We start from the raw sequence: 141,880 nt of genomic DNA, 5'->3' as shown, positions 1-141,880 counted from the left end.
GTCTTGAGGTAAATTGATTCCCAACTTTCTGTATTGATTCCAATAATGGATATTTAAATTTGTACTCCCACAAGCAATGGTGGATTGTTACCATTGATCCACATCTTCACCAGCATGAACTGTCATTTATGCTTTTTTTCTTAGCCATTCTGACAGGTGTAAGATAAAATCTCAGAATCATTTTGATTTGCATTTTCCTGATGACTAAGAATGTTGAACATTTCTTTGAGTGTTTCTTCATCATTTGAGATTCTTCTATTGAGAATTCTCTGCTTAGATCTGTATCCCATTTTTTAGTTGGGTTATTTGGTTTGTTGATGTCTAGGTCTTGAGTTCTTTATATATTTTGGATATTAGCCTCTGTCAGATGTGGAGTTGGTAAAAGTTCATTTTTCATTCCGTCATTTTGTTCTATTGACAGTGTCCTTTGCCTTACAGAAGTTTTTCAGTTTCTTGAGGTCTCATTTATTAATTGTTAATCTCAGTGCCTATGCTATTGGTGTCCTGTTCAGAAAATTTTATCATCTTCAAATAATGATACTTTCACTTCTTCCTTTCCTATTTGTGTCCCTTTGATCCTCCTCAGTTGTGTTTTTGCTCGAGCTAAAGCTTCAAGTGCTACCTTTCATAAATATGGACAACATTGATGACATTGTCTTGTTCCTGACAATTTTAATGGAATTGCTTTGAGTTTCCCTCCATTTAATGTGATATTGGCTATGGACATGATATAAATTGTCTTTATTATATTTAGGCATGTACCTTGTATCCCTAATCTCTCCAAGACTTTTATCATTAAGTGGTGTTGGATTTATCTGTCAAAGGATTTTCTACATCTAATTAGATTATTATGTGATTTTTTTTCTTTAAGTTTGTTTCTTTGATGGATTGCAGTGTGTGATTTTTGTTTGTTGAACCATGTCTATATCTCTAGGATGAAGACTACTTTACAATAGTGAATGATGTTTTTCATGAATTCTTCAATTCCATTTTTGAGTATTTTATTGAACATTTTTGCATCTATGTTCATCAGTGAATTGGTCTGTAATTCTCTTTCTTTTTTGAATCTTTGTGTGGTCTGAGTATCAGGGTGACTGTGACCTCATAAAATGAATTTAGAATGTTTCTTCTATTTCTGTTATGTGAAATAATTTGAGGACTATTGGTATTTGCTCTTCTTTGAAAGTCTGGTAGAATTCTCTCTAAAACCATCTAGTTCTGTGTTTTCTTTGTTTTGATTTTTTTGGGGGGGGGCTGGGAGACTTTTAAAGATTGCTTCTATTTCTTTAAGGGTTATAGATCTCTTTGAGTTGTTCATCTGATTTTGATTTAACTTTGGTAAGTGATATCAATCAGGAAAATTATCCATTTCTTTTAGATTTTCTAATTTGTGGAGTATAAGTTTTAAAAGTATGACCTAATGATTCCTTAGATTTCCTTGGTGTCTGTTGTTAGGTTCCCCTTTTTGTTTCTGGTTTTGATAATTTTTTATATTTTCTCTATATCTTAAAGCTGTAGGTATATCTGTTAATCCTTTCTGTCAACTGCTTCTTCCTCTTTGTCTTCCACTTTCTCTTCCTCCTCCTACTCCTCTTCTTCCTCCTCCTCCTTGTCATCCTCCTCTTCCTTCTTCTATGTGGTCTATACACACATTGTTATGCTTCCTGGTGAACTAGTTTCATCAGTTTCAATGTTTCCAATATAAATTGTTCATTGTGCACTTTGCTTCACTTTGTCTAATCCTAACATGCTTCTTCTGATTTTCCTTTGACAAGGATTTTTCTATATTCTTCTGGTCTTTTAGCTTTAACCTGCATATTATTGTCCAGAAGTGAGGTTGGTAGACAGCAAGGGGTTGATTGGGCTCGTTTTTTAAACGTCTATTCTGCCATTCTTTATTTTTAAATTGGTATGTCTGTTTAGGTTTATTTAAGATAATAATTTCTCTTTCAAAATATTATCTATTTCATTACTTGCATTTCTTATTATCTCCATTTGGTACTTCTGTATTTTCTTCTCCCTGCCTTCCTGTGGGATAGTGGAGTGTGTGTATGTGTGTGTGTGTGAGTGTGTGTGTGCGAGAGAGAGAGAGAAAGAGAGAGAGAGAGCTTTCCATCTTTGTTTGCAATGCATGTAGCCCTTGAGTGTGTGCTAGAATTGAGGACACATACTACCATGCATCATCTTTAAGTCTCTGGTCTAGGATTTTTTCTTTCTTTTTAAGTTAAAATTTATTTTATTATTTTAATATATGTGAGGCAGGGGCATGTTTGGGTGGGTGCAAGTTCTAAGAGGTATTGGGTTCCAGAGTTACAGCAGATGTGGGTGTTGGGAACTGAACTCAGTTCCTCTACAAGAACAGTTTGTCCTCCTAACCACGGAGCCTTTTTCCTAGTGTTCCTTCTAAGATAATTTTCTTTTGCTTTGCCTTTCAGGATTTCTTAACCTTCTTATAAATTTCAAAGACTGTACTTGAAAAATGACATAAGTATTCAGAAACAGGGTGGATTTTTACCAACTCTAATGGTGTAGCCCAAGCTGGCCTCAAACTCATAATCTTCACAAGAACTGGGGTTATCTGTATGTGCCATCACAACTAGGTTTATATTTTCAGAATTTTTACTCATTTATTTAGACATAAACTCTGGGACTTTATTCTATTTGTGGTTTCCTTAGCTTCTTTCATTTCTAAAAAATGTATGTGTCTATGGCGCGCGCGTGCGCATGTGTGTGTGTGTGTGTGTGTGTGTGTGTGTGTGTGTGTGTGTACCTAAAGAGACCAGAACAGATCATCAGATCCCCAGGAGCTGAAGTTAAGAGACGGTTATGAGCCACTGGATGTGGGTCCTAGGAACTGAACTCTGGGCACATGTCAAACATTCTTCATCACTTAGCCACCTTGCCAGCTGTTTTCTCAGTGCTTTTATTTATGTCTTGAGTCTGCAACCATTTTGTTGTCTGAGGGCTGTGCCCACACTGGGCTAGGCCAATTTGGGTGCTCTCAACTGGGGCCATGGTATTGTCTGGATCATGACCCTGCCACAGCCAGGGTCTGTGTTGATGTCTGTGGCTACTGAGACCATTAAAGATGGTACTGATGCCAGGGGTCTAGGCCACCAACTGGGGCCATGGGTGTTCAAGGGATGTGCTGCTACCAGGGATATCCTGATCTGAGCCTGAGCTGCTACCCAGGACCATGGTGTCATCTGGGCCAGGGTTACTGCAGAGGGCCATGTCTGGGTCCATGGCCCTACAGCAGCCAGAGTCTGAGTTGATGTTCCAGACTCCTGTTTTCACCAAAGGCCGTGTGGATGACTGGGATCTGGTTGGACACAGAACTGGGTGGTGCACAGGGTCATGCTGATCTGGGTCTTGCTGTCTCCAGGGTGTGTGGTGATGTCCATGGCTTGTATTAGCACAGAGATCATTGAAACCATGCTGTGCTGAGCCAACCACACCCTTCACTGGTCCTGGGATAACTGGCTGTGACCCTCACTGGATACTGTAGCAGATGAGCTGGCCCTACCCATCAGGGAAGAGCTCACCCCTTCATCGGGAACGATGGTCCCACCCCTCACCATAGTTGTGCACCTCACTGGGGCAGAATACTAGAGCGGATCCAGTTGTTACAGACATGGGAGAACAAAAGATGCCCTCTCTGATGTAGGTGGGTCTTCTATCTATCTGTTGCTTTCATTGGTTAATTAATAAATAAAACTGCTTGGCCTGATAGGTCAGAACATAGGTAGATGGGGAAGACAGAACAGAATGCTGGGAGGAAGAAGGCAGTGAGGCAGACACCATAGCTCTCCTCTCTGAGATGGATGCAGGTTAGAATCTTCCTGGTAAGCCACAACCTCATGGTGCTACACACTTTAAGAGAAATGGGTTAATCAAGATGTGAGAGTTAGCCGGTAAGAGGCTAGAGCTAATGGGCCAAGCAGTGTTTAAATGAATACAGATTCTGTGTAATTATTCCAGGGCTAAGCTAGCAGTGCGGGAGCTGGGCGGGACGAAAAGCAGGCCTGCTCACCTCATCACTGCACCCTCCCCATCTGCCTGTGGCGACACTGAAAAGAGTAAGATGTCCTCCGTCCTCTGCCCCTTGTTACCTGTTGCAGGTGAAAGACCCCCTCTGGGTCACACCAGCTATAGTACACAGGAAAGCAGATCCTTTAGCCCACCTGTGCAGTATAGTAGAGCTGACCCTGTTGTTGGGGAGGCAGAGTTGAGCCAGACCTGAGGGCATAAGAACAGGAGAGTTGAACCTACCACTCCCTCAATAGTCTCCCTACAGCCATCAGAAGAGAAGGGCCTGCACCTTGTCTGAACAAAACAGTAGAGATATGACTGAGGGGAACAGAGACCAGGAGAACTGGCGCTTCTCCTTGCTGTGGGCTACAATGGCTGATTGAGTCAAGGCAGTGCTGGAGAGCCTACCTGGGTAGTGGTGATGAGAGAAAGCTAGTGAACTGACCAATCCCTGCTACCACCCAGGCCAAGAACGAGGGCTATGATTTGGTCAATCCCAACATCTACCAAAACTGTTGGAGCATGTAAAGAGGAAAAACCTACAGATCCAAAGCACAGGTCAGTAGGATATCCAAGAGAAGCCCCAGTGAGAGCCTGTTATTGGTGGTATAGCAGAAAAGAGAGGCCTTGGGCCAAACTAATGGCTCTTTCAAGTAAAAGTGAACACACTAAAGGGTAAACTGTGTGACTCAATGGGCCATGCTACAGCTTCTATGACAAGGTTCTTCTTTTTTGTTGTTGTTGTTTCTTTGGGGTGTTTTGAGGGGTTCCCTTAAGTTTGGTTTTGTTTTGGGGGGTTACAAGAGCAATAGGGAAGACTCAAGGAGATGGAGAGATAAGTGGGATCAGAGTACATGATGCGAAATCCACAAAGAATGAATAAAAGTAAAAAAAAATGTCTTTCATACAATTGTAAAAGGCAGGGCAGTGGTGCACACCTTTAATCCCAGCACTCGGGTGAAGGCGAAGGCGTAAGTCACAAACAATCCCATGCTAGTTTGGAATTATGATTAATATAATGGTTATTTATTTAAAGTGGAAAAAACTTACAGATCACCGTCCCAGACAACAGCCCTCTGCGCAATGAGAAAGGGAGTCTAGTCACCGGAAGCAGAGCAGGAAGTAAGAGAGAGCGAGGAGGGATGTGGCCGCTTTTTTAAAGGGAGAAAGACCACGCCTCAATGGGCTGGTATCTCAGCAGCTATTGGCTGGAGGAGGGAAGGACCTCCTGCAACACTCGGGAGACAGAGGCAGGTAGATCTCTGTAAATTTGAGGCCAGCCTGGTCTACAAGACCAAGTTCCAAGACAGGCTCTAAAACTACAAAAAAACCCTGTCTTGAAGAACACCGAATTGTTATGTTCACAAATATCTTTCAGGTTTGCAGTCATCTTCCTCCTCTTCTTGAACAATGATGACATAGAGTACTAAATTTCTTGCTAACTTGATTTGGTTTAAAGTATTTTATATTGGTTTCTTGGCTTCAACAATGACCCCTGACCTATCTTAAAGATGCCTGGTTTGTTCCTCCTCATTTATTCACAGTTCATCCAGTGAAGTTTCTTCAGGTGACAATACTTTCCAGTTTCAGAATTTCCCTCTTGTTCTCCTTTACATCTCCTTTACAAGTTTTTCCTGTTCTTGTTTTACTTTGGTTTTGTGTGTGTGTTGTTGTTGTTGTTGTTGTTGCTTGTTTGTTTTGAGACATTGTCTTGCACAGGCTGACAGGCATGTACTACAATGTCCTGCTTTTCTAATTTTCTGCTACTTTTAAGCATTGGTGGTTGCTTATTGAAGCATTTTGACAAAGTTCAGATAGTGTTGTCCTTGTGTTATCTTGTTAGTGTCTTGTTAATTGTTTTATTTGTTCATTCGCATTGAGACTGTTCTTGTTCTTAGTACAAGGTAGCTTTGAAATGTGTCCTAAGAATTGAATTCCTATTAATATTAGATCTTCTACCTCAACAGATGATTGGGGTTCCAAATATGTGTACTGACAGTCTCCTGTGTGCTGTGGTTCAAATGAAGGCCATGTAAACCTTCACCTTCATGGTGCACAAGTCACTATGTCTCTGCCTCCCACAGCCTGGGTGAATAGCAAGGTTCACATTTTCTTGTATGTCAAGCTTTGCAAAGACCAAGTTGTAACCTTAACTGACTGGGATTGGAGTATAACACTGTCCTATTATTGAAGTGCTGTTCTAAGTTGGAGGTCTGTAGCCAGTCTGAGTGGGCAGAGGCAAGTTTCTTTTGTTGCAGAAAAAGGGTGGAAGTTGAAGTTTTGCAGGAAGTCTCTGAGAAAGGGGAACTGACTCTTTGATGTGGGAGTCCCTTCTGTGTGCTGTGATTAGCATTAATGAATAAAGAAACTGCCTTGGCCTGTTGGTAGGGTGGAACTTAGGTAGGCAGAGAGGAATGGACCGAATGCTGGGAGAAAGAAGGGCAGAGTCAGGGAGACACTATGGAACTGCCACCTGAGTCAGACATGCTGGAACTTTGTTGGGAGGTCACGACCTCGTGGTGATGCACAGATGAATGGAGATGGGTTAAATTAAGATGTAAGAGTTAGCCAATAACAAGCTAGAGCTAATGGGCCAAGCAGTGATTTAATTAATACAGTTTCTGTATGATTATTTCGGGGCTAGCAGCATTGTGATGGTTTGGGTGAGAACTGCCCCTCTTGGTTCAAACATTCGAGCACTCTGTCCCCAATTGGTGGCAGTTATTACTGAATTTATGGAGAGATGAGGCCTTGCTGGAAGAAGTACTTCATCAGGGGCAGGCTTTAGCAGGTTAAAGGCACACCCTACTCCCAGTTTATTCTCTACTTTATGTTTTTTTTTTTTTTGAAGATGAATTTTCTGCTTTTACTACACTGCCTGTTGCTTGCTGTCATGCAACCATTATGGTGGTTTGAATGGGAATGTTCCCCTAGACTCATGTTTTTGAGTGCTTGGCCCATAGCAGGTGGCAGCAATAGAAGATGTGGTCTTGTTGGCGGAAGTTTTTCACTGTGAAGGTTGGTTTTGAGGTCTCATATGCTCAAGCTACACTGTTTAGCACCACAATCTCCTTCTGCTACCTGCAGATCAAGATGCAGATCTCTTAGCTCTTTCTCCAGCACCATGTCTGACTACATACTGCCATGTTTCTTGTTCTGACAATAACAGACTAAACTGAAATTGCAAAGCAGCCCCAATTAAATGTTCCCTGCATAAGAACTGCAATGGCCATGGCTCTCTTCACATAGAAACCCTAACTAAGGCATACACCAACATGAACTCTTATCTATCTGAAACCATGAGCCCAGATAATATATATTCCTTAAGTTGCTTTTGGTCATTGTTTTATCAGAGCAATAGAAAAATAACTAATACAATATCAATAGCTACCCCAGGGATAATGGTTTCCTTAGACAGGGGTTTTGAACATTCTACAAAATGGTGCCCACACATTCTGCAATGTACATCCACATAAAGCCTCAGAAAGCTTTAACAAAAGGGGGGGGGGGTTCCAGACACAAAAAAGCAAGGGTCAATTGGAGCTTTTTGGTAGCTGCATTTTTTTTTCAGATAAACTTTGCTGGTGGTGAGCAGATGGGTGGTTTCTTTAAAAACGGCTTCGTGGTTTATGGTAGCAGCACAAATAAATCTGGCTCTTTCTGGAGGTCCTGCCCTTAAATGGGGTTTGTGAACAGGGATACCAGTTGCTTAATGGTGACATAGATCTGCTGAGGTAGGAAGCACGGTTTGCAGAGGCCATGAACGTGCCTCTGCCATGTTGGACTGGGCAGAGCAAACTGTCAGTGCCACAGAGTTGGTCCTAGCTGTGCCCACTTAGCATTCAAAAGGTGTTCCTGGTCAGAAATTGATTACAGATATGGAATAAAATAGGTTCAGACAGAAATAAATATCTGAAAGGGTAATAGTGTGTTTTTAAAAAAATTAAAATTGTATGTAGGCTTGGGAGAGAGAAGAAAAAGAGTATAGGCAGTTACAAAAAAATGAATACCTTTAAAAAATAAAACAAAGTCTCTAAAAAGACAGTAAAAGTAATATAAAAGAATGCACACAGTCATAGATTAAAGGAGTAAAAATGATAAATATTAAAAAGTAATAGAAAAATAAGCCACATAAAAATGGAAAATACACAGAGAGTCTAGATTATGCACATTATTGTGCATATTTGAATTTTTTGACTGCAGAGAGACATTTGATTCTGGGGACTGCTAAGCTAAACTAACATATACATTTTAAAGGTATCTTTATTTCAGAAATTTGAGTCTATGGATATGTTGCTTTGGAAAAGAGATTCTGCTTTTGTTTCCACAGAAAATGAAAACCTGTGGATTCCATCCAGGCTAATGTGGTTTGAAAGAACAAGACCCCCTGGAAAGTCTCCATGAACCCAAAAAATACTTCACCCCCCAAAAAACAGGAAAGAGTTTGGAGAAAACTATCCCCAAATTCCCAAAATGATTGTTTGTAAATGTTTGTTTTCATTTAAAGGGGATATGATATAGAAATGAATACTTTGCATCGGTATGGATCTTGATCTGTTGATAGAAATTTTTTTATATTTATTTATTTATTATGTATACAATATTCTGTCTGTATGCCTGCTGGCCAGAAGAGGGCACCAGACCTCATTACAGATGGTTGTGAGCCACCATGTGGTTGCTGGGAATTGAACTCAGGATCTTTGGTAGAGTAGGCAATGCTCTTAACCTCTGAGCCATCTCTCCAGCCCCCTATTGATAGAAATTTAAGGTTGATTTTGTTACACTGTGTAAACAATATATATATTTCTACTCTTGTTTAAGGTATTATGCTTTATAGTTCATTTAAAATGTAATGTATAATTAAAGATTACAGATTAATAGTCATTTAAAATAGTCAAACTTGTCATTCTCTAGATATACAGAGATATATCTCAACTAGATAATCTTCAACACTTCAAAGACCTACAGAAAATGGCATTTGAAATGTTTTAAGAAATTAGATTTTCCTCAGCAGTGAGACATGTCAGCTTCTGGCAGCACTAATTACTTCAGAGAGGTTGATGGGCATTAAAGAAACTCGTTATGGAATTTGCCTTCAATGTGACAAGGTTAGCCATTTGGGCAAGAAACTGCTCTTACCTGGACTGCTTGTTGCTATGCTGTATGAACTGGACATGCAGGATCCACAGAAAAGTGACTGCTGAACTTTCCAAAAGATGGGATGGTCCTGCTTCAAAGAGAAAACTGCCAGACATTCTGCAGAACATAGAAGAAAACAATTGATAAATTTTACCATTACAAGGCAGAATAAATTTCCAAATTTCCTGCTTCTTGGAAAAGTCTGCCATATACTATGGGCCTCTAGGCTGAAGATAGATGCCCCAGTGTTACAAAAGAACTTTGGGTAACTGTCCAGGCAGTAAGATGTCTCTGTCAATTCTAAAACTTTGGAAGTTGCTTACGATGTGCTTCCTGTTTTCTTATGTAATATTATATCCTGGGATCCTTGAAGAGTTGAAGACAGGTAGTTTTCTTTAGCTATGATAAAGGATAAATTGGATATAAAACTTTAGATTCACAAAGATAGGATAGACGATAGGGTATTTTTCTTAATTTGTTAAATGTAAATGGAATAAATACTATAACTATAATTCTAGCTTCATAACTGTTTTGTTATATGTAATTTTACTATGTTAAAGTTAAAACCTCCCTTTTTATTTAAACAGAAAAGGAGACATCCTTCTTTATATGTGTGCTTTTATGGAATAGTGAATAAATCTGTTTTAACCAATGACTTAGTAGAGTAAAGCCAGGAGTGAAATCCAACACACACACACATACACACACACACACACACACACACACACAGAGAGAGAGAGAGAGAGAGAGAGAGAGAGAGAGAGAGAGAGAGAGAGAGAGAGAGAGAAGGCAGTTAAAGAGATGCTATGTATCTGCCAAAGGAGGCAGATGCCATGTAGCAGCTCAAGAAGCAAGAGGTAACAAACAAGCCTCGTGGTAAAATATAAATTAGTAGAAATGGGTTAATTTAAGATGTAAGAGCTAGCTAGGAAGATGTCTAAGTTATTGGCCAAAGAGTGTTGTAATTAATATAGTTTCTATGAGATTATTCATGCCTGAGCAGCTGGGAACAAAAGAGAAGTCTCCATCAACAAAAACCCTCCTATGGAGCAAGCTTCAAATAGAATCAAGGGAGCAACTGGTTACCTCCATAATCAGACTTGCTACTATGGCACCAGTGTAGAAATCTTGCCTGAAAGGTCTGTACTCTAGCAGACAGGGTGCATTGCTGGTAATACCACTGACGTCTTATCTATCCTAGAAGCCTACATAGCACTTTCCTGCACTAGAAAAGCTAGCCAGGTGAGAAAGAATTTCCTGATCCAGTTAAAGATTGTTTTCTCATTGTTTTGCAACCAAAGTGTGTGGTGTCTTCAGTAATGGATCTTTACCAGATAATTATTTGGGGAAACCAAGAATGCTGACAGTAGTCTGTGTTGTTTTAAGTGCCTCTGGAGCCTTTATGGCCATTAATTCATAGGGAAGCATCCCATGCGTAACACTGAGATTTTCATTTAATAACTCATGTCTTCTGCAAATACCATTTTCTATGTATCATTAACAGAGATTTACCTCCATTCTGTGGGCTACCTCTTCACTCCATTGACTAATTCCTCGGCCATACCAACATTCTGTAGTTTCATAAAATCCTGTGTATAGACTGCTATTCTTTTATTTCTTATGCTACTCAAGTCTTAGAAGGTCCTTTCCTGTACCTATAAGTTGAAACATACTCCCAACTTTTTAGTGTATTAGATCTTATGCTGAGTGCCGTGACATATTTGAAATTGAATTTTATGCAGGTTGAAGGTAAGGATCTTGTTTTCTTTTTCTGCATTTTGAAATCCAGACCCCAGAACAATTTGTTGAAAATTTGTCTATTATATAATGTTTTCTTTTCTTTTTTTCTTTTTTTACTTCTTTTTAAAGACCAGGTAATAATGTATTCTACAATACTCATTGGTGCCTCACCCAAGCCATCAGAGAGTCATCATCCAGCAACCGATAAAGAGAATTGGAGAACAGCCTAATACTAGGCAGAACAGAGGATCCCCACAGAAGAGAGGAAGGGAATGAACAATTATAGAAGCCAGAAGGGTTGAGAACACCAAGAGATCACAGCCCACAGAATCGCCACAGCAGTGCTCCTAGGGACTCACAGAGACTGAAACAACAAACACGGATCCTGTAAAGCTCTAAGGTAGGTCCTTTACATATATCGTATGGTTGTGTAGCTTTGCCTTCTTGTGGGCCTCCCAATAATAGGAACATGGGTATCTCTGTCTCTTTTACCTACTTTTGAGACTCTTTTTATCCTATAATATTTGTGATATGAGGGTTTGTGTCCAGTCTTATTGTATCTTGTTAGGCCATGCTCAGTGAATAGCAGAGGGAGAGCTGATCCTTTCTGAAGGAAAATGAGGAGGAGAGGATTTAGGGGTGAAGGGAAGTATTGGGGATGTGCCTGGGCTGGAAGAAATGGAGGGAGAACTGCAGTCTGGATATAATGTATAAGATAAGAATAAAAGTTAAATAAAATAAGATAATAAAGATCCGGTAATATGGTCCTGTAGACTTTTCAGAATCTTTTACTATTTCCCATCAATCTGTATGTCTGTATTTGGGCCAATGTCACACTGTTATTACTATTAAAGCTCTATTGTATAGCTTGAAAAAGGATATGGTATTATTGCCCACTTGCTTAGGATTTCTTTGTCTATCCTTAGTCTTTTATGCTTCTATTTAAAATTTGAAAGAGATTTTTCTGTCTTTAAATAAAGGCCCTAATTTTTAATTGATATTGCCTTGAATCTGTAGCTTTTTTATAGGGTCATCATTTTCACAAGACTGATTCTTCTAACACATGAACTTGGGAGGCCTTTCCATCTTTTGGTTCTTTCTCAATTTATTTCCTTTCCTTCCTTCCTTCTTCCTTCCTTTCATCTTCCCCATCCTGTGTGTTTGTGTATGCATGTGTGTTAAAGTTTTCATTGTAGAAAATTTTTAGCTTTGCTGGTTGGGTTTGTTTCCAAGTATTTTTTGTAGGGGGGTTCTGCTGTGAAAAAGACATTTCTCTGACTTCCTTTTCAGTATGTTTGTCATTAGACTTGGGAAAGCTATTGGTTTTGTATATTAATTATATACCACTACATTGCTGAAAGCATTGTTTTTTATTATAAGTGATTTTGTTTTGAGTGTTTAGGGTCTTTTGTGTGTAGAATCATCTACTTAAAGGAATATTTTCCCTTCTTTGTCTTCTTTTTGTTTTATTTCATTCTCTTATCATATTGTCTTAGCTAAGACTTCTGTGCTGTATTTAATATGGGAGAAGACAGCAGACACCGTTGACTTCCTGATCTTAGTGGGAATGCTTTGAATTTTCCTTCCATTTAGCACTAAGTTAACTCTAGGTTTGTTACACACTACCTTTAGTACAGTGGGGAATGTTCCCTTTCTCTCTAACCTACCCATGACCTTCAAAAAGAAAGGATGCTAGTTTTTGACAAAAGGCCTTTACTGAGTCTGATGGGATGATTGTGTGACTTTCATCTTAGAATATATTCATATGACAGATAATATTTGTTGATGTCTGTAGATGAACCACCTCTGCAGCTATGGAATCTGAACCAAATTTAGGATGATAGAATGATATTAGCTTGTGTTGAATAATCTTTTTGATAGGATCTTGAACTTGGTTTATTAGCATTTTATTGAGAAAATTTTAAAAGTTCTATTTGTTTATTATGTAATAGTGTTCTGTCTTTACGCATCTATTGCTGTGGGACAATGGTCTGTACCCTGTCAATTGTAATTTAATAAAACGCTGATTGGCCAGTAGCCAGACAGGAAGTATAGGAGGGATAACCAGGCAGGAAGTAGAGGCAGGGCAATGAGAACAGAAAAATTCTGGAAAGAGGAAAGCTCATTCTGCAGTTATGACCCAGCCTCAGAGGAAGCAAGATGTGACTGCCTTGCCAAAAAGTACCAAGCCACATGGCTAATACAGACAAAAATAACGGGTTAATGTAGTTATAAGAATTAGTTAATAAGAAGCCTGAGCTAATGGGCCAATCAGTTTATAACTAATGTAGACCTCTGTGTTATTTCTTTAGGACTTAATGACTGTGGGAACTGGGCAGGACAGAAACCTCAGACAACAGAATGGCACCCACGTGGACAACTTCATCCATATAAAGCTTGAGAGAGCTTGAGAAGAAATTCTAGACAGAAAAGAATAGAGTAAAGCATGGCTTATTGATAGCAGCACTTTCTCAGGTAGGTTGTGCTTGCTAGAGACAAGCGCTTTCATTTAAGAGAGGCTTTCTGACTCAGCTTTAGCCGTAAAACCTTGCAACTCTTTTAAGAGGTTCTGCCATGAAACACTTAAATGGTGTTGATGAAAAGCTGACTGCATGCTTTTTAGTGCTGGCCGGGACCTTGAAATGCCATAGAGTTGTGGCAATAAACATGGCTCTGGCGGACACTTCCACCATGAGGCTAAAATCTCAGAAAGCTAATGAATGGGCTGTATTCAGCCATCAAAGCCGTGGTTTTAATCCTAGCTTTATCGCTTAGCAAATTAAAGACTCGTGTGATCAGAAAAAGAGAGAGATATACAGTAAAGAGAGATTCAAAGATGAAGAAAACCTCTAGATGGTTTACAGTGTGTTAAAAATATATGCAGGCTTTGGAGAGAAAAAAAGGTTAAAGTCCTTGAAATAAAAAAGAAAGAGAGTATTTGGGTGTGGTGGCACACACCTTTGATCCCAACACTTAGGAGACAGAGGCAGGCAGACCTCTGTGAATTCAAGGTGTGGTTGCACACACTTTTAATCCCAACACTTGGGAGGCAGACAGATCTCTGTGAGCTCAAGGTGGGGGTAGCACACACCTTTAATTCCAGCACTTGGGAGACAGAAGCAGACAGATCTCTGTGAGTTCATGGACAGCCTGGTCTACTAAGGGAGTTCCAGGACAGCCAAAGATACACAGAGAAACCCTGTCTCAAAAAGCCAAAAATTAAAAATAAAAATAAAAGAAATAGAGGTTAAAATAAAGCCACATAAAGATGGAAAATACACAGAAAGTCTGGATACTGTATATTATTAAGTAGTCTTTGAATTTCTTGACAGCTGAGGAAGGAACAACAGCTGCTAAAAGACATTTAAATATAAATGCTGCTAGATTAATAAAACGTAAATATTTTCAAAATACCTTGACTTCAAAATTGAAGTCAAAAGGTATGTTACTTTGTAGAAGAGTTTTTGCTTTTGTTTCCACAGAAAATGAGAGGCTGTGAATTCATTCTGAGTTAAGAAAAATCAGGCTTGATCAAAGAAGACCACCTGAGAAATCTCCAGTAGGAACAGATGGCCCAGATGTCTGAGTTCTGCATCCACAACAGAGTCAAGACTGCTGCCTGAGATTATCAAGCTTTATAGGATACTTCAGTCATGACTTGATCATAATTCTAAACTTTCTTTAGGTCACCATAAGATTATCAGCACCCCCAACCAGCAGGAAGTAGCTGGAAAACTACACCCACATTCCCAAAAAATGGACTATAGACATTTTTCTTTGTTTAGAATGTTGGTTACAAGTTGTTATGGATAATAGTCAGGAGAAAAGCTAAACAAAGGATATTAGATTCAGAGTTCTTATATTTTTTTAAAAAGGCGGGGGGGGGAGTGCTATAGGATAATGGTTTGTACCCTGACAATTATGTTTTAATAAAATGCTGATTGGCCAGTAGCCAGGAAGAAGGTATAGGTGGGACAACTAGGCAGAAAGTAGAGATGGAGAGATGAGAACAGGAGAATTCTGGGAAGAGGAAAGCTCATTCTGCAGTTGTGACCCAGCCTCAGAGGAAGGAAGATGTGACTGCCTCGCCAAAAAAGGTACCAAGCAATGTGGCTAACATAGACAAGAATATGGGTTAATGTGAGTTAGAAGAATTAGTTAATAAGAAGCCTGAACTAATGGGCCAATCTGTTTATAACTAATATAGACCTCTGTGTGATTTCTTTGGGACTTAAGGACTGTGGGAATTGGACAGGACAGAAACCTCAGACAACATCTATGTTCATCAAGAAGATTGGTCTGTACTTTTGTTGTTATTGTTGTTTGTATCTTTATCTGGTTTTGGTTTCAGGGTATATTTGTTCCTTTTCTTTTGCTGTGAAAAAGATACCAAAAGCAGCTGGGTGGTGGTGTTGCACATCTTTAATCCCAGCACTCAGGAGGCAGAGGCCGGTGGATCTCTGTGAGCTTGAGGCCAGTCTGTTCTACAAGAGGTAGTTCCTGGACAGGCTCCAAGGCTACAGAGAAACCCTGTCTCAAAAAACAGAAAACAAAAGAAGAAGAAGAAGAAGAAGAAGAAGAAGAAGAAGAAGAAGAAGAAGAAGAAGAAGAAGAAGAAGAAGAAGAAGAAGAAGAAGAGAAAAGAAAAGAAAAAAAGATACCAAAAGCACCTTATAGACAAAAATGTTTATTCTGGCTTATATTCTAAAGGATAAAGTTTGCTGTGACAGGGTGGCATGACAGCAAGCAGCAGGAAGATGTGATAAAGATCACATCTCTACCACAACAGAAATCAGAGGGAGTAAAGTGGATGAGCAGCCAGGACATACACCCTCAAAGCCTGTCTCTAGTGATACGCCTCCTCTGGAAGGTTCTAGTTCTCAACACTTCTATTACCTTTCCCAGGAGGCACCACCAGGTATGGTCAGTTCAAATCGGAGGCCTTTGTCACTCAAACAGTACAAAAGGGAAATACTAACTTCATAAAGAGTTTGGAAGTCTTCATTTTGTAATTTCACTGAAATAATTTGAATAGATGTAGTCTTAATTTTCTTTGAAGTTCTAATAATGTTCTGCAGTGAAGCCATCTGCTCCTGGCCTTTTTTTTAGTTGAGAAACTTTTTAATTACTGTTTCAATCTCTGTTTATGGATTTTTCAAAATTATTTCATCATGGATTAAGTTTTGTATGCTGTATGTGTAACATCGGAAGTGGCCTTGGCAAGTTGGAGCCAAGGAACACCATAAAGTCACATGATGCAACTCCCTGGGACTGGAGTTACAAACAGTTGTGAGCAGAGAATCAAGCTAACTGTGGTCCTCTAAGGGACAGTAAGTGCTCTTAAGTGTGGCTTGGTTTGTTTTCTCAGCAAGGCATTGCCATCTTGCTTTCTTGATGTCTGACTGGTGACCGACTCTCTAACTTTCCTTTTCCTGGAATTTGCCCAGTCTGAATGCCCTGCCTATGCTTCTTGCCTGGCCAATCAGCATTTTATTAAACTAATATGAGTGATAAAGTTTTACAGTGTAAAAGAGCATTGTCCTACAGCAGTTTTTCATTTAATTTTCGCACAGATGATCTCTATATTGATGAGAGCAGGATCCTGAAGTAATCCACTATCACTTTGTTGATGGTGGTCAGTTGTTTTAGACCTAATAGTGCTTCTTTCATGAAACCATGTGCACATTTGTCTGATGCATGTATGTTTAGGATTATAATATTTTCTTAGTGCATTGTTCTTTTGGTAAGTGTGAAGAATCCCTTATCTCTTCGGACTTGTTTTGTTTTGAAGTGTTTGGCCAACTGACAATTTCCAAGTATCATTTTTCTGAATCCTTTTTTTCCATCCTTTTATCCTAAGGGTATTTCTGTCATTGATGGTATGGCATCTTTCTTGGAGGCAACAAACAGGAAGGTCCTGTTTCCTCATAAAATCTGTTGGTCTGTACCTTTGTGTTGAAGAGTTGAAGCTCTTAGCGTCCAAATCTATTACTGAGATATATTTTTAAATTTCTGTCATTTGTTGACTTTGTGCTGTTCTCTCACATCTCTTTTGACCAATTGTCATGGTTTTGTTTATTTATACCGTATGACTCTTAAGTGTGCTTATCCTTCTCAGACTAAAATATTCCTTATGCTCTGTAGATCTGACTTAGCAATCAAAAATTCTTCTCATTCTTTTTTTTTTTAGCATGGAATTAGTTTTCCCACTAATTTTAATAGATAATTTCACTGGGTATAATAATCTGGGTTGACAGTTAGGCTCTTTCCGAAAATGAAATACATTTTTCCAAGTGCTTCTGGCTTTAAAGGTCTCTGTCAAATAATCAGGTGTTATTCTGATGGACTTGCATTTATAAACAAATGATTTGATTTCTCTCTCTCTTGTAGCTCTCAATATCCTTTTTTATTTTTAATATTTTGACTATATTATGTTTCAGAAAAGTTTATTTTCTGTTTCTGTCCATTTGGTGCTCAGTAGACCACTTATGCCTAGTTGTATATCTCTTTCTCTAGATAAAGACATTTTTCTTCTGTGCCTTTCATATGGTACTCTTCTTCCTCCATTCTTGTACTCTGAAGGTTAGGACACTTTTCATAGTGTCTCAAAGGTCTCCCATGTTCTATTGTTCATGTATTTGTTTTAAAATGTATCACCGAGCCTTACTGATTAATCCAACTCCTCTACCTTGTCTTTCGCCCCTCACACTCTGTTTTCTATATGATACATTCTGTTGGTAAAGCTTCACATTAAACTTTATTTGGTTTATTGAACTTTTCATTTGAAGCATCATTTCAATTTTCCCCTTTTTTCAGTAATTCTGTTTCGTTGTTCAATTCCATTTTCATAATTACTATTATCATCTTCATTTCACTCATCTATTTTAATTCTCTTGGAGTATATTCACATCTTATTTGTGCTGTTTTAACATAGTTCTAATCATTACTTTGAATTCTTTAAATATTCATTCAAGTCATTCTCATCAGAGGCCATTATTCTGAGATTAGTAATTTGGGGAAGAGATATATTTTTTTTAGATTTTCTTATTTTTGTGTCTGTACTGAGATTTGCATATCTGGAGTTTGTTGACTGGGTAGCAATATTATTCAGGGGCTCAGAGTCCAGGATCAAGGATCAATTACCTCTTGGTACCAGGCTAATGATGGTAGGTGGTAGGGGGATGGCTAATTGTGGTCTTGGATCTCAGCATCAAGGGATTCCTTATCTGTTGTCACCAAAAGATAGGAGGACCCAGAGATTTCATTACATATAATCACTTGCATTCTACGAAGGGGACAGAGGTAAAGTTCAGAAAATATCATCCAGGAACTCACTCTCTCCTTCTACCATATGGATTCTGGGAATTATATTGGATTTTCAAGTCTGGCAGCAAGTGTTTAAACTTAATGAGCCATCTCACAGGTCCAGAAAGCAAAGTTTGATGGAGGCTCTTTTCTGTTTGTGACTGTTGCTATTTCTAGATCATTGTCTTTAACAAACAGACCAAGGGGGGCTGGAGAGATGGCTCAGCGGTTAAGAGCATTGCTTGCTCTTCCAAAGGTCCTGAGTTCAATTCCCAGCAACCACATGGTGGCTCAAAACCATCTGTAATGAGGTCTAGTGTTCTCTTCTGGCCTTCAGGCATACACGCAGAAAAAATATTGTATACATAATAAATAAATAAATATTTAAAAAAAAAAACAAAAAAAACAAACAGACCAAGGTCCTCATGGTGCAGGAAAAAAACTCACTGACAGGTGGTCCCCAAGCTTTGAGGTCCTACTATTCTACATTTTCCATTCTCTGTTTAGTATTTATTGTTATTGTTACCGTTTATGTAGAATTCGTAGGGGTCTCTCTCTGTGTGTGTGTGTGTGTGTGTGTGTGTGTGTGCTTAGTTGGTTGGTTGGTTGGTTGGTTTGTTGGTTTATTGAGACTGAGTCTTATTTTCAGCCCAGATAGACTTGAATTCAAAGTTGCCATCTCAGCCTCCCTCTCAGCATCACTGCCTTCCTTGTTTCTATGTTTGTTTTCTCAGCTGCTTTCCTGCTATCCTCACTTTTGTCTTTCTAGGACTCTTCTCAGAGTCACTAGGTATGCTTTCATCTGTGACAGCAGATTTTTCAGTTACACACATTTTGTTTGCTGTTTCTAGTATTGCATTGTTTTATACATGGACTTAGTTTCAACAAAAAATGAGAAGCCAAAAATTCTTTCTGTGCACTTATTTATATGTAGAAGTTGTTAAATATATGAAAATCAAATTATTTAAAGACTCATTTAAGAATTATGCTTGTCAAAACACCCAAAACAATATGCAAAGAAATTTTAACAAAAATATGTTTATCAATTAGTATAGCATTTGAATAATTTTACCAGGATTATTTTTGCTTTATTTATATAAAGAAAGATTAAAAAATCAAATTAATGTAATGTTAGATTTATAGAACAGACAAAAACCCTACCTAAATCCTCTTCTGGTCAAGAGAACAGAATCTTTCCCAAAATACTTGCCCCTAGTCACCAGGTAACTCAGAAAAATACAGCATCTTCTTTTCTTCTCTCTCTCTTCTAATCATGTTTTCTTTAAAACCTTGAGTTTCCCCAGTATTTTTGGGCTTCCTTGCTCTTTTTCTGAAGCCCCCTCCCCTGCCATGTGGCTGCTTATCTTCCATATGTCTGGCTCATGCCATCTTAAATGTCTGTTTGCCACCTGTCCTCCAGTCTCCTCCGCTGGGGGAAGCTGCCTTGTTTTCATTATTGTTGTTGTTTGTTCCTTTGGTTTTTCTAGTAAAGTTGTCTTTTTACTTCAGTTGGAGTCTATTAGTAAATAAGTAATACTGATTTGTCCTGTATCAGTATTAGATTAAATGACTTGTGAGAAATCAACACTAACTTAATTTTTAGGAATAATTATGACTGACTTCATAGACTACACAGCTTTAATTACACAAAAATCAATTAACAAGGAAAAGAAAATGGGTAAGAACCTAAAAAGAATGCCGGGAAAAGAGAACTAGCTTTTAAAATAACTTGTCAGCTCAGTCCAGTGCTCTGGTGTGGGTCTCTGCCTTTGTTTCCACCTGTTGTTGGACAAAGATCCTATGGTGATATTTAAGATAATCATCAGTCTGAATAGAGGGCAAGGCCAGTTCAGGCACCCTCTCTATTGCTTAGGGTCTTAGCTAAGGTCATCCTTGTGGATTCCTGGGACTTTTTCTAAAACCAGGAGTGAGAGTATGAACAAGGAAATCAAGACCATGAGGGGTTCGCCCACTGAGACAATGTGCTTGAGCTAATGGGAGCTCATCAACTACAACTGGACTGGGAATGAACAAGCATGGGATCAAACTAGTCCTTCAGAACATGGTTGGCAGTTGGGGCAGACAGAGGGGCCAATGACAATGGCACTGGGATTTGTCTCTACTGCATGTACTGGCTTTTTGGGAGCCTATTCTCTTTGGATGTATACCTTGCTCAACCTGGATGTAATGGGAAGGGCCTTGGACTTCCCACAGGGCAGGGTGCCTTGCCTTCTCTTAAGATTGGAGGGGTTTGGGGGGAGGGTATGTGGAGGGAGTGGGAGGGAAGTGGGAGGATGGGAGGAAGTGGGAATTTAGATTAGTATTTTTTAAAGTAATAAAATAAAATTTTAAAAAGTTATTAGTACAAAATAAATTAAATGACTTATCAGAAAGCTAAAGACAGTGGCATCTCTGTCTTTATGTAGGTAGTTGAAAATCAGATCATTCTAAAAGGCGTTACAGGCTGATTTAAGTCGTCAACCTAATCATTTATTTGAATAATTACTATTACTTATTATTTATCATTGGAAGTAACGTGGGCATACTTTTAACAAAAGAATAAATTAATTATGAAATGTAAAGATTTAAATTAAAGTGGGAAATAAGCTGCTCCTTTATTAGATGGAATGAATTACTTATCTAGTAAATATTACTGGACGACAAAGTTTGTAGTTAGGAGACAAGCCACTACGATTGCTAAATGGACATGTGGTCACATTGCGTTCTAAATACACATGCTTATATCCATAGATTAGTGCTGTTCTCAGCTTCTGTGAGATAAGTTTCTTATTGTAGTGGTGATGATTAATGTGGAGACTCATAACAGACTGAAGTGCCAAGAATCTGGGATGATAGGATGCACAGGCCTAGGGAGTCATCTGCATCACTTCTTCCAAGGCACAGGAAACATCCCAGAATGGAAAAGCCAGAGGATGGGAAAGTATGTTGCAAAAAGATACAGTATTGACATTTCTCTTTGGAAGTATTAGTGAATGCCTTTAGTCCTAAGACTAGGAAAGTCAAGGCAGTCAGTTCTCTGTAAGCTAGAGGCTAGCCTGGTCTCCATAGCAAGTTCCAAGCTATCCAGACCTATATAGTGAGACCTTGTCTCAAATATGAATTTATGTATTTGTATGTGTATATATACATATATATTTGCACATACATATATAATCGCTCAGTTATATACTTAAGTTATCCTCCTATCATCTGGTTCTCTGATTATTAACTTGATTTAAGAAATTGAAGCTGTAGTATAAAGGCATCTTCTACCACTGTTCCTAATAAATTTTTCTCTTATTTTAGCGCTACACATTTGGAATAAAAATTTTAGTTGTCAAACCTTAAAAAGAGTAATTCTGGGGGCTGGAGAGATGGCTCAGTGATTAAGAGCACTGATTGCTCTTCCACTGGACCCAGGTTCAATTCTAGCACCCACATGGCATCTCACAACTGTCTGTAACTCAACTTCCAGGGGACCTGACCCCCATGGCAAAACACCAATGCATATAAAATAAAACAACATAAAAAATTTTAAAAAAACAAGTAATTCTGACAGGTTTCCAACATATCCATGGGCTTCAATTATTCCTTTCTTCATAGAAGTTTGTTCCTGAGTTCACTGAATGCAAACAACATGGCCTGGGCTAACAGGTACAATCTAATTACCTTAAAAATTCTGATTTCTATTATTTGAACATAAATGTGTGTGTTCTCACACTAGTAATGACTGATAAACACAACTAGATAGCCTGTGGGGTTGGGATTAATAAATAAAGGCGTCAACTAAGAGCTAGTGAGTAAAGGATGCTCCTACTCTCTGGAGAACGCTGCCTCAAACACCTCACATATTCTGTAATTATTCATCAGCAAAGTGCTCCTTCCCAGACCAGATCAGGGCAGCTTCAGTGCATTCAATGAAATGATCTAAAATTGAAATTTATCTTGAACACATTGCATTCTTTCCTGAAACTAAAGGTTGCTCTCTCTTAAATGTCAACACTTCTCTTCGAAAACCTCCCTCAAGTCCATTTTGTTAATAGTTGACCTTTGTTTTTTTGTGAGATGCATCAACAGTAAATTGAGAGAATCTGGGTTCTCTTCATTTTGTTTTCCTTCTTTGAGAGCTAATTTCAATGACTTGTGTAAGAGGTCTCCATTGCAGCTCTGAAGATATTTTATGTTACCAATCTTGCTTTATAATGATTTCAATTTATATAAACTAGGGGAAGGTAAGCATTTTATGTTTATTGTCAGTGATAAGTTATTTTTCTCAATACTGAATCTAAATTAAATTCCACAAGAATTATATAAACCAGTTCTCAACTCAATTTACAACTAGGTAAATTTTAAATTATCTGTTATAGCAGAAAAATTAAAGGATAGAGTTTAGGGAAATATTAATGCTGGTGGAAAAGTATTTTAAAATATAACAGCACTTGATTTTTTGAATTACTTTATAAAAGTAACATTAAACCTCATTTTTCAAGCAATTTAATCACTGTTATAATAAGAGTCATATTTTATTTTGAAAATACGTGGAGCTCAGCAAGCACAATAAAGTGAAAGGGAATCTTCTTCACTGAAACAATATGAACAGTTCAGTTCTCCTGGAGTTGCAGGCTCCTATGCTTTCTCCTAGGGGAAAGACTGAGGTGTCATAGTTTAGTAGGATGCTCACAGTCTGGTTTAAGAAACATGAAGGGTGTTTTCCATGAAACACACGCACATGTGTGCATGCGTGCACCAATAAAACGCTAGAAATCTTCCTATGATAGTGCAATGGATGAGCTCACAAGTGTTAGGTTGTCTTCCAAGTCCTATGGCCTCATTCCTTTTATAAAACCAGTAACTGAGAGACATCTTCACAACGGAACAGCACAGTTTAGCCGTTACATTAAGTGCCATTTATCCAACTCCTGACGTGCACCATGCTTAGGCAGATGAAATAAACCAAATTTAGTCCTGACTTTAGTTCTTTCCAATGGTATTTTTTGTGGCAACAACATAGATTATTCTGATTCTCCCAATAGTAGGTGTAAGTTGAAGGAAGTTAACATCTCAGCCCTTATACAGTTTCTTTCTAGAACACAACACACACTTACTGAACTATTGACTTCAGGGAGTGAGATGTGGATGTACTGGTCACAAATTCTTGGACACGTTACAAAGTCATATATATACCTGGATATGCATGGTTTTATCACCAGAATGTCATACTTAGACCCACAACCAGTAATGCCCAAATATCGTGATTTTTAATGCCCAGTATGTCAAATCAAACTTGGCCTCAGGTTCTCATTCTGCCTTAGATGACAGAAAATCTAAAGTCAGTTATTACTGATACTCTCCCAGCCCAACCACCAGACAACACAAAGGTCCCTGAGCTTTTGGGGGTGGTGGTTTGGGATTCCTATAATTGGATATGCAGTTTGTCTTCCTCTTAACCTCAGGAGTTCCATTTGCATCTCAAGAGACTTGACCACATTCTCAGAACAGGAGGGAAGAGAAAAATAGAGCAGGGCCTCGACTCACCAATTAACATCTCAATAAATTATCCAGCCACGTGCATTTTGTTTTTGTTTTTAAGGGAGGAAGTGAGTCCATACCTTTTATTAGACCCTCAAAGCCGAGAGCAGCTGATTTGGTCCAGCAATGGATGGATGTCAAACCTCTGTGCTCCACAAAGCAAGAAGACATCCCATTTGCATTGCTTATAGCTCCTTTTCAGAGTGCTGATGCATCTATGAGCTTTGAGTGGCCTCATTATTTTTTTATTAAATTGGGTCAGGGTGGGGCTACCATTCAACACAAATGCAGATGGGGTCACCGTGAATGAACTGCAATATACACAATAGGTAATAAATTCTGGAAAATGAAATCTGTCATCAGACCACTTCTTCACTCAACAAAAACGCCAAGATGGGACCTAACATTAGAAATGCAGGCACACACACACACACACACACACACACACAAGTAAAGAAAGGAAAAGAAAAAAAAACCCTCCAAGATAAAGAGGCAGAATTACATTCACTGGGGATAGAAAGCAGGAGGATGGTGGAGGGAGCAGTAGCAGTGGGGAGTGCAGAGGGGGAGAAAGAAGGGGGGCATCCTTTATATATTAGACAGGAAAGGGTCTGATGCTCTTCACTCAGAAGTACATAAAAGTACTGAACTGAAGAACATTGCCGTAATGGAGGGAGCGTGTGTCCAGCATGGTGCTTTCATAAATAAATGTGGATACCTGAATGGGAACATCATTATCAGCCCCATCTTCAAGTACAGAGAGAGCCAGAAAGCTTTCAGGGGAGCAGGAAAAACACTCAGGTTAATGAAGAGAACCTGCACTAAGTCATAGCTGTCTTTTTAAGTGCTCAGGACAATGATTATTTTTAACTGGCATTTAATTTTGTACAGAATCCAATTGATCAGACCTAGAGCCACAATTAATCACTCGAATAAGAGCAGGCACAAATGGATTCTGATGAAAAGTAAGCAGAAGCCGAGGTCCCATTTTTACTACTGTCATTGCAGTGAGCAACTTCTGCTTGCTGACTCCCGGTGCCTTTAGATGATGCTGGAAGTCACTATTTAGGACGGTTCAATTTAGTCTTTTATTACTCCCATTCCAGGGTTCTCTAATAGTTTGAAAGAATCAAGGCTCTTGGCATTTCAGTGTGTCGTGCCATTTTGCTTCCTGTTTCCTTTGTGTGTGGGGAAGAGGGTTTCGCAAGTTTGTAGGTACACATGCACGTATATACGTGTGTGGAGGCCAGAGGCCAGTCTCTGATGTCACTCGGGCTCTTCAGGCACAGTCCTCACCGTTTTGGAGATAGGGACTGTAATGGTTAAGATAAAATGCTGAGGTGCAGTCCCCGAGGAGTGGTAGTGGGCATCAGACCACGAGGGGCAGCCGGTCCCACCACCTGAGGCCTCTGTGGGTCCCAGGTGGGTGGTAGTGGTGGGTAAGAGACCTCAGCGGAATGGCAGGGTGGCAGGTCCCATGAGGAGCCACGGCGGGTGAGAGACAGACACCATGCAGACAAAGTGGGTATAGTTTATTTAGTGGCTTATGAAGGAAAAGGGAAGGGGAGAGGGAGGAGGAGGAAGCGGGGGAGAAAAGGCCACAACCACCTTTTCCAAAGAGGAGATGGGGGAGAAAGAGAGAGAGAGAGAGAGAGAGAGAGAGAGAGAGAGAGAGAGAGAGAACAGGTTGGAAGCAGAAGGAAGATCAGCTTGTCTTGGTGGAAAGGGGGAGTGGGCGGGGCTTGTCCCTTAAAGGGACAGGATAGACCATTACATTGCCCTCTCTTTTTTTTTTATAATAAAAAAGCAGGAGGTTAGGCCCAACAGGTTAAACGAATTGGGATGGCAGATTCTCAAGACTGTTTCTTGCATATTTGTGGGCATCATCTTGGGAGGGGGGACCTGAGAAAGCTGGGTGCTAGTCGTATCCCTGTCTGGCATTTGTGGTATGGAAATGTCAGTGTCTCTTAGACCTGTTTAAGGTACTGGCAGAACAGAGGACAAAGTTAAGTTTAGGGAAAAAAAAAATAGGGCCGTGGAATTGAGAGGGGTGTATCTGACCTGTTTCAGGTGGATCCTTTAATTTGGCTCCCTGGAACTCACAAGAACTTTTTGGGTTTTGAAAACATAAGTTTCAAACAGCAACATATTTGTATCAGAATGACCATGACAGATATTTTTGCATAATGAAAAGTATCTTTAAGACTATGAAAGGCAGTGTGAGAGAGAATTTTGTTAACTTGTAGCTTACTGAAATTTGCTTGGTGAGGCTGTCCTTTTAAGTGATAAAATCTCTCAGCTGTCAAACTGTATCAGAGATCTTTGAGAAGGATAAAATTTTACTTCAGTTATTGATTAAAAATGACTGAGAACTTACTTGGTTGGCACCTAGAGCTACTCCTCAGGGTCCTCCATGGTTGCTGAGGATCATATTTGTCTTTTGCTGTTTAACGCAGGGCCTGCCAGGCTCCAGAAGATCCTGTGGGCTAAGAAATCTATAGGAAGACAAGCCTACCTTGACCTAAGCAGCTAGGCTGTTGATTCTAGTGATTCTGTCTACTGTCTGGAAATCTTCAGTTTAGATAAAAGGCAGTTTTTCCCAGTGGTCAGCGTTTGGCAGTTGAAGTGAATCGCGGATGTAGGTTGCTTTGTGCCCACCTGTCTTCTGTCTTCTTTGGAGGAAGTAGAGTATTGCTACTAGGAGCCAACCTGTCTCTTTTTGTTATGAAAAATTTTTAATAACTAAATATTTAAATGCCATAATCCCCAGATCTCTGAGCAGTTGAGTTCTGTTTAGATAAGTTATAACTGCAGCCTAGGGTCCACTTGCAGAGGTAGGCCCAAGCTTGACCGTGTGGACTCTCAACCTAACAGGTAAGATTTATACTTATAAAGGACAGAAGGAAGAAAAATTGCTTGCAATAGAAGGATAATGGCAGAACTGACAATAGTAGAGAACAGCTTAATATATTTTAAAGCAGGGTTGGATTAAATATACTGTATTTTTGTAAGAAACTTGAAAGTACATACCAATTGAAAACGTGAGACTTACAGGTTTTTTAGTCTGGAATGAGATATAATGGATAGTTATAACATTTAACAGTAAATCACATATGTGCACACACATACACACACACATACATTGAACAGGAGTTGGGCAAAGTGGACTTTCCCCTTCTCCTCACATGGCTCAGGGTCTTGTCTACTCTGGACTCACCCAGATTTCTCTAAACTTTTTCCTCCACCACACTTGGGAATAGTCATGTCCTTCCTTTTTGTAAAGTTTTTTTTTTTCTTTTTCCTCTGATAAGCCTTTCTGCCAACGCAGTAATCCAAATCAGACCAGATTAAACCAAATTGGAAAAGGGCCCAGGTTTAATGGATGCCAGCACTCCTGGGCAGCCCTTCAGCCGACCCCCGGCCCCCGGGAGGAAGACCAAGAAACCATGGAGAGCCAAAAGGAGAACCAGAAAAACTAGGTGTTCAGTCTCTGGGGGGCAGTTTAAGTAGCCTGTGGGAGTGGTTGTGACCCTCCCTGGGGAGGGGCTCACCTTTGGCGGGCTTTCTTGGAGGTAGAGTTAGGACTGAGGCAACTCCCAGAGGAAGGATCTTGAAATGGAACTTTCTGCCCAGTATTCCAAAGATGGGTGCCAGGGGCTGGGGTGATGCCCTCAACCAAACACTATTTTTTTTTTTCATTCAGTCAATACTAAGTCATTTTCTTGAGATCAGGGTAGGAGTGACCAATGTATACACAATTTTATTTTGTGAATTTTACAATGGAGAACTTGTTGAGCAGGAAAAGTCACCAGATATGGAAAATGGAGGCTTGGAAAGGAAAAGGGTATGACCAAGATCTGCATGATTTCTTCATGTGGGAGCAGACCACGACAAGCTAAGTATGGGCAAGGTCACCCTAAGGAAGTTCTTTACTTCCAACCATTATCACCTGCTAGAGCAGGACTCAGCCTTCAATAAATTTAATGAGAAGCCTGAGTCTCAGTAGTTTACCCTGAAGCAATATCTGACTGCAGGAAGAACCACAAACTGAGATCACCTGAGCACCACCCAAGAACAGACCATCCAAAAGAAATGCCTAACATTCCAACCACTGTAGATAGGATCACCTGCCAGCACACACTCACCAGGACACCCCTAGACAAATGTCAGCCAATCAGGGGTCCTAAACCTCAGAAACCCTCACCCCCACCTTTACTACCATAAAGCCCTATTCTAACTGAGCTCAGGGCTCTCCGTTTATTCCAATACGTTAGACATGCGGAGAAACTGAGTTTGCAAACTTGCTTAAAATAAAAGCTCTTTTGCTTTTACACACGGGACTTGGTCTCCTTATTGGCTTTTGCGGGGATTTTGCAGATTTGGGCACAACGGTTCACTCAGTGGCCATTTGCTGAATGGAAGAATGGTAACATTTATTACCAACAGAAGCAAATTTCCTGGGCAAACATGACCTAGTCCCTGTAAGCATGGCCTGTGACCACGGGACATGGAGAAGGAGAGAAACAGTGAGAAGAATGAGAAAATGTGTGAGTTCGTCATCTGAAATAGAGCGTTGCTGCTGCTGTTGCTGTTGCTTTAAATATGATTGCACTTTACACTTTAGTGTAGCTGGCATTTCCTGTGTCTGTTTGTTTTGAGACAGGACCTCTGGTCGCCTAGACTGGCCTCCAGACTTGAACTCCTGACTCTTCTGAGATTACTGTGCCTGCCTAGCTTGCTTACTTGGTTAAAAAGTGGTATTGATTTAACATGCCAAACCCATTGCTTACTTGACTCCTATGCTTACTATATTTTCCTTACTATATTTTCCTAAAGAAAAGGACGCAGTCACATGTGGCTAATTATGAGAAATAGTCAGGGCTTTCATTTGGTTCATTGCTCCTCCAAAGCCCTCCGGAGTCTGTGGAAATAAATCCACCGCTATGTAACATGGCTCGCTTGACACACCTCTGATGCTCAGGATGTAGTAAGTTTGGCTTCCCGTTATGTCAGCCTCATCAGATTTATAGATGAAAAACACCTAAATGGTGGATTTCCATATAAAAGAAGAGGGCATTATGATGTATGAATTTTAAAATAGTGGTTTCTGAGAAATTGCACTGTGGTAGTCCTGCCTTCCTGGGGTTTTTCAACAACAGCACTTCAGCTTATATAATTACCACACATGCCTCCAGTACAGAGCCCACAAGGCTCCCAGGTTGGTCACCATGGCAACAGATTCTGAATGAAGTAGCCCATCCAAACACTCTGAACACTCTGCATGGAGCTTCTTCCCGGAAAAAGTTTTATTTATTTATTTATTTATCTATTTATTTATTTATTTATTAGCTCTAACACGTTCTCCCAAATTACAGCTATACAATTTCCGACTATTCTAGTTTTCTTGTAGGCATAACGTAACTACTAAATGCCTGGGCACACACAATTTCTTGAATAACAAAGGAAACAGAATATAAAAATTTAAATAGAGATTGCTTTTTCATCCTGGAACCATTTTGGAAAGAAGAAACCAACCTTTCAGAATCGAAAGCATGCACGGGCAGTCACGGGAGGAAATCGGCTTCTTCGGCCTTTGTGTTGCCAGGAGAACTTTTATGCTTATTGTGAACACTTCTAAAATCCACAGATACAAGCAAAAAGATGTAGTTTTTTAAACATCTTTTTTTAAAAAAAAAAAAATGAGCAAACACTTGTTGCGAGCCCCACATTCATGAACAATTGCGAGACAACCAGTGTTTTCTTTAACCAATAAAGCGGAGACCTCACAGGCCTGCTCCCAGTCTCCCGGCCACCCCCACCCCTCCAGGAGGCCCTTAACCGCTGGCTAAGGCTGAGGCTGCTGCGACAGCCGGTCCTGTTTGCTGTTTGGACAGGCCTGCAGCTGTGAGACTGGATGGAAGGAGAAAGGCTGGCAATGCTGGACCTCACCTAGGAAATAGGACCGCCAAGGCCCTGCTCTGTCTATTAATTCACAGGAAACTGGGGGGGGGGGGGAGGGGAACCTTTCTTCTTTCCTATATTAGGAAAGATCTTTGCAAGTTGTATTGAAAAGTCCCTTTTAACTGCCTGAGTGGCAGTTCCTTTTCAAAATAAGCTAAACTCATAGGGTTATTTATTTTAGAGTCTTCGATTTAACAGATTTTATTCAGTATTTCCATTTTCAGCATTGGTATGATTTTGATTAAGCCCCAGATCATACCTTAGAAACATTCCCTGATATCTCACGACCTAGTGTTTTCTGTGCCCATCCCTTGGACCTCTAGCATCCTGTGACCAAGGAAGGCACATGGTCCCTTCAACTGCTCTGTTTGCTCCACAGAAGTCAGGCCTGGCATTGAGTCAGCTCTAATTTGCCAGAACCCAGGGCCAGAGTGATTGTCCAGCGGTTTTTAATGTTGACTCTCATTTGCAAAAGAATGTGGATGCCTGTTTGTTCTTCTAAATAATGGGAACGAGGAGGAAGATGAACAGGCTTGTTCACATGTCTAATCGCCAATGTATTTAAAAATGAAGTGCACAAACAAGGTCATACTGTACTTCAAACACACTAAACATGAAGCAGTGGTACTTCACTTGGAATATGGAGGCTTCTGATATATTGAATGTACTTAGCTGACTCTACACCCCTCCCTCCCTCCCTCCCTCCCTCCCTCCCTCCCTCCCTCCCTCCCCTCTTTCCTTTCTCCCCTCTTTCCTTCCTTCCTTCCTTCCTTCCTTCCTTCCTTCCTTCCTTCCTTCCTTCCTTCCTTCCTCCCTTCCTTCTTTCTTTTCTTCCTCTTCTTCCACCTCCTCTCTCTCCTCCTCCTTTTTCTTCTTAGACAGGGTCTCTATAAAACTCTAGATGTCTTAGAACTTGCGCTGTAGACCAGGCAGGTCTGAAACCTACAGAAATCTACCAACCTCTGCCTCCCAATGCAGGGATTCCAGGTGTCCACTGCATTCACTAGTTTATACACATAGTTTATACACTAGTTTATATACATCTTAAACTTGTTTGAGAATTAAAAACAAATGTTCACATGTTTGGCTCTTGATTAGTTTGGGATTCTAGCTCACCGTCCTCTTGCCTCAGTTAAGACATATCCTAAACAGAACATTAAGGAGTTCAGGGGACTGTGTGTTAGAAAAAAATAGTGTAGTTGATTGCACTGAGGGCAAGGCTAGTAATAGCTGCTGCTTCTGGAGTACTGGGTTAGGGTTAAAGTTAGGGTTAGTATTCATGTATACCAGGCACAATTGTGGGTATCCTAAGTATGACAACATGGTCTGCTTTATGAGACACATGCTGTTATTATTCACATTTTTAAAGATAAGAAACTGAAGCCATGAAGGCTACACAGCAAGCAGAACTCAAGCCTGCATTCTTGAATACTATAGCATTCTGTCTGTTATCCCAGCAGACTGCATAAGGACTGGAGGATGACTGAAATTAGGAGATGTTTAGCAATCTGTGGATTATCCGCAGGGCTGATGAGGTTTTTATCTGTGCTCATATTATTACTCCACAGAATGCATCAAAGTCAAAATGAAAAGTCCCTTTGTCCTGTGACATATAGAGTCAGGCAGGTACACAGAGCCCTAATTATGTGGTGTCAACATCTTGAAAGTCTTAATTTTTGAATCAGGGACACCCCATTTTCATTTTTCCCCATGTCTCACAATGGTACAACCATGCTGTGTGAGATGATGGACAACTCACAGACGCTCCAAGGGAACGAATTCCGCTTTCCCGCGATTCCTTGGAGCTGCACTGCTAAGAATGTGCAGTTGGCTGGGAGTAGATTTGCATTTTGCTGCAGTGTACTACTTTTCCTCACAGGAGAAAGCAGTCAGCTCTCACTAATAGGGGTCTTAATGGTGCTCTGCCAGAGTCCATGTGCACAGCCTCGAGCCAAAAAGCTCAGGGAGAACTTTGAATTCAACAACAGTGTTAACCACAGAGGGAGCCCCTTGCAGAATGATAAAACATGCTTAATCACAGTTAGGTGTGCAGCTGGCCCCATGCAGCATCTGCAGAAAACTCAGGTCCATGTACAAAACTTTGGTTTTCTCCTCCTGAAAGTTCACGTGTCTAATCCGGCCGTGTTTGCATAGTTTAGGCATGCTACAGCAAAGTCAAGATTTACCAAAACTCATAGAGAAAACAAAACAGACACAGCACAAGAAGCCAGTTTGCTAAGCACCCAGTTTCCTCCTATGATGCTCGAGAAATTTGGTTCCAGGATAAATGCAGGCTCACCAGCGGTGAGTTTCCATGGAGTCGCTTGCTGTGGCAGCTCAGTTTTCTCTGAAGTGAAGGGTAGTGAGCGGAATGATGTCCCCATCAGCACAGCTTTGGGATCAGTGAGCAGCAACTCTGTCGTGGGGGGGAGGAGGTCAGGTTCTCAGAGAAGACAGGGAGTTTTGCACCTCTTTCTCTCAGTCAGAAGGGTCAGAGCTGGCAGACTCAAGGAGAGCTGCCGCGTTACTCTGAATTAATAATGAGGACCAACATCTTCTAGCATTTACTGCACCCCAGACACTCTTGTAAGGGCTTTACACATGTCAACATGTTAATCCTCACAACAGCTCAATGAGGTACATATTATTATGATCCACATTTGAAAGGTGAAGGGGCGGGAAGCTCAGAGAGAGGGTAAGCATTTAAGTCAGGAGAGCAGCTGCCTGGCTGCCGGAGCTACAGGTTTGTCCAGGACAATAACAAGCCCTGATGAGATCCTAGCGGGGCCTGGCTGGGTATGCAGCTGCAGAGCCGGCCTCCTGTTTGTCCTCACAATAAGCCCCATTAATGAGGGGAGCACGATTGGGCTTCCTTGCTCCGGCAACCTGAAAGAGCCTATAGAATACAGATGCTATTGTGAACGCTTTTGTAATCTGGAGCCCCCTCCCTCTTCTTAAAAAAAATAAATAGAATAATCAACTTCTTAATGTATCCATAGGGAATTCAGGGAAGGGATGAAGAAGCCGCTTCTGTTTTTGAGGCATTTGCAGTCATTGTTGGTGAGGCAGAGCCAACAGATGGGGAACAATGGGGAGAGACTCAAGGCCTGGTGTAGGCAAACAGCACTGCAGTCTGCCTGTGAATGGTGTGCGAAACAGAGCAAGGCAGGCACTGGGGCTGGAAGGGGGATGGAAAAGAGAAAGAGGACGGTGCTGATGCCTCTCCTAAGCCTCAGACCTTACTTTCCTGAGCTGAAAATGAAGACATAAATTATCTTCAAGACATTTTCCAGCTTTCACATACAAACGAGTCTGGATCTTTTATGCAAGTAAGATTTTTGCGTGTGGTATTTATTACAAGTCAGTACCCTGCTAACCGATACGCCCAGACCCGCAGCTCATATGTCACCACTACAGTTTCTCTGTGAGCTCCCAAGTGCACACAAACGCCAGTCTTCCTGTTTAGTTTGCTTGGCAGCTAATCTAATAATGATGCTGGTAACATTATGCGTTCACTGTCTCTTACTTATTTGCATTTCCTTTTCTGTGTCTAAATATGAAATTATAGTATCCATGAGCTACAGAACTTAATAACTTGACTGATTTGATTTTTCAAAGAAATAAGTTTACCAAATGGAATACTTAGACATCTTGCTTGTTATCAGTTAATATTTTTCTCATCTTTATCCTTGTATGTGTTTTAAACATTTATTTATTATTTGTTTGCTTGTTTAGTTTTTTTTTCTTTCTTTTTTCTGTTTGGATTTTCAAGACAGGTTTTCTCTGTAGCTTTGGAGTCTGTCCTGGAACTAGCTCTTGTAGACCAGGTAGGCCTCGAACTCACAGAAATCCACCTGCCCCTGTCTTCTGAGTGCATTAAAGGCGTGCATTACCACTATCCGGCTTCTTATTTAGTTTTTAAGACAAGGTCTCACTATGTAGCCAGGTTTATCTTGAGGTAGTCTAGCCTGACTTTGCACTCTATTGGTCCCTTCTGTCTGAGCCTCCCCAATGCTGGAATATTCAAATACACAGGACTCCATCCACTATCACACATGGCTGTTGCTTAGACACTTCAACTTATTCTAAATACTGCTTATGCCTGCTGAGCTGAGTGTAAAACTGATGGGAATGAAACAAATTCTTAAAAATTGGTTTTTGTGTCATTAGGGGCACCGTGTTTTCAATAGTAAAATGTTTTGTATGCCAAAGGCATAAGCCTAGTATTAAAAAACAAACAAACAAACAAACTGCAGGAAGTTTGCGGTCACTCGCTGAATTACAGAATAATAAAGGAAGTGGGGTTCAGAAGGTACTTCTGGGGATGATTCTGAGATCGGCTTTCTGCAACATGGACTGCTCCCCAATAGAGGAAGTGGGGTTCGGAAGGTACTTCTGGGGATGATTCTGAGATCGGCTTTCTGCAACATGGACTGCTCCCCAGTAGAGGAAGTGGGGCTCGGAAGGTACTTCTGGGGATGATTCTGAGGTTGGCTCTCTGCAACATGGACTATTCCACAGTAGAGCTTTTATAATACTCTTCAGAGCTCCTGTGGTTTCCAGATCAGCATCACTGACACTTAGCAAGTTCTAGGTACCAAACTATCAACCTGGTGAGCTATTGTAACAGTGCCTTCAAATATTGGTTCTAAAGCACCTCAACACTTGAGAGTTAATGCTGTCATGTGGACTGTCAACAGGACAGTGTGTGGTTGTGCATCATAAGCAGTGACTCATTGCCCACACAGTCCCTGGCTGTGCCCACCGGAAACAGAAACGATGCATGAAGGCACAGCATGCACTCCGTGTGGCATTTCCCTGATGCGAGCTGTTCACAGCAGGACTAAAATTCTACTGGAGTATTTATAAATCCAAGTTGTGTTCCCAGTCCTATCTTCTATCGCTCCTGTAGAGAGCTAATTCTTTTCTGGCATAGGGGGCTACATGCTTCCCCCGGTCTTCTCTCCTTGTGTTTAACCATCATGGCATCTTCGTGAAGGCTAGAAAGAAAGTGTCTTGGAGGGGGCTTGTGTCTCTAGAAACAAAGACATCAGCTCCTCTAGCCTCTTAGCTTCTATTTATCAAATCCCTATCTCAAATACCATTTCTTCAGTAAAGTCTTTCTTGAGCCATCAAACAAGGTGATACAACTTCTCACTTTTATAATGCCTCATCTCTCCAACTCCGGTGTGGATTTCTGTAGATCAGACTTGTGTTGTATGAGTGAGTGCTGTGCCTTCTCTTATCTACCAATAAGTGTTGGGGTTTGGACTGCATCTTTCTTACTATCGTTAGGCTTCTGCCTTTTTGATCCCAGTAACACCCAGTACTAACTTAGCCAGTAGCTGTTGAATTATGGTGTGCGGAGGCAGGGCTTCCAACCGAGCCAGAAACCCATCAGATAGCTTTCAGCAAGGCCATTTACTGTACAGAAGCATACGCTTGGTGTTTGTTGCTAAGAACGCCTGTGCAGGTGGCTGTCATGCGTTCTTCTAACATTTATAGAATACTCGTAGTTGGGTATAAGGAAGAAACCCACCCGGAACGAATGGAGAAATGCAAAGATGTCCTGGAGAACAGGGCCAGCTCTTTTTTTTTTTTTTTTTTTTTTATCCTGGAGCTATCGAGGGTCAGCTTTAGACATTAAAAAGGGACAGGACAGGGAAAGGAGGACAAATTTTTGATTTCATAATCTTGCCTGGGGCCTTGACGGCCAGAAGCTGTTGTTTTAACTCCATCTGTGGCTTCATGTCGTTTCAGAAGGGACTCGGGAAATCTCACTCTAGTGTTATGGGGAATATTATCAACCTAAAAGGACAATTCTGGGCATAAGAAACAAGCTTGTCTTGCTTCCCGAGAGCCCTAACCAGACTTATAAGGCCGTGAGTCTGGAAACTACTGAAGACATTAGACATTAGAAGAAAACACACCCGATTCATTTGCAGCTCAGTTCTTCACACAAGCTCAGCAGGACAAAGAGCAAACTGACAGTTACTGTTCCCCTGGTATTTTACAGATTTGCTAGATGCACACCTTGAAATGATTATTTATTACATAAATCTATGACAGAGTTTCAGCAGAGAAATTCATTGAAGGAAAATTTGATCAGCAAAGAAATAGTTCATATGGATTTTTAAAATTTTTAAGTGCATTTGTGATTTAATCTAGACTTCTTTTTTTATTTTTTAAATTTTTTCTGCACTGGCTCTTTCTTTTTCTTTTTAACCTCCTTTTTGAGCTACAGCCGCTGGTCTTCCCAGGTTCGTTTTTCAAGGAATACTGCCATCATGAGGTCTCGTGCGACAAGACAGCTCAGATTCTGATTCCCTCCAGAATACTCTTTGTGGCTTTGAGAAGGGCTTTGCTGCTCGAGGTTGTATATGTGGATCCCTTTCCAAAAGATGAATCCTTCAAATACTTGCCAAAGGCTGAACTCTGGTCCAGATTTTGACTCAGTTATCTAGTTACTATATCAATCCTAACATGCAGAACAACCAGTCTTTGGCCACCTCACAAACTTGCTAAGCTCCCAGGTTCCCCACTTAAAGTCAGCAGAATGCGTTTGCCCGCCACTTTCATGGAGCTGCCGACTTTTTTTTCATGACGCAGAGGCAGGCAGAGAGAACAAAGCAAGAACTCTTAGAGGGAGTTATTATGGTGCTGAAAACTCCCAAACAAGTGAAATTGGACTCCACTTGGTAATTAACATGTTCGAATAAACAAGCAAATGATGTGGGTTCTGTATTTTCTTAACAGAGAAGAACTGACAGGCCGTTTTTCAGCTCCAATTCATCTGTTCCATAGCAAGAAAATCTGTATACAGACAGAAAAATATGAATCTCTTCTCCCCACTGGTCCCCCAGCCCTGCAGTTATATTTGCATGAGCCAACCCCCTGCCAACAAATCTCTCTTCAGGAATGCGGATTTTATTTTATATTCAGGGAAATATGTTAAGTATTATTCCAAAATGTAAAATCAAATCGATGGATCTTTGCAAACATCTTCTAAGCTTATGTGAAATCTGGGGTTAAAGGGCGTCCTGGAATCTTGGGAAAGACAGTTTAGAAACCTCCCCGTTTTCTTTACCGCATGAGAAGGGAGCGCAGTTTTCTCCCCTAACTATACTTTGGCCTCAAATTTTTGTCAAAAGTAAAGAAAGAATGAAAATTCTGCCTGGAATACAGCTGTGGGGTCAATGTTTGGATTGAGACGGAATTATGGCGAATTATTCCCATGGGTTGATTTTGTGAAGTGTGTGCTGGCGTGAGGGTGGAAAAACAAGCGAGCGCTGGTGTTTAAACAAGGCTGGAAGGGCAGTTGCTAGGAGACCCCCGCACACAGCTGATGCCCCCACTGCCGGCTCGGGCTTTGTCTCACGAACCCGGCCTTTTGTAGTCAGAGGACATTAAATGTATAGTCTGTCAAAATTTAGGTGGAGGAAAAATTCAGGTGGACCAGTGCTTGGTTATTGCTTGTGTCAATCTAGCTATTCTGACGTCCATCACCCATGAAAGATGGGCTTTGAAAGGGAAAATGTAGCATTGTGCCAGGAACCAAGGGCCTCCGGAAACGCTCAAGGGAATTAGTTACAAATGCAGTTTGAATACTCTTCTATGAAAGGCAGATGGTCTGCAAACCAGTTCCGAGAAGCAGCTAAGCAGCTAAGTGATCACTTCAGGATTCCGAAGAGGGAACCGCCAGTCCACAAACAGAGTTCTAAGAGGAGAGGCGCGAGCGGGACTTTAGATCCTGCCGTTTACAAAACAACCATCTCAGTCATTTGTGGGAACCGTTTAATAGACTTTTATGAGAAACACACAGCCTTCCAGTTTGTAATTTAGACCCTAGAGATGCACCGAACTTGAGAGCTAGAGGTGGCTTAGAAGTTCTTCTAGCGCCCCCAACTGGCAGAAGGCGGTACCTGACGCAGCTGGTGGACAAGCGCGGTCTGTAAAGGAGCTGCCTTGTGGAAGGTTTTCAGAAACGCAGGCAAGGCCTCTCGCCTTTGTAAAGTAATACCAACCTTTGCCAATGCTCAAAATAGTATATCCAGGGAGGAGAAAGCATTTTAAAGCATAGCAAAGAGTAAAATTTTGAATTTCGTGTTTTGAATATTTCAAGTACATGAGCCAGGGTCATTGTCTGGGCCCCCACTCTGACCAGCATCTCTTTCTCAGGAGAGTCAATGCTGTTGTGTGAGCTTGGGGACAGGGACAGTCTTTTGTAGTGCTTGTCCGTGTACAAAATCCCCGCTGTGCATGGAGTCATTTGTTTATTACAAGTGTAGGAATTATTCCTATGAGCTGCTGTGTTGGGTGGGAGAAACTGGTAAGTGCTGTTACAAAGTTTAGTTGCAACTCTACCAGTCGGCCTCCAGTTCCGGGAATGTCATCTTTGGCCAGTGACCTCCCAGAATAACCAATTGAAATCCCAAAATAGTTTGAAATTTAGGTATTGTTTGTTTATTTTTATATTTAATGTGGGTGATGGATGGGGAGAGGGCTCTTCTGTACTTTATTGCTTCTCTATGGAAAGAGAAAATCCATCACTATTTCCTAAACTGGAGAGGCTAGTGTGCATTAAGTCTGTGACACAGGAACTTTCGAGGTGTTGGTCCAGGCAGCCTGGTGAGAACTGAGCTTGGGTTCGAGAAATAGAAGAGAGGAAACAAAACACGTGCCTCTCAGCCGCACTCCTATCTTTTACTGCAGAAAGACATCTTTGGAGACATGGAGATTGTCCATCATCTTGTCCAGATCTTAGGGGCTCAGAATCTGTTGATTTGACCCAGAAAGTTCTGTCCCCTAAAGAGCCGACAAGACTCACTCTCTCACTCCATTTTCCTTCATTCTAGGAGAAGCTAACTGCCATGTTAGGAGGATTTCAGATAGGCTCCTGGGGAGACTGTGGACAGAAACCAACTCTAAGTTGTTAGTTAACTGACCGAGTCAGTTTGAGAAGCTACTAGCTAACCCCTAGCCTGCAATCTTTCACCTGCGGGCTCAGACAGCACAGAGCCACGACAAGCCTTGCCATGCAAGATTATAAATGATTACAAAGTTGTTTCAAACCAACACATTTTTGGACTGTTTGTTAGCTAGGAAAAAAATAACAACCGTGAGCCTGCAATTCCTTTGCCGCTTGCCCTTGCAAATTCCATATAACTGGTTGGTCCTTAGTTTTCCTGATTTCTGCACTGTATTGTATTAATGACAATAATTTCAATTACAGTACTAAACCACTTGTCTGTTGATATAGAAAACTTTGGATTTGATCTCTGCTGAAACCCATCCTACAACTGGAATTTTCCACTGCGTTTGTCAGTGTTAACTGTTAGTTCAAGTAAACCTTCAGCTAGAAGCACATCAGTACAAAGATTTAATCTGAAACATATATGAAACAATGACAGACAAAACAATGCAGTGTGTCCTGAGAGATTACACAGCAGCCCGTTAAGTATTACAGATAAGAATGGGATTATCAGGCAATCTCAGAAAGCATGTCGGTGAGCCCATAGCAAGGGTCCCCTGATTTATCGACTGGAAAGTCAGAGAGGCCCAGGGAATTCTCTTTTCACAGGAATTCTAGCTTTGGAAAATATGTTTTAGGAGTCTGGCGTCTTATTTCTTCCCTGTAGTTACACTTAACAATTGCAGCCTACTAGCGTTTTAAATCCATGTTTTAAGAGGTCACAATAAACCAAGGGGCCATTTGTGTTCCAAAGATGACACACAGTGGGTAGCTTGTGTTATATACAGTCATTGAAAAAACAAGCAACCAGGCTTTTGTGCCTGCTTCTTCAGCACCCCAGGGAGTGAGAGGGGCTCCTTGGGTCCACTTGCTTAAACATTATTGATAAGTTGGAGTTCTTTCCACCATCAAGACCACAGGACACTATCCGAGGCATGTTATAAAACATTAACAAAAAATACATTGTCTGTGAGTTTTCATTTTCAGAGCCAAAGAGAGGGGGGTTTCTGACAGGCCAGAGTAGATGCCGTAAAACCGGCCATTTTACAGGGTGGCCTCCTGTCACCGAAGGGATGGGTGGCTGTTTGGAGCTAAGTCTAGATGATAACAACAGGACTTATGTCTTTCTTTCTCTTTCTTTCTTTCTTTCTTTCTTTCTTTCTTTCTTTCTTTCTTTCTTTCTTTCTTTCATCAGTCACAATATTTCAGATATGTTACAATGACTTAGATGGGTAATTTAATTAAATTATTTGTTTTTTTAATTCAAATAATCTCTAAATTTTATTCTTTGGTTTTTGGAGAAACCGGCCAATAATTTGCTTTTAGCAGTACGGTAGAAATAATTTTCTTAATTTTGTGTATTTCTTTACATGAACTTTGCTTTCTCAAAATAATTCACAAAGACACACTCAGTTTGTACAGCTATGAAACTGAACTTTGAAAAAGACAAATGTTACAAATCGGGTATTAAGAGAACAAGGGTTTGGAGAGCAGGCCATTTGTTGTTCAGGTGGCCTCGCATGCATGAGGCTGTGCATTCTGTCCTCAGCACCAGACCAAACTGAGAAAAGACAGGGGCCACAGCAGCAGAAGCAATAAGAAAACAACTTTTTTTGGAGTTATTTTACCAAAGGAACTTGCATTTTTTTTTTTTTTTAAGTCAAACAAGAACTGGGGGCGGGGGAAGGATGTCAAATGGTAGACTTTCTTCTACAATGCGGTGCTAATCCTGCTATCTTTGGAGGGAGATCAATGGGCTAGTTAACCCCGAGAGAAAAAGCAGAAGTTACAGAGGAATTAACAGTCTCAGTTTGGAGTCTTGCTGGATTACGAGCAGAGATACCAGTTGATCCAGGGGATAATGACCCTGTTCTCATTCCTGCTCACATTCCTCAGTGTTCTAGCCTCGTTCTTCGTGATCCCCGGATATGGGCTGGGGATGAGAAGTTGCAGAAGCGACAGTGTTTCTGGATAAAAGCCACACAACTTCTGAATTGGTTGTAGCCATGTGGCTACCATGGATAAGGACCTCATAACTAGAGGCAAATACTGGAAACACATATTCTATGACCAGAGGAAGCTATAACGGGAATAAAACCAAATAAGACCCAGTTAACGGGAGACCCTGTATAGAGTTCAGGAATGAGGGCCCGGAAGACAATGAGCCCATTCAGGCCTCCTTTACTTCCCAGCCTCACAAGGGTCTGGTCCTACTGGTAATTTACGGCATAGCTTCTATGCTAATGTCTATGCTAGGTGTTAAATGTTGGTGTTTTAAATACTGTTTCTGCACTTATCACTTCTTCCTGGAAGTCCCTTTCCAGGGAAAGTCAGAACTCTTAAAGACATAGTTAATTCCTAGGGTAGTGACTACTCATCTAAAGAGGCTGCTACATATCTGGCTCAGATTGACCATATTTTGTCTGAAATAAAATTAAATCGCCCTTTATTTTACTGCCAAGTAAAATGGGGGATAATGGTGAGAGGGTATCAGATCTATTTAACTGTCACGAGCCAGGGATTCTGTATAAAATTTTAAAAGTTTGCAACTTTGTGGAAAAAAAAAATCCATTGGGCAGGCAGCGGAGAATCATAGGCCACAGCACCACCCAGGCCATTAGCACACGAGAGTCTACTGCAGTGGTGACTTTTGTCTGTTTCTCTCATGACTGTATTTCCAGTGCCCTGGATAAGTCACTGCTGTACAGTAGCACTCAGTAGGCGTTTGCTGAAGAAATGCTAGGTTCAGGCAGCTCCTCCATAAGAGTCTCAATGTAAGCTCATCAGAAGCAGAAAGTGATGTTCCCGGTCCCCTGGGGACTAAACCCAAGGCTGAGCAAGTCCTTCCAGTCTCTCGCTCCTGCCCCCTCCAGTTTCCGGGTCTCCTGCTCTCAAACACAGGTTTGCTGCTGTCATCACTTGAAAACACACAGCAAAAGCTTAAATTAACAAACTTTTAAAAATTTAAATAAAAGTAAAAACTATGTAAAACTAATGGACAGTGTTAGAAGTCATGGCAATGGGTATAGCTGGTGTGAGTGTTCTGACTTCAGGAGGGGGTGATGGGGATTTCTGGTGAACTTGGCTTGTTCTGTGGTGGCTCTGGGTATTGAATGCACAAGTCATTATGATTTGATAAGCTGTGTGCTCAGGACTGGGCAGTTTTGCGTATTTATGTTACATATGGGCACGTTGAGTGAAAAGGTATGCTGATTGACAACCATGTTCATAGACTTCTGCACCATTAGAAAATGTAAAAAGTTCACATTGCTATTTTTTTTCTGCAAAGATTTTCTGAATCCATTCACAATATATAAATTACAGCTAATTTTTAGTATAGTTAGAACTTGCTATTAGTTCTCTAATTTTGATGATGATCAGTCAATCAAATTAAATATCTTTCCCTTCAACTTTTTCTGTTGAAAAACTAACACAGAGGAGCTGAAAAAACAAAACAATTAAATCTACCAGATAACTACACAGTGTTCATTTCCCATCTTCTTACTTTGTGCTCATTTGGCTCCTGTGTTCTTCCTGTCTCTTGATCTAGCTCCTTTTTCTGTGTCTGAACTGTTTTAAAACAAAAGTTTTAGAGGTATTGAATGTTGTTAGCTTAGTAGAAAAAAAGACTGTGTGAGACACCCTGGGTTTGATCCCCAGCAGCACACACACATACACACACACACACACAAAGGAGGATGTGTTGGACAGTGTCAATTGATTATGCATTGTGTTATTTGAGCACCAACACTATTTTTTTTCACACAATCTGCATACCTGATTCACACATTTTCAAATCCACCATCTCGCATTAAAAAGTAGCATCAAGTCTGTATTTGTATTTGTAATTTGTCTAAATAAACACAGCTTTTCCTCACTGGCTTGAGAAATAAAAAATCAGCATTCAGTGAAGCTCGCTCACTTGTTGCGTTTGTTTGTCCTGTTTCTTCAGCTTCTTTTCCCCTAAAATGTTGACCCTCCCCCACTCCCTTCAGCAGCCTGCCCTGCTTTTTCATAATATTGAAATTTTTCAACTCTAGGTTACTGGCAACCCTTCTGTTTGTTTTTAGATGTGCATAATTCGGCTCAATTTTACAGGCTCATTTCACAAAATCATTAAAGGTTTTCAGGAGCACGTGTATCAACAACTGAACCAAATCCTCATTTGGGTCTATTAGTTAGTCAGAATAAGACACCAGCGCTCCAGCCAGGCACCAGATGTTGTTGTTGAGGGGGAAACATAAAGAGCTTTAAGAGCTTTTTAAATCTTACACTTTCACTTTGGTCTTATAAGAACTAATCGTGACAACTCATGCCGGCAAATGTGTCACAGGAGCCTTCCCTCACATCGACACCACGCACTGCGGAAGGGACTTGCTTACGCATCTGCAGTTCAAACGACCTGAAAACTCACTGACAGCCTGGGAGGATATTTTGAAGTTTGAAATGATCCCTATATAAATAGAACGGATCAGCATAACTTTGGGATAAAATTAGCCGGCAGTTTGTGGACTCTGCAGGCTTGCCTGTGTGCTGGGTGCTGCTCTCCTGGTAAATCTCGGCTCAGCTTCCACATGGCGCAGAGGACGGACGGCATCATCACCCCTACCAGCAAAGCTGGAGCTGCCAAGTTAGTTAAGAAAAATTTCTTGGAGGCAATAAAGTCAAATGACTTCAGAAAACTGGAGACTATTTTAATCCAGAGGCAATTAGATGTGGACACAGTGTTTGAAGTTGAAGATGAGAATATGATTTTGGCATCTTACAAACAAGGTAAAAATTGTAGAGGTGTAATTGTGAAATTGTTATAAAATGGATTTTTAGGTCAGTAGGTCAGTTTTTGTCTTCAAAGCATTTGTTCTTAATATTAGTGCCTGTTTAGACATTATTTCTAATTTTTATCTTTCCTTCCTTTTAAAACTAGAATGCATTTGGGCTGTTTTATATATTATATACACATTTCTGTCTGTGCACATTTCTGTTGACTGCTCTTTTCCATTCTCGTGCCTGGAATTTGGGACCCTGGGTGGCTGCATTTGTCATGCACGGCGTGTTAGGTCTTCTCTTGTGACTGTAGTGGTATAGAATAAAGAAAACACCTCTGGCTCTCGTTAAAGACTGCTGAGGTCTACGCTGACAATGTGGCTGCAGGGGGTCAGGCTGCTGAGTCTTTGCTAACAGTCAGTTACAGATACACCATCTCTATGTCCGTGTGAACGAGAACGGGGAATTCTTTTCCACCTAGAGAGTTAATGAATGGAGAAAGCCGGGCCATAGGCACCTTCATGGTCTGTGTCATTTTTATGGGTTTCAGTGCAGAAACAAACGCTGAAGTCAAAATATCACAAAGTTAACTTTTATTTTTCCTTTCTGCTGTACTACAATAATAGTTCAAAAATTTTCAAGGGCTTAGTTCAGAATCTCTGCTTTGTACATAAAGAAAAAATAGGAAAATGACAATTAGAACAGAAAAATTTTTATTAAGGTTTCTTTTTACTTTCTGGAATTCCTGCTTAATAAATAAGAAATAGATTAACAAACTCATTCTGATTTCTCAAATCAACTAGCTAATTGGAAAACTTACGTAGTTAGGCCATCTGGTGAGCAAAGAAATAATCTGCTCACCCTCATTTTTGCCTAAGAAAATAGGTGGGAAAATCTTTGGAATGAGGGTGGGGATATATGTTTATGCCCAATATAGATCTGTTTTCTATTCATATACAATCATTAGAGGCACCAATTTCCAGATACAAATGCTAGTAGCATTTATTTCTATCTAATTCTCTGCAATTCTGGAGGAAGCATAAAATAGTTGAGACCAGTTGCTGCATTTTTGATTTGTGCTTCATGATTAATTGTCATTGATGTTTTGTCTGAAAAATGAAGGCGTCTAATTTTCTTTTGTGCAAAGTTGAAGGGATTCTGTTGAAGGAAAAAATTATATGCTACATAATTAGATGGCTTGTGTCTTGTGACTTTATTTAATGATACTATCTAAATGATAAGTACATTTGAAGAGATTTTAAAAAGTCTATGTGTGCCACACAGAGTAAGACCCAGATTCGAGCCAGGGGATAATCTCCTTGACACTGAGCTGCATAGACCACCTTCTCTTATTTCCAGAGTAGGTAAACCTGCAGACAGTCCAAGGACTCACAAGTTCTGAGAAGGGAACTTGGAGGTGTGTGCTCTTGGCCAGCAGACATGGATTCTGTCATTTCTCACGGTGTCATAGCCCCCAGATGGGAAGAAACTGTGTTTCCATTGTCAAAATGAGCGAATTCCTGTGGTTCTTATGGAGTTAACTTTTTATTGATGGTAATGACTGCTTTTCTAGCATTTGGGCTATGGGATGTGGCTTTCAATCAGGGGCAGAAATTTAAACTGTCCCCCAAAGAAAAGAGGGAGTCCCAGTCTTACAGAGAGAGGTGTCTGTCAGAAATTATACCTTTGGGACCGTCCATGAAAGCAGCGTGCATGTGGGCACACAGTGTGTATAGAAATAACTTTACTCTCTGTTTATCATGAAGATGCAAGGCTCTACCTCCAGTCATATGCCTTAGGGTAAAATCCCCACTTTCTCCAAAGTTATTGGGAACTTATTTTAGTTGCTGCCAGGCTTCAAGCCAGCCCTTTCACTCCTAAGGGCAGGCATGGAAGCAGTAAATAGAACCCTAGCTGCTGGCCCAGTAAAGTGGGCCTAAGTGCTGATATCAATGTCTCACCTCACAAAGGAATTCTCAGAACAGGGAGGACTGGGCGGTCTACAACTGGGTAGTTAATTATTCAGTCAGCCCCTTCTGGGGTTTGTCTAAAGGACGTGAACCACCTCTGTGCAGCTTTGAAAGATGTGTGGCTGGGTTACTGTTTCTGATACTTTTTTTTTCATTAAGTAAAAGCAGACTTTTAGGACATTGAAAGGCTACATGTTATTCTTTGATTTTTTTTTAAGTACAAGCGAAGGCTGTACTCCTAAAAGTGAAAGAGAAAAGTTCACAAGACCCCCCTGTGAGTTTGATTCGTTTTTATAAAAGAGGGGAGAAGCCTGGTCACTCACACCCACTCTCAGAAAGGGGACATAGTGGTTTATTCTCCAAGAGTGGGTACCTCCTGCTCAGGTATCTTCGCAGAATAAACGAAGCAACATGAAATATGGCTGACAGATATGGTCACCTTTAAACTTTCCTACACAGCTGAGAAAATGATTACTCAACAGTTGATTATCGTCAGGGAGTTAGCTGGTCTGCAATTAACCTTTAGGTAATCTTAGTTTCCTTTAAATCATGTTATATTCTTTTCCATGGGATTTCAAAAAGTGGTTGAATTTGTTCCTAAATACAGCATGTGCCGTCTAACGTCGAGGTCACTGTGTGAGTGCTGGACGCAGAATTCAAAACGCCACTGTCAAAAAAATGGACGTAGAATGTAAATGTCCCCAAACTCTAGGCTAAAGTGGATTAAGTATGCCAGTCATTAAAAAATGACCCCCTAAGAGACTGTGGATTTTGCAAGGATCTGGAAACTGGAGGTATTGGGTCAGAGGGCTCTTTTCTTCTTGAAAAAGTTTCACCAGTGAAGGTCACACTTAATTCAGTGCTCACAGCAACTCTCCGTCTGTGCTGGGGTTTACCTTAGTACTCATTCTTCAAGTCAGAGCTCACTCTCTCCCCAGCACCCTGCCGTCCTCAGCTTTACCATGGAATCTTCAGAGAAAAATCCCAGTTTGCTCACTTAAAAAGTCCACTCTTCTCGCTTTGGAAAGCCAACAATGAAAATGGGCTGGCCTGCCTTTGGGAAAACTCCCAGGGAAGAACAGGGAGAGACGGGCAGTTTTGAGAACCCCCCCCCCAAAAAAAAAAGAAAAATAGAATACACTGGACCAGGACCATCATTTCACTGTGAAGCATTCATTTACTATGTGACTGTGTGAGTGTGAACCACAACGTGTTGTGGAGGTGAGAAGACACACGGACGTCACCACGTGAGGAGTTGTGAGGTTCACACTCAGGTGCTCAAGCCTGACAAGGAGCCCTAGCTTAGCCACCTCGATGGCCCCAGCCCCAGGTCATCCTTTTAAAATACAATGACACGAAGACATCATGAATACCCAGTGAATTTTTAACTACTGCATGCAACTAGCAGGCTGATCTTTAAGGGCTGTCCTGACATAGTTTATTCTGAGACAAGTCAAAAACTCTGAGAGGTCGGTAAGGTCTCACCTCATCACGCTGGTTCCCACTGTTAGCCTCTCCACCAGCGCCATGGACGGATGTCAAAACGGCTGTTTTTCAAGCTTTTCCCTGCTATACACTCTGGTTCTTCTGCATGCTGCAGTTGTGTGCTTCGGCTTCCTACTGAGACATACGGGATAACAAATCTCTGGTAGGGAATTCCCTAGTCAGCAAGGCTAATGAACACCCTTTATTAATCCGTGTAACAATGCACTTTAAGTGCTTTGTTTATGACCCATAGCTTCTTCCGGTGCCTGGCATGGTAATCATATTTTTAATTAAAATAACCAATGAATTTGTTTTCACTTGAAAAGTTCCTGGCAGGCATTCTATCTAGTTTCTTAAGTAGCAGCTGATGTCCAAAGTCATCGTGGGAACTTCTTATTGTTAACAAATGATCTCCTTCTCACCTCTTTTTCTCCTGTTTTTTAGAAAGTTAACTTTCCTATTTTTCTGTTACGGCCCAGGGGGCTTCCTCTTTCCTAGTTGCTAGAAAAGTTTCTCTCTTTAAAACTTTGTGTTCCGAGTTTGATTGCCTCTCCCATTCTCTAGGGAGTCTCTGAGAGTTATCCCGAGAACATTAGCTAGCAAAATAGCAGCCTGGAATTGCGCTTGGGTCTATATTCCTTCAGGGCTGAGTAAACACGAGGACACGGTCAGAGCAGATGTCTGTAATTCAGCCGCGGCAGTGTGTGCGAGCTTGGTGGCAGCCAGAGGCTTCTCCAGCATGGGGCTGGTTTTCCGTTGATAACATTAGCGCTGATAACTGTTGCAGAGCCTGGACCCAGCTTTAGTTTAACCAGAGATGCGTGTCCTCTCCAAGTGAGCCGAAACTATGCCCTTTTTCTAAAGTGGGTTCTAGACCTTCCTTCCTCACCAAGTTTCTTGAGTGAGGGGCTTTCTGCCTAGCTTTGTGCACCTATCACTTCAGCTTCAGGTTTAAATGAATCACTCAGAAGTGCACATGAGGGTTAGGTCTGCATATTTTTGTAAGTGTCAAACTTCTAAAATTTCTTTAGAATTTTATGTGTGTCGGGAGAACTGAAGATCAGAGGCAGTTTCCGACAGATTTTGATGGGGAGGGGAGATTGGAGTTTGAGAGTTAAAAGAGATTTTTTTTGTTACATTTTAAACTTGTTTCTTCCTTACAGGTGTGATATATATATATATATTATATACATATATGATATGCAACCAACTATATTTCCTTCTGTCCCCACCCCATTTTGTTTCCCTGGACAATGTCATTTCCACATCGTTAAGTCTGCACACATATGTCCATATACTACATGACATCCAGGGAACACGAGGAGAGAGTATGTCCTTTCTGAGACTGGCTTACTGTGAATATTTCCAGTCTTATCTATTTTCTGCAAACAGTATAACTTTATTCGCTTTTATGGCTTAAAGAAAGCTCCATGGCATCTACAAAAAAAGAACACATTTTCCTCACCAACTCTCCTGTGTTTGGCACAAGCCAGCGCATCTTTGCGACGCTTGCCCTATGGATCCCAGCACCATGTGCTACTCCTGAACTACGGAGCCAGTGCAGGTGCCGAGCAGCAGACTCAGAGAGCGTGGCCCCTGCCACCGGTGGCTGTACGAACACGGAGTGTTCCGCCATTCTGTCTCTACCCACACTAAGTATCCTGCGTGCAGGCTCTGCCAGGACTCTGGCATGTGAGGCACTGCAGACGGACTGTGTAAGCAGATGGCTTATCACGGAGTGAGGAAGGGGAGCAGCGGCACTGAATGCTACAGGTCGCTGTGTGAATGGCTTGTACTGAGGGTTCAGAGTGCAGTCTGTGTAGGGAAGGGCCTTGTTCCTGTCTCAGCCCCTTTGCAGGTGAACCCTTTGCTGAAGTCTAGCATTTCTGAACAGGTACCTATGCCTACGACTTGTACACAAGGGAATATGAGTGATTTTCCCCAGAGGGAGGCAGCAACTTCTCCACACACTTCCCCCAAGGGCTTAGTCTTCCTCTTCTTCTTCCCCTCCAGCTTGCCTCTCTGTGCAGTCTGAGAATACAACAGGCCCCTGCACATAGGGCACAGAGTGGGGCCTTCCAAAGATAAACACCACGAGAAATTCACATTCTAAGTTTGAATGGCCCAGGAATAGTGTTCTGTGAGAGAAAAGGCTAGTGTACACAGTGAATTCACTCCCCTTTCTTCTGGCATGCTGTGACTATTGGTGGTTACGTGCTTGTGTGTATGCATACACACACAGGCACGTGTGCAAGAGCAAATTCTCACATGAACATTAACAATAGCACATGGAGGGCTGGAGAGATGGCTCAGTGGTTAAGAGCATTGCCTGCTCTTCCAAAGGTCCTGAGTTCAATTCCCAGCAACCACATGGTGGCTCACAACCATCTGTAAAGAGGTCTGGTGCCCTCTTCTGGCCTGCAGACATACACACAGACAGAATATTGTATGCATAATAAATAAAATAAGATAAACAATAGCACATGGATTGGCACAGCTCATCTTCGGTTTCAGAAGTGCATGTGACTTCAGATCTGGCGCTCTGTGAGGATAAGTGTGCTTCTTTCCTATAGAGAACCTCCACGCCAGCCTGGATGTAAGGGTGGACTCCTTGCTAAGGGCTGTTCTGTTCTTGGCTCAGCACAGCTGGCTTTCCTGTTTTGCTGCACGCTGAGTTGTCCACACTCTCCCAACCCCATCTCAAACTCTACCACCAAAGTTCTGAAGTGCAGATTAAAGGCAGACATAAGCATAGCCTGAGCCTGCAGTCACCTGTCCCCACAGTCAGTCCCCAATGATGCCATGTAGAAAAAGTGGATTTTTAGAAACAGTTCCTCTTTAGGCTTGGTGAAATTCCAGTATCCCGCAGTCTGTGAGACTGACTCCCCAATTAACAGTTATGATTATAGGAGACAGATGAAACTGATTTTCAAAAGCCAAAATGACTGACTAGTCCATGTGATAAATGGGCAAGGAAAGTTCTGTTCGCGCTGCTGGGAATTTAGGAAGAAGAAACACCATAGGCAAACATATGCTCTTCCACGCCAGCAATGTGACATGCTACAGATGCACTCTAGAGCAGTTTCCTTTTCGCGAGTGTGTGTGTCCGTTTCACAGGCTTGGAGCTAAACCTACACCATTTCCACAGAGACAAATGCAGTGGAAACCCCACGGGGCAGATCACCCCAGTCTATGAGCTTGGGCTGAAGAGGTGATTTGAGGCTCCAGCAGGCTGAGAAAGGGTATGTCTTCTTCTCTGGAAAATAGAAGCTTGGGCTGGATGGTCTTCCCATCCCGTGTTTCTTTCATTTGACATCAAAATGGTGTTTTCTTAATCAGCTCTTTGTTGTTTCTTTCAGGATCATTTATTTTCTGTGCTATGCGGGAGCAGGCGTGGCTTGCCAATCAGTTGCAGCGTGATGGAACCTTGTCTTTGCCACTAGGAGTAGGCAAACTACACTCTGATTTTTAGTTTCAGAACCAGTTTCTTTCTAAGTTCTTAGAGAAACTGTCACTGCAAGTTGCTTGCTGAAGAATATTGAGTACAAGAATTGGGATGAACTGGGCATGGTGGAGCACACCTATGGTCCCAGTGCTAGAAAAGCTGAGGCAGGAGGATTGCTGTGAGTTCAAAGACCATCTGGGCTACACAGTGAAACCTTCTTTTAAAATGCTGGACCAGAAGAAAGGAGAAAGAAGAACATTTTAAGTAGTGAGAATAATTTGTCTAAGATCTTGGTTCTTGAGACCGTTCTCTTGGCTGATTTGTGCCTAATTTGGACACGGTTGTGTGTGTGACACATCTGGGTTCCTTGCTTGTTTTGGATGCTAAGAACTTTAAAGACAACACTACACCGCTGTTCTAGTGTGAGTGCCGAGCTTATATTCTGTGACCCTCTGTTATTTGTCTTTCCCCTTTAGTTTTGTAGAGCATTAAAAGAATCGTGAATAAAAATGTGTGATTTGCTTCAAGTTTTTCTTTAGAAAGAGATACTGAATAAACCAACAGGCAGGTAAAAGAAATTTTTAAAAATTCAATCAAATCACACCCTGAGTGACGACAGGAATTAAAAAATGGGCATAAATGGAATTTGTAAGGCTATAACTTTGGAACAATTCACACTTAAAACGGCTTGAAGTAAAAACATTCTTAAAATGCCTCATGTAACATAGCCTATAAAAAAACACAATCACAAATATTGCCATGTAAAGCCAAAGTTCTTTTTGAGACATGGGAAGACAAAGTAAAGGACAGGCGGCTAAGAGCCGTAGAAACAGCAAGAGTCAGGAAAAGCCTGACCCAAGGCAATCCTCAGAACAAGGCCCTGGGAATCCTGTCAGCTGCCAGGGACGAGTTCCTGATCCATTTTACCCTTCAGTTAGATGTGACCAAAATAAAAACAGCTTGTCAAATCTCCACAAGACAGGGAAAGACACCGGGCCAAAAGTTAACAACTTCCTTTCATTTCCTTTCCAGGCTATTGGTTGCCCAGTTATAAGCTGAAGTCTTCCTGGGCAACAGGCCTGCACCTCGCGGTCTTGTTCGGCCATGTGGAAAGCCTGACGGTACTGCTGGACCACAATGCTACCATCAACTGCCGGCCGAACGGGAAGACCCCTCTGCACGTGGCTTGTGAAATGGCCCACCTCGAGTGCGTGAAGGTGCTCTGTGACCGCGGCGCCAAGCTCAACTGCTACTCCCTGAGCGGACACACTGCTCTGCATTTCTGTACCACACCAGACTCCATCCTCTGTGCCAAGCAGTTGGTGCGGCGAGGTAAGACTTGCCCAGCGGCTGATGTGTGTTTATATAAACAGGGTTTGATGTGCTGTTCATATACACATGGTTTGGAGACTTTCCTTGTCTCAGGTAATGTGATAAGCATTCCAGTACCCTCAACCTGATTCAAGGTATGAAATCATCATATATATGAGTATTTATATTTCTTTTGGTTTTAGTGTATGTGTGTGTGTTGCGCACTGAGATCACTCACATTGAATTTTAAATTTTCAGGAAGTAATGAATCGTAATTAATCAAGAATTGTATTGATTTTCAGTTACTTAGCATGCTTATTTAGCCTTTATTATACATTAGGTTTTGTAGTGACAAAGAGAAAACAGTTTCTGCTCTCGACTTACATGTATGTATAGATGTAAATGCGAATATATGTGTATATATATTTTAGTAGTGGAGGATGTAATATTAACAAAATAAACTTTAATTATAGAATGGAGAAGTGCTGTCACAGAGAAAACATCATCAATGTTAGGAGTGAATGTTAACGACTTCTCTGGATCAAACAGTTCTTGTTCATCAGACAGTATCCCATGTAGACATGAAATGCGTTTTGCACATTCTTCAGGCAAGGGCGTATCAGCTTTGGAGAACCATGGATGTAAGCACTTGCATGTAGGCTCCTATAGTTGAACATATTTCTGCTTCCTTGTAATAAAGACCTAGGGTTGAGAAGATGGATGGATAGAGCTGATACCCGGTTTCCCAAAGTGCCTGGACCATTTTGTATTTCCACCAGCAATGTGTGAAGGCTCCAGGTGCTTGCCATTCTTGCCAAAATTGATAAAGTAAGACAAACAGTTTAGCTCTCTAATAAGTATGCAATAGTATCTCTTTGAGGTTTTAGTCTGAATTTCCTTAAGGATGCTGTGAATGTCATGTTTATATGACAGATATTCACTTTAGAGAAATATCTGTTTAATTCATTTACTCCTTTTTTAAATGAATGAACTGTTTGTTGCTTGGTTATTCTGGATAGAAATCCTTTACCAGATCTGCAGTGTGCACACAGAGTATCTTGTGTTTTCTTTTTTCTTTTCCTGATCTCTCTCTCTCTCCTTTTCCCTTCTTTTCCTGTTTCATTCCCTCCTCTTTCCCCCCTTCCTTTCTTCCTTCCTTCCTTCCTTACTTCCTTCCTTCTTTCCTTCCTCTTTCCTTCCCTCCCTTCCTCCTTCCCTCCCTCCCTTCTTCCATCCTCCCTTCCTTCCTTTCTTCCTTCTTCCTTTCTCCCTCCCCCTCCCCCTCTCATTTCTCTCTCTCTTTTTCATGACACGGGCTCACTAATTATCTAACTAATGCAGTCTTGAAGTGCACTTGAGAGATTGAGACAGGAGGATGACAGGTTCCAGGCCAGTTAAGGCTATAAAAATCAGTGAGAAATTATCTGAAAAACAAAAGAGGTAATAACATAAATTAAAAAGAATGAGTCTAGACAAAGTTATAATAGATGCTAGCATTTAAGTAGCCACAGCGTAAGGAGGAGTCAGTGAGGGAGAGTGGGATGAGCTGAAAGAGAAATTGAGGACCTGAGCTTGCTTTCAGTAAAACAGAAAGAGGTGAGTTTGAGAAGCTGGAACTAGCCACCTATAGGAAAAGCTACCAAGATTAAATGAGATATTCCCTAACTCTATTGTTAACAAGGCCATTATAAAAGGTGCTCTCCAATGCCAGGGCAGATTTGGTGACGGTAAGACAGGGCCATTCAAATCTGATGAGTTCCCCCCTCAATAATGTGTGCAAAATCATCAGCAAAGATGAGAAAGAGCAGAAAAGGTAGACATTTTCACGAGCCATATTCAAGAGGTGGGCTGAGAGTCCTGAGACCTAGAAGCTGCTTCTCAAACTGTGAGAATGACAGGGGGCTGTCAACCTGGCTGTTGCTTCCTGATGAGGCAGGGGAAGCAGGAGGGGGAGGGAGGGAAAGAACGAGAGAGGGAGAGGGAGAGTGGCGAGGGCAAGACTGAGAGTGAGGAGAAGAGAGACAGGGAGAGAGAGAGAGAAAGAGAGAGAGAGAGAGAGAGAGAGAGAGAGAGAGAGAGAGAGAGAGAGAGAGAGAGAGAGCGCACACAAGACAGAGACAGAGAGAGAGTGGGATAGAGATACAGAGACAGAGAGAGTGACAGAGAGACAGAGAGAAAGAGAGAGAGCAAAAGAAAATGAGAATGGGGGCGAGAAAGTGCAAGACAAAGAGACAGAAAGAGAGAGGGAGAGTGAGCGAGGGGGAGCACGAGAAAGTGGGAGGGGAGAAAGAGAGAAAGACAGGGAGGGGATGGGTGAGCCCCCGTTTCCACGCACTGGCACCTCCACATTTTATATTTACATCCCCACTCATGTCACACTGAGTTTTGATTTTTCCTCATATTTTAGTTAAGCTTTAGATTTTGTATCATAAGAAATTATAGAACTGCTATGCTGTTAGCAAGGGCAGGAGAAACACGCAAGCAAGTAGAGTGTTCTGATGGCTCTCAAACTCTCATTTTTTTTATTTTTAAACGTTTAGAATTCATACATGCACAAAATGAAATGATGATGTCCATCATCTATTTTCCTCTTCTAAATCCCCCCAATGATCCCTAATATATTTCCCCTTCCAACTTCTTGTCCCTTTTTCCTTCTTTTTAAAGCAATTCAGAGTCTAATTAGTGCTTCCGTATAAGCGTGGTTGTGGGGCCATCTAGTGGAGCCTGGGTTGCACAGCAGTGGCCGCATCGCCAGCGATGAGTCTCCCTTTCTCTGAAGCTGCCAACAGCGGGGAGCTCTGCACCTAGTGGTCAAGCAAGGCTCACAAACCTGGGCAACACAGAACCAGACTTTTGGGATTAGAAATTCATTTTGGACAGGCACGTTTTTGATCCAGGGTTCCTATTTTTTTCCCAGCCTCAAATTCAAGCTTTAGCTGTCTCCTCCAAAGAAGGCTAATCAGAGAGCTGGAGAGAACAGACAAGGCAAGCTGAACACCTTTAACATGAGTTTAGGACTGGGCCTGGTTGCATCCTGCAGGTCTTAGAATAGTGTAGATGTCACATATCCACTTAATACTTTTGTGTTATAAGTTTTGATTGGTTAAGGAAATAATTTAAAACACATACAATTTGCAAACTGTATACTGGAACTTCCAAGCTTTATATATATATATTATACATTGTATTTATTGTTATATAAATTTTATATACTATATAATATTTATATACAAATATAATGTATATAGACATCTTTACACACATATATTTAAAATCTTAAGAAATATCTGATTTACTTTCACCACAATAGAGTCATGTATATTACTAAAATTTTAAAAATACTCATCTACTTAATAGAACATTTTGTTATGCTCTCTGCATCCCATTAAACTACGGATAAGATTGTTTATATGTATGCACAGGTTTCTATCTGTCTATCTATCTATCTATCTATCTATCATCTATCTATCTATCTATCTATCTATCTATCTATCTATCTATCTATCTATCATCTATCCATCTATCTAGAGTCTTACATTGTAGCTCTGGCTGGCCAGGTACACAGTCTAAGGTAGCCTCCAATCTGTAGGAGTGCTTTTGTTTTAGCCTCTTGCATGCTGGGACTACAGGCTACTGGATTTGACTAATGTTTAAATATTTTTAAGTCTCCTTTTATAGGAGAGTATGACCTGTATAGATATATTTTTCTAAAAATTACATGTGACTATGTTTATCAGGAATTAATATCTAAATTATTCATCAAACATCAAAGCTAATATTTAATAGTATCTAACTTTTTGTAATCTTTGTCTGCTCTGTGTTTGGTGTGTGTGTGTCTGCATGCGTGTGCGTGTGTGTGTGTGCATGCTAACATGTTTCATATTGTTATTGTGTAGACCTCAGAGAGCAACTTTTGGGAGACAGTTGTCTTCTTCTGTCGTGCAGGTTCATCATGAACCATCTGAACCATTTCTCTGCCCCTAAGTAATTTTTTTTTAAAGGCACATCTATATTTAACCTAATGACCCTTGGTTTTATGACTTGGAGGTTGTTGTCTCAGCTAAGCCAAGCTGTCCTTAGTATAGAACCCAGGATGACCTTGAAGCTCTGTTTCCCCTGCCTCTACCGCTGAGTTCCGGGATTACAGGGCATGTGGTTATGAGTGTGGGGCCTCATGCACGCTCCATTTTCCCACCTGAGCTTTACCTCTCTACCTATTCTGAAATACGATACCTGGTAAATAGGAATCATTTGAAAATGGCATAATTAGGGAGGTTTTGTTTCTGTCTTTTGGTTTTTGTGTTTGTTTTGTTTTCCATTTCTTTGGATGAAGGAAAAGCGGGTGCTTGTGGGCCAATCCTCTTGTCTGGAGGTTCTGGAAGACTGAGGGACCTGTGTGCCTCTCTGGCCATCTTTATGTTCTCTGCCCAGGGGGCAGCACTTGCCAATCAGCCCTTGATCAGAGTCCAGCTCCAGGAGCCCCAGTACATGGCTGCCCTCGCTAGCCGAGAATTAGTGCAAACTGTCATGTTCACAGCTAATGAAAGGAAGCCCTGGTCAGTTTCACACCCCTGGCCTCCAGGGGATTCAGCTGAGGGCTGAATTCTGTCCTCCTGAGATTATGTTGTAGGCTTTTTGGGGAAGAAGTCAGACAGAGGGAGTTGAGACAGCACACAAGCAAGGAAAATCAGGCAGGCTAACATGGAGCTCAGGACCAGAGAAGTGCATTAGAGAAGAAGCAGTACCATGGCAACTGAAAACCGATGCAATTCCATTTGCTAGTTAATGGGCTCTTTGAGGAAAAGGCTAATTGAGTCCGAAAAATTGCATGCAATTTTCTCTTAAAGGATTTCGTCCTGTTTTTTTTTTTTTCACTGTTGTGGAGCAGGCTTTGTCCCACGCTGGATTTTGCCTGCTATTTTCTGTTTGCCTTCCTACTTAGTGCCGCCATCCGCTGGCCTTTGTTTCCTTTGGTATCAGTATAATGGCGTTCGTCAGTTGAGAGGGCTTATTTACCTCAGCGAAAATGTCTGTTCTTTGCTTCCCGCATTTCCCTATGAATAAAGAGATTCAGGTCAGGTTTGGCTGGCTCCTAAGCAGTACTTTATTTCTATCTATCCCCTTCCCTAAGAGAAAAGTGAGCACTGCTTGCTTTGTGCTATGTGAAGCAAATCCCGACAGGAGGAGGAAAATATACTTGAGGAAAGCTATAAAAATTCAAATGGCTTCTAACCGAACATAGCACAGGGGCAATGTAAAGAAGACCCTGCCGTTAGAAAGGTCTTCATTTTCATAAGGAGACAGGCACACACCTGCTGGACAGATGTCTTTCTCCCCGACTCACTGCTGCTCACCTTCCCTGCGCTTGTGCTATGCCTTGTGGTAGCACAAATCTGGCCACTTCATCTACTTGCAGGCCACTCCGAAGATGCTTGCCGCCTCTCTTGTATTGCAACTATACCTAGGCAATTTGAATTTAATTTTTTCTTTAGGTTGACATTATTTGTTAAAATTATTTTTAAAGGAAATTATGTCACCATCAAAAATTTAAAAACAACAACAACAACAACACACACCCAAAGGGAAAAAAAATCTCTCATTGTACAAAAAACAGAAACAGTAGATTATAGGTGATGGACATTCGTGACTGCCCCCTGCTCAGAGCCTTTCCCCCATCAGATGGCAGAGGATATCTCCGAATTGCTTGTCTTCCGAACGCTGCCTTCTCTCGCCTTGTCTCCTGGACTGAATGAGAGAACCCAAATAAGTTGGTGGTCCCTATCTCAGATCCAGCAGACACCAGTTTCTCCAGCCCCACTGTATCCTTAGTGGGGAATCATCCAACACTTTGTAAAATATAGGCTTCAGCAGGACGGTGGGAAATCTATGATCCCGCAGTGATGGACCTCCAAAGCATCCTCTTTCAAGAATTCAGGCTAGATCTCTTCAGCTCAGTCCTGGTGGGAGGGGGGTGTCTCAGCCTAAAGAGAAAAGAGGAACAAATAAATGACAAGCAAAGAGAAGGAGAAAAACTGGCATCATTTCACATCGTTCTGTTTGTCCACATAAGGAAGCCTGAGATGATCCACCACTGAATGGTTAGAACTAATAACTGAGCTAGCATTTGTTCTGCATTTCTAACCATTCTACTACAAATCAACCGAATTTCTATATACTAGAAATAAGAAATTGTAGTAGTAGAAGATGATTGCTAATATCACAAGCAATTAAAGAAATTCAGAAGATGTATGTAATGAAAGAGATGGAAGGAACAAGCTATCTGGAAAATATTAAGACGTTATACTCAAGATTCGTTATGAGGAATGCGGTACCCGATTACTGTTTTCCTTGGAGGTCACTGCTTTTACTTCTCTAGTTTGATTGGTCTGGTGCTTATATATTGCTGAATAACTACAATTTATTTATGTATAAAACCAGAAAAGACGTGGCAATGTAAGTTTTGAGGTAATGAAGACTATACTGGCATGATGAGGGTATGTCTTCCCTCTTTCGGGGATACTTGTCTACAATAGGCCCTTTCCTCTTCCTAGGCTACCAAAGTAGTTACATTATAACCATAATGAGCATTACTAGGATAAAAATATCTTAAAAATCATTATTTAATCTTCTTTTTGCTTAGATTTCTATATACTCACTGATATTTGAAGCCCATTTTTGCTATAAGTTTAAAAAATATTTAACCTCAGTGAATATTTTAATCAACTTCATTTCCTGGGGAATAAAAAAGTCCCTTCCAGATCTTTCAGTTGGCCTGGGAACCACCGCCATCCCAGGGACCTTTCCTCGCCATCTTGGCCTCTCTCTTCTCTTAGGGCAGAGCTCTCCTCCCCAAATGATCTCAGCTTGTGGCTTTTTGAGCTGTCATATCCATACCGAGAGTGCTGAGAAATCGTGCTGGTGATGGTAAACCCCACTCAGGGCAATTACGCTTCCTTGATTGGCAGAGAAGCCCATGTTCATAATTACTTCCTCTAGCACGATAAAAGCATTCCTCCACAGCCTCTGCTTTTCAGGATGTAGCTGCAAAACTGGAAGCCATTTTATTTTTCAACCTTTACTTGGACCTATGATATTTTTTTCTTGGAGAGTCCAGGGTTTTCTTTCTTCCCTTTATCTGAAATTCCCCAAAGGTCTACTTTGGTACACGTCTTCTCTACTTCCCTGGGTCCTTCTAACTCCCGCAATCCTTCTCTGTCCATTCTGGGAAATGCCCCTGAATGCTTTTCCGCATGAATTCTTTTTGGCTTTCTTTATGTCCTTTTTTTTGTAAATTGCTGTCATTTGAATATTAGTTTTCTGCCCTGCTCCTGTGACTGCTTTGAGCTATTTTCCTGTCCTACAGGTCTTTACCTCTGTGCTTGCTTTCTGCAAGGTTTGCTCCAGACTCTCTGGGTTGTCCTAGAAACTTTGGCTGTCTCCCTGCATCTAAGATGGAGTGACTGACATCCAAGGAAGTTTGTTAATCATTAGCTTCACTCACTCTAGGGAATTTGGCTAGATTAGTAATTTGAGGTTGTTTTTGTTTGTTTGTTTGTTTGTTTGTTTCCTTAAAGGAAAAATCTAACTGGCTTCTTCCTAGAGTTTCAAGGTCAAGTGGTGGGTTGCAGGTAGTACAAATGCTGTAAACACAGTAGCACGCTGGGATATCACCTCCTTTCTGCCAAAATCTGCTCCTGTGTGAGACCTGAAAACAGCCTTCCACTCTGAAGGCCATTCTCAAAGAGTGGGGTTAAAACACATGCTATGTCCTATATCCCCATAGGACACGGTTATATCCCCATAGGACATTGCTATAGTCTCATAGGACATGGTTATATCTCCATTGGACATGGCTGTAGTCTTATAGAATATGTTTTTTTTAAATGGTTCTTGCATTTGCTTAATTCTTTGAATAATGTCTACTTGTGTCATGAGGACGGATCTCAGCTCCATCCAGAGCAGTACCACTGTCAGCATACGCAGATGCTACGATGAAGGGCAGGGACTTTAAAGTTTTGGCAGTAAAGGAACTAAAATGGCAGGATTCAGAGCTATCTGTAGGGGACGGACTGAAAATAAGGAACTCCGAATGGACAAAGAGAACGTGGGGGAAGAGTGAACAACTCCCAGAGTGGTCATAGTGAATAGCAAGCAAGATGTAAGGATAACTGACGTCAGAGGTGCGGACGGTGACTTGGTGATCGCCAGAGGCCACCAGTCTCATTCATGACTCAGTCCAGGCTTGACTGTGAGTAGGAGTCAGAGGGAGGGAAAGTCACCGAAGGGAGGGAGATCCAAAGCCTGAGAGACCAGGGCATCTGGGCAGCTGCATTTGTTAGACACCCACAAGAACGCCAGGCATTTACGTACTGAAGAATAATGTGATTCAGGTGTCTTAATCTGCGGAAGCTGAGGGGGAAAGGAATGTATTCAGGCAGAGGTTAGATGGAGTAGTTGAAGAAGCCCAACCTAAAGAACCAGAGATATTCTTTTTATTTATTTTTTTCCAAGGGAATTAAGGAGTAATTGGAAGCAGCAACGGTGAGTCAGATATATGAAAAAGAACACCCAGCTACATGCTGAAGGCCAGAGCTAAGCATCCCTCATTCGTTGTTTGAGCTTGGAACAGAGGAAAGCTGGTTCAGTCGCCATGGTGACCAACGCCATGTCTCCGGGCTCATTAATCCTGTGTTCCAAACTAAGCACTTAGCAATAGCTTCTGAATAAATGCAACAAGGCTCTGCATACTGAAAAGGGCACATTCATGTTAAGCAGGGGAAAAAGGTTTTCAATTTCATTCATTAAACTTGAGTAAATAATTTAATATCTTTGTGTGCCAGTCCTCCAAGCTAATGAATAAGAATAAATGCTTAATGGAAAAGGCTTGCTTAATAAAGTTAACAGCATCAGCTCTACACATAAAAGAGATGGATGTTGCCAGTATATATGCACATGAAGGGGAAATGGAAAGGAAAATAATGTATATTAAGCATGTTCAGCGTGGGTATGTCAGATACTTAAGAATAAAATGTCTCATTTAATCCTTTGACAACCGTGTGAAGTGCACATTATTTTCCTCATCTTACAGATGAGAAGTCAGAAACACAGAGAAGTTAAAGGTTTACCCAGTCTGTCTCATCTGGGAAGACCAGTGCTATTTGCTGGTCTTACTGTGCTTGCTGCAAACTGTGTGCCGCTCCCCTTTGGAGACAGTGGGCTGAGGAAAGAGGTCCACAGTAACTTTGTGCTCTCTTGGCACGGTCTGGGAAGCCCGACTCTTAAATTGGAGTCCCAGTAGCTTGAAAAGAGTCAAAGACCGGGAGGTGTTTTGCAAGGCTTTTCCTGAGTTTGAGAAGGCACTGGGGCTAGTAAGTGTGCTTAATTAAAAGACAGGAAACATACTTGATATTTCTGTAGCCCCCCAAAGCAGTTTTTCCTCACTTTAGCATTGCCTAGCACACCAAAGACCCAGTTTTGTAAGTAGACTCCCCTAAGAGAGAACAATTTTTTTTAAATTTTTTTATTTTTCTATTTATTTATCCATTTTGTTTACAGTATTCTGCCTGCACACGTGCCCGCAGGCCAGAAGAGGGCACCAGATTTCACCACAGATAGTTGTAAGCCGCCATGTGGCTGCCGGTAACTGAACCCAGGGCCTCTGGAAGAACAATCAGTGCTCCCAACCTCTAAGCCATCTCTCCAGCCCAAGAGATAACAATTTCTTCCTTTTGAGTAGGACAATGCCTTCACCTGGGCTTCTGATTTCTGTAACAAACAAGCGGAGTTAGTGAGGAAAGTGACAGAAGAGCTGTGGTAGAGATCCATTCCTTCATTTCTTCTTAAAATTAAACTCTGCAATTAAAAGCACCACTTTGTTCCATTTCCAAATTTCTGCCTCCAGCAAGAAGGAATTGCAAGACATTAAATAACAGAAACAGCTGAACTCAAGGAGAACTCTGGCCTCCAGCGAGGAGATGCTGCAGTGCCTTGAGCGGTAGAAACAGCCCTTTGGGGCACACAGCTCCCTCCTCTAAACTCACCTGTTACTCAGTTGCTTTATTTTTCTCTTTAAGTTTTATCCTTTAAAACTCCAATCACTGATTATTTTGTCTTTCCCTACAAGGCTATTCCAGGCTGTGTTCTCAGACACAGGCTGGGAGATGCTGTCCACAGCAGTGCACAGCCTTCTCAGAGGTCCAGTGAGGGTCCTCCCACCAGTGTCCAGTTCCCTTCTCCGTCTGGCTCTCTCCACTTCAAGTTCCCCCCTCAATAGCCACATGCAGCTTCCTTTCCAAGCTTACAGCCTGGGTGCGTTATCAGAGCCAGAGCTTAAGGAACGCCATTTTCTTGGCCCTGCACCACTTTATTTTTCCCCATCAACACTTCTATAATTTTTCTCTTGCTTAAAAGAGCCTGGATCTCATTATTCTGTGAACATTTTATACACCATTTAGCAAAACGATATGAGATTTGGGAACAGCAAGACAGTGTTTTCTTTGTACCCTCTGCAAGCAACGGCTTACAGAAGATAATCTAAACAGTTCCGCCAGGGCTCAAGGGCTCAGATTGGGAGGTAATGGTTGAATCAACAAGATCGTGAGGTTCTCTTCTTGGCTTTCTATTAATCTAAGTGAGAAAACTCATAAGGAGGGAAAATGGTAAAAGCATCAGGCACACGGCAGCTCCAAATACGTTTCTACTCTTTGGAAAACCTGTGGGCACTGAAGGAGAACAGAAACTGCCTTTTCTGAGACAAATCATTTCCCCATCAATGAGAGGAGATCCTAGAAAACACCACTAAGAAACACCCTGAACACAGCCTCCCTGTGACTTTAGGAGTTTGGTAGCCCTCCAAACGCATCTCCAATTAAAGGGCCAGGCTCAGCTAAGAAGTGGCATGGTAGACATAGAAAGTAAATTTGTGCTCTATAAGAAGGTTGAATTAATATAGAGGAAATAAAAGAGCCTTGGGAAAAGGCGGTAGTGTGGGACAATGGTCTGTATTCTGTAAATTATATTTTAAGTAAATGCTGATTGGCTAGTAGTCAGGTAGGAAGTGTAGGCAGGACAACCAGACAGGAATTAGATGCAGGTCAATGAGAACAGAAAAATTTTGGGAAGAAGGAAGTCCTGATCGGCAGTCCTGACCCAGCCACAGAAGAAGCAAGATGTGATTGCCTCACCAAATAAGGTACCAGTCACATGGTTAATACAGACAAGAATAATAAGTTGTAAGAGTTAATAAGAAGCCTGAGCTAATGGGCTAATCAGTTTTATAACTATTGTAGTCCTCTGTGTGATTTCTTTGGGACTTGATGATTGCAGGAACCTGGCAGGACAGAAACTCAGACAACAAGGTGGGATGGACTTCATAGTAATTGTAATAAATCTAGGTTTGTTGGCGCATACCTGCAATGCCGCACATGGGGAGCTGAAACATGACGATGGTGAGTTCTACAGAGCTCAGCGATGCCTTAAAAAAAAGTTACCATATGTGGTGCCTTGTAACACACCTGGAATTTTATCCATGCTCTCTTTAACCTTCACATATCTCTTGAGGTTAGCTGTATTATCTTCATTTAAAGACTTAAAACCGCGCTGTGGACAAACACTAGTAAAACCAGGCGGTGCTAATAGCCTGACCTCAGTGCACTGTACCTTTGCTGCTCATTAGGTGGCGCTGTCTCACCTTTGCTAGTGAGGGCTGCCCATAAGGTAAACTAGTCTTGGATTGTCCTGACTTTGCGGGTGCCCTGTTCAGAAAGTTTGTCTCCACCATAGCCTGTAGCATCAGTGAACTCAGTTCTCCGGAGTTTCCATAAGGGGAAAACTCAGTTCTTTAGCACTTTCTCTTCCTCTTTTGCTAACATTTCCTCTTGGGTTGGGATGGGCAGTGGGCACATACCTACCTTGGTTGTAAAAAAATAAACCCAAAAGTAATTCCTAAGAATAAAGTTCTGCAGTAAGGTTTCCCGTGTTAAAATCTCAACTCTTATTCATTAGTTGCATAAAACAGGGCTTTGATTCTTATTTCTCACCTATAAGTGCAGACACGGTCACTAGGCCAAGCGACTGTGGGATACCGGAGGCAGTGGCTAAAGAAGCCTCCCAGGCCCCCACACCTGCGAGAGATCACGCATCATACCTGGGGTTTTCCTTCTATGTGGGACCTGTGTAGCATCTTTGCTTCCATCCAGGAATATCTTCTCCAAAGTCAACTATAATCAAAATCAATTTTAGTCCTGTTGGTAGGACACTGTTAGAAGGCTCACTGATTTAACAGACCTGGGGAAGTTCTGGAAGAACACAGCTTCCCTCTGCACAGGACTGCTCGGATCTTGTGAGTGTTAACCTTGGGTCACCTGTACAAAGTTGCACAGAAAAGTTGCCCACATTTATTTAATTGTAGAGTTCTTTCTAATATACTGCACAGCACTAATGTGTCGCGGAACAGAATTTGGAAAATGCTGGCTTAAAGTATTGTTGCCAGGCTTAGTGCAACAGAAACTTGAGGGTTTGTCTAAATCAGCCCCTCCTGCTTTCCACCTGAGGCAGGCTCGGGAAAGAGCAGCAGGTATCGGAGTGGGTCCATTCTTGAAGGCTGGAAAGACAGCCTGTCTTTACTCAGAGTCCACTGACTCAAACGGGAATCTCATTCCCAGATTACTTTCACACAGGGAAACAAGGGAGTAATGAGAGCTCAGAGAAAGGCAAATTGTTGACTTCAAGTGTGAAGAATATATGTGTGAGTATCATACGTGCCGGAAATGAAAGCAGAAAAGGACTATTTGGGAATAGGTGAACCAGCTGGGGAAGAAGGGAAGGACATGATCTTGGGGGATATGAACAAGGGATAATGATGTACATGTATGTGAGTGTATGTGTATATATGTAAATATATATATGTATATTACACATAGCGCTATGCAATTATACATACATACACTATATGTAAGCATACTCACCTATATGCACTACTTGCATATATACATATATACTTACATATTACATATATTTCCACATATATACATGTATACCTACATATATACATATATATTTGTGTGTATGTGTCATAATGAATCCCACTATTTTGTGTCATAACCAAACAAGTTAACAACTAAAACAAACACCTCCACAGAAACATCTAGAATGGTATCTGATAAAATATTTGGGCATCATGGCCCAGCCGAGTTGACACATAAAATTAACCACCACTTCTGCTGAGATATGTGTCTAATTTCTGGCCCATAGAATGATAAGATAACGCATTTGTGCCGTGACACGCCACTCATTTGTAGCAGTCTGCTGGGGCAGCGGCAGGAAACTAACAGCCACCTTCTATCCTTCCATTTTGCCTAAACATTGGCGCCATCCCTACAGAGGACTTGTTAGCAGTCTCAGTTTTCCCCAACACACATCGGGAGCCCTGGACCATACAGCTGCAAGCCTCCCAAATTGTATTAGTGGAAGGAATCTCTCCAAGGTCCTCTTCCTAGCTGAGGCTGGTGTCGCATGTCTGTAATCCCAGGTAATCAGCAGGCTGGGGCAGACGGATAGCAAATTCAAGATCACTTAGGTCTACCATGTGAATGAGTTTAAGGTCAGCTTGGGCAACACAGTGAAACTTCGTCTCAAAATAAAAAGTTAAAAAAAAAAAAGGCTAAATGTAACTCAGAGTGCTTGTTGTTGGCATGATGCCCTAAGTTTTGCTCCAGTAACACACACACAAACACATGTACACACACATACACAAACACATGCTCACACATGTACACACACACAGAGAGAGAGAGAGAGAGAGCAAGAGAGAGAGAGAGAGAGAGAGAGAGAGAGAGAGAGAGAGAGAGAGAGAGAGAGAGAGACTGATCACAAAAAAACAAACCAAAACAAACCAAAACACCAGAATTGTGTCCCTGGTAAAGGAAGAAGTCTATACTCTTGTTTTTTCAGATTCATGGCTGTTTCTAAACTTCCCTAGGATAGGCAGATTTCTCACAAGGCAGTGGTGTAGGAAGACACCAGGTGCTGCTTCTGGACTACTGGACCCCTTGCTCATTGTCAAGGACTGGCCCCACCAGAGACAGATTTTCTTTTTAATCCAAGATTTTATTTCTCTTGCTGCCTCTGAGAAGGGAACCTATGGTTACTCGCTGGCTCCTTCTCATGTGATGCTTTCTGCCACCTCGGTGTCCCTCCTTGTCGGCTTCACACCATAGTGCACCCTCTCCTATGTGGGGAAGTGCAGGCATGGCCACCAGTACTGTCTCTGGAACTGGGACTCGTCTCCTTTCACAGCGAGCTGTGCCCCTTGGTGAAGGAAGAAGTCTGTATATTTTGTGTTTTGAAGTTTATAACTATGAAAATGAATTCCTTTGGATTAGTCTCAGCCTCTTTTTCAGTTGAATGACAATGATAGTGTCATTTTCTCCGGAAAGACACCATTTCAACAGCTTCAAGCACAGATACGGTCTCACTTCATGTGCTCAACCAGACTAAGGCAAAATTGTATAATAATGGTCCCCTTCCCCCAAGTCTGAGCTATTTACTCTTATCCATGGTTACTTTGCTCAATTTTAATCAGTGGTTTTGGAATTAAAAAGATAAAAGAAAATGAGGTAAACCTAAGATGGCTGCGCTCAGCTGATGCCTGCATCATGTTTGCTAGCTACACATCTGGAAAGACATCTTTTCTTTCAGGTTCAGTGACTTTAAAATAAACAAAATGATAAATAAACATGGGTTGTTTAAAAAACATCTGCCTCCCAGGGGATGAGAGGCAATATTGTGAGGAGCTGGCCAGATAAGCCTTGATATGAAAAAGATTTGCTTCAGGAGATGCAGCGAGCTAGTTTGTTATCTCTGCCTCCTGTTTTCAGCATGGCTGAAGAAAACAAACCACAGTTATTCTTCAGTAGGAAGGCTTCTCTGAGAACAGGCAACTGTGATGGAGTCCACTAGGAGCACAGGCAGCGCTGGTTTGAGCCGGTTTGTGACTCCTTTGCGGACCTGTGTTCAGCACCATGGACTGCATCTCTTTCTGGCAGTGACCTGTCAGTGTGAACATACAAGTCTTTCTGTCTGCACTCAAGTGAGGCTGTGCCCATCCAGTCCCATGGTTTCAAAACTATCCAGTGGTGTTCACTTGAGATTTCCCAGCCTGGCTGTCTTTCTGGTCATCCAGAACCCTCTATCCCACTATGTATAATTCATCACCCCTGGATATTTAATAATAATGTCAAACAACACAACAAGAAGGAAACTGCTTCCTCCTCCATAGCTACCCTGTCTCAGTAAATGACAGTTTGTGCAGTTGCTCATAGGGAAGACCCTGCAGGCATCTTTGTTGCCTTGCCTTTCCTCTCAAATCTCTTCCACCAGGACCTCTTCAGATTATAACCTCCATGGTCAACCAACTCCAAACAAAAGTGCTTGCTCCTGAATACCACACTAGAGCCCAGTGATGTCTTACTTTGGTGCATCCCTCCACCCAGACAACCAAACTGATAAAGAGTAACAAAGGTGGGCATGACTGGTTCATCTCCAAGTGATCCCTGGTTCTTCACTATTTCCCACCTGGTGCTTCCTACTTTTGTGTCTTTGGTGCTGGCTTTCTTCATGTTTTGTGGGCCCAACAACTTACTGCCATGCAGGACCTTCGGCTTTCTGGCTTCCTTGGCTTGAAGTGCTTTCACCGTGAACTTGTATGTTTACTTCCTCCGCACACCACAACACATCCCTAGGCACCCATGGCAGACACCTCTGCATCCCTCACTGTTTTCCATCGTTCACTAAGTATTATTCTTCCTCACTGGGCTGAGCATGGGTAAACATTTTAGCCCATTTCTTCCCTCACATACAAAGTCAACAGGGCTTCCCTTATCTACTTTGGTAAACTGTATTCCTAGAAGCTAGAGCGGAACTTATACACAACAGGGGCTCAATAGATTAGTGTTATGCAGCCGCTACCACAATCAAGTTTGGAACACACCACCACCCAGCCAGAAACCTGTGGGGTATTGCTCAGCCATCACTTTATTGTCCTCCAGTTTCTGCTCAGACACAACCACTAACCTACTTTCTGTTTCTACATTCTTGTGTCCTCTGGACTTGATAAATGAATGGGCTCACACAATCTATAACCAACTTCTCTCACTCAGGGTAATGTTTCTTGAAACAGTGTGACATAGTGAGAATACATCAGCATTTCATTGCCTTTTATCAAAGAAAACAGTCCCATTGTACGAAAGAAACAAAGTTACTCTCCGCTTTGTGTAGTGAAAAGTTCACAAGTGGACTTCCAGTTTATTTGTACCCGAGAAATAGCCACGTGTCATTTGGTTAAGGAGGCGTCATATCATGATGGAGAAGTCCCGGCACTGGTTAGACTGGACGTCTTGAGAGAGCAAACAGAGGACATTTGATTCCCAGGGTTGCCAGCTGCATCCAGTGCCAGGGGAAGTGAGAAAAGAACGCCTGTCGCTCAATACCTCAGGCGTTTGAATGTCATAGAAGCACACTTAACTTATCCGGATGAAACTTATCCTGTGGATAAATTAGCATATGTTCATAATCAAGAAAAGTTGAATGACGTAGCGAAGGTCGTCTACAAAGCTTTAGCCAGGGACTCAAAATGAGCCAACAGTGTGGGTGGGCATGGGTGAGTATTTCTCAGAGGATCCATGGGAAGCGAGTCCGCTTGGGTGTTTGATAAAGGTGGTGCAATAGTCATTGGACCATGTTTATTTCGAAAGGACTATGCACAAAGACTTAAAGAATTGTGTCAGGATAGAGAGAAAAGAAAGAGCCAGAAAGCTCTATCTTCCACGAAAATGGTGGGATCAGGATCTGACTCTAATACATGGACTGACTTCGTGGATTCCATTCCCTATGGAGAGATGGCTTGCTCAGCCTAGGCACAGGGTGAGGGGCTTGGTCTTGCTTCATCGAGGTGATGGGATAGACTTCTTAGTTAACTTCCCAGGGGAGGCCTTACTGTCTCTGAGGAGTGGATGGGGGTGGGGTGAGGAGAAGGTTGGGAGAGCGGGAGGAGAGGAGGGGGAACTGGGATTTGTATGTTAAAAAAAATAAAATTCAAAAAGAAAAAACATTAAGCCACAGAGAGAGAGAGAGAGAGAGAGAGAGAGAAAAGAGAGAGAGAAAGAGAGAGAGAGAGAGAGAGAGAGAGAGAGAGAGAGAGAGAGAGAGAGAGGGAGGGAGGGAAGGAGGGAGGGAGGGAAACAGAAAAAGAAAATAGTGAAGTCACTGGGATTGGTGAGATTGTACAAAAGAAAAAGAAAAAAGAAAGCTTCAACATATGACATAAACTTAAAGAACAGCCTGCAGAGACTGAAGAAGTTCCTACCAACAGAAGAAATCAGTTCTCAACTTCCAACCCCAGAGAGCGTAAATTCCAGGGTAATGGGATGTTAAGGGCAATGGTCTTCCATTTAAGACAAGACTATGGAAGACACATGGAAATATTTTTGCTTTAGGTTGTAGACTGAAAGGGCAAAACTGAAACAAGAACAAAGCAACGGACTGAAAATGTGCCTTGGTGACAGTCAATAGCAAACTAGCTACTGTATTAAATTGTATCCTTGACAAAGAAGCAAATTTGAGCAACAATAATACAACTCATGGAAAATGAAAAGCTCTGAACAGGAGAAAAGTGAGGACTACCCTTTGAATACAGACGTCTTGAAGATACTACTAGTGTTAACAATTGAGACACAGTATCTAAAACTTTTGGGGGAATGCTCCAAATAGATTTTATTAATATTTTCAAAGAGGAAGGCTGAACAAACATTCTGAGTTTTACCTGCATATACCTCTACCCCACCTTCAAACCAAGGCAGGTGCAGTTCAAGTCAGTGAGACTAAATGGGAAGGAACCAATATTAGAAACTCCAGAAAGCAGAGATCTGGATGAGAACAAAGCTTCTTAGAGCAGCTAGCAAATGCAGCCAGTTCTTCCGGAGATCTTTACGAGCTGCCTGCTCGAATATTTCCTTTGCATTCTTCCGAGTCACTGTTACTGTAACCCAGAGACAGGAACGTTTCATCCTAGTTGCCGTCTCTAAGAACAGCATAGTTTTCCATGATGTTGTAAAAAAGGAGTCACGAGAAATTGCCCTGATTTCATTTGTATCCTTGAGGATTGTGATGAAAAAAGATGAGAAGGGATTTCTGATCAGTGATGGTATCTTGATAACGAATAGGTAGCCTTCTAGTTAGAGTTTATATTACTGTGGTGAAACACCATGACTCAAGACAAGCTGAGGAGCTTACAAAGCTCAGGTCACACTCCACTGTTCAGGAACGTCAGGGCAGGAGCTCGAGGCTGGGACCGGCAGGCAGAAACTGATGCAAAGACGTGGAGGAGTGTAGCTTCCCAGCTTGCTCCCATGGTTTACTCAGTCTGATTTCTGTCCAGGGCAAGTGGCATGGTGGCACTGTACATACAGTGGGCTGGGCTCACTCAAATCAATCAAGAAAATGTACCATAGGCTCTCCTACAGATCAGTCTTGCGGGGGTATTTTCTCAATTGAGAAATTGGTCTCTCTTCCAATATGACCCTAGTTTAAGTCAAGTTATGCAGCACAAAAATAAGAACTTTTTTAAAGGAAGGTTTCATTGTATACATGTATGAAATCCTCAAAGAATAAAACTTATTTTACTTTTACAAAAGGAGACTATGGCAGAAAAAGGCATACATCATTTGACAACACTGTGTCAGAATTCCAATGGTCTTTGACCCTGGGTCCCACCTTTCCTTTCCAGCGTCTGTTCTGGCTCACCCTTCTGCTGGGTCCTCAGTGCATATGAATCCCCATCTCCTTTGCCCACTGATAAATTGCAAAAATATCCTGTTCTTTGTTGTGCAGGATAAAGCTCAGTTTGTATCTGCCTCCTTGGCTATGGAGACATTGCAGTTTGCTTCTGAACATCACAGATTCCTGGAGGACCTCCCACCTGGTGAAAAGTCGCTTCATCCCCTGAATTATTTACCCCACAGATTACTTTATAAGGATGTAAAGCAATCCTTTTAAAGAGGCCATATTTATTTATTTACTTAGTTACTTATTTAATTATGTATCTATCTATCTATCTATCTATCTATCTATCTATCTATCTATCTATCTATCTATCTGAGACAGGGTTTCTCTGTGTAGCCATGGCTGTCCTGGAACTTACTTTGTTGTAAACCACACTGGCCCATTACTCAGAGATCTGCCTGTCTCTGCCTCCCAAGTACTGGGATTAAATATGACCCTACAAGAGGTCATATTTCTGAGTAGAAGAACTCCATGCAGATGTAAAGTCAGTCCTTCCTAAATTCAAATGTAGATAAAAATAAGATCCAAAGGAAGCAAGTGTTAAATACCCCCTCACAAAAAGGTAGGTCATAATTAATCTGGATAGTTACAGGACCTTGAAGTAGGAGTAGACCATTGTAATGCAAAGGCAAAGAAAAAAGAATACAACTCACAAGAAAATAGTTGACTAAAGTCATCATCGCTGTATTTAGGGGAAATCAGAATAAATGGCTAAAGAGATACCCATTAGGATAGTGTATACACTTATATCTTAATTGAAAATGCATAAAAATACAAGAGATTCAGAAAGTTCTGTGGGCAAACAATACTATTTGGGCAATTAATCCAGGAAGAGAGTCTAATGGTTAATAATTATAAAACATCAAGCTAAATAAATCTAAATTTTTAAGAAATGAGTTTTTCTTTTTACCTTATTAATTAGCATGAAATTTCAAAAATGTGTAGCACACTGATAGATGAAATAGCTACTCCACTGCACCAATGGGACAAACATAAATATAATTCATAAAGACACTGAACACATTAGATGTCTCTGATTTATAATTCTGTTTTCAGGAATTTATTCCAAGGAAGCAAAACTAAAATTTATACACACTTATTACTTGTAGTGGTATTTATAAGATCAAAATTTTGAAAAAAATATTTCATGTGTCCAGTAACCCAATAGTAAGGCATATTTGCTCCATGGAATATTATTTAGTTATTTTTAAATGATATTTAAAGCCACAGATTAATAGCACAGAAACGATTATGATAGGGGATATTTTCAAGAGAATACAAGTATTATACCACTTGCTCAATGTCGAGGGAAAACTGTTAAAATACAGTGCTGTCACTGTGCATGGACCAGAGCGAACGCAATGAACTGAACTCAATCAAAGCATCATTGATGATGAAAGTGTGGTTTGGTGAGAACCCTCACACATGAGTTGTGGGCATATAAGCTGGTCCAGCAGCATGACTTGACTCTTTTTAATGAAACTGAAGATAAGATTACTGAATAGTGCAGTTTTTCCATTCATAAGAATAGAAGCCACAGAAACTCCTGCACATGAGAACTGGCATGCAAGAATATGCAGGAATGCCCACAGCAGCGGTGTTTGGAAGAGCCTTAAATGGGGAATGTCTCTCTCTAGTAGCAAGGACAAACTGGGGATAACTTATGTGAGACACACAGCAAGTGAAAGGAACAGAACAGCAAACCTCACAACAGAATGTTGGGTGAAGGAAGCAAAACAGAACAATATGTTCTAGGGTTCTTGTGTTCAAGCTTAGAAAAAAAAGCAAACCATCTGGTTTAGAGTTCTACACACAAGTGGTAAGACTAAAAGGAAATGGAGAGACTTGCCTATCTGAGCAGGTTCATAAAGCAGCTATAGTCACCTCCGGCTGGATGAAGTTCTAATTGGGCAGAGAGTGGAGGGCAGGATCTCCATTACGTTAAGAACTGTCTATTTTCATACCGGACAGGGTGATGCACGCCTTTAATCGCAGCACTCAGTAGGCAGAGGTAGGTTGGTCTCTGTGAGTTAGAAGCCAGCCTGGGCTATATTAGTGAGCCCCTGTCCCAGAGAGAGAGAGAGAAGAAAAGAAAGAGAGAGAGAGACAGAAACAGAGAGACAGAAATGTGAAGATACAGAAAGAGGTCTTTGCTTTCCTGAAGTGAGATATGATTTCAATAATGTTGAAGCTGTGCAATAATTTTTGTATATCAAGATTGGTCTGTTATATTATAAGCTTGAATTGCATCCCTCATGTGGCCGCAATCTCTCTCACTCGGCCTGTGACGGTGCTTGGAGAGAGTCACTGAAGATACCATCGCCAGGACAGCAATGCCCTGCAGTGTGATGAGCCTATCACAGTGTGGTTAGCATTCTTCATGAAGTCACAGATAATGCCATGTGGTGACAAGGGTCAAGGCAGACACAATGCTTCTACAAACAAAGGGCCACCGAGGCTCACCAGCCATGGCCATTGCTGAGATGGGTTCTCTTTCAGAGCCTCCAGAGGCAATGGCCCTGCAGACACCTTGAGGTCAGTCTGCCCTCTCATGGCTCAGAAGAGTCACTTCTCTTTTTTAAGTTTTATTATGGAGGTTGCTGAAAACTAATACATTATACCTTTCTGTTAAAAAGTAGTTGTAAAAGTTCCCCAATGTTTCCCCTCTGAGCTCTAATTTTTTGGAAAAATCAAAAGAATCTAAAATGAAAAAGTATTATCTATTCTTTTGGAAAGTTCTTGCTGGGGACACAATTCAAGTTTAAAAATGAAAAGTTTCAGCTCAGAAAAGGTGACTCTGCCATGAATTCAGTTATCCCAAGAGGTCAAAGGTCAAGAGTAAATGTCCAGGTCCTTTAAAAACAAAGGCAGCGGTTCACTCTGAGTTGGCCTGTGAAAATGTCATCCTGAGTCTGTGATTCCTTTTCTTACTGGAGATTCTCCAGCAGCTGAAGTGACTCTGCACACGACTTCTAGGAAGACATTTGTAGTTACTCCACTTCACTCAAAAGCAGATATCTGACAAGAGAGAAGACCTCACCTAGACCCCTTCCAAGTCAGAGTACTGATGACCACAGGCCCAGTGACGATGGCTTTGATTCCAGCCCTGCTTCCTGCAAGCCAGAAGAGCCCAGGGTCTGCCCAGCCACACACTTGGAGAAATTTCACTGGAGAGTTGGTTCCTTAACCAGACACTGAGCATGCCTGTGAATATATTCTGAACAACCAGGGGATGCTGTAAATAAAGCCAAGAAGGAACTATCCATGTGGGAAAACTATTTTTAAATTTATAAAATGCAACGGTGTTTCTACTACATTGGGTTTTCATATAGCAAACAATATAAAGTTTCCTGCAGAAAAATAATAATGAGGTAGAATAGAATTATAATAAGGGATTTTTTCTAATCCGGTCTGTCTACTTGCAGATTTCTGCCCACAAGCTCACTAGCTTGGTGTGCTTTGTGCAGAATGTTAACGCAAGGATGACTTCCTCCAACTGTGAAGTCGGGGTGGAGAGCGCATCTCCCGCAGAGCTGCGGGAGAGACCGCGAGGCAGTGTATGAGATGCATTTAGCTGACAATGCTACGCATGGTTCAGTTCCAAGTTAACCCCAGTTATAGCAATAACAATAACACTACCACCACCACCAATAATAACAGTAACAGTCTCTTCAGACTTATATTTGAAGAACCTATGAAAATTTACAGTAGAAATATTTATGATGCTGGCCCTTAGGGTCATTTGGTCTACCTTTTCAAATTAGCCAAAGGAGGAGATTTCTAGTTTCTCAGGTTAGTCATTCTAATACTTTAACATTTCTTATCAGAAAAAATAAAATTCAAGCTGGTTTCCTGGGTTGCATGAAATCATTTCTAAGGTGCGGTCCAAGCACAAGCATTTATCTATCAAATGCTTTTGTGAACCATTGTCCATGTTTTGTCTCTTTTGGTGACTATTTCTATAATGCTAACTTCTACACTTCTCAATGCAAACTGTGACCTTTTGCTCTTTTGGTGCTAAAGATTGTGTGTGTGTGTTGTGTGTGTGTGTGTGTGCGTGTGTGTGCATGTGTGTGTTTACTATATTCCAAAGGCATAGCTGGACCCACCATGTAGGTCTCAGACATCCGATGCAAGTAGACAGACTTTGGTGGTGAGCTCCTTTACAGCTTGTCAACATTTAACTTAAAAATTTCAAAAAGAAATTATGTATTTAACAGTGTTTGGCACTATAATGATATAAAATATTTTATGATAGACAGACATCACTTACTTCCAAATCCACCTGGGAATGAAGAGTTGGAGTCCAACAGTGCTTGTCCAGACTTCGGGAAAGATCGTTAGTTCCTTTTCCGGGGTACATTTGTTGGTAGTCAGGGAGATGGCAGCGTTGGCATAAGGAGTGACTTGGCCCTTTGTGGCTGGGCTGGGGTTAAAGAGAATCCCCAAGAAACAGTCTTGCTTGTACATATGAAATAACAATAACCACAGACGCATGTTTAAATTGTCTGCTGTCATTTCACCTCACAGGTGCAAACGTGAACATGAAAACCAACAACCAGGATGAGGAGACACCCTTGCACACGGCTGCCCACTTCGGCCTGTCCGAGCTGGTGGCCTTCTATGTGGAAAATGGGGCCATCGTAGACAGCATGAACGCCCACATGGAGACCCCGCTGGCCATCGCCACATACTGGGCCCTGCGCTTCAAGGAGCAGGAGTACAGCAGGGAACACCACCTCATCTGCCGCATGCTACTGGACAACAACGCCGAGGTCAACGCCCGCGACGATGACTTCAAGTCCCCTCTGCACAAGGCTGCCTGGAATTGCGACCACGTGCTCATGCACATGATGCTGGAGGCGGGCGCCGAGGCCAACCTGATGGATATCAATGGCTGCGCGGCCATCCAGTACGTGCTGAAGGTCACCTCTGTGCGCCCTGCTGCACAGCCTGAGCTCTGCTACCAGCTGCTGCTCAACTACGGGGCTGCACGGATCTACCCTCCACAGTTCCACAAGGTGAGGTCAATCAGAGCTGTGCCCTCCAATCTCCCGGAGATTCCAGCTTGTTCAAGATGTGTCTTGAACAGCCGTGTCTGATCTCTGTAAAACCTCCCCATCCTCCTCGACACTTTTATTTTGAAATTTGGGCAGGAGCTAGAAAGTCAGCCCATGAGGGACAGACAATTGTTAGTACTCAACGACTGGTCTAAAGACTGCATAACCTGCTTTGGCATAAGTTAGCTTACCGCCAGGAAAGATTCGCAGTCTTCCAATTTGACAAAAGCTAACAATAATGTCAGCTAACACACAGGGACCACTAATGACTTGTAATGAGTTCAGTAGGTTGTTATAAACATTTTGTATTTGCTGATTTGATTCTTTCAATAATCCTATAAGGGGTGCATTGTCTCTGTTACGCAGCAAAGGAAACTGAGGTGCTCAGTCACGTCTGAGCTCCTGCAGTGGTGGGCTTAGGACCCGACCTTAGATAATTTGATTCAAGGATTTATTCACGTAATATCATACAGCATGACCTTTTTTCTGAACAATGCTAATTAATAACCTCTAATGGTCTGGCAGGGACTAGATGCTAATGATGTTGATATGACCAAGACAAGGTACCTACTCAAGCAGCTTAGAGTCTATTGGGAAAGAAAAACACACACACGCAGAGGTCATTTTAATATGCACAGTTCATGAGAAAGTAGAAGAATGCGGGAGATGCCAGCATCAGGTTAATGATGATCATTAGTTTGGTAGTTAAAATGAATTTAACTTTTAAAAATAAACCAGAAGACACCGCAACTCTAAAACTTTAATTTAAAGAGGCCAAAAATATTGAGGAATAATCCATTTAACTGCGGTGGCGCCACCATCTCCCATACATATACAATTTTAAGGCATCCTGCCTAAGTGTTCGCTGTCACTCTGGTAAAGGGTCAGGGACTCACCTATGGTCCAGCAATGTGAGGACACCTTAGGGGGAAGTTCTTAAGGTAGGAACGCAGTCAGAAGTGCTAGTGCGCACAGCAGGTTGGTCCAGCACTGGAGAGGTATAGGCGGGATATACCTGGGTCATATAGTAAGACCTTGTCTCACAAATTGAAAGAAAGAAAAAAAAAAAAACCCAAACAACTAAACAAGCAAAAAAGAAAAATAAAATAATAAAAATCTTTTAAGAGTAGTGAATTCAATGAAGAAAAACTGCAGGTAGTTCAAAGAGCGTTCAGTTATCGAGTTGAGTTACGGTGAAGTCAGTCCTGTTGAACACAGTAGGGACTTTATTCCTGGTTGTCAGTGTTTTAATTGAAGATTAATTTTCTTCCCTTAAACTTATGCCTAAAACAGCGACACCCCCAGACTTGATAACATTTCCATGGTTAATATGAAACGTGACAGTCATGTGTTCCATTCCCACTGAAGTCCGATCAGGATCCAAGTGCTTCGAGAGCACTGTTCACAGCATGGTCCGCTGTGTATCGCACAGTTAAACCCTTCTGTGGAATCAGCAGGTGCTTGCTCCAGCTCTCCAGGTTTCTGTCGGCTTCTATGATGGCCAAGCACACAGCAACCTTTCACCTAGGAATCTGCTTCTGAAGCACTTCCTCTACCACTCTTATAATTACCCTAGCAATCACCCACTTGTACGTATCACCCACAATAGACAATGTGCACACTGCAGACCTTTACGTCACTGTACCGGGCTATACCGAGGGCTGCTCCATCCTTCCAAACCAAGTATATATTTATCTCAGATTTTAACTAGTAATGATCCTTGTCTCAGGACACCTGTTGAATATGTCTAAAAGGCCAAGAATCTGTAGGCACTTAACTGTTACTTTTTTTTTGTAATTTAGCTGGGTGGTGGTGGCACACCTTTAATCCCAGCACGTGGGAGGCAGAGGCAGGTGGATCTCTGTGAGTATGAGGCCAGCCTGGTCTACAGAGTGAGTTCCAGGACAGGTTCCAAAGGCTACCGAGAAGTCTTTTCCACAAAAGCCAAAAGAACCCCCCACACACCAAAAAAAAAAAAAAAAAAATACCAAAAAAAAAAAATCCAAAACAAACACATTTTTTGTAATTTCTCCTTTCTTGCTTTTCTATTTTTACTTTGTCATCTATTGCTTATTTATTTTAGATTTAGACACTCTGCTCATAACAAGGACAAAATATCTATAAAAAAGAAATTTGAAATCAGATTTTGGTTTTGCTACTTCAATAAGGGAGCGATTGAATAAATTGCTAGCTTTCTAAGCCTCAGTTTCCACGTCTGTGAAGTGGGAATTCTTGGCTTAAATTTTTTGGCAACACATGGACTGTATGTGAACACAGTCCTTTCTCAGGAGGATGTCTACACCTGCTCATAGTGCACCACGTGCGTACTTAGAAGGTGCGACCAGACATTTCTTACTCTTTTTCTTGAGGGGCTTTTAGTCCTGGCAGACTGGCACCCATTTCTGACCCCCACTGTCTCTCTGTCTCTATAACCACCACCTGTTTCCCCTCCTTGAACCCACTCACACCTTACTGGGTTCTTATTACTTAGAGCCGAGTACCAGACCAAGCACACCATCTCTTACTGGGTTCTTATTACCTAGAGCAGAGTACCAGACCAAGCACACCATCTCTTACTGGGTTCTTATTACCTAGAGCCGAGTACCAGACCAAGCACACCATCTCTTACTAGGTTCTTATTACTTAGAGCCGAGTACCAGACCAAGCACACCATCTCTTACTAGGTTCTTATTACCTAGAGCAGAGTACCAGACCAAGCACACCATCTCTTACTAGGTTCTTATTACTTAGAGCAGAGTACCAGACCAAGCACACCATCTCTTACTGGGTTCTTATTACCTAGAGCAGAGTACCAGACCAAGCACACCATCTCTTACTGGGTTCTTATTACCTAGAGCCGAGTACCAGACCAAGCACACCATCTCTTACTAGGTTCTTATTACTTAGAGCCGAGTACCAGACCAAGCACACCATCTCTTACTAGGTTCTTATTACCTAGAGCCGAGTACCAGACCAAGCACACCATCTCTTACTGGGTTCTTATTACCTAGAGCAGAGTACCAGACCAAGTACACTGTCAAGAGACAGTTCTTATTACTTAGAGCGGAGTACCAGACCAAGTACATCGTCTCTTCAGCGCAGCTCACTTCAGAAAGTAGACTTTGGTGGGCTGAGGAACAATCAAGAACACTTGTTGCTCTTGTGGAGGACCCAGGTTCAGTTCCCATCACCCATGTTGGGTGACTCCCAATAGCCTGTAACTTAGCTCCTTGGTACACATACGTGCATGCTCATGAAAATGAATATAGTAAAATTTAAAAAGTTTATTCACTCTATGTATGCCTTCACACCATTTCCTTGCATGGACAAGGCTGGAGGGGATATAGGTGATAAAGGTATCGCGCTGTGTGCTATCTCGCTCTGTTGTCAGTAATAAGTCTCCTCACAGCTTTTCCTTAAAAAATTGCATGAGATATTTGAAATATGGTTGGCATGGCTCCTGGTGTATGGCAGCCTTTAGCAAAGGATGCTATGGGTCTCAACATAGCATCAAACATCTTTGAGCGCTAAATCATTGCTGTGGCTCTGTTAGATTGACAGGGCATCCCCAGCTCAGGGATGGGTGCTGCTGGGACAGTGCCCGGAGCCCGAAAGCTGAGCTCAGCCTGGAAGCTCTCTGCTCAATGAGCGAACGTCACAGGTCTCTCCTAATCTAAGACTGCGCCTGCTCACTCCCTTCTTAATGCTAAAGTAGTGAGAATAGACATTCGCAGTGCTTCTGTTTTGCAGTAAGCATTTTGGGAGTTTGTGGAGGTCCGAAGTCTTTCCCACATAGATGGTCGGTTCTCTGCTATTAGGAACAGAGATCTAGAGATGCCAAGTACAGTGTCTACTTGGCAATGTACTTGAGGTACTGTTTTTGAACAACCTTCCCCCAACTTTCCTGTTTGAATCATGCAGGTAGAAGCATGAATTATTCAGCAGCATTTAAGCAGAGTGGCTGTGGCATGCCCACCAGTCTGGTGAGAGTGTTCAGCCAGTTTTACTGTCCTCCTCTTCCTTGTCCTGTGTGTGTTTGGGGCAGGGTAAGAGCTGCTAGCACTGGCCTGGCTTGCTGGCTCCTCCAGCCTTTACAATAAATACACAGTCTTGTGCCTCAAGGAACGCTGGCCGCACCATCAATGTTTTCCTACTTGGTTTTGCTTGCTTCTCTAGCTTCCTTGGTCTGGCTGATTGCTAAGGAGATTTAACGTAGACCTGGCTGCCATTATCAACCATTTTGTTGCTACCCTTCAGATGTGTATATGAACAGCAAAGTGGAAGAAAAACTATTCAATTTACTATGCAGATTCCTGAAAGTGATTTAGAACACTACTCCACAACCCGACTCTCCTAAGAGAAAGTCATCCTTATGACAGGCTAATGACTGACTCATTTATCCAGAAGACAAAGTGATTTGTTCTCTCCTGGATGGGGAATTCAGTTTCCTTATTTACAAGGAGCAAGGTCACAGCTGCAGATGCTGTCTTCCTGATGCAAAGTGGATGGGGAGAGGGCGCATTCCACCGAGAGCCACTGTATAAATTATATAAGCGAGATGGTGGGGGTGGGAGAGATAGGGTCTGCGATCGCTTTCCAGGCTACCAAAGGACGTTTGATTTTTTGCTCTTCTAACATAATTCAGAAGGAAGCAACACCCCAGGGAGCAGAAATTGTCTTGTAGGACAAGAAAGACATTTTTTTTTCCTAGGGAAAGGAAAGATAATGTGAGGATTTGGGGGAGGTAAGGATGATTTCTGCCACTGAACAATATTGTGTGTGAAGGCCATTGCTCAAGATTCCCTTGATAGTAAGTGGATTTTTGTGTGTACAGTAATATAGCACCATACAAGATTCAAGGTAGCTTTAGGATAATTTCTTACTGAAGTGTCTTACAAGTGGCATTTGAAAAAGTTGGGGGACCATCTTTAATCTGTGTGTGTGCATGTGTGTGCGTGTGTGTTTCTGTGTGTGTTTGTAAAGACACTATATAATACTATTCAGGCATGAATCTATTGTCTCATTGATATCTAGGCTTAGGAAAACATTTTCCTGATCAGCCATGGCACATGCGGATGTCTACGGTCTAGAAGCTCCTGTTGTAGCTTATTTCAGGCTACATGTGACAATTGGAGGAGACAAATGTAATAGATATGGTGACCTCAGAGCCTGCCTCTCCTTTCTGTAATATCGCTTCCACATGGCTCTATTCATTCTCACAGTATCTGCTTGTTCCTGAACTCACTGGAGCTGGATTTCATCACAAGCCATTTAGCAGAAAAAAATTCAAGTTCCTTTGTCTCGTGTTTTCAAGAGGCAAGTTCTGGTAAAATACTGCCTCCGCCCCAGCCTGTGTTTTCCACTTTGCTATTCTGTTCAGTCAACTGAGAGATGAAGGAGACTGAGTTGTCTTACTGAACCTCAGACTTAGAGAACATAAGACATCTTTGTTCCTCAGGGTAGCAAGACCCCAGAAACAAGCTCGGCTCCCAGAGAAAGACATGCAGTCAGAGGGCAGAAAACTCATTTCAGAGTGCAGTTTCAGAAGCTCGATGTGGCTGATAGTTTAACAGTGTGTGTAATGAGCTTTCCACAGGGAAGATGGCTTTCTGATCTCCAATTGTTGGTCATCCTCATCTTACTTTTAATGGGTTCTTTATTCGTAAGGGAATGTTACTTATGGGACCACTAAAGCACTGAATGCTACAGCATGGAAGGTCTCAAAGGTCCACCATCCTCAGTTATCCCACAAGATCTGCTTCACACTCTTTTCAATTCACCTAAAAATGGTGGAAGAACTTTGGTGGGCACAGAAACTTCTGTGGAGGGTTGTGTGTGTGTGTGCAGTGGTGTGTCAGGGGTAAGGATTCAACATGGAGAGGAGTCTTGACAAAAGAAATGGGCATTACAAACTGTGGAATCTGTAGAACTTGCACAAATATTCCTACGTACAGCAGAGACCAGTTGAGAAGGCTCCATGAGAGGCTATACTGAAGCTAACCAAGAGCTTCCTTTCCTCTCACTCTGCCTCAGCCAACCTGCAGAGAGGTGATGCATTATTGCACACATACGTGCATACACACACATACTTACACACATGTAGGTAGAGCCTGTTCATTCATTCCCAGCCTCATAGACCTGAAATAACCACACAGAAACTATATTATTTGCAATACTCTTTGGCCAATAGCTTAAGTGTATTTTTAGTTAGCTCTTATATCCTGAACTAACCCATCTCCATTACTGTGCATCACCAGCCAGAACCTGGAAACAACCTAAGTGCCCCTCAACCAAAGAATGTATAAGGAAAATGTGGTACATTTACACAATGGAGTACTACACAGCAGAGGAAAATAATGACATCTTGAAATTTGCAGGCAAATGGATGGAGCTAGAAAGCATCATATTGAGTGAGGTAACCCAGACCCAGAAAGACGATCATCATACTTACTCACTCATAAGTGGTTTTTAAACATAAAACAAAAGAAAACCAGCCTACAAATCATAATCCCAGAGAACCTAGACAACAATGAGGACCCTAAGAGAGACATACATGGATCTGATCTACACGGGAAGTAGAAAAAGACAAGATTTCCTAAGTAAATTGGGAGCATGGGGACCATAGGAGGAGGTTGAAGGGGAAGAAAGCAGAGAAAAATGTAGAGCTCAACAAAATCAATTAAAAAATATCATCACTAACATAAAAAAAAATCTGTGCATCACCACAAGATCATGGCCTACCAGCATAGTTTTGGCTGACTCCGGCAAAGGCATCTGTCTCCTGTGGCAGCTACTTGGCTTCTCCATGACTTTGCCTACTCTCTCTCTTTATTTCTTTCAGTTAAGCCATTGGCCAAAAACAGCTTTTTTATTAACTAATGGCAATAAAACATATTCACAGCATACATCACCACATACATACACACACACACACACACACACACACACACGCACACACACAGAGGGGCGGGGGTGCCCAAAGCACCACAGACCTTTCTACTGTCCAAGACATCTTCTCCTCCCTGAGAACTGAACTGACTGGCTCCAGTCCATACAGCTCTCTGGCGTGGAATTAATGCATTTCTTATATTTAACTTTTTTCCAATTTTATCTTTAATTTTTCATCGTTGGTGTGTGTGTGTGAGGGCAGGGTACACTGAGTATCCCAGGTTGGCCTTGGACCCCAATCCCGCTTCAGCCTCCTAGGAATGGTGATGTTAGGCGTGTCCTGGTTTGTGGGAATTTGAATCATGTGTACACGCTAAGTGACCACCCCCTCTGTTGTCTCTCTGCAGGTGATCCAGGCTTGCCACTCTTGTCCCAAAGCCATTGAAGTTGTGGTCAATGCCTACGAGCACATCAGGTGGAACATGAAGTGGAGAAGAGCCATTCCTGACGATGTCCTGGAGGTAAATAACCCACTCCTGAGAACTGCCAGACCTCCGTTTCAGCACGCAGCCTTCCGATTTAAAACATTGCTTTGGAGAGTGCTTTCCAAGTTTTCTCAGATATAATGAAGCAAAGGATTCTAAAATACAAGAATGAGAATGTAAATCTCTTTCTGTGTATGCTTGCCAATTAGTTGATACTAAGGAATCTCGGGGAATTTCTCTGAAAGAATTTGAATAACTATATGAATGAAGCAGTTTTATTTTTCATCAGTTTGAATGAGTTAAGTGATAATATGTGGTACTGCTCACTCGGAATTTTTGTTGTGGAAAAGCATGGTGTTTTATGTAGATATTTCACACACATTTATCTAGAACTAAGCAGGAAACATTGTTTCAGAGTCTGCAGTGAGCCAGGCAAAGCCTTTGGAGCCATGCCCTTGCCTGTGGACTTAGAGACTTCGATCCATGTGATAACTAGTCCTTCCCACAGAACATCCTGTTCTTGACTTTAGAAGTCAAGACTGTGTCTAATACATGGGAGGTACCAGGCACAAAGTTCCCTGGGCTTAGAGGCCAATAGCTTCACTGTTTAATCTTACTCTGCTACTTATTAGCTCTTTAACCTTTTAAAGTTATGTGCCTGCTAGCCACCGCTAGCAGATATTCCCAGGTGCAGAAAGAACATGCCATGATATCAAGCTAAATTAAAATTGCTATTTTCGTTTGAAATGGTTTGGCCAGTTCAGGCATGTCTGAACAGGTTTGTGCTTGTGTTTGTCCGTTCTCTTTCCAGCACTGCCATGCCTCACTTCCTGACCTTCCCAGTCTAATGTCGGAGACTCTGGAGAGCTGTTGCTCTGTGTAGAGACGCATGTGCCACTGTGGATTTCACCTTTGTATGTTGTGGAGCCTTCCTTGAATTAACCTTCCTTGCCTTGCTTTCCAGAAACACTGGGATTTCTACCACTCTCTCTTCAAGGTGTGCTGCAACACTCCCAGGACCCTCATGCATTTATCGAGATGTGCCATCCGGAAGGCGTTGAATGAGAGATGCCACAACGCAATTCCTCTGCTGTCCCTCCCCTTGCCATTGAAGAAGTACTTGCTTTTGGAGCCAGAGGGAATCATTTATTAAGTCTTAGGAGACAACAGTTCCCAATCCTAGATGTTTAAGTGGGCTTGCTGGGTAGGCACAGTTTGCATACATAAAATGGTACTTGGGTTGATTATATCACTTTAGGGATTACAGAACACTTTCCACACAACATGTCATTAATCCTAGAGTAGCATGCTGCAGGAAAATAAGCAAGTAAAGTTAAGGAATTTTCAAAGACATGACTGCATTTAGAAGGCAGGCACCGACATAGCAGTAATAGCATGTATAGCGACAGCTTTTATTAGGAATCCTGATGCGTTTTGTGAATCTTCCACACATGATCTCATTTGAAAAGGGACCCATGTTTTCTTACAAACTAATCTCATTCTCTACATTGTCAGTAATAGGTTTACATGACTTTTAATTTGTAGTGTATGAGGTTTGTGAACGGCTTCTGAGCTTGATGTCTCCTGCCAATGAGCAGTACGCAGACATAACTAGTTTTAGAAATGCCTCCTCTCCAAATTAAGGTCATACACCTTTTTTATGGTGATAAAAGCACAGGAGTGCAAGGGGAACAAGATAGAAATGGGAGAGAGAGCGCAGTTCACTGAATAGTCAAGGAATAGACATTTCAATTTGAGCACACTCACTGAGCCAGATCCTGGAGCCCACAGATGAGCTGACAAGGACGTCTGTCCTCCAGGGTCATATCTTTAAAAGAGTATCCAGACTTCCAAGCAGGTGACTGCAGTATGAGGTGGCGGGGCGAGAGTACAGGTGCAGACCCGTATCTAGCGCTTACCTTCCTGATATGTGCTTTTGAACTTGAAGTGTGGGCTTTCTTTTCCTTTGAGCCATGAAGACAAAGCATGGAGAGTTATGTAGAGGGACCTGCTACTGTTCAAGAAAATGTCTTTGAGTTTCTCCATATAATCCAGACACATTTGATTTTGTATGGTTTCCTTCACAGACTCTGAGAAAGATATTCTACACCCTGGATCCCACGCAGATGAGAAAGAAGTTTAGAGAAGTGGGCAATGGCACATGTGAAAAAAAGAACTTAGATGATTTTCTTGTCTTCTCAAGGACTAGACTGATATTTCAGAGCATTTTAGCTGATAGATAAGAAACCTGCATTTTAACAATGGCTCCCATTGACTATAAGCAGAAAGACCTTGAAATGGCGAATCTTTAAGAAGCATAGAAAGAAACATGTTGTTTAAGACCTAGTGTTCCCTAATAGAATCCTACTGATAGGCTACTTGGAAAACTCTGCTTCACACATTTGCTTCTCACAGATGGAGTTAGATTAGTTTATTGTCTCTGGGCACTGATTCTGTAGCAGTTAAAGTAGTAGCAACCTGTAGACTTTGTGCCTACTGTCGTGGGCAGACTTTAATTTGTGTGTGGCCTTGCTCCTTGTGTGTTGTGGGACCTGTGGTGTTGACTAGAGATGATGTAGCTCCCCACTTAGCTTTGTGAATTGAAACCCCCACTTCCAGTGTTGTGTAGAAAAACCTGTAGGTGGACATGATCATATTTTTGAAGTTGCAGTTTAGCTAAGCTAATTTCAGAAAAATATATTCTGTATAAAACAAGATCTCTATCACGGGACACAATGTTTAATTTGTAGGTGACACATAAGAAGTGGACCGAGTGTTCTTTAGAACATAACCCAGAATATCCAAAGGATTGGACTTTTCTCTTCATCACCAGGAACACTCTGGTTGAAAAGTCTGTGGTAGACTGATTGATAACAGGTGTTCGGGACTGAGGACAATCAGGAACGGTGTTCCTCACATAGAGAGAATGGAAGGGTTTGTCACCGTGTTGGAATGTTTGCCTCAGTTGAGCATAGAATACGTGGCTACTTGTTTTGAATTGCTCGTGTGTGGATTTACTGTGATTATCTCTGTACTTTGACCTTGAATTTAGAGATCTTAAATAAAGCTTTGGTGTTCCATCTCTTTGTTGTGAGTTATTTATCAGTAAGCCTTATTTTCCTCACACAATACTGACTCTTCAACAGGGATGTTTCACTGCTTCCTTCAACATTAAGAAGGAGCGGCAGAATCAAGAACTGTCAACAAATAGTGTGTTTAAAAGAAAGGTAAGAGGGAAATGTAGCTGGAACAAAATAAAATGGAGACTACTGCCATTTTAGTAAGTGTACTTTAACAATAAGAAGTCAATTGAACTGAATGCATCTGGACCACTTCCCACCGTCCCTGGCATCCTGGGCTTTTCATTTCCCTCCATTCTCACTGTTTACTTTACCCTGAACAAAGCAACAGAGGAAATTGTACCTTCATGACTTCTTTGTACTTTCTGAAAGAGTGGTCTGTAAACAGACATCTATCATCCCAAAGAAAAATAGCTCTCTTCAGAGTGTTCCATGAGAGGTGGCAGTTTCGATATGAGGAAGAGCCTCCTCTCTGGTTGTCCGGCCTCCCTCCAGCTACACATGCCTGTGCTCCTCTTTGTAATCACCCAGGGTTACAGCTCTGCTTGGCCTCCCATTTGGAGTTCAGGAGGTTCTGATACTAATACAGCAGCCAGAAGAAGATGGGGCAGTAGTGGGGAGGGGTAACAAACCATTTGCAGTGAGTTATCATCTGGGGTAAGACAGTGACATGTTCCATCTTGGTTATTCATCTGATCGACCGTGGCAAAATCATGAAATTCTGGCTCCATACACTTTTTGAAACCTTTAAATAAGAGATTAACTATTGACTAATCTTCTTTGAATGCAAGTATCACAACAAGGACCCCAAAAAGATTACATGGTACTTGCTATACAATGTTAGGCAGACACACTAAAGTCCCGGCCCTGGCGATGGTCTTGTTCAGATCCTGTTCTTCCCCTCATCTCACCCACATCTACGGACAATGGTGCATCTCCTCCCTGCTTTAGTTCACAGCAGTAGCATGGAACCAAGGTGCTACTTACCCTACAACACTTTAGTAAGGTTATTTTTTCAGGGCTAAATCAACACAGAAAATGCCACACAGAAAGCATTTTGTTGTTCTATCCATCTTTGATACTATTATAGTCTCTGTGATTTAGAAATAGGTTCCTACCAATGGGGTAATGTAACCTTTGTCTAAAACTATCACTATCGCAGATATATGGGAAACAAGGTAGGTAGACTCTCACTGAGGGCCAGGCTCTTCAGGGATGAGGAGGTCAGTGAGGAGAGGATAGATAAGATCTGGAACCTCCCCAGGTCTTTCTGAGGTGAAGAATAGGGGAGGAACAAACATTGGTGTGGAGGATTAGCAACAAGCAAGCCGACGACTTTTCAAAACATTACTCTTTTATAAATAAGTTTACATGGGGGCAATGGCTCCTGTCTCTATCTGGTTGGTTGTCACCTAAAAATTTTCCATAGGGACAAAGGTGGTTGTCCTTCTGTTTCTGTCTTCAGTGATAAAGGAACAGGAGGACCCAATGAGTATAGCTCAGCAGCAGATTCCCAAACGCAGGCTCATCATCAGAGTAGGAACTGGGAAGGCTGGAGAAATCCCTTCATTTATTCTTTTTTGTGGAATAATTCATTTATCACCACTACACATGCTGAGGGCTAAAAGTGGATGAAACAGAAAGTGGTTCACAAGTCAATAGTGCTCACTTTCAGAGTCAGACAGTGGTGGCATACACCTTTAATCCCAGCATTTGGGAGGCAGAGGCAGGCAGAACTCTTGAGTTTGAGACAAGTCTGTTCTACAGAGTATTCTAGGACAACCAGGTCTAAACAAAGAAACCCTGTCTTTAAAAAGAAAACAACCCCAAACAAACAAACAACCCCCCAAAGATTCACTTTCAGTACCACAGTGCTTTAGTCTCTTTGCTTTTACTAAGAAATCAAGAATGAAAGGATACAGCGTTTGTTATAATTAGATACTATCTACTTGAGGTGTGCTTGTTTTATTTTGTTTTTCTGTTTGTTTGTTTGTTTGTTTCTTTTGATCATAAACTGATTGATGGGGGTTGAGTTTTGGAAGCCATATTTGAAGCTGAAATCAGTGCTACCTTGCCTTAAGTGTATGGTCATAGCTGCCACACATGAGATGCAACACATAACACAGCCTGGCTTTCTCCTCCCCTCCTGTCTTCTGAAGCAACATGAAGTGGAATAGGTGTGTTTAAAGTTGTTCTTTACTAATTGGTTTTCTCAGATAGAGGTAGGCCTCAATGACGTTGGGTAACAATTATGCAAATACATGCTAATTCAGCCCAGGAAATAAAATAGAGGTGCTCTTTGTAATTTCAAAATTAAACGCGACCCTGGATTAGTTAGGTTTTTGTGCTTACCAACTAGGGAGGAAGTAACAAAACAAGAGTTCTCACCGTGGGATATATATGGGGAGGTCAAGGATGTCAAGTCAACCCAGGAGCCCAGATACTGTGTGCTCAGAGACATAAAGGAAGACCTAACCTCCCCCCCCTTTCCAGGTTTGGGGAAAGCTGAAAGTCAGTATACGGCTAATGGGAAGTTAAGTTCTAATGGAAATTTTAAGCCATTTGACGGAGGAAGGGAGCGGTGCAACCTGAACTCCCCTTCCAAACCATTCCCTCTTTATCCTACTCAGGGTCTTGGCAGGGTGACTTCCATTCATATCTCAACTGGGTCCTTGCTCCTTGGGTCCAGTCAATGGGAAGAACAGCAGGAAATGATCTAGTCCTGACTCCCTCTTGCTGAGCTGCATGAGAGGGAGGGGCGGGTTCCTTGACATGACCACACCATCTGTGAGAGGCTTCTCATGTTTCTCCTATCCCTGGATTATTGGAGCTGCTCCCTTTGTTCCTTCAGACCTTGAGGAAGACAAGGTTTCCACAGACCAGCATTTGCCCCCGATCAGAGCACCTCAGCATGTTTTGCTGATTCCTCTGTGAATAGACTTTGATTAAATTCTCTCCAGTCCTTCTTTTGGGTCCTCTAGGGATCCTGAGGTGCAAAAACATACAGCATTGCCCAGGCAATGAGAGCATGGGGGTAGCCTTGTTGTAACGGAACTGGGGTGGTCACTTGGCCAGGGAAGGAGGTCAGCAGACAGACAGGTGGGCTAGATCCATGACGTGAGAGAGGATGGGGTTGAGATAAGAGAAGTGCTGAACAGACATGAAGGTTAGAGACATCGTTGGCACTGGAGCAGATAGTGAGAGTCACCAACACCTGTCACATAGAAACAGTGGAGGGAGAGATGACCATTTTCTATAAGAGGGCAGAATCAGGACAGAAATTGCTAGCACCATATGGTAAAATGTCTTAGATCGTGAGAAAGAGTTCTGGAGAAGCATATTATCACTATCATCTCCTTAATTCATCAAACTAACAAACAAATGAAGAACAAACACACAGCGCAGAGAACGTATGGACGCATGCCTGTAAAACTCTCCAGTCTTCCAGACTGATTTACTCTTGAGGGCGAAAGGGATTACATTCTGAAATACCCTTCCATTTTAAAATATCCAAATGTAAGTACTTCTGAAAAATCAATTAAGGAAGATACTCTTTCCCAGGGCACCAGGGACGGACAGACAGGAAGCAGGCTTTGGAGATTCGGGGCCTCTGGCGTTCCCAGCAAGGCAGGCCTCAGTAATGAATTGTTTGTAGAGGAAGAGATATGATCACAGCCCTTCCGGGTCACCTCAGGACTGATATCAGATGGACCATGAGAGGCTCCGAGGACAGTCAGTCCATCCGGGAAAGTTAGGTGTCAGCAAATTGTATCTTAAGTAACCACTGTTAATTCTGTAGTGACATCATAGAGAGGTCAAACGTTGACCTCCGTGCTAGCTCTGTCGTGAGGCATAGGGACAAGCACGGTGATGGTGCCATTTATTACACCATCTACCCCTCTCCTAAGGGCTCAGTGAAAAACTGAGGCAGGATCCCACCGAATTACACTCTGGGGAATCAATGAGTTCATTGAGCTTCCTTGCAGAACATAGGTGAGAGGTTACTTACAGGACTGGGGCTTCTCCCACACTGCAGCAAGCGAGATCTGGAAAGTGTTTGCCTAACAGGAATGGCGCTGTCCCTTTAACAGACAGCACTCCCCGCTAGTCTTCCCCTGGTCTATACACTCCCAGGCTGTATGCGATTAAGGCAGGGTTGCTCTACATTCAGGTGATGGTGTAGTGACCTTCTTAACACACCTCTAGCAGGCTGTGTGTACCCTCAACAGGCCCAGCTGGGATGATCCTTTTGGAAGGAGGCTCTGTTTAACTCCCAAAGATATTGGAGGACAGTTACAACAGGCATCTATATAAGATTAGTCAGCTTTTGACCTGGAGTGTCAATTCTTCTGTTAGTTTCTTTTTTTGCAGTGTTGGGGCTTGAACCCAAGTCTTTACAAGGGCTAGGGAAACACTGTCCCATGAAGTCACTAACCCAGCCTTCATTTTTAATTTCGATAACCATGATTAAATACTTTTCACACAAGACCCTCTGGGGAATGAAATAAAATGATACCCATCTTGTGTCTGAAACTCATGGGTGTCTTTGATCTCCTATCAGTGGTAGGAAGGTGCCCACTGTCTGGAGACACTTACACTGTAGTGATGCTGTGTTGGATGGCATGCCCAGGCTTGTACGGCTGAGACACAAATTCTATCTAGTTTATTGCCCTTTCCTTGTGTCAGCTTCCCGAACTATGGAGTCACCCAGCAAAGTGTAGCGGTTGGAGCCAATTTATTAATGGCTTTTGGCTTTTGGTAGAGTGGTCTGAAGGTAATACTACAGTAGACCTTTCTTCTGCCGCACTCCTGCTATGCAGAAGGAGGCAACAATGAAGCCTCAGTTGTGGCTAGTTTTTCTGTGTACAGCCCAGAAACATACAATTCCATTCATAGTTCTGTTGATTTACTTTTCTTTCTTCCCCGTTTCTGTCCTTCCTTCCTTCCGTCCTTCCTTCCTTCCTTCCTTCCTTCCTTCCTTCCTTCCTTCCTTCCTTCCTTCCTTCCTTCCTTCCTTCCCCCTTTCTGTTTTCAGTCTGCTATCCCGGTTGTTCAACCGGTTGAACAACCGGGATAGCAGTGTGGGCATCTAGAAGGCAAGCTGGGATTTTCTTAATGATTGACTGTGCATCTGTGAATTATGGGATCCATTTAGCTTACCCTTAAGCCAGGCACAAACTGGAAAATTCTAAGTTGGCCTCTTTAATTCCCCCCCCCTTGATTCCAGTTCAAAACATCAAATACAGAAGTTGTTTCTTTCTAGCAGTAGATTGTGGGTGTAGGTCTAAAGGCCAAGCTAGAAACAAAAGTTACCAGAGAGGTAATCAGAAAAGCTTTTTCTAAGTGAGACCTTCAGGTTTCTGCCTCATTTCCCTGTGATGTCAGAGAAGAGGGCCCAATGTCTGATCAGGGTTGGTTACAGTACCTCACATGCTGGAGCTCAAAGTCAGACAAGTTCATTCAGGGTCAGAAAGGTGCTTTGTTTGGGGGAAAGCCCAAAAGAATTTTTTCTAAGTGACAGGGAAACAGCTGGCCACTGACCAACTCAGAGGCAATTTCTACCTTTAGCCACTAGGGACAGTAAGAGTATTTGTGTTTCATTGTAGTTGATAGTGGTGGAAAAAACAAAAAACAAAAACTGGTCCCTTTCTCTTCATCCCTCTCTCCCACTCGTCATCCTCATCTTTTCTTTCTCCTCCTCCCGCTTGCTTCAGGGCCTCGAGCATGCCAGGAAAATAATCTACTACAAATACTGTTGCCCCACCAACCCAACTTTTGACTAATTAAAATTATTATTTATACTTGATTTTTTCTGTTAATTTTCTATAAGCAAATGATTTGTAGTGCACAAACAAGTCCTCAAAGACCACAATCATAGATGTGTGGAATGCATGAATGTATCTCTGAAGTTACTCCACATGCTGCAGTTGGCAAGAAGAAATCTGCCCAGTAGCAGATGGTAGACATAGCCAAGACAGCATGGTTTCATCAGCTAGGAAGGGGCCTGCTCTCAACATGCTGAGATCTGAGCCAGTTTGAAGCCAATCTTCCTAATTGTTTCTTGCACTGAGACAGAGATATCCAAAGCATTCAACATGTGTTTCCTCATTGCTCGCGGTCCTGATTTGAGTATGATGTGGTGCTGTCTTGGGACAGCAAAGGCATAGCACGCACTGTGCTCAGCTCATGCAGATAGTGTTAACCATGGGTACACTGACTCCTGTGAGTGAAGACCCACCTGCAGACGCCTCCTCACTGCTGTGTCTAGATCTCTGCTAATTACACGGGAAGGGTAGGTAAGATGAAATAGATTTGTCATTTCTCAGTTCTAGTCTCAGTGCTCTCTGAGGCTCATGGTCAGCATTCCAAACTTGGAAGGGCTCAGAAGGTGGTGAGAACTGCCAGTGTATGGTTTGAGATTTCTTTGAATCAGAAGAAGTACATAAGAATTTGTTAGAAATTTTGTCCTAAGGCCAAGTCAAAATTCATTTAAATTTTTAAATGAAACTCAGAAACTCTAATTTTTTTTAGCATCAAACATTCTAAAACATACAACCCAGGCAAACATCAAAGCTTCCCCAAATATTTGACTTAATATTATATCATAAAAAGAAAGCTTTGTTTAATAAAAGCACAGGAACTCCTAACACACAATACTCAGTGTTTGTGGGTGTTACACGGAAGGAGCATGTTCAGTGCAAGGTGTGCATCTGAAGTCATGGCATGCCAGGGGCAGGGCTACTTCAATCATCCTGCATTCATCATGTGCTTCCCTCTGAGTTAGTGTTCTGCTGTTTTCCCTTCAGGATCTCAGAAGCTATTCACTGTTATGTTGTGTCCCTCCACAGACAGAAACATGTTCCCATAGCTAGGACCACAGTTTAAGAAGTTTTGGCTTGTGGTGGTTTGAATGAGAAGTGTCCCGCATAGGCTCATGTGTTTGAATACTTGGTTCTTTGGTGGCGGTGATGGTTGGGGGATCTTGGAACCTTTGGGAGTGGAAGCCTTGCTGGAGGAAGTCCATCACTGGAGGTAGATTTTAAGGGTTTCTAGCCTTACCTTACTTTCTGCCACACCCACCATCTTCTTATGAGTAAATAAAGATGTAATCGAATCAGCCAGCTTCCTGCCCCGTTACCATGCTAAGCCTTTCTACCACAATGGACTGTATTCCTCTAAAACAAACACCATCTTCTTTAAATTGATTTTGATCATGGTATTTTTATCATAGCAGCAGAAAAATAACTAACACAAGGCTATGACGTGTAGGCTTATGTAAATCAATGCTATAATGTTCACACAATGATTATAGTCACTAGACTCTATCTCATCCATTAAGCAACACAACTGTATAAACTGCCTATTGATTATTTCTCTAGAGATCCTTGACTTAATACAGTGGGAAAATCTACTTTAAATATTCTTGCTTGAGTAATTTTGTGGATACCCTTTTATTTTTCTTGGGTACAGAGAGTTTAGTGAGCTGACTTCATAATGTTTGTATTTACATGATTTCAGGGATGGTCACTTGGTATTGGAGAATGAATTACGGAACTCATCTTTGAGGAAGACTACCCTCTCTCAGGAGTCATTAACTACTTCAGCTCTTTATCTCGACTTGGGGTTCCTCAACATTTCCCTTACGCAATCTGGCATGTCAACTGGTATTATCACTGACTAAATCTTGTTGTTGAAATTTCATGGGTGTGGCTTCCCTGTAATTTCCAGAAGACACAATCTCCCAAAAGCTTTCCTGGTCCTCTGGCTCTTCCAATTTTTGTTCCCTCTCTTTCATGATGTGTCCTAAATCTTGGGTGTAGAAGGGGTTGTGTTATAGATCTACCAGCTGAAGTTGGATATTCCACTTATCTGTTCTCTGCATTTTGTCTAATTGTGACTTTCTGTAATGATCTTTGTCTGCTACAAAAAAGAACTTCTTTGGTGAGTACTGAGACCTACAGTTATATATTGGTATAAGGATAAGTGCTTAAAATGAAGATAGAAATTAAACTGGCTTAGGAAAGTGGCAGTAGTAAGTTCTCATCCAAGATCCATGGCCTCACTAGCTTTGGATAGTTGGCTGAGTTTATCGTGTCAGGAATGTTTTCTACCTGGTAAGTTTGCTTTGTGTCCCGTTAGACAGCTATTGGTTACCTCCAATACATAAGTGGCATTATTCACCTTTAGGGATATCTTGATCTGTTGGCTTTTTATTTTGTGGTTGATAAGTGTTTTAACTGGGTAAGACGGCTGATTGTTTTCCTTCCTTGCTAGCTAGGATGACACTTTCTGCCATGAAAGCGAGTCCTTGGGTAGGATGTGTCTGAATCAGTTCCAGCTTGATGTCTCAGACTTCTGTGTCCAAAACGTCTGGTGTCTTCAACAAAGAGGACTTATTTTCAAATTTCACTAAGAAAATATTTAAACATTTCCAAAATGCCATCCATTTTCACTTTTGACAGTATAGGAGAGCTCTCCTTGCTGGGCATTCTTGTCCAGTGTAGACTACATTAATTTTCCCAATGTTAGTCAGACTGAGTGCGGAGTGGTTGTCTCTGGATTTTAACTTAGGTTTTGCTGATAGCTAATGATACTAAGTAGCTTTGACTTGCTATAATGGTTTATTGTGCTGGCAGCCTTCCTAGATTGAGAGGCACCTAGAAAATTGGAAAGACAAACTTCTCTGTGTGTTTGAAAGTCCTGTTCAGAGATGACTGTTGTGTAAGGCCCTGGAGAGAGAGACAGTTCCCCTTGCATGTGAGCGGAACTGACATGGAGCTTGGTCTCGGGGTCCTGCCCAACTTATTCGTCCTACTTGGAGGGAGGACTGAGGATTAAGAAAGAAACAGATTAAAGACAACACATAGTATTGGGAGAGCGTCCAGTGAATACTGTGACCTGCCCTGAGTTTATTATTCAAGGTACTCAGATCCAAAAGGGAGGAAGAAAAAGACTTCTTTTCCGTGATACAAAGCACAAATAAATATAATTACCTCCTCGTGTCTCAGAACATCAAGTAACCATACCCTAGGTTAAAATATCCTTTTGTCTAGGCAAAACATCCTGTAGCCACACCTTAGGTCAAACATTCTGTCATATAACCTTGAAGAAGCAAGAATAGGTCTGAACTCTCTGACCTTTAAACAAGGTGGAACAGATTCACTTCTATGGGACTCACAGGTTGGGAATCATTCCTCATTGGAATCAAAATCAGAAAAGAGTTCTTTTTCACACCATGGCTAGGCCCTTCTTAGCCAGTACGTTGTTTGTAGCTTCCATTGCCTAGGGATGGAAGACACTTTAACCAATTGTTGTGACTGAAGGAATGTCCTGTCACCTCTCCTCAGCTGAACGCTGTTAGCAGAGCTACCATACAACAATTGTCCCTGTTATTTCACCTTTGAGGAAGGGAGAACTGGAAAGTTCTATGACTTTATTGTGATTATTAAGTGATAATGCCAAAGGTGCTGTTGATTCACATTCCACCACACCTGGAATTCTCAAACCCTGTGTTTTATGCCTTGTGTTTTTATTTATTAGTAGTCTGATGAGTTAAATACTGGAATCGTCATTACATCTGTCAATTCATTCTTTTAGTTTTAAACACAACACACACAATAACGCTGAACATACAGTTCGGTTGGCTTATTCTCACCCCAGCCTTACAAAAATACTACAATTTTCATTGTCTAGACAGTTAAGTTGCAACACAGAAAAATCATGCAACTGCCCAACACCACACAGCTAATTAGAGGTCTGGACATAATACAAACTCAATTACAACCAAAGAATGTAAGTTTGTGTTTTGTGTTGATCCACATTCCACTGTCTCTCATGCCAGGAGGAACTGTGGTTCTGTTAAATTTGAGGGGTTGATGGATCAGGATGGAAAATAGATTCAGTAGCGCTATGACACTTGGGAGAAAATCCCATTTTGGGAGAGGCCGTACAGAAAGACTAGTTGGTCGCCACGGGGCAAAATCCCGAGAGAAATGTTCGTGAGGGGTCGTTGGACAATGCGGTATGTATACCAGGCGGTGGAGACACGGTCAGCTTTGAGGAATGCTCGATTGATGGTTCTACTTTTTATGGCCCACCTTGTTCACAAGAACCCGTGTGTGCTGAGGAAATCTGGTCTCTCCCTAAGATACTCCACCATACTTTGGCTGTTGTTTCTTGTTAGAATCCGAACAAGTGAGCCTAGGCTGTTTTCCCAGAGGGCCTAGGTAGACAGCAATTCCAATAACCCCTTGTCTATTTACTGGAAGGCCTCTGAGTCCCAGCAGGGACCCCTTGGGCTGTCTGATTAATCCCTCCTCCCTTCCAGATAAGGGAGTGTGAGAGGCTGAGTCAGTGCCTGCATGCTGGCATGGGCAGGCTGGTGTTAATCTGCATTATCTTAGCTCCCACTGGGTGAGTAATCATACCCGGCCAGAGGAGCTCACTGGGGAAACAGGTACAAGTTCCTAAAGCTGCCTCTCTGACGGTAAAGGAGATTAGCTGAGTCCACATCTATATTTACTCTTAACAAGGCAGTATTTCTGAACCACGATTTACAGAACATTTAGGCTCCCTAAAAACTATTTCTGCCCTAGTTCTACGAGTGTCACGGTCACACCAGCACTGTGCCTTGGACGGAGTGACAGGTGGGGCTCACAGAACAGGTCTGAAGCTAGAACCCTCCTCCTGACACCCCAGAGAGGCCGGTTGCCACAAGGAGCAACTTCGGTTGGTGGCTGCACAAGTAAACATGTTTTTAAGTCCCTTAGGTCTCAGCATGGAACATGTTGTTCTGTCTGGGAAGCAGCCAGAAACTTGTGAGAGAGTTTGATCAATGCCAAGAACAAACATCCAGGCCGCTTTCTGCTCAAACAGGGACATTGTGTGGTGCTGGGCTGCCATGTCCCTCTTTTCTCCTCTGGCCTTCCACACCAGCTGCGCACACTGTTCTTCTACAGGTCTCAATTGTTAGTTCACTTTAGAATTATTGCTGGAGGCTGCTGTCCCTCTGGACAATTACAGTCTTGCTATCCGGGGCAATATGTCAATAGGGTCTTGCTACTTTCATTTAATTTGTGTCTCAGGGACTCAAACTGTGGAGCTTTGGGGTGCAGCCAAGAGGGACCAGCCATTGATCTCCTGTTCCCCCACCCCACCCCTTCCACAGCTTGGAAAATCTGAGCAGCCACAGCCCCCATTACCTCTTTGTTGTAGCTGGGGCAAAGAAGGAGAAGGATACTTGGAATTCAGCTAGTACCATCCAAGTTGAGGAAAACTGGGCTCTTGTCTTCAGGCCCTGCACAAGTCTCCATCCTCTCCTGTGTCTTCTGGTTTCTCGTAGCATCACCTTGACTCAACCCGAAACCCGGATTTATCCATGCTGATGATCTTATAATAGTGCAGGCAAGAAGCAGCACGATTTTTCTTTTACTTTTAACAGAAATATTCACAAAGAGACACTCCTGAGGCGTATATAAGGCAGGGCTTTTTTCAAAGTTGTTGAGTTACGTTTCTATGTCCTAGTCACATGGTTAGTTTTGAAAATAGCATTAAAGAAGATGCATCCGCATAGTGTCAACCATCTGAAATTAAAAATTCATTTCATTCATATCTGTCTGTCTATACATTCAGCAATCCATTCAACAATTCATCATCCATCCATCCATCCATCCATCCATCCATCCATCCATCCATCCATCCATAGGATCAGGTATACTCTATGTGTTTAGTTCCTAAATAAGACAAACTGCTTTTGCAAAAAAAAAAATCTATGAAAATTATAGCATGAAAACTGTCATAAGTATACTTAATGCTTATCAAATAAGTGAAAATGGAAGAGTTTAAGAGAAAATGATCTTGGTGAATGTAATAGTTTCCTCCAAGGAAAAACACAAAATGTCAAGTCCAGGCAGGATTCACTCACACTAGGCTTGGGCCTGCTGATGGCTTTACCATGTGTGGGATGGAGCCACCACACGGCCGGATTCTAACATGGGGAATAAGTTAGCTGCTGTGCTGACAGGCATAACTGGATGGGAATGTAATCATCAACAGTAGCGTGAGGATTTCATCACCCATTCAAGAGCAATGGGTTTAAACCTCAGTTGACCATTACTTTTTTCTGCCTCCTCCCCGCCACCGCCTCCCATTTCCCTCCCCCTACCCCAATCAACTCCCCCTCCCTCAGCAGCCCGGAGAGCAGTCAGGGTTCCCTGCCTTGTGGAAAATCCAAAGTCCTCCCCTCTCCATCCAGGTCTAGTAAGGTGAGCATCCAAACAGCCTAGGCTCCCACAAAGCCAGTACGTGCAGTAGGATCAAAATCCAGTGCCATTGTTCTTGACTTCTCAGCATCCTTCATTGTCTGCTATGTTCAGGGAGTCCGGTTTTATCCCATGCTTTTTCAGACCCAGTCCGGCTGGCCTTGGTGAGTTCCCAATAGACCATTCCCATTGTCTCAGTGTGTGGGTGCCCCCCTCGCAGTCTGCTTGTGCTCTCTCCTTCTGCTCCTCATTTGGACCTTGGGATTTCATCCCGGTGCTCCAATGTGGGTCTCTGTCTCTGTCTCCTTTCATCACCTGATGAAGGTTAATATCCAGGAGGATGCCTATATGTTTTTCTTTGGGTTCACCTTCTTATTTAGCTTCTCTAGGATCACGAATTATAGGCTCAATGTCCTTTATTTATGGCTAGAAACCAAATATGAGTGAGGACATCCCATGTTCCTCTTTTTGGGTCTGGCTTACCTCACTCAGAATAGTGTTTTCTATTTCCATCCATTTGCAGGCAAAATTAGAGAAGTCATTGTTTTTTCCTGCTGAATAGTACTCTAATATGTATATATTCCATACTTTCTTCATCCATTCTTCCATTGAAGGGCATCTAGGTTGTTTCCAGGTTCTGGCTATTACAAACAATGCTGCTATGAACATAGTTGAACAAATGCTTTTGTCATATGATAGGGCATCTCTTGGGTATATTGCCAAGAGTGGTATTGCTGGGTCCAGGGGTAGGTTGATCCCGAATTTCCTGAGAAACCGCCACACTGCTTTCCAAAGTGGTTGCACAAGTTTGCTTCCCACCAGCAATGGATGAGTGTACCCCTTACTCCGCAAAGACTATCATTGGTGTTTTTGTTTTTAGCCATTATGACAGGTTTAAGATGGTATCTTAAAGTTGTCTTGATTTGCATTTCCCTGATCGCTAAAGAAGTTGAGCATGACCTTAAGTGTCTTTTGGCCATTTGAACTTCTTCTATTGAGAATTCTCTTTTCACCTCAGTGCCCCATTTTATAATTGGGTTGATTAGCGTTTTACAGTCTTGTTTCTTGAGTTCTTTATATATTTTGGAGATCAGACCTTTCTCAGTTGCGGGGTTGGTGAAGATCTTCTCCCAGTCAGTGGGTTGCCTTTTTGTCTTAATGACAGTGTCCTTTGCTTTACAGAAGCTTCTCAGTCTCAGGAGGTCCCATTTATTCAATGTTGCCCTTAGTGTTTGTGCTGCTGGGGTTATACGTAGGAAGTGTTCTCCTGTGCCCATGTGTTGTAGAGTACTTCCCACTTTCTCTTCTATCAGGTTCAGTGTGTTGGGACTGATATTGAGGTCTTTGATCCATTTGGACTTGAGTTTTGAGCATGGTGATAGATATGGATCTATTTTCATTCTTCTACAGATTGATATCCAGTTATGCCAGCACAATTTGTTGAAGATGCTCTCTTTCTACCATTGTATACTTTTAGCTCCTTTATCGAAAATCAGGTGTTCATAGGTTTGTGGGTTAAAGTCCGGGTTCTTCTATTCGATTCCATTGGTCGACTTCTCTGTTTTTATGCCAATACCAAGCTGTTTTCAATACTGTAGCTCTGTAATAGAGTTTGAAGTCAGGGATGGTAATGCCTCCAGACGATCCTTTATTGTATAAGATTGTTTTGGCTATCCTGGGTTTTTTGTTTTTCCATATAAAGTTGATTATTGTCTTCTCAAGGTCTGTGAAGAATTTTGATGGGATTTTGATGAGGAGCATTGAATCTATAGATTGGTTTTGGTAGAATTGCCTGGTCTGCACCGCATCCGCTGGGTCTCAGTTCACCATTCCTAAACATGACCTCGAGCTGTTCCTTTCTGTGTTGGTTTATCCGATAGATATTTATTGAGCTCAGCCACATACCAAATACCATGTAAGATTATGGAATTCCCCTGCCCTCATATGGCATCTGAACTCATTCCTGTAGTATAGGCTTCACTGTGGCCTTGGCAGTTTGTTGACCTTCTCTATGCTTTAGTTCAGGTCATCTATAAAGTGAGATGGTAATATGTAGTTATGTTGGATGAGTAAATGAGACAATATCTGCAAAACATTCGGCTCTTCTCTTTGGGTGTCATTGTTCTAGAGACCATATTTGAGTGTGAGGATAGACCACTGAGGAATGTGAGGACAGACCATACGTAAGTGTGAGGATAGACCACTGAGGAGTGTGAGGATAGACCGTACGTGAGTGTGAAGATAGAACATACGTGAGTGTGAGGATAGACCACTGAGGAGTGTGAGGATAGACCGTACGTGAGTGTGAAGATAGAACATACGTGAGTGTGAGGATAGACCACTGAGGAGTGTGAGGATAGACCATACGTAAGTGTGAGGATAGACCACACGTGAGTGTGAGGATAGACCATATGTGAGTGTGAGGATAGACCATACGTGAGTTTGAGGATAGCCCACACGTGACTGTGAGGATAGACCACACGTGAGTATGAGGATAGACCATACATGAGTGTGAGGATAGACCACACGTGAGTGTGAGGATAGACCACTGAGTAGTGTAAGGATAGACCATACGTGAGTGTGAGGATAGACCACTGAGGAGTGTGAGGATAGACCATACGTGTGAGGATAGACCACTGAGGAGTGTGAGGATAGACCACTGAGGAGTGTGAGGATAGACCACTGAGGAGTGTGAGGATAGACCACTGAGGAGTGTGAGGATAGACCACTGAGGAGTGTGAGGATAGGGGCAGATGTCATTCTGTGCCCGGCTTATTTCACTTAGTAAATGTTCTATGCATGTTATCACAAATACCAAAATTTTTAAGGTTTTTATTACATCGTTTGTATGTACATATGTATGTGTGTATATATATGTATGTGAGTGCCTATGTGATACAACATATGTGGGGGGCAGAGGAAAATGTTAATAGGTTCTCTTCATCTACTGTGTGGGTCCTAGGAATTGAACTCAAGCTGTCAAGGCTTGTCAACCTTTACCTGCTGGGCCAGCGTGCCAGTCCCCAGTTTCCCTTTTTAAGGCTGAATAGGTCATTGTGTGTGATCTTTCCTATTGCTTAAGATTTGACAACTTAGTTCCAAAATTAGTGACCAGCAATGGAGAGCACAGGACAAGAAAGCTTCACTATGAGGCCAGTCCCTTCTGCCCTCCACGTCTCACTCTCTGGACACTGAGCCTCAAGGGACTGCTGAGCTGCAAGTCACAGCTGTGGAGTTGTGTGTCTTTTCTTCTGCTCGTTCAAACAACAAGCCAATGACAAGTTCCAAGAGGAAGACGGGCAGAGATTGGTAGAGATAAGATTTGTGTGTAAGAAGTTGAGCCTGGAATCTAATTTTTCAGTTGGATGGCTACTTGTGCAATGGATCTGACAAACTTTGTTTTTTTGCCTACTTGAGCAAAGAAATTTAAGAAGAAAACTTGGGGTGTAGAAAATGAACAGCTGAAGAAGGCAGCTCTTTCCCTCTGTCTGGCAGAAAAATGGCACAAGGGTCATGAGTAGGGCCAGGAATGTCACAGAGGGTACTAAACTTGAAGTGTAATGGTGGAAGCACACCCTCACTGAGGTCACCAAGAGAAGAGACCCAGCAGTAAGCATCTTCAGGCTGGAATGTCGGAATGGGACCTAAGGGAGAGTGTGAGAGGCCCGCGGGGACCTGCTTCTTGGGTGATCACACAGTGAACGACCAGGTGTCTCCTAAGGAATGGAAGCCCATCTGGCCAAGGGCAGAAATCATGACGGCCACTGGTAAGCAAAACGCTGCATTCCCTTCTCTGAGTCTTCTATCCCTGACTTCCACAGAGAAGATGAAGGGATCGTGGGGAGCAGTGAGAGAGGCTTCCCGTCCTTGTCACTGAGCCCAGTGTACGTGGTAGACATTTATACTGGTTCAGAACCTATTATATTACAACCCCAAAGGCAAGGGAGCTGGGATCCGCTGGAGATGACAGAGACTCTTTGGAAGGAGAGATTTTTGGAGTTTGATAAAGCTGGGCTTGGAGGCAAATAAAAACCCACCAGGTTTGAAGCCCACGGAAGGCACAGAGTTCAATAAACTGCAGAAGGCTGGAAAGAGTTCTACCAGCACTCAAGGCTCTACAGTGGTGGATGCTATTCCTGTACACCTGAAGAGAATAAATGAATAGAAGCAAAGATACTCTTTTTGTAGTTTTGGGTTAGGGGAAAGCATGCTCACCGTCTCTAAATTTTCATCTCACCTCGCGAAGGCGCATGTTTTTCTTCAGTGTTTGCTCATGCCCACGCCCTCTGCTCTAGATATTTACTTCCTTTGATATTTTTGTGAGTTTCCCTGTTCTTGAGGGACAGAGGGGACTGCACAATTCATCTAATGCTGCTTCCTACCTGGTTAAGAAAAAGTGCCATTTTGTTATGAAAAAAGGAGAAACAAACAAGTTATTAAACATAGCATGTCTCATGTAAGAGTGCAGGCAGATCAATTACTGCAGACTTAGGACACCACAAGGAGACCAGACAGGCAGTGAAATAGAAGCAAGAAGACCCTGGGCTTGCGGCTGGAGACCCAGAGTGTCTCTCTTTGATTCGTTTGTGGGGGATGCCCCCTAGTCACACTTTCATGAGCATGAGTGAGTGGGGTGTGCTCTTGCCAGGGCAAGCATGTGTATGCCAGAGGACAACCTCAGCTGTGCTCCAATCTCTCGTCTTCTTTGAGATCAGGACCTCTCTTGTGTTGTCTGCCACTGTGGACACCAGGATAGCGACATGCTTGTTTTGGGGGAGTCACCTGCTTCTGCCCTTCTTGCTGTAGGTGTACTGGGATCACATATCTGTCACTGTGTCCAGACTTTAGGTAGGTTCTGGGGTTCAAATCCATGCCCTTATGCTTGTTCTGAGGGCACATCAGCCACAGAGGCATCTCCCCAGCTCCTGTGTGTAAAGTTTCATGAGCTACTGTTTGAACATTCACTTTCTCACATGTAGAATGGGGACTTGGACAAAGACAGTTCTGAATCTATGGCAATTAAATGAGGGCTGTTCCAGGAGCATGGCACAGTGCCAGGCACACTGCCAATGCTCAAGAAACAGCTGCCATGCCTTTCCACAGCTGTCAGGTCAGGCACACACCTGAATGGAGGACCCATGGTGCTGCTGGGAAGGAAAGTACTGGGGAGAGGCGAGGACCTGAGAGAGTCAGGAGATCGTTCATTCTACACTCAGTACACTCGGTGAGCCAGCTGTGTGGCATTTTTGTGAAGATCCGTGGCTAATCATGATTATATTGTTTTTGCAACAGGACAATATTGATATTTTCAGATATATTTTATAACATCTATATGTTAGTGTTAATACTCATAGTTTTGGTTAAAAGTGTGGTGTTTATAATGAAAACCTTTTAAAAATCACTATGATTAAATATTCAATATATTTCACATATACAATGTTTGAACATCCAGCATTGGATACAATTTTCAAAACTGTGTTAAGCTCATTCTGGTTTTTATTACCATGAGAGCAAGCAATGAGAATAAAGATGTAAAGTAAATCTTGTGTAAAGTGAAGAAAACCAACCCTTATATTGCAGAAATGGACTAAATGCTTAGGTGTTAGTATTAACCTGGGGATAAACTAAGTGCAGAAATGATACTCCCTTTCAGCCACCAGCTGAGAGTTTGGGGAATAAACCCTGCAAGTAGCAGAAAAACTTCATTTTTGCACACAAGAACAGGGAAAACCTAAATCCTAATATTGAAATCTGAACCTTCTATTTACAGTAAGTTTTTTTTTTTTCTTTTTTTTTTTCTTTTTTGGTAGCGTAGAACGGCCTTGGAGAATCTTGTATCTTTGTTACAGACTACAGTGATTTTATTGGCAGCTAGAGTTGTTAGTACTTAAGACTCGGAGGTCAGCTGGCTAGATGCTGGGCATGAAGCCTGGCCTATGAAACAACCCTTTGTTCAAATAAACAAAAAGAATCAACCAGGCCGATAAGGGGTGTCTATATCTAAATGAGGCTGACTGCACTGTCAACCTGACCGAACTGGGAAGGAGCCTGGTCCCGAGGCTGTGTCCTCCTTCTCGGTAACTCACTTTCAGGAAAGATCTACTTAACATATCCAGGGAGCACAGAAGCGGATGCGGGTGGGTGTGCACCGTGGGATATGGGCTGGTAGAAGGTATCCCAGGGTTTTGTTTTGTATGTTGGGTTTAACTCTCTGGGTCCTTCTCAAAGTGTTACCACTTCGCAATAATTCTGTCAGTAACTCAGATCACAAATTCTTAAAATACTGAAATAATGGGAAAAACAAACAAACAAACAAACAGCACTGTGGCTTTTAAGGAGATAAAAGTCAATGGCATGAATACTGAGTCCCAGGCTGCTGGAAATTGGGGTTGCAATCACTAAACTCATTTTGCACAGGAAGTTTTCCTTCGTTCAGTTGATTTTAAGGGTAAAGTCATCTTTACTTTAAGGCAAATATTTATTGGATATTTTGGAAGAATAGATACACCTCTATCATTAATAGTGTGGTGTAAGTCTTTTGTCAGCCAAATAGGTATGTGCACGACTCAAAACAAGCTCCCCACCCCCATGCCTGGTTTTTTCCGTTTGAAATAGGGATGATGGAAAGAAATCTTCATAGAAGGAGAAGGACCTTTGCAAGTGTGAGCCAGCACGGAGGTGAAGCCCCAGGAAGGCAGCATGGCCTTGGGAGAAACTCTGGTCCAGCCAAGCTCGGGTCAGAGGATGAACTTGGTCTTGACCTGTGACACCGCACACACACTGAGCAATCTTATTTTAGAGCCCCCGATGAAGATGAACTGTGAAAACATTTCTTAAACAAATAAAAACAAACAGCACAACAACAAAACGAGAGTCAGGGAGGTGACTCAGAGGATTGTGCAAGTTTGACAACCCAAATTTCTTTCCTGGAACTCACATAAAAAGCCCATTGTGGTGTCTTGCAGCGCCAGTGTAACAGTTTGTAGGGCAAAGGTGGAAGCAGAGACAAGAAAATCACCTAGAAGGCTGGAGGCCAGGTAGCTGCAGAACACAGTCAAACCACAAAGACAAGAACAACCTTGCTTCAACAGGGGGAAGGGTCAGAGCGGACTCCTGAACTTTGGTTGTCCTTCAACCTCCAACTGACACCTGTGCGTACACACAGAGTGGTGGTGGGGAGGGGATTAAATTAAAAGTATTAATAACAAATCTAGTTTTGCCACCTTGAGGAAAGGGAGCATTCGCTTGTGTGCAAAATAATTTAAGAAAACGGTGGATATAGGAAGGGTGGATACGGGAGCAGCGAAGTATTTATCCTAACTAAGGGAGCCATCTTAGGGTTGGCAAGAGACTTGACTCTAGAGGGGTTCGCAGGTGTCCAAGGAGATGTCCCCAGCTGGTACCTTGGGCAACTGAGGAGAGGGAACCTGAAATGACCCTATCCTATACTGATGAATATCTTGCATATCACCTTAGAACCTTCATCTGGCGATGGATCGAGGTAGAGACAGAGTCTCAATTTGGAGCAACGGTCTGAGCTCTTAAGGTCCAAATGAGGAGCAGAAGGAGGGAGAACATGAGCAAGGAAACCAGGACCACGAGGGATGCACCCACCCACTGTGACAGTGGAACTGATTTATTGTGAGCCCACCAAGGCCAACTGGTCTGGGACTGAATAAGCATGGGTTGAAACTGGACTCTCTGAGCATGGCGGACAATGAAGGCTGATGAGAAGCCAAGGACAATGGCACTAGGTTTCGTTCCTAATACATGAACTGGCTTTGTGGGAGCTTAGCCTGTTTAGACGCTCACCTTCCTGGACGTAGATAGAAGACCTTCGTCTTCCCGCAGGGCAGAGAATTTGGACTGCTCTTCAGTATCGAGAGGGAGGGGGAATGGTGTGGGGGGTGGAGAAGAGGAGTGGGGATAGGGGGAGGGGAGTGGGGGGAGGGGGTAATATTTGGGAGGAGGGGAGGGAAATGGGAAACGGGGAGCAGGTGGAAATATTAATAAAAAAAATAAAAAACAAAAAAAAAAGAAAACGGTAAAAGATTAGAGTTAAAAAAAATTATCCAAGAAACCAAGGCATGCCTGTGGTGAGCTGGTGAACGGTTAGTGAAACTGGGCTGCTACAGAGAGGGCCACTCTGGGAGAAGCTGGTTATGGATCAGACAGGAGGGAGCGTCTGGTGGGGAAGGAATGCCCTACAAGAAAGCGCTGTCTTAGTCTGTACTCCCGGAAAGGAACCTGAAGTCATCCTAGGGACACGTGCACTTCCGTGCACTTCCGTGGACCCCAAGAGCGAAGATTCAACAGTGATGTGGAGAGGAGGGCGAGAAAGAAGGGAGACGCCACATGACTGCGCTCCAGTCGCTGGAGGAGCAAACGGTTCTGATTATTGCCACGGTGAGCCGTCCCTCTGCTGGCCTCTGGCCCTCCCTGGCTTCTCCAACTTGTACTCTTCACCAGGTGTGGCTTTCCTTATTTTTCCCACAGCTTGCTGGTGGGATTTGACTTGGTCACTGGGGATGGGTATTGCTGCCCTGATGACAGTGATGAGGTCTGGCCTTTGCTTCTCAGGAGCTGGGTAGGGGAGGTGTCACCAGAGAGTTAGGTGATGCATTCCGAAAACACTAGTAAATACATAAAAGACACGTGGGAATTCATTTAAACATTTAAAGCGTCCTCCATCCTTAAGGGACGTTTATGTTTACAACGTAGATGGCATCCCTCCTCCCCCAACAGTAATGTTTGAATTAATGGCCTTATCAGAACAGCCAAAAGTTACACATAGAAACCCTGCCTTGAAAAATTGAGAAAAAAGAAAATAAAAAAAATCTTTTATCAAAAACAACAACACAAAAAATGCTGCCAGGGCATACACAAAAGTGAACTCTTGTATAAACACAGATGCTAAAAATATAAAGTAGAAAAATCATTATGGAAAATAATATGGAGGCTTCTCCAGAGACTGAACACAGAATTACCACATAATCCAGCAATTCCCGTTCTAGCTATGTGATCAAAGGAAATGAAGTCGGTGTGTTAAGGAGATACCTGCGCTCCCCCATACCTTACTCACAAAGCCAACCTGCAGAACTTACCGACAAACTTCCTGGAGAAAAATGTGATGTGGGTACACTACAGAGCACCATTCAGCAATTGAAAAGACAGCAGTTCTACGCTTTGCAACAATATGGGCAAACCACTCCATGAAAAGCGGTACAAGCCAAGCATAGATAGTACAGATGTCACGTGACTTCACAGCACATGTGGAATCGAAAATGGTGAACTTAGCAGCAACCAGTAGAACGCTGAGCTCTCAGGGCCAGGACAGGTCAGGGGATGGGTAGATGTTTGTGGAGTGATTTCCTTTGGACAGGAGAAGCTCTGGAGATCTCCCATCCAGCAACTGTCTGTAATGACGTATTGTATGACTGAAGACTGCAGAGAGGATAGTTTTTAAATGCTCTTCCCATGTATGTATGTATATATATATATGTGTGTGTGTGTGTGTGTTTGTGTATGATATTTTTAAATTATTTGTCAATTAAAGTAAAAACAATAAAACCTGAATTTATAACTCAACATTCCCTAAACCTCAACTTCTTTTGTGTATCACATGGTAGAGACTCAGTTAAACTAAAATTAGAGCACCACAGACTTAGTGAAAAATGCTTTAGAGAAGTCAATTCCATTTTTTAATAGGTGACCTCGCTATACCAGCTAAAGTAAAACAATTATTTTTGTGACACTCTTTGACATCACTGCTCGAAACTATGTGTTTGTTGCAGGTGGGAAGCTTGGGGACAGAACACTTTTATAGTGATGACATACTCATTCATATATCCCCTCTGTTAGGGATCAAAACTACATGGCGAGATAATCCTGAGAAACACCCATGTCTGCTGGGAAGCTTTCAAGTCATTCTACCGTCTTTACCAAATAACACGGCTTCCTCTAATCTTAAAAGTTTTGGTTTTCAACTCTCACTCCTTCGGCTTCTTGGGAATTGAACCCCCTTCAGTTTCTCCATGCTAAAACTTAAGTCACAAAAATGGCAATGATTTTTTTTAACCCATCAGCTAAAAATAAGTGGTACCTGATTTCCATATAGAAGTTGAGAAATACTGTGTTCCTTGGATTAAAACAGCAGAACAGTTCTTCAACACTCCTTTTCAAGAGAGAGTGGAAAGGCATGCTGCAACCATTTATTGATCACATTAGAGTTCATTTGAGAGGAAAGAAGGAGAATGATGTTATGAGAACCCCAATTTAGCTGGACATACATTTAAAAAAATGGCTTTCAACGTGCTTTCAGAGAGCTGGGAAACTGCCTCTCTAAGCTACCCTGCACATACATGTGTTCTAGTATTTCTAAAACACTCCTTAGATCATTTGGCTCCCTGGTGACAATCAATACTGACCCCTTACTATGTATCAGGGCATTCCTACTCGCTTCTAGACCCTTGATCATCCTCACCCCTCGTACCTTAAACCTTAGCTTACCCTTTCCTGCAATAAACTTTTTCATGGGCTGACCACCTTTCTCTATCCCTAGTAAGACCAACATGTGTGAGGTTCCACATAAATATATAGCCATGCTCGCATGGATACCCCAGAACTTCACTTAACATGCTCCATTCTTTTGGGTGGTCTCCTTCTCTCTTGGGAACCTATGTTTCTTTAAAAGCTGCTACAGATTCTGTTTCCGCCTAAGAATCTCTCCAAACTCTGTCCAGCACAGCCATTCCACTTTCTTATCCCCATTCCTTATTTGGGATGACACAGCCGAGTACTTGTCTAAATGTCATTCATGGGATGGATGGTCGTGTTTCGTTTTTTTCTTAGTGTAAAAGCTACATCACCATTTTCTTCCCTGCATCTCTGAGAGTCCTCAGGCATGTGGTGGGGCTTTGTGAACAGATTCCTTTCCACCGCTCTGCTCTTCTTCACCCTGAGGACTGCTGCAGCCCAGAGTCTATGCAAGCTCACACACAAGGAATCCTGAATCGCCAACAGTCCCCAGTTGTCTTTACTGGGGGAGTTGGAGGTCACCAGGCTAACCAGCAGCCACTGCAGTCATCCTATATGTGGGCCAACAAGAGGACAAAATGCAATGCTAACCTTCAAGTGGTCCCTATGGCTAGGCAGTATTTCACTGACAGTCTTTGGGTAGGTTTATCTTCTTTTCTTCCTTCGGATGTCAGGGAAAGTTGGGGCTTACACTAGATGTTTATTTAATTTTCAAAGAAACTGCCTAATGCTTTTTGTCTAAGTGTTTGTGCTTTCCCACTAATAGTATCTGAGTTTTTGCTGTTCTCTTTCCAAGCTAGAAAGTGATAGACTTTGAGATTTCAGTCCGGTGCTTCAATGTGGGTGTCTGCCTCTGTCTCCTTTCATCGCCTGATGAAGGTTAATATTCAGGAGGATGACTATATGTTTTTCTTTGGGTTCACCTTCTTATTTAGTTTCTCTAGGATCACGAATTATAGGCTCAATGTCCTTTATTTATGGCTAGAAACCAAATATGAGTGAGGACATCCCATGTTCCTCTTTTTGGGTCTGGCTTACCTCACTCAGGATAGTGTTTTCTATTTCCGTCCATTTGCATGCAAAATTCAAGAGGTCATTGTTTTTTTACTGCTGAGTAGTACTCTAATATGTATATATTCCATACTTTCTTCATCCATTCTTCCATTGAAGGGCATCTAGGTTGTTTCCAGGTTCTGGCTATTACAAACAATGCTGCTATGAACATAGTTGAGCATATACTTTTGTTGTATGTTAGGGCATCTCTTGGGTATATTCCCAAGAGTGGTATTGCTGGGTCCAGGGGTAGGTTGATCCCGAATTTCCTGAGAAACCACCACACTACTTTCCAGAGTTGTTGCACAAGTTTGCATTCCCACCAGCAATGGATGAGTGTACCCCTTACTCCACAACCTCTCCAACAAAGGCTATCATTGGTGTTTTTGATTTTAGCCATTCTGACAGGTGTAAGATGGTATCTTAAAGTTGTCTTGATTTGCATTTCCCTGATCGCTAAAGAAGTTGAGCATGACCTTAAGTGTCTTTTGGCCATTTGAACTTCTTCTGTTGAGAATTCTCTGTTCAGCTCAGTGCCCCATTTTATAATTGGGTTGATTAGCCTTTTACGGTCTAGTTTCTTGAGTTCTTTATATATTTTGGAGATCAGACCTTTGTCGGTTGCGGGGTTGGTAAAGATCTTCTCCCAGCCAGTGGATTGCCTTTTTGTCTTAGTGACAGTGTCCTTTGCTTTACAGAAAATTCTCAGTCTCAGGAGGTCCCATTTATTCAATGTTGCCCTTAATGTCTGTGCTGCTGGGGTTATACGTAGGAAGAGGTCTCCTGTGCCCATGTGCTGTACAGTACTTCCCACTTTCTCTTCTATAAGGTTCAGTGTGTTGGGACTGATATTGAGGTCTTTAATCCATTTGGACTTGAGTTTTGTGCATGGTGATAGATCAGGAGCAGAAGGAGAGAGAGCACGGGCAAGGAACTCAGGACCGCGAGGGGTGCATGCACACACTGAGACAATGGGGATATTCTATTGGGAACTCACTAAGGCCAGCTGGCCTGGGTCTGATAAAGCATGGGATAAAACCGGACTCACTGAACATAGCGGAGAATGAGGACTACTGAGATCTCAAGAACAATGACAATGGGTTTTTTATTCTACTGCACATACTGGCTTTGTGGGAGCCTAGGCAGTTTGGATGCTCACCTTACTAGACCTGGAGGGAGGTGGGTGGTCCTTGGACTTCCCACAGGGCAGGGAACCCTGATTGCTCTTCGGGCTGCTGAGGGAGGGGGAGTTGACTGGGGGAAGGAAATGGGAGGCGGTGGCAGGGAGGAGGCAGAAATCTTTAATAAATAAATAAAAAAAAAGAGTGATAGACTCACATTCAAAATGCTTCCTTATTCTAAAAGCAGTGGACTGCCATATACTCAGTTGGTAATCCCCTGTGACTGATGCTTTTGAACGAATTTCATGGGAGCACCTTCTATCCATATGTCTTCAGTGAAGAAGTGATGAACCAAAAATTTCCCCAAGTTCTTTATTGGGTGGTATGATTTCTCCTTCATGATAACTAGAGAGACTTTCATTTGTTTTGTGTATAAATCCTTTACCAGGTATATAATATACAAATAGTTCTGCCATCTTATGATTAACCTTCTTATATTTAAAATTTGTTTTTCATCCAGGCAGTGATGGCAAATGCCTTTAATCCCAGCAGAGGCAGAGGCAGAGGCAGAGGCAGAGGCAGAGGCAGAGGCAGAGGCAGAGGCAGAGGCAGAGGCAGAGGCAGAGGCAGAGGCAGAGGCAGAGGCAGAGGCAGAGGCAGGCAGATCTCTGTGAGTTCAAGGCCAGCCTGGTTTACAGGGAAAGTTCCGAGACAGGCTCCAAAGTTACAGAGAAACCTGTCACAAAAAAACAAACAAAAAAGTTGTTTTTAAAGGGAAGTTTGCAATTTTCATCTGGCCCCATGTTTATGAACAACAGACATGTTTAAGAAATATCCCCCAACTTAAGGACATAAAGCTATTCTTCCATGTTTTCGTCCAGAAGTTTTATTATCTGGGTTTAGTTTAGGTCCTTACCTAATTTCTGTATTGACGTGATTGAAGTTCACCCTTTTGTATGTGGATGTCCAATCATGCTAACTCATTTTCCAAACGCTGTCTTTCCTCCACTGGATTTCTTTGGCACCTTTGTGGAAAATCAATTGTCCATATACATGTGGGTTTATTTTGAACTCTTCATTCTCACCAATTGATTTTTCTCTCTGTCGTGACTCCACATTACTCTAACTTCATTATAAGTGTTGAAGACAGACACATCTTTTCCTTTTCATCTTCCTTTCTCAAGTTTATTTTGGTTCTTCTAGCTCAATCACATACAGGACTCTACAGAGTGAGCTGGCCAATTACTAGCGAGAAAGCCTACTGAGATTTTGATTAGGATTGCAATGAAGCTAAACAACATCTTGAAGTTCATAGAATTGACTTCTGAAAAATAATGAGGTTTAGATCTGTAAGCTTCTGTTTTGTAGACAGATTTGTCTCTCCCTGCAGTTACATCATTTTTATTTTCTCTCAGAGTTGATTTTAGTTTTCACTGTGTATGTTATGTTGACTTCTCAACAATTTAATATGGACATGTAATTTTTTCTCCTTTCTTAAACACGTGTGTGTACACTTGTGTGTATATGTGTGTATATGGAGGCCAGGGACACACCTCAAGGGCCTTCATGTGTCTCTTTTGTTTTAGTATTTCCATTTTTCTTTTATTGAAGATAGATTTTTTCATACAATATATTGTGATTATAATTACTCCTCCCTCAATAATGGTAGTTTATATTGTAAAGGCAGAAGTAAAAATATCTTTACTTCTAGATGACATGATACTATACGCAAGTGATCCAAAAAATTTCACCAGGGAACTCTTCCAACGATAAACATTTTCAGCAAAGTAGCTGGATATAAAATGAACTCACAAAAATTTAGTAGCCCTTCTGTATACAAATGACAAATCCACTGAAAAGGACATCAAGGGAATGACATGTTTCTCAATGGCCTTAAATAATAATATAACATATCTTGGAGTAATTATAACCAAGCAAGTGAAAGACTTGTATGACAAAATCTTTAAGACACTGAAGAAAGAAATTAAAGAAGGTATTAGAAGAGGGGAAGGCCTCCTGTGCTCATGGATCGGCAGTATTAGTATAATGAAAATGGTCATCTTACCATTTATAGACTCAGTGCATTCTCATCAAAATTCCAGCACGAATCTTTTTTCCTTTCTTTTGGTATATTCTATGCATCTCTTATAGCATGTATTTTGATCATGTTCATTACCCTATCCCTTCCCTTCTGTTCTTTGCCCATGGAAGCAGCATGAACAGGGCCTGCTTGGGTCTGTACAGGTCCTCTGAATAGATATTATGCTTCCAGTGTAGTGTTTTATGGGATTCATGGATGTGAATGAGTGGGTATCTGATTCTTGTGCATTTTGTTGGACTCTTTCTTGTTAGTTTGATTTGTCCAAATCTGCTGTGTTAGTTTTTAAAATCTTTTTTTTTCTTTTTCTTTTTTTTTTTTTTTTTGGTTTTTCGAGACAGGGTTTCTCTTTGGTTTTGGAGCCTGTCCTGGAACTAGCTCTTGTAGACCAGGCTGGTCTCGAACTCACAGAGATCCACCTGCCTCTGCCTCCCAAGTGCTGGGATTAAAGGAGTGCGCCACCACCACCCGGCTTAAAATCTTATTATATTATGTTGTTTTACATTATTTATTATTCCTTAGGTGCTGCTTCTTTTTCTAATGAAAGGCATAAAGGGAATGGATCTGGAAGGGAGGGAAGGTGGAGGGAACTGGTAAGAACACAGGGAGGGAAAGCTGTAATAAGAATATGTAAGAAAAAGTATTTTCAGTAACACAAAAACATGTTAAAAAAGGAAATACTGATGTATTCCCCTCTGTATGCTATGAATATGCTTTATTAACCATGGTTATTAAGGAAGCTGTTTTGGCCAATGACTTAGTACAGTAAAGCCAGGTGGGAAATTTGAACAGAGATATGGAGAGAAAGTAGGTGGAGTCAGAGACATCATGTAGTTGCCGAAGAAGAAAGATGGAGCCAACAGCCAGAACCTTACCTGGGTAGGCCCCAGGCTCATATCTATACACAGATTAATAGAAATGGGTTAATTTAAGATGTAAGAGTTAGTTAGAAATATGCCTAAGCCATTGGCCAAACAGTGTTTTAACTAACATAGTTCCTGTGTTATTATTCAGATCTGGGCTGCTGGGAAACGAATGAGCAATCTCCATTTACAGCATACAATTTGTTATGATCATGGGGTCCTCTTCCCAAACTTCTCTCAGATTCTCTCTGCTTCTCACCCCATCCCTTTCTTCCCCTCTCTTGTTAGAAACAAAGAGGTATCTTTAAAAAATAATAAAATAAGAAAAAAAAAAACAAGACCAAATAAACTAGAATAGGAAAAACCTACCAACCAACCAAACAGAAGAAAAAGAGCCAAAGAAAAAAAGAACAAGAAAAATATATAGACACAGAGACACACATGCATCCACACAGAAATTCCTTAAAGACACAAAATTAGAAACCCTGATATATATGCAAAACCCATCTATATATGTACACACACACACACATTTGCAAAGGACCTCCTTTGTAAGGGGAGAAAAAGAAAGAAAGCCATGACAAAGCTTTATGAGACAAAGATCCTCCAAAAATGTGATTGTTTTGTGCGGGCATCTGGGCATGGAGCATACCCTTGAGGTTTTAGCTGAACCTGGAGCCATTATATTCACCTAGGCTAACCAGTGATCCTCAAGGATCCTCCTGTTTCCATATCTCCAATGCTGGGCGTTATAGGCATGCGTTGCCATACCTGGCTTTTATGTGGTTGCTGGAGTCTAAACTCACCCTCCTTTCTTCTCTGCAAGCACAGCACTGACTGAGCCATCCCTCTAACCCCCCGCCTTTTCATGACTTTAATGAAGTCCTACTTATTAACTCTACCCTTTCATGGGTCACACTTCTGGAATAAAGACAGTTTGTATCCACTGCCTCGTCATGGCATGGCTACTTATTGTTTTATTCTTGATTTATGTCCTTGCTTACAACTGCTGAGTACCATGGAAGGATGGCACTTGCCTGCTTCTATCACTATCGTACCCAAGTCTAACTTTGCACTTAGCACTTTAGTAGATGCTTAAAATGTTAACTGTTCTACTTGTACATAGTGAGCTACTTGTGTTCGGTGGCTTCTGTGTCTCAGTTCATGTCTTCGCAAAAGTCTGAACTCCATGGTCTACTAATTTTATCTTGCTTGGTAAGCACCTCTACCATCACAGATGAGTGACCACCTCTGATTTTCTTGTTTGAACATGGGTATCAGCAAACTAGATACCCATGGGGGGTTAAGAACAGTCTTTACATTTTTTTTCAAAAATTGCTAAAATAGTAAATAAAAATAAATAAAACAGGTTATCCCCAGTCCTGTAGTGTTAAGAATGAATCTGGTTTGAACTGGACTAACTATTGCCAGTCTCACTCCTATAATCCCAGGATTTACCTCAGGCTATTAGAGTATTCCATCCTTGGGGATACATGAGAGATCAAATGAATGCCATTTCCATATGTGCCACTTTGATATAAAGATTATCTTGACCTCGAAGATATTTTATATGAAGAAACTCTCCTAGACCTTTCAATGACTATAAGTAGAAACTTTCTAAAAACATAGACCCTTATATGGTCTCTGTCCAGAAGTTCTATAACTACAATGAAGATGGATAGTTTGTGAAAATGAAGTGGATCAGCACATCCAGAGCTTTACGCTGTTAGTTCCTCCATAGGTTTCCCTTGCTATAGTTTGGTATCCTAGGAAGCCCAAACTCTTTTTTTTGTTGTTCTTATATCTTCCTTCCTTCCTTCCTTCCTTCCTTCCTTCCTTCCTTCCTTCCTTCCTTCCTTCCTTCCTTCCTTCCTTCCTTCCTTCCTTCTTCTTCCTTCCCTCTCTCCCACCTCCCTCCCTCCTTCCCTTCGTCCCTCCCTTCTTTCCTTCATTTCCTTTATTCTTTCATATTATTTCTCAACATTATTTTTATAGACACTATGGAAGCTCAAGTTCTAATCAACTACTGATTGGGTTGTCACTGTGGATGTGTGTGCGCTTGTTAAGAAATTCCACTCTGCCATGTTAATTTGCCTTTAGTTAGTCTAAGTAACTCCAGCCAGTGAGCCCATGACAACACAGGGAAAGGTGCCCCGCCACTGTTTTCATCTGCACTCCCATGCACATCCACACTGGCTGATTTTAAAGACAGCATGTGCACAAAATTGGGTTGATCCCTGTCCTGGAGCAGATGTACTGTCTTTCTCTTGATGGATCTCACTGAAGAGCAAAGGCTGGGAGGAAAGGCAAAAGATGGGCTGTTTCACGGTATTTTAAGTATTATTTTACTAGAATCTTGGCTAAAAGACAGATTGGTAACTTAAAAGACCATGAAATAGATAAAAACTGGACTCCCAAGAGGTGTGTGTTTATGTTTTAAGAGTCTCTGGGTGGGAAGACACTCCAGCAGTTGTAACCTCAGAGGTTTGTGCTTGCATCTAACCTGCAGACATTTATTTTTATGCCTGTTCTCTCTCAAATGGCAAGCTGTGTGCATTAGGGAGCATAAAGATTCTCTCTCCCTCTTGGCATGGAATTACTGTGACAACTCTCTCACTTCCCTCTGAACTCTTATACCCTCCTGGGGTTCTTTGTCTACATCATCAGTCTAGCATGTGTAAGGTGCTATCCATTGGCCGCATCACTGTAGAAGGGAGAAAAATCAGGGGGAAGGGAACCATTGCAGCCATTGGTGTAGCTAAGTACAAACACTTGGTCCCTGTCTTAGAAATCTTATATCCAATCTTGGGGTAATATAGATGAAGATAGAGCTTAAAGCATCAATATTTAAAATGTTGATATCTATGTTCAAAAGTAGAATATAAGGTCTCAAGGCATGAGAATCTTTGTAATTTATTGTGGTTTCCTCAGTGCCTGGCAGGATGTGGCCTAAAGAAATCTTTTGCTTGTTGACTTCAGGCCTGAAAAATGGCTGGGTGCCATTCAGTAGATGTGAGGGCTGGTCTAAGAATCAGGCTTTCAATGGCTCACATTGGTAGGAACTTCCTGTAATATCTGAAGAACTCCAGGGACTTGCAGCTGATGGAATCAGCTTAGTGATGCTGAAGAAGTGCTAATATTCTTCTCCTCCATAGGCCATTTATGCACTGACCTTGGGCATCACTCTAACTTGGTCCTATGTCAGGTACTTTCCTTAAGGGACTATTTTATAGAGAACAAAGGCTTTGCTCTTAGTACTAGCTGCACCTAATCTGATATCTGTAGCTTTCTTATCCGTAACACGAAGACGGTATTACTACAGTTACTGTAAGTCTAAAAAGAATCAATTTATATTAGGGAGTTAATATAATAAAGCATATAATAATAATAATAATAAATATACAAGTATAAAATAAAGTATAAATTGTAGTAGTACTTTCTTGTCAGGCTGCCAATTTGCAAGTAATGACATTGAGACTTATTATCAATTATGAAACTTGGCCTTTAGCTTAGGCTTGTTTCTGACTAGCTCCTGTAACACACATTAACTCATATTTATTGATCTATGTTCTGCCAAGAGACTTGTTACCCCATCTCCATACTGCACATCCTGTTTCCCCTGGGTCTTGCTGGCAAATCCCTCATGCACCTAGATTTATCCCTGTGATTTCCTCTTTCTGCCAGTAAGTTCTACCTATTCTCTCCTGCCTAGCTATTGGTCATTCAGCTTTTTATTAAAACAATCACAATGACACATCTTGACAGTGTACAAAAAGATTATCCCACAGCAAAGGTTTGTGATGATAAATGAATTAATATTAAATACTCAGAGATATAAGCTCAATAGATTGTTTGGTTACTTATTGTTGATTGTTCAGATACCTACTATTTAACTTAAAAAGGGTTTGGAAATAAATAAAATCTAGTGGCACTAATTTTAAGTCTAATGCGTGAGATCAACATTTATAGTCACTGAAAAATATAATTGCAACATCCAAATCAATGATGCCTCAAATTAAGAAATTATTTCTACAAATTCAATAGCTAATTTCATCCTTAAACTCACTTAAATTAATTCATGATGAAAAGAGATTCTAACTGGAAGTATCTGGACTATATATGAATGAGAATAAGGCCTGACCACACAAATTGCAAACTACATACAAAGAACCACAGTGAGAGATTCTACGAACACAAATTAAAACAATACTCTCTGCTGTCCAACAAAACTGCGTACTGTTTCCACAGGCTTTGAAAAACCATGTTTTTGTTATCATTTGGAGGCCCGCTTTCACAAGATGAAACTGATATTCAGAAGGAGAAAAGGCCGCCCAGGGAACAACTGAAGCCTATCTGATACTCTAATGGCTTAAGCCTGTTTTTAGCCTTTCAGCAAACAGTCACTGAATGTGTGCTGTGGGCAAGGTGCTGTGTTAGGCCTTTTCTGTTTATCTACAGTGTGCAGCAAGCTGGCCGTCTTCTCTGTAGTCATGGAAGTGTAGCTTCGTGTTCCTAAGAGTGTTGACAGGTCTGGTTGGATGACACATGGCACCAACAATCACTCAGCTTTTGGTTGGATGCATTTTGGAAAAGGTCAAAGTTTGGGTATGATTCCCATCTTTTCAGCCCCCTTAGGTCACAGACCATACATTCACATAGAGATGTAGTCCAAAGGTTACAACTGGGCACCAGGTCACCAGAGAGCAAATCTGTTGCTGTTATTGGCACATAAAAAACTAACATTTCATGATTTCAAATCTGAAAGACTATACTTATTACTGTATATTATTTAGAAACTTATTATTATTATTATTTAGAAATTTAATACAAGATTGATGAATTTAAATGATTTACCAAGTAATCAACATTTTTGCTAAAATGGATGATGTCTATATAAAATGTTGGATTACTAAATACTAATAACATGTTTTATATGTGTTACCACCATAATTTTCACAGAAATTCTGTAAAAAAGAGATTATAACAGAATCTAAATTTCACAGACCGGAAGACTGAGACAGAGAGTGTTGTCCTTTGGTGGGAGGCATCAGAGCTGGAATGAAATCAAGGCAGCTGGTCCTCAGAGGCTACATGTCTCACAGATATGACATGGGGGTGAGATCCATTGTTTTCATCCACCAATCAGCACATTCAAGATTACTTAAATATTAAGTAAAATTAAGTTAGATCTTAGTTTTAGTATACTGTTATGCTCACGACACTATATTTTGAAAATAAACTGTAAAATACATAATGTTGAGATTTTAGTCAATGTTTCTATTGTGTTTTTTATACTTTTACTGTCTCAGTGAGTACCTTATTGGTTGGTACCTTGGAAACCACACCCACATATTCAGAGTATCTCCACATGAGATCCCATACTCCTTTGCAACTTCTCCAGATACTTTCTTCAATGGTTCCTCTGTATTCCCACAGAAATTACCTCTATCTGCAAGACACACTAACCTAAAATCACTTTCCTTTGGGGAATTTTTGTATTAATTAATGTTAATATAATTTCCTGAACCTATTATGGATTATTTCATCTCCTGTATTATTTATTTAAATAGCTGTTGAAACTTTTGGTCTCTATTTAACACTACATAAGCTTATTTTTTCTTTAATTTTCAAGTTTTCAGTGAGATTCTAAGCTCCTTGAAACCAGAAGCCTAGTGTTGACCATGTAATAGAAGACTCAGATAAGTTTTGTGTGTGTACATTATAGCCACAAACCAAAGGAAAGTAAATACAGATTCTTTCTAAGATTCATGAAACATGCAGTCACTAAAAATATTAAAATAAGGGCATGTTGAGTAAGAGCACTGGCTGCAGGAGCCTCAAGATCTGGATACCTAGAACCCAAGGTAGAAGAAGAGACCAAGTTCCCAAATTATTCTGACCCTCCATATGCATGGTGTCTCATGCATGAGCCTCTCCTATATATAGCCTAGGAACATTGCTCAGTGGTTAAAGCTATTGCCCTACAAGCACAAGGAGTAGAGTTCGAATCCCCAGATCCCATGTTAATGCAGAAGAGGCTTGGAGGCCTTCCTGTAACTCTAGTGCTCATATCAAAGCAGTCTGGTTTGCCTGACTATCTATATTGGTGAGCTTGGTATTTAAATAAAGACTCTGCCTTAATTAATAGCATGGGCAGCAACCAAGGAGGACTCCAATTAGATATTTATTGAGTATCTACCCGAACCGTTTAACCAATAACCTTGGGAATGTTGTGATACTTACTAAAATAGACCTGATTATTTGAGAATTTAGAGGATGCTGGGATGCCCAGTTCATAGGGTTGGGGTTTAGGATGAGTCTAGGAGTTTGAGTAGCATTAAGATAAAAGAGAAGAGGTTATGGGGTTTGAGGCTGTAGGAAATGCATGTGTTCAATGTCCAGAAGACAGAATACTGAACAGATAGAAATTGTAAGACTGATCTGTTAGGCTGAATACTACACAATATACAACCACAAATAGGGTTGAATACTAGAAAACTGCTAAAGAGTTTTGTACTTGAGGTGACAGTATGAGAAGGCGTTTTTGTTGTTGTTGTTGTTGTTGTTGTTGTTGTTTGTTTGCTTGTTTGTTTGTTTGTTTGCTTTTGGATTTTTGAGACAGGGTTTCTCCGTAGTTTTTGGTTCCTGTCCCGGAACTAGCTCTTGTAGACCAGGCTGGCCTCGAACTCACAGAGATCCGCCTGCCTCTGCCTCCGAGTGCTGGGATTAAAGGTGTGCACCACCACTGCCCGGCTGAGAAGGCAGTTTAAGGAAATTAATGTGTAAGTTAGTAAGAGAGTGTAGAAGAATTTATCTGTAAGCAATTAATAAGAAATATAGATTCCATAAGTTTTGAATTTAAAGTCCCTTCCTTAAATTTTAATCCGAAACAAAGTTATTATGCTTGGGAATAAATTTGAAAGGAAAACACTCAATGAAGTGCAATTCTTCCAAATATCAAAGTATATTTGGGGGCCAGAAACTAGCCAGAAAGGCACAGATTTGTAAAATAGATGAAATCTCTGGAATTACTTTTAATAAACAAGCTTAGATATTCATTTACATTTATGGAAGACTATGCCAATAAATAATTCCTAGTTTGCCATGTCATTTGATATCACCCCAGTGTTACCACCACTGTATTAAATGGTAGCAGCAAAATGAAAATAATATCTTATATTTTGTTGATGAACTCTATTGTTACTGGGTTTGTCTTTATGTATGTTCATATCATTTTCACATCATTTAATAGATTTGATATACTATCAATACTATTGATATTACTGTTTTGAGTAGATTTTAATGTTAGTTTACATTTGGAAAATAACTAAAATTCCCTCTCACATTGAACAGGAAGCAGTGATAAGTAGGTAATAACAGGTTGTCATTAGCAAACAGGAAACAGTGATATGTAGGTAATAAAAGGTTGTCATTAGAGCTCAAGTGGGCAAGAAAGAATACACATCAAATCTAAAAAACTAGACTACATGCTCAATAAATTGCCTCAGAAATTATCTATCCCTTTCATTTAAGTTCTTGTGAAATATATGGTAATTTCCAAAGGCTAAAGGTGATCAGTAGAGGTAATATCAAGAAAAACCAGTTGTAAATTACCTAGATTGGAAGTAAATTCTGGAGTCTCTGAAACACTGCAGAGACTTCTTGACTATAACTCAAAGTATAAATCTTACAGAAGGCATGTGCAGTTATTTGATACAGATTGTTCTAACGGCAAGAATCTGTCCCAGGACCAGAAGTCAAAGAATGTGTTCATTTATGCATTTACTGAGTGAATATTCACTAAGTGTTTAAATTACTGGCTGTAAGTGTTAAAAAATAAGCAGTGTAAATTAAGGAGAGCAACAAGGGGGTGATGGAGATCAGAATGCATCACTTCAAATGTTGTGGAAATTCCTTGACTTCTTACATAGGTTCTAGTGGAAGAATAAAATTTCCTCCCCTCTTCCACCCACAGGCCAGATCAAAGTGTTCAGATGCGGCCACATACTTTTCAGTGTGGGTCCATATTCAAATGAAATGGAACCCTTCAAAGTGAAGAAGATCAAAGGAATTGTCACAGTTCATGACCTGCTTCTGGCTCCAGTGATCTCTCTTTGGGTAAGTTGCAGTGACTGAGATCAAATGAGCTTACTATTTATAACTAAGTCTGAAGTGTGGGTGAAGTGGTCTAGAGGTAATATACACAATGTGTGCCTCCTGTTTTGATTCGAGACAATAGAATCCTGTGGGGACACACATTGACTGGAGCAAAAATGATAGACATTGTGGCCTGGGAGATAGGACAATGATAAGTGTTTCTTGTACAAGCAGAGGATCTGAGTTCTATGTGACCAAGCCCATGTCAGAAGCCAGACATGGTGGCATGTACCTGTAACCATAGTTCTGTCTCAAAATACGTGAGGTGAGTAACTCCTGGGGTACAACACTGAAGGTTCACCTATGCTTTCCATACACACACACATGGATACATATTTGCACACATGCATGAACATGCATACATACCTGCACACGTACATGATGACAGATGGGTGAAAGTTTTGAGGATTTATACTGTGTTTTCTACTTGTCAAGCAGCTTGGACCAAGGAAACTGTACAGCTAAGCACCTTCCCCTTCTATATGTGTATGTGTGTGTATGATGTATGAGAGAGAAAGAGGGGGGAGAGACTAGAGAGAGAGAGAAAAGAAGAGAGAGAGATACATATTTTCTTTAGAAAGTACTGGGTTCTTCAACTAGACAGAAGGAAAATGAAATCAGGGGAAGAGGTACTAAAGAGCCACTGTGCAGGATTTTTAATTTGATGGTATTTTAAATATAATTAAATTTTATAAGGCTTCAAAATTTAGTTATGGTTAACCCATTTCACTAATCTCATCACTCAATTTTATCATTCTCCTTTTCCTTTCCTGTTTTCCATTTGCAGAAACTTGCCCTGTATTGTGGTTTCAATGAGAATGTCCCTGCCCCATAAGTTCATGTGTTTGAAGACTTGATCCCCAATTGGTCAAATCCTTTGGGAAGGATTAGGAGGCGTGACCTTGTTGGAGGAGGTGTGTCACAGTGGTGGGCTTTGAAGCACTGACAACCTCCTGCCATCCCTAGAGCACTTTCTGCTTTCTGTTTGTGGATTGGAATGTGAGTTCTCAACTGCTGCTTCACAGCCATGAATACCTTGCCTGCTGCCATGCTCCCTGATAGTAAAGACCATCTCTGGAAATTTAAGCCCCAATAAACCCTTCTATCTGTAACTTGCCTGCTTGTGCTTTATCACAGCAATAAAAAAAAAAAAGTACAAAAGTTAGTACCAGAGTGTGGGTTATTGCTGTGACAAACTTGACCTTGCTGGTTTCTGGAAGAGTGTAGAAGACTTGGGGAGTTCTACTAGACTAGAGAAGTAGTTGAACCTTATAAACGGAGTGTTATAAGAAATGAGCCGTTCTACAGGAGCTTGGAAAATGAGTGCTGAGAGCAGTGTGGACTGTTGAGGTCCAGCTCAGAAGTTTTCAGAGGGGAACAACTCTAGCAACTCGGCTAGAAACCCATGCTTGTGGTATTTTGATAAAGAATGTGGCTGATATCTGCTTTCATCTAAATAACTTTCCTGATGACAAGGTAAAATATAATGGACTAAATTTCTTTGGTGGAGGAGGTTTCAAGGCAACCTCCTGAGACTGACTTTGTTCTGAGGTTATTAGTGAACACAATTATTGTGGTGTAAAATAAAAAAGAGCAAGTAAGGCACCAATAAGTACAAAGTATATGTTTTGAAGAGAGAAAAGCACCAGGAAATTTATTATTGGTGCCAAGGCTTTTCCTGAAACAGGTAAGGAGATTTCGAAGACACCAGATTACCGCTGGAATTACAGGAGTGGTACCTTCAGGGCGACTAAGCTTCCACATTAGAAAAAGAAAAGACCTAAGGAATTTTATGCTTCAGCAGCAAAGGCTGCCAAAAATTTGGTGGTATAGCTCATGTGGTTCTGGCTTTAGAGAGATGGAAGATAAATCAGCAGATAGGTTGTAGACTCTTCCTTAACGGTTAAGGAGAGTCACTAAGGCCAGGTGTGCAGCAGGAGAGTCTCTGTATGGAGGCCTGGAGAGGCCGTTGTGTGGAGCTGTGAAAGTGAGGCCTCGATTGTGTTGAGACTTCAAGGTGTTAGAGGTGCTAAAGCCTTGAGACTTCTGTCAAAGGGAGCTGCAGATGCAGAGGTGAACCACCAAGGGAAAGAAGTGTGCCGGAATTGACAAAAGCAGAAGCGTGAAGTCCTTTATGCCCTTTGACTTCGGACACGCTCCAGGATTTGTGTAGTAAAAGCTGTGGGCTGTGTTCCTGCCCAGCTCTGCACGGCTTGCTTTACCCGAAATAATTACACGGAAACTGTATTCTTTTAAGCACTGCCTGGCCCATTAGTTCCAGTCTCTTATTGACTAACTCTCACATCTTGATTAACCCATTTCTAATAATCTGTGTAGCACCACGAGGTGGTAGCTTACCAGGAAATATCTTAACCTGCGTCTGTCTCAGAAAGGAGAATCATAGCGACTGCCTGGCTCGGCTTCTTTCTCCCAGCATTCTGTTCTGTTTACTCGGCCTACCTAATTTTCTGTCCTATTAAAGGGCCAAGGCAGTTTCTTTATTTAACCAATGAAATCAACACAAAACAGAAGACTCCCACATCAGATCTGAAATCTGAACTTTTGGGTTTCGATCTTGCTTTGGTCCAGTATTTTCTCACTAGGCCACCACTCATCCCTTTTGGATTGGTAATGTACATCCGGTGCCACTGTATGTTGGAAGTATGAGACTTGGTTTTAGATTTTACAAGGGGTTGCCGTTAAGATATTGCCTTGAGTCTCAGAAGAGATTTTGGAATTTCACACTGTGTTGAGACTGTGAAAGACTATGGGGACTTTGAAGTTGAACTGACTCTACTGTTCATTATGCTTTGGCCACAATCCAGAGAGTAGAGTGTGGCAGCTTCGATGAGAAGTGTCCCACATAGGTTTTTAAGTTTGAGTACTTGGTCTGCAGTTTGGAGGAACTGTTTGGTAATGATTAGGAGGTACGGCCTTGCAGGAGGAGATGTGTCATGGAATGGAGCTTCAAAAGTCTCCCAGCGGTTCTTTTGAATTCTCCGCTCCTTGTTTGTGGGTTGGAAGTGAGCTCTCAGCTACTGCTCCAGAGTCATGAGTGCCTGACTACCACCATGCTGCCTACCATGACAGTAATGGACTCCTACCCTGCTGGAATTGTAAGCTCCAAATAAACCCTTCCAACCTTCATAGGTACAGCTTGGGGAATTCTGTTCCCTCCTTCTACTGTGTGGGTTACAGAGGCTGATATCAAATCCAGGGCTTGGTGTAAGTTACCTCTACCCACCAAACTGAATTGCTGGCCCTATTTTAATAATTTCTATCTTATTTCTATGTTATTATCATGCAGATTCTTAACCCAAAGTTACTCAGGAATTTAAATATCCAGGTTATTATTTTGATATTTCACAGTGTGTATGCGAATACCACACTAAGCATAAATATGAGTTAAATTTGAATATAAAGTGACAAATTTTTTTGATTGAAATCATTCATGATACTTTGAGATTATTTAAGAAAAGAATTTTATAAGACCACATCACTATTATAATAAAAATATTTATTATAAAATTATCACATTTTTCTTCACATAACCTAAAGACAAAAATGTAATCCACACATGAATAAGTTATTAAGTGAGCCTGAGCATTCATAACCATCCACTGCAGCCCAAAGTCTCCCATGGGTTCAGAAATACCAGGGAAGACTGTTTACACAGTTGACGCTGTTGAGATTCGAAAGATTTTTTACTATTTTAAATATAGCTCACAGTGTTTGGGTTATTGAACCTAATGCCTTAGATCTTTGGTAAACACAGGTGTTTATATAAACAAACATACAGCTGAAATTTCAGTTAGAAAAACAGTAACAACAACACAACAGGCAAGCTAAATGCTAACAGTTTTGTACGGTCAGTCAACACAGGAATCAAAGTCCTGCCATCCAAGTCACTGACCAGGACTTTTAAAGATAAAATGTGAAATCAAAAACAAATAGTTGCGACTTCTGCTGCCAAAGACAACAGCACATCGGCACTAGGTCAGCAGGGAATTCAATGCAGATTTCAGATTCCCTTACACAGGACTGGTAGTTTACAATGTAGAAAAAGTTTCAATGTTAATTTGACACAAATGTATTTATTATCCCAAAAAGTCCCTCTTCCTGTAAGATAAGACCCACTTAAGAATCTAAACTGCTTTCAAAGACACCAATTTATCCTCCTCCCTACCTAGGATAAAACACAGGACCCTTTGGAAGAGCTGGTGGGGACAACAGGAAGATGTCTGTCTCTGTTTCCTTCCGTCCTTCTCTCCATCACTTCCCTTGTTCATTTTTCTTTCTTTCTTTTCTATGGGTGACCTGCATGGATAAATCAGATCTTCCCTGCCTGCCAGTTTTACCTTCATCCTCCCGAGCACCACACACATCACAGCTTTTAGTTGCTAGCTCTCAAAAGTCTCCATGATTCACAAATGACATTGCCCTGGCCTGGAAACTTCCAGCCTACTCCATTAAAAAACCAAACCAAACAAAACAAAACAAAAAAACAAACCTCCAAGAAGGCTTTTAATTTTAACACTCTCAATCAAATTAGGAAATTGTGAACAGATACTTAATGTTGGAGTGTAGAGAATATAATTAAAATATAAAATTCACATGTTTTTAAGCCCGGAAAGTAGATGCTTTCAGATTCTTCACCACTTCCAGTTAGAGAACATTCATTCTTTCCCAGTTAAGTTCTTAGGATGTGATTTCTTTCCTAACATTGGATTTCCCACATGCAATTTTTGCACGTTGGCAATTTATCTCCCTTTCTAACCCAGCTTCTTGAGTGCGGTGTGTATTTAACAATTCACTCAAGACTAGGCACCAACCGAGGACACTGACTAATGGACTGCAGCCCAAACAAGAACGGCTGCAGGATACAAGAGCTGTTCTGCCAAAGAGGCTTTCATCTGAGTTTGCACACAGGCCGCACAGCACAGGCTGCAAGTTAGATAAAGCGCTTTGGCATCTTCCATCCTGTCCTTTACAGAACACATCAACACCTATGAATGCACATTTCTAGTGATACTCTAATCTCTGTGGGGCAGGAGAACACCAGTGTCTCAATAAGTGATCTTCACTGAACACCAACATATTTGGAAGGCAACGAGAATTCTAGAGCATCCACCAGCTGAAATTGCAAACCTCAAATCCTGTACTTGTTGAGAAAGAGATATAACTCAGTAGTTGCAATAATCATGAGCCATTCTGCATTGCTAAATGAGGAGCAGGTCACTTGCTGTCTGCTGGAGTCAGGCCGGACTTCTCCCAGATCACACTACCGAGCTCCAGCCCCCGTTGGATCAATGTCTGTCCTAACGTTTGTTTTTGGCTTGGCTGGTTTTGTTTCGCGGAAACAAGAGTCCACACACACTCATGAAGCAGCACTGCCTTAGACCCACTTTGATCCCATAACGTGTCCACAGGTTCCTCTTCACACTGCCACCTTTTCCTTGGCCAGGTTTTTCGGTTCCTTGCTTGGGATGCACCAGTCGTCGGCTTCGGAGCTCATCTGGTAGTGTTTGAAGGCCGACTTGTTAAAGACAGGCAGTTTTTCTACAGACTCAGAAGATAAAGCCTGAGCAAGGAGGAGACACAATATCTAATTAGAGAAATTATGCATGGCTGCACCTCATTATTCAAAAGACATTCAGAGGTGTTGTTTAATATCCAAATACTCTCATTTAATTGACTTTGTAGTAAAAATGTAACAAAACCATGGTGTTCTAGGTATTCTCCAAAATAAGACTGAAAAAATATCATCTTTATTTCCACATGACTTTTGGGTTCCTCTGATGTAACGGAGTTGAAGAAGAAAGCAATTCCTTCCCATGAGAAACCCACATATCTCTGATAGAGACCTAAGAAGTTATTGTCCATCTATCTTTTGCCCATTTCATAAATGAATAAATACACTTCAGCATTTAATTCCCATGAACAAAACAGAAGCCTAGAAACTTGATGCTGTAGTTCCTACCATCTTTAAATAAATTTTTAGTTGAAAGCATTGGCAAGTGATAAACAGAATTGGGCTGGTGATCTGAACAAACAAATTTAGGCTTTATTTGGGATAGAAAAACATAAACCCAGTTTTCAGATTCAAACAGGAAATGCCTGGCACCTCACTGACAGCTCATCAGCAATTGTTTCCTGGGTTTTAAACAGGGTCATCTTAAGGTTACAGAGGTCTTGATTTCTATTGTTTCAGTCTGAAACATCATTAGCATGTATTATCTACAAGGCTGAGTAAAACCAAATTCTAGCTACCCTCACAGATGTCAAGAGAAGTTGTTTGAAAAAGGTTCACATCAGTGTGCTGTCCCTCTGAGGCTTCACTTCCGTCTGGGTCAACCCTTGAAGCAGGTTGCATGGCTGAGCCTATTCTTGGTTAAGCTGAATTTTAAATGTGCACACACAAAAACCAAAACAGAAACTTTAATAACTGCCATTATTTAGATTAATCCAGTTTAAGGAGTTCATGGAGGACTGTAGAAGTCAGAGAAGTAATCAAAGCCATGAATTAAAAAAGTTGGTTTTCTACTGAGTTCAAAGCATACCTTTAAGTAGATGATGGCATCTGTCCCATAGCCTGACATAGAGTAGAGATTCAGATCGCCTTGAAAATACTTGGCATAGAGACGAGAAATTGGCAAGCCATAGCCGAAACCAGCCTGGAGACAAAAGATCAATTGTTAATGAAGAAGTAGACATGACCACTGGAGTGCCAGATGTGGAAAGAAGCTAGTAGCCTCTCTCATCCTCATGTTTAAGAACCTAAGTAAATTCTTTCTCCCAACCAGAGGTTCTTAGATTGTCACTCTAAAGTAGCTTGCTTTTCTTATTTCTCATACTCCTGTAAGCCTCTTTAACTGAAGTTGATTAACTTGCCTAAATACTTTCTTACAATTCTCACCCCACATTTAGAACTAGGTGGCTGAGATGGCTTCGGCTGTATCACTGGTCTTACCAAAGGGGCATTCCGTGAATTGTCCATCACAGGTGTTGGAGCAGTGGAGTACATGTAACTAAAGAGTCGGTCAGTGATCCTCAGAGGAACGCCGCCTCCTCGGTCAGAAATCTGAAACAGGCAAGCAAATAGGTCAGAGCTCCACTTCAACAACTGTGGGCACCTGGCTACAGGAAAAGCTCTTCCGTCCCTTCAAAGGTCACCCGGTACACATGGCGTTGAGAGTTGTCCCAAATGGAAAGCCATGTTATGATAGGCCCCTTGTAGTTCTCTCTTGAAAGAAGCAAAAACAAAAGCAGGAGTGCTTACCTTGATTGTAAGGTCTTCTTTTCCCAAGACGACAGTTGCCTCGACTGGTGTCAGGGAAGGGCGATTTTCCTGATGCTCAACTGTGGCCCTCATGGCGTTCTAAAGACAACAGAACCACAAGGAATTCAATGGGGAACAATGAGAAACAGTAAATAACTGGTTTTATGTTTAAAACAAAAGCAGCAGAGGGTAATTCAAAGTTCCTACTTCTTAAGTGAGTGATAAAACATCTCTCTAAATATAGTCATTTATGAATGTGTCATGTAGAATATATAATGAAAAATCTTCATTTTCCATGTAATATAACTCCTGGGAGTAATGTCTAATGGAAAAACAATTCTGCTAGCTGTCAAGTTCTTATTTGTAAGCTTAATTTAAATGTAGAAATTGGTTTTTATAGTCCATTTCCTAGTGCTCTATTTTTCTGTCTTTCCATTACATTTTATATCCAAACACCAAAGACTATTACATAAGGAATGAACAGTGAATCATTGAACCAATTTATTGGCTTTTATAAAACTTGTTGGGAAAAAAAAAGGCTATTACTATTTAAAAGGACAGTCAATAATTCTAAATTAAATTTCTATTTGCATTTAAATATCATCTTAACTTTCACCAGTGATGGCAGAATAACTCTGAGTTAGAGTGCTCAATTAAAAATAAACTAAAACGATGAAAACGGATCACGTGTTCTCTAACAGAATAAACTAAAACAAGCATACAGGGGAAATGCCCTGTAGGCAAAGGCTCACTTTATTAGACTATTTTCCTTTCTGATTATCCTTTGGTATCTCTATATAATACCAACTATTCATTGGAATGAAGTAAAATAGATCAGTTGTTAGTAGTCTAATCATACCTCATTGCAAAACATTAGACTAAGTTTTGAAATAGTACATTCTTGTCTTATGTCAGTATTAGAGGCAGATTTTACTTTTTAAGAAAAGACTTCCTCCTCCTGTCAGTCTATAAAATCATCTTGAAGACCATCATAAACTTCAAGTGATTTTTATTTTTTTCTGATTTAAGGTCAGATTATTAGTATGATCTTAGAATGCATAAGAGGACTTGTTATCTGTGTTTAGTTACCCAGACTAGAAACATTTTCAGTGCACAAGTGTAAATTCTTGGACCTCTAGAATCTACACATTTCCATCCACCTGTCTTTCATCAAGTCCAGGAGATAGTTATGGTACACACTGCCTGAGAATCAGGGTCCTTCAGGCTGGATAGAAAGTATGGACTGTTGGAAACTCAGAATCCTGGACACTCTTCAGACCTGCATCGGATGTTGCATTTTAGCAAATCCACATGTGATGGGATTGGCAGGTTTAGATTCAGAATGTGGCCGCCCCACCTAGAGGTCCTAGAGGTGGAATCTGTAGCTGGAGAGTCTATGGTATGAAGGTTGCAAGACTTCATTCACTAATGCATCCACCCCATGGTCTCTTTTAAAGAATAAATACTAGTTCTTTGTTATACTTCTGGAGAAATGACAGGAGCACCCTCTCCACTCTTCAACACTGAGATAGCATGAGTCATATCGCTTATTTTCAAGCACATTGTTTACTGTGGTCTCTCTGCACTTTCTTAAACACTGGCTATATAGATATTTTATACCAAAAGATTCTTAGGCAAATATATAAAGGCTCTTATTTAAAGAGAAATGATAGCACTGTTAAGGAGAGAACTGCTCAAGGGCAAAGCCGAGATTGCTGTGAAATACCATACCTTGAAGAGTTCAAAGAGCATGTGGTGAAGATGAGAAGGAACATACACGATGTGAATTGGTTGGCCTGGAAACTTGCCTAGAAAAAAGTTTAACTAATCAGAATTGAAAGTCAAATCTTTTGCTGAAATGAACTTACATGTATGTGTTTGATTGTTTTAGCTTTAGACAAGATTTGAATAACCACTATTTTCCTCACCTAAACCCTGTGACTTAAAACATTCCCTTTTAAACAGTAAAGACAGCTGGTGGTGTGGGAGGGCCTTCTGTCTATGTGTTGCTTTTATTGGTTAATGAATAATGAAACTGGCTTGGCCTAGTAGGGTAGAACAGAGCTAGATGTGGAAAACTAAACAGAATGCTGGGAGAAAGGAGGTGGAGTTGGAACGATGCCATGTAGCTCCACTGGAGCCAGACAGAACTTTACTTGGTAAGTCACAGCCACACGGCAATCCACAGATTAATAGAAATGGGTTAAATTAATATGTAAGAGTTAGCCAATAAGAAGCTAGAGCTAATGGGCCAAGTTGTGATTTAAATAATATAGTTTCTGTGTGATTATTTCAGGGTTAAGCCACCGGGGACAATCAAGTGGCTCTCTCCTCCCAACAAGCTGACTTATTTTCAAAATGCTGCCCCAACTGCTGCCTAGTATTCTAAATTAATGCTTGCATGTTTCTGCAAAAGCAGTTGTAGTTGATTGGCATGTGAGGTGGTGGGGTAAGTTAAGTTACATAGATGGTTCTACTTTCAATATGTTTGAACTATACAATTTCAGTATTAAAACTTAATATATTTGAAGATAGAAAGAATAGCTATGCTTATAACATTAAAATTAATGACAGTTTTGTTTTTCATATTTTAATGCATATTAAATTACATGATTTTTTTAATCACCAAAACATTTAAACTTAGAGACTAAATGTGCTTAAGTTTCACCAACAGGCCAAAGAAAACAGAAACAAAAACCACATGATACTGTTTGAAAAGAAAAATAGAAGTTTTCTTTGATGCCCCAGGCCTGGGAAAGGTCTGAATGAGTAAACACAAGGAAGGTCTGGCACAATCCTGTCTTTGTTTCATCCAGCAGTACAAGCAGTTTATCGGCAAGTATAACCCAGTGCTGCTTACTCTGAGCTAGTTTGCCATTATTGCCCTCCTGCTTTTATCCTAGTGTTCAAGGCATTTCAATGTCCTCAGTCTGGGAGTTAGTCTTAACTATTAGCTGCGTCACTAATAAATGTTACTGTATAAACATTACTTGGAAAAACATATAGTGGAAAGAGAAGATCATTCCAATTTAAGTACACCTTGATCTGAGAAGCTTCTCTCTTCTGGAATAAAAGAGGATAGTATAAAAATCAATGTATTGTTCATGTAATCACTTCCATGTGTGAAGACCCTATCTCATCAGACAGCATAGAGTTCAAATTTTGAAGTATATTCTGTTTCCAAATAGTAGCAAATCTTTGCAGCACATTTTAAAAATTGTGGACCATTCAACACAAGTTCAAATACACTTGACAAATTCCTATGTGTATAGTACAATACTGTTAGCTAACTACATTGTGCATCAGATCTCAAGAATGTGTTCATCTTACACAACTGGAACTTTACAGCTATTCAGAAGCAACCCTTTATCTCTTGCCCCTGAAGCTTTGACAAGCACTGTTGCAATCTCCACTTGTGTGACTATTACTAAGACACCTCCCAAGACTGGGCTCATGCGGTATCTGTCCTTCTCTTAGGACAATTTGTGAAGTATTTTTGTTCTCTGGTCCTGTGAATGACTTCTTCAGAGGGATAGCTCCATTGATAACTATTTTCCATACTTTAGATATCCTTATTCTTCATACGACAATTTTTATTTTACTTTTTGAGGCAGAATCTCATATAGTTCAGCTGGCCTAGAGTTTGAAATATAGGAAGGACTTGAATTCCTTCGCTTCCCAAGTGCTACAGTAGCGGGCACCATGTGTGAAGATTATTTTACATATTTTATAGTAAGTAATCTTTCCTTGACCTAAGATATTAGAGCCTAGGTAAATCTTTGTTCAAACATTCTTCCTTATGAATTGCTGTTAGCAAGTAATATACACAATTGAAGCTTATTAGCTGAGGCAATTAGGGAGAGGTTTTGCTTAAAAAACAAAACAAAACTTTTTTTTTTGTAAAATTCTGAGCAAGCTTAGGAAACTGAAAAAACCATAAAAGCATCCTTATACTTACAAAAAAAGGTAACATTAAGTTTTACATAGATTGATTTGTATCTTGCTGCTAGCTTACCATTCACTTGTGTGAGTTTTAATTCTGGCGATGTCAGATAATACTGATCGCAGAGCATCTTTGCACACTCAAAGGCATCTGGAATAGAAATTTTTCATAACAATGAAATAAATTTATTCCAAGTACAGTTGTCAAGGGATATTCAATGTGTTTATTACCCTTAATCTAGAATTCTATTCACTGGAGAATTGGCTTATGTGTATGAAAAATGTCTTTTTAATATTTCATTAAAACAATATTTTATTGAAGTTGTACCAATAGCAATATGTGCACTTCAGAGATCAAATGCAATATATAAGAATATGGCACATGGACCACTTATGTTTAAATTTTTTATAATACTATAAATGAGTGTTTACACTTCTGACACTCTAAAGCAAGGGATCTTGTTGGCAGACTTCATAAAGCATGAACAGAACACGGTGAACACAAATTCATTTACAGAATCACCAACATTACAGATTTGCCAGCCATGCATTATACATTTTCAATAAGGGAAATACAGAGTCTAGAAATTACCTTGGACCACTGCCACCACATCACAGCTTGGGTCAATGCTTCCAATGTGACTTGGGTTTCCTGTCTTTGAGTCACTGAATATAAGGACTGTAAAAAAAAAAAGAAAAGAAAACAAAGGCATGTTATAGAAACCAGAGTGGTGATTAGAACTGTCATGAAGAAAGGATGTGGGTCCCCAGTCATGGACACAGCCTCAGCATGGCTTCTGTGCAGCACCCACACCTCCAGATCATGTGTTGAGAAAGCCACTTACTGTGCTGGTTCATCAGCATTCGAGTAGAAATTCGATTCATATAAAACCGGTCCAAAAAATACTGAAGGTTTTGATTGGTAACTGGGTCAAGTGTACAGGTGTCTTTATACTCAAGGATCCCTTGAGCCATCGTAGGGACCACATTATGATGTCTGTTTCGAACTTTGATGAGTGTGTCTACAAAACTAAGCCAGAACATTTATAGTTAGTAGACATTAATGAAGTTTCCCATTGTCTCTTTCTTAAGTTGTTTCAGAGAAAACTAACATTTTTTTTTCAGCATCAGTTCAAGAACAGCCAATTATAAAATGCTGGATGATGCTACTTTCCGACTGTCACCACACATTCTTGTACTGTAGTGGAAGATGCAGTTTCATGAGAGGGTCTGTGTATCTAGGTTCCCCGTGAAACCACTCACTATATGGTTTCACTGTCACACTCATTAAAAATGGTCATTAAGCCTACTTACTAGAAAATAATTCAAAGATGACTCTACCATGACACTGTGGAAAATAAAAACCTTAAAGGTTCTTTTCATGTTTTAAAAATATTATTTATCAAGTTAGAAATTGTCACACAAAAAGGAAATATGTAATCACCAATGACCTAGAAGTCCACTAAAAGTTATGTTACAGTGAACTCTCCAGCAAACAGAATCATTGGACTAAATTTAAAGTGCATGTGGAATTCCTTGGGAAGAAAGAACTGTAAGTTCGTTCACACATAGCAATCATTTCAGCTCGTTGTTTCTTCACTTCTAAAACCATCAAGCTAAAATTTGTAAACAGTAAGAATTTGCTGTGGAAGTGGGAGCTCTTTAATTTAAAGATCTAAAAACAATCTGAGGTATGTCCAGAGAACTCAGATTTATAAACATGCATTCTCACAAGGAAGGCTTACTCTGATAGAACTTTCTGGTCTTCTGGGCTTTTTTCATGGAACTCCACCAAGTCCAGCAGGCTCTGGATGTACCTGGCAGGGCAGAAGATTTAGAGTTAACGTCAGATGCAAAGAAATGGCCATCAATAAAACACCTTTTGAAATTACTGGAAAGGGGAAAGGACCACTATGTTCAACATTGCAACTTTCCTTCAGGACATTGGGAAAGAACATGCTAAGATGTTTTTAAAGCTGCAGTTCTCCACCTTTTACTTTCCTAGACACTTTGGGTGACCAATGTTGTCATTTCTTCTACTGAAAACACTTGTATTCAACTTTTGAGAAAAGGTTTCATATTTTTTTTCAGATTGTAGTCTTCAGGAAAGCCAGAGTCTTGACAATGAGCGCAAGGGTCTGCACATACAATGCAGACTGCACTGATCCTAAGGGCTAATCATAGTTTCTTCAGTGGATGAAACGCTACACAGGACTAGTCGGGTAGGGCACTTTATCTACTACTGTCTGTAGCATGAATCTGCCCTCCAAAAATCCTCTTGCTAGGTATCAGTGCTCTTAATTTCAAGACAAAATCATAGAAACTGATGTTAAATGTACTTTGTATGTATTAGTTTAAGTCTTTTTTTTTTTTTTAAATAAACAACCTAGGCTAGCTATAGACAACAACTCTTGTAACAGTAGGTGGGGCAGTTGACGCAGAGAGGGTTTAAGACACTTGCTAAGACACTAAGGGAGATGCAGAGGCAGAAGGCTCACTTTTGCTAGTTACTAATAACAAAGAAACAAAGATCAGACCCTCTCTAACTAGCAGACATTCTGATCTATTTCTAGGCAATGGATTGTTTCTGCAATTTCAGATTTCATCCTTTGTTATTTTGTAAAGCACAAAATAAAACTACATATATTGACTGTTTTTCAAATTTCTCCCACAAGTCAAAATTATTTTACAGTGAAAGTTGGGTATGGTAGCGCACATTTTTAGAACCCAGCAGTTGGGAGGTGAAGGCAAGTAGAGAGGGCCTCAAGGCCAGCCTAAGCTATATAAAGAGTTCCAGGAAGCCTCTGGCATGCAAAATCCTGTCTTGGAAGACAAACAAGGAAAGAAACAAAAAAATAAAAGCACAATCTCCTACCAAAATAAAGGAATACGATATTTTAGGGTATTAACAAAAGTCTATCCTTGATTTCTATCTATCCTAATGATAACCTGCCCTAAGTTAATACTAACTTACTTACAACTTTCAAAACTACTTTCTGCCAAGACCACGTGTGATCCGAGTGTGATGCCAGCAGGGCATAAGGAGAGTCACTCGGGTGAGACTAAGTGTGCCCCTTACCAGCTCTTCACCAGCTGCACAGAGGGGGTGTTCACCAGTCGCTGAGGGAGGATGTCAATCTCCTTGAGGATATTGGCTAGTCTCACGGGCAGTTCTTGCCTCAGAAAAGAAAAAGAGGTTCTCTCACAGGCATTTTCTGAACCTGCAGTGGATAAAACATGTTCACTTGGGAGGGATAGAAAATAAATATAGAATATAAAGCATATTGGAAAATGATATCTTAACCACAGTTAGGTTAGTGTTTATAAATACTTTAGGAATAGATGTCTTTCATATAATTTTCTTTCCATTTCCCCTTTTATTCTTTTAAGAACGACCAAGATAAGTGAATCACTGTTTATTTTCTTGCTGAGGAGAACTCACTCTGGAGAAATAAGACCACACTCCATTTGTTCTATCCATGACAGCAGGGCCAGCCTTTCCCACAAAGTCAACAACATTCTCTAGTGAGAACGAACTAAGAAAGACTGGGTGGAAGGAGGCAGAGGGATTTCCAGACTAACAATCAACTATATCACATTAGCATCTTGAAATGTTCTTTATGGCTTCGCTGCAGAGAGGGAGTAACTGGCTTTATTTTAGTAGTAATGTAAACACTTGTAAAACAATAAAAGCAATGGTAAAGATGTTGGTTTGGCATGCTAAGAGGCCGACCGTGTAGGTGTGTGTGGGGATATGGGTTAAACCTAGCAGTCTAAGATTAGTTTGTGTTATTAGGAAGTTGTACAACAGGAAGAACAAAGAAAGTTTCTAGTCCACTATTAAAATGGTAGCTGAAAGCAACCCATATATATGTACATATTTCAACTCAAAGATCTAGACAGCCAGAAGAGGAAAGTGGAGTCGAAGCTGAGCATCAGTAGGGTTACAGGTGATCTACACTTGCGGAACAAACTGTCAGAAAGTAGCCAAACTAGGACACCACAAAGTGCACAGCCTTTTGGGGCTCCTGAGTTTCTCAGCCAAGGGGACCTCAGTTGTCCTGGCTCTGAGTTCAACCCTTCCTATCCTGGGACCTCCCCAGCCTCAACGTCACCCTCCTGGACCCCGAGTCCCCTCTCACCAAAGTCCAGCAGCTGCTTCATGGACAGCGGGGACGGGCTGTAGCGCGAGAATAGCTCGACCTCCCTAGGGACCAGGCCAGCGCTGCTCAGCGAGCTGGCGCTGCGCATCACGAAGCGGGCTGCCTTCATCCTGACGCCCACCTAGGCTGGTGGTAGCTGGGACCCTTTGGGGAACGAGAACTGCGAGGCAGGAGCTCTGTCGGGCGGGAGCAGGTGTGCTGCGGGCTCAGGGTCCCCGGTGCTCCAGGCTGGGTGACTGGTGGACACTCAGATCTTCCCACCTCCCGCTGTCTTTTATCTACCTCCCAGCCCTCCCCACCTCTACTTTAACCGGGAGGAGTCACTGGGACTCTGAACTTGGAGCCACACCAATCCGCTCAGAGGAAGAACTTTACGCTCCGCCCCTTGGACGCCGTCACCAGAAAGGCCTGGCACTGTGGCCCTTGAGAGGCCTGGCTTAGATGCCCTGACCTGCGAGTGGCAAGGGGGAGAGGGAGGCGAAGGAGGACTCTGGGGCACAAGGGGCTATGGCGGGGCATCTGGAACGACTGGGAAGATGTGGGCTGGAGTTTGCCCCCTTGGGACTCCCGGGGCTTCAGACCCGCCCAGACTCGTCCTTGTTTACAACTCCCGAGCCGTCTCAATGTCACGCATTCCTCGCCAGAAACTGTTTCCAAGAATCTCGGCTCTGAGAGCACATTGGTCCTTGCTCAGAGCGGGACTTTTACAGTAGCCAGTCAGCTGCTTACCAGTGTGTGGACTTCCCTGCCATTGGACCACTGAAGGAATGGCCACCCTATACTTTCTTCCCATTTTCTTCTTAGCAAACAGCCCACCTCTTCAAGTTTAGAAACTGCCCTAAAAGTGCGCTGGGGTGGAGGGTGAGGAAGGAAGGCCAGTTCGTTTCTCTCCCGGAACACTTTCTACCAGTTAATTAAATGCAAAATAAAAAGAGATTGTGGCCTGACTTTGTTTTCTTGCCGTTAGAGATTTTTTTTTAACTTGCACTTTGACTAAGACATTCTAGTCTGCTCTCGAATGCCCCCCACAAAATCTACTCCAAAAGCCCTCTCTTCATTGTTTGACTGCCCTGCTTCCGAATGCAGCCCTAGTAGCATATTGCAATTCTGGGGGCTCTCTGGCATCTGTCCCTGACAGATTAGAGCTCTGTCAGATGCTCATTGTGTCCTCCCCGACTCTGTTACTACTCAATATTTGCTCAGCTAATGGCTGCTATTGAAACATATTAGCCTGTCACAAAGTGTCATCCTAACCTCCTCCGCCCTTCCATCTGCTCTAAAAGGGTTGTAGACTGAAGCCAGCCTTTGGGGAAGCTGGTAATGACTTGGTTACAAATGCAGTGGAATGGGAACTAATGAGGAGATAAAGGCCGTTTGTTTTCAAGGATCCTGGTTAGCCTTCCACCCTTGTATTTAAGCTGGATCGGGTGTTATGGAAGTTTGGGTGACCCCAGAGCATGCTCACTCTGCATTTTTTCTCTAGGAGATCTCACCCAGTCACGGGACTGATTTTTAATTTCTATCTCCAGTGCAAGCTCACCACTGGAGGCGACTCCAGCATTCTATTGCTTATCTGGCTTCTCCATTCACAAGACTAGCATCCGTTTTTCTCCTTTCAAAACCATCTCCATTACAGGGGATCTGATATAGTCCTGTCAAAGTCTGTGTCGACTTGTGTGACATGGTTAGAGACAGCACACTGGCTTTCCTTCCAGTTCAACCTCTGTCTAGCTGTCACTTATAAATGCTAGCGTTTACAATTGCCTTTTAACCCAGGCATTTTGCTCAGATCTATGGGGGAAAACCTGTGATGACATTCAATGTTCATAGTTTTTCTGGTAATTAGGGTATGGTGTGGTTTCTTCAAGACACTGGGAAATCATGTGGAGATGAATGAAAAGACAGCAACTGTGTGTTGGTGGGGGGGGAGAAGAAAAGTGGCCAAACTAAATGTAACTTAATGCATCGCGGCTTCAGCACTTATACGTGAAAGGACTCTAGGCAGCGCTGAGCTGGCACAGAGACACCACCAGAACTCCTGGGTTGTGCTCAGAATCCTTCTTAATCTAAAGCTCTGAGGAGCAGAGATGTGTCCAGAAGGAATGAAACAAGACTCTTTGACAAAGCAGGTGAACGTAAGGTAAAAGTTCCCTTTCTATCTTGGATTGTATCCCAAGCAATGGAAGTCCAGATTCACATTTCTTTCCACATATAAGATAAGGCATAGGGAAACTTGCATACTACAAAGCACAATATTTTAATCTGGTGAGGGAAGGAAACTGTGTAGGTCTCACGTAGAAAGGAAGTCCCGTTTTTCTCAGGTTCATTGTGTGCTCAGCCTTACTTGCCCTGTGGTGCTATGAGGTGATTACGGATCGGGTGGAGTCATATGATGCTCAGAGATGACCAAAGGCTAAGTGTGAACCGAGGTCGCCATGCTATCCCATCCAATAATATTTACCAGGTCACCCTCGGCACACTGCTTTCCTCTATGTCATTTCCATGCAGCGGTAGCTGTTGTTATAATTGGCAACACCAGCACCAGCCGAGCCGGAACAGTCAGGTCAGGTTTTTACCTAGTTGGCTAATGTGTCATGTGGTACCATGATTAGAGACCTTCCTGTGATCTCTATGCTCGGATTGACTACAAATTTTGGAGGGAATTCAATTGAGACAAGGGTGAAACACAGACATTATTTTGGAATCATGGGTGTGAACCAATTCATGTGTTCATCTGAGTAAACACAAAGCATGAGAAATCTACGGTCTGACTCAATGCTGGGAAGGGGCAAGCCAGCGGAACCTGCCCGACCTAACAGCCCAGCTCCAACATAGGGTTCTTTATATTTTCAGCTGTACTTTAAATTTCACCTGCATTAAATTGTTCTGCATTCTTTATCTGGCAGAAATCTAATAATATAACATTGTTATGGGAGCTTTGATCAAAGTTTGATCAAAGTTTTGGGTGGAGTCAAACTGGCAAAACCCGTAAAGAGAAGCCTATTCATCTATTCAGTTTCCCGCACTCTAGGGAAATAGTCCAAGAAAGCAACACACACACACACACACACACACACACACACACACACACCAATAACTCTAAAGCCATGATGAAAAATTAGCATATTGACCATAGCACACTTATAGTTAGAAGATGACCAGCAAATTTGAAGAAATTATTTACAAAACATGTAGCAGATAAATGGTGATTTCAAAACTGTTTCTGTAGGATAAAAGCTGTCCTAGTTTGTTCCCCTTTGGTGTTGCAGACTTGGATAGGGAAACAGTCATTACTAAAGCAAATGGACACTGAGTTTGACAATAAGTTAGGATAAGAGCTATAAAGAAAATGCACATGAAGAACATGCCAGTTGGGGCGACCTTGGACTTGGTAGTCATGGATAGCTTCTTGGAGAGAATGACAGGTGAGATGGAGTAGCTTTCTTTTGGGCATGTAGAGAATGTTCATGAACGCATATTGGTGTAGATAATTAGGCAGATTGGGGCCTCATATTTCTTGCAATTCTGATCACTTAGAAGACAGTAAGCTCGGGAGCTAACCTAGGTGTCTTGGTGGGCTGCAACGTCATTGATTGTTAAGTGCCTCAGACTCACAGTGAATGGCCGAAAACAGTGCTCACTTGGTTTTAAATTTATGAGACTTTAATTTAATCCACAGTGTAAAAATTATTATAACTGAAGGCATTAAAGCAACCATCTAAAAGAAAGACTCATTCAATGTGTCATAGTCTGTGGTGACACTGATCATGCCAGACAGCAAGCAGCGATGCTATTGAAGTCAAGGGCATTTGGAGGGAGAGCTAAGTTGGTGATCAGGGAGGATGATCTTGGAAGGATGAGTAAGACTACCAAATGATTGATAGGTAGTGAGGAAGGGTATCTGTGTCCTGATAAACTATAGGTATTAAAACTGTAGACATACAAGAGAATTAATGACTACTTTAGTCTGCCTATTGCCTAGAGCACCCTGAGAGAAGAGAGAATTGGAGGCTGTCATATTTGCTTAAATTTATTAACAATTGAATTCCATTAAACTTTATTGAGGAGTTATTGTGTAGCAGGTACTAAGACAGGTGCTAGGGCCACAAAGATAAAAATAAGACAGTTTCTGCCTACGAGTAAGGTAGAAAGATATGTGAGTAATCTTAAAAAAAAATGTCCTCAGCTTTGTGTAAAAGGGGAGCAGTTAGAAAAGACATCCCCAGAACAGGAAACACCATGTGTATTTTAATTCCTCATATACAGGCAAGAAAAAAGAGCATCGGACTAGAGAGGAAGAGAACTAAGAGGAAGCCACCGTGTTTGTAGGACCTTTGTGCTTCACAAAGACCAGAATGAGGTTTACTTATTTAATTTGTTAAAGTTTCCTTGTGTTCTTAGTCTGT

The 141,880-nt window shown here is 41.6% G+C and overlaps 2 protein-coding genes across 2 annotated transcripts; one reads left to right on the top strand and one right to left on the bottom strand.

Annotated features, from left to right (window-relative positions):
- The first annotated feature begins 43,025 nt into the window (after positions 1-43,025).
- Positions 43,026-85,970, top strand: Asb4 (ankyrin repeat and SOCS box containing 4). The gene is made up of 5 exons (XM_057774716.1): positions 43,026-43,450; positions 51,374-51,673; positions 75,020-75,510; positions 82,845-82,958; positions 83,887-85,970. Exons 1-5 carry the CDS (start codon positions 43,252-43,254, stop codon positions 84,073-84,075), a joined length of 1,293 nt encoding a protein of 430 aa, XP_057630699.1. The 5' UTR covers positions 43,026-43,251; the 3' UTR covers positions 84,076-85,970.
- A 39,616-nt stretch (positions 85,971-125,586) lies between these two features.
- Pdk4 (pyruvate dehydrogenase kinase 4) lies at positions 125,587-137,762 on the bottom strand. The gene is made up of 11 exons (XM_057783253.1): positions 137,454-137,762; positions 136,391-136,532; positions 135,057-135,128; positions 134,157-134,341; positions 133,904-133,990; positions 133,385-133,462; positions 131,101-131,177; positions 129,370-129,468; positions 129,061-129,171; positions 128,651-128,764; positions 125,587-127,671 (listed from the first exon to the last, which is right to left on the bottom strand). Exons 1-11 carry the CDS (start codon positions 137,581-137,583, stop codon positions 127,528-127,530), a joined length of 1,239 nt encoding a protein of 412 aa, XP_057639236.1. The 5' UTR covers positions 137,584-137,762; the 3' UTR covers positions 125,587-127,527.
- Positions 137,763-141,880: the final 4,118 nt, after the last annotated feature.

The sequence above is a fragment of the Chionomys nivalis genome, chromosome 1 (genome assembly GCF_950005125.1).
Source record: "Chionomys nivalis chromosome 1, mChiNiv1.1, whole genome shotgun sequence".
Classification (NCBI taxonomy): domain Eukaryota; kingdom Metazoa; phylum Chordata; class Mammalia; order Rodentia; family Cricetidae; genus Chionomys; species Chionomys nivalis.
The sequence above is the reverse complement of the archived record's forward strand: the minus strand, read 5'-3'. Positions and strand labels throughout refer to the sequence as shown.

Excerpts from the sequence above, each read along its gene's own strand:
- Pdk4 (XM_057783253.1), bottom strand. The coding sequence starts at position 137,583 with ATGAAGGCAGCCCGCTTCGTGATGCGCAGCGCCAGCTCGCTGAGCAGC. Across the intron at positions 129,469-131,100 it reads TGCTCTTTGAACTCTTCAAG|AACGCCATGAGGGCCACAGT; the intron begins GTATGGTATTTC and ends TGTTGTCTTTAG. Across the intron at positions 128,765-129,060 it reads ATTCACGGAATGCCCCTTTG|GCTGGTTTCGGCTATGGCTT; the intron begins GTAAGACCAGTG and ends TTTTGTCTCCAG.
- Asb4 (XM_057774716.1), top strand. The coding sequence starts at position 43,252 with ATGGCGCAGAGGACGGACGGCATCATCACCCCTACCAGCAAAGCTGGA. Across the intron at positions 43,451-51,373 it reads TTTGGCATCTTACAAACAAG|GCTATTGGTTGCCCAGTTAT; the intron begins GTAAAAATTGTA and ends TTTCCTTTCCAG. Across the intron at positions 75,511-82,844 it reads ACCCTCCACAGTTCCACAAG|GTGATCCAGGCTTGCCACTC; the intron begins GTGAGGTCAATC and ends GTCTCTCTGCAG.